Source organism: Geotrypetes seraphini, chromosome 5, assembly GCF_902459505.1.
Source record: "Geotrypetes seraphini chromosome 5, aGeoSer1.1, whole genome shotgun sequence".
Lineage (NCBI taxonomy): Eukaryota > Metazoa > Chordata > Amphibia > Gymnophiona > Dermophiidae > Geotrypetes > Geotrypetes seraphini.
The window spans coordinates 170,509,013-170,611,330 of NC_047088.1; the positions used below are offsets into that span (position 1 = coordinate 170,509,013).

General features: G+C 43.6%; 1 protein-coding gene across 6 annotated transcripts; it reads left to right on the plus strand.

Moving 5' to 3' along the window:
- The first annotated feature begins 19,425 nt into the window (after window positions 1–19,425).
- MFSD6 (major facilitator superfamily domain containing 6) lies at window positions 19,426–95,697 on the plus strand. 6 transcript variants are annotated; one of them, XM_033945320.1, is made up of 8 exons: window positions 19,426–19,677; window positions 31,692–31,732; window positions 33,648–35,276; window positions 55,082–55,179; window positions 64,827–64,988; window positions 73,498–73,596; window positions 81,395–81,675; window positions 88,263–95,697. In XM_033945320.1, the coding sequence occupies exons 3-8, from the start codon at window positions 33,703–33,705 to the stop codon at window positions 88,449–88,451; spliced, it is 2,403 nt and encodes an 800-aa protein (XP_033801211.1). In that variant the 5' UTR covers window positions 19,426–19,677; window positions 31,692–31,732; window positions 33,648–33,702; the 3' UTR covers window positions 88,452–95,697. The 6 variants fall into 6 exon arrangements, with proteins under 6 accessions (XP_033801211.1, XP_033801213.1, XP_033801209.1 ...); XM_033945322.1 differs by having other exon boundaries at window positions 19,426–19,645; XM_033945318.1 differs by having other exon boundaries at window positions 19,427–19,754.
- The last annotated feature ends 6,621 nt before the right edge of the window (window positions 95,698–102,318 follow it).

Genomic DNA, 102,318 nt, shown 5'->3' on the forward strand with positions numbered 1-102,318 from the left:
CACCTCTTCAAACTCGAAACGAGCCTGAGCATCAATGAAAGGGATGAACTTGCGGAGTACCGGCAAGAAGAAATCCAAATATGAAGAGAAGAAAAAGTTGTAATTGAGCACTCGAGTCGCCATCATCGAGTTCTGATAGATACGTCTACCAAACTTATCCATCATTCTCCCCTCCCTGCCCGGAGGCACGGAAGCGTAGACTTGGGAGGGATGAGAACGCTTGAGAGAGGACTCGACTAGAAGGGACTGATGAGAAAGTTGAGCTTCCTCAAACCCCTTGTGGTGAACGATGCGGTATCGAGCATCCAGCTTACTGGGAACTGCAGGTATGGAGTACGGTGTCTCAAAACAACGCATGAAAGTCTGGTCCAGCAGTTTATGCAGAGGAAGACGAAGGGTCTCCGCCGGAGGATGAGGCAAATGCATGGTGTCCAGATACTCTTTAGAATATCGAGACCCAGTGTCCAAAGTCACATCCAAGTCATCCGCCATCTGTCGGAGAAAGGATGAAAAAGACAGTTGGTCCGCCAAGGCCGGCCAGCGAGACGGACTAGAAGAAGTGGAAGCCTCCGGTTCCAGGGAGAGCTGGGAGCGGCATGGAGAATAGGAGGTAGATGGTTCCTCATACTCTGGTCCCTCCGGCTGGGATAAATCCGACGAGGAGTATCCCAAACGCTGCATCTTCTTTTGCGGAGACACCTCCGAATGACGTGAGGAGTGTCGAGAAGAGTGTCGAGATCGATGCCCCTCCCGGTGACGGGACGGGGAACGAGATCTTCTATGCATCGATCGATCCCTCGAAGTCTCGAAGGAATGGATAGGACTAGATGCAGTGGATCGCAGAGGTGGCAGAGATGCGGACTCACGCAGCGCCACCCAAGTCTGGTATGGAGTGCGGAAGAACTCCTCCTGCGATGCAGTATGCCCAGGACTCCGATTATCAGGGGCCGACCTAGTACCCTGTTGTCGTGGAGGTGTGATGGGCTCCAAAGGCGGCATATCAGGAAGGGAAGCCCTCTTGGAGGATTCCGCCGCCCTCCGCCGATCCCCCTCGTCGAGCAGGGAGATCGAACGACGAGGGGGAAGTGGAGGGGGCGGACCGCCCCCTGGAACCGGGGCCGGAATGTCACCCTGAATGGTGGCGATAAGCCGGGATCCCATAGTCTGCATAAGCTCGACAAACTGAGCTTCTAGCAGGGATCGTAGTGAAGCCGATATGGAGGGATCCGCACCGAAAGGGGGTCCTCCTGCACGGTCTTCGCGTTCCTTCGTGGCCAAGTGCTTCTGCTTGCTAGCTTTAGGCACTTTGATGACCACGGGAGGGACAGTGGAAGGCGGTACCTGAACCGAGGAGACGGAGGCAGGCACCGATGCTGAACTCGATGCTGAAGCCGGTGCGAACGATGCTGGCTTCACGATGCTCGATGCAGGAGTCGTCGATGCAGGTTTCGAATGGACCGGCGAAACCTCAACAGACGTAGAAGCAGACATGTCCTTGGCAGTCTCCATCTTGAACATCGACTCCCAGAGCAAGCAGCGCCGTTTAAACGAGCGCGCAGTGAGCGTGGAACAAGGCCGGCATGATTTCGGAACGTGTTCTGGACCAAGACACTGAAGGCAGCGTCGATGCGGGTCCGTCAACGAAATCGCACGCTGGCACTTGCTACACTTTTTAAAACCGGTGATTGGCCGGGACATAGGCCGGAAAATCGACGCTGCAAGGTCGAAGGCGCTAGGCCGCAGCCACGAGGCCGGCTCGGCCGAACCGCCGGAAGAAATAATTTTAACTTTTTTTTTTTTTAGAAAATATAAAGTAAAAGTGAAATAAATTCAAAGAAACAAAAAACGCGGGTTAAAGAAGGCAAAAAACTGAAATTCAGTCAGCGCAGAATGAAGAGAAACTTCTCAGCTCCGCGGAAAGAAAAGAACTGAGGAGACACGCCCGGTACATCGGGCGGGAAGGCACTGGCGCATGCGCGGTGCGGGCATCTCGAAACTTCTGAGTTTCTTCAAGCAAGACATGCTTGCAAGATGTCCGTATCGGGGCTCTGTCGGATGACATCACCCACTAGTGAGAATACCTGCCTGCTTGTCCTGGGATAACACCTTGTACTGCCCTGTGGCGAAGCGAAACCACAGGTATTCCAAGTCCAGCGTCGGAACGAGCTGACTCTTCTGAAAGTTGATCACCCAGTTTAGACTTTGAAGCAGCTAAATGACCTAGCGAACCACCTGACGTCCCTTGGACTCTAACTGGGCTCTGATAAGCCAGTCATCCAAATATGGATGGACTTGAATTCTGAGTTTCATAAATGTGCTGCCACTACTACCATCACCTTGGTGAAGGTCCTAGGGCAAGGCCGCAAACTGGAAGTGCTGCTGCAGAACGTGAACCCTCAGATATTTCCTGTGCTCCAGAAAATGGGAATATGAAGATAGGCCTCTGTCTTGTTCAGGGAAGCTAGGAATTTTTCCAAAGCCACCGAGGCAATCACAGACCATACCGTTTCCATCTTGAAGTGGGGAACCTTGAGATTCAGGATCAGCCTCCAGTCTTCAGAGCCTCTCTTTGGCACGACGAAGTATATCGAGTATCTGCCTGAGCCTGAGTTGGACTCTGGGATTTTGGAAACCCCCCAAAATCGCTGTGACAGGCTGTGCCATGCTTTGCTGGGAGCTGTAGTAAAGGAAGCTACCTCAGCAAGCATTGTAACCTGAACTGCTGGTCTTCTGACTACCCCTCTGGCCCAACACCATGGCTGGAGACCTTTGTCACCCCCGGGACCATTGCATACACAACCTGCGGAGGAATACTGTTGGCCACAATCCCAGACACACTTCTATGGAGCCACACAGCCTGCACTCAAACCCACTAGCGGATGAACCTGGGGTGAGTCAGCTCCCAAGGGAACTGTCCCTGAGCACCAATCTGAAGTGCAGGCTGTCCAGGAGGAGCACTGCAAAGCAACCAACTTCCTGGAAGCAGACTTTACCCACAAAGTCTGTGATTTCCCATAGCCAGAGCTGTCCCCACAAGGAACCTCTGCAGCATGAAAATGCGAAGTCACGTAAAAAAAATTAATAGAAGAAAAAAAACATGAGCAGAAAAGACTGGCTCCTGCTGTCTCGCTTGTAAGAAAGCAACTGGAGACCAGAGGGCAATCCTGAGGTTAGAGGGGAAGGTCAGAAAAATTATGTAAATTAGGCTTCCTACAAGCAGTCTCGTGACAGGGGATGCATAACCCACTTGTCCAGGAATAGAGTGGGATTGTACAAGAATGCACTATTACCGAGACTATTCTTTATTTTTTTTTTCTGGGAAACTAGTTTGAGTTCATGACCCATCTATGCATTATCCTCTGGATTCTAGGTATGACACCCAATTTTCTGTACACATCAGAGATGTGCGTACAAATTGACTAATGAGCTCGGCAGCATCAAAAATTGGCAGGTTTAAACTTTTACGCATACATCTCATTGTGCGCTAGTCCATAAAGGATGGCACCTAATTTCAATTATGTATATCTGAAAGGAGGTGTAGCCAAAGGCATTTCAAAAAGTTGCACACAAATTTACAGAATTCACCTAAAGCATGCCTAAGTTGGGCACTGGTATTTACACCCATATTAGCAGGCCTAACCCTAACCCTAAATTTGGCACCTAAAAGTTAGGTGTGAAATCCGTGCCCTGCACTATTCTATAAAGAGCATGATTTCTTAATAGAATGGCACTTAGTACCCAAGGTTTTTCAGTGCTATATTTTAGGTGCTATTTATTGAATTCCCTCCAATGCATTTTTTTAGTCTTCAATGAAAGTATACTCATTTATGCCCAAAAAATAGTGTTCACCCAGTTTACAATTAAACTGGAAGGTTATGTACATATTCATAATGCCACGTACATTAAAAGGCTTTACCAAATTGCAAATATGACACTAAACATAAGAATAGCCTTACTGGGTCAGACCAAAGGTCCATCAAGCCCTGTAGCCCATTCTCACCATGGCCAATCCAGGTCACTAGTACCTGGCCAAAACCCAAAGAGTAGAAACATTCTATGCTACTGATCCAGGGAAAACAGTGGCTTGCCCCATGTCTTTCTCAATAACAGACTATGGACTTTTCCTCCAGAAAATTGTCCAAACCCTTCTTAAAACCAGCTACACTATCTGCTCTTACCACAACCTCTGGTAATGCATTCCAGAGCTTAACTATTCTCTGAGTGAAAAAAAAAATGTCCTCCTATTGGTTTTAAAAGTATTTCCCTGTATCTTCATTGAGTGTCCCCTAGTCTTTGTAATTTTTGACGGAGTGAAAAAAATCGATCCACTTGTACCCGTTCTACTCCACTCAGAACTTTCCAGACTTCAAGCATATCTCCCCACAGCTGTCTTTTCCAAGCTGAAGACGCCTAACCTTTTTAGTCTTTCCTCATACGAGAGGAGTTCCATCCCCTTTATCATCTTGGTCACTCTTCTTTGAACCTTTTCTAGTGCCGCTATATCTTTCTTGAAATAAGGAGACCAGGTGAAATTGCACCATGGAGCAATACAAAGGCATTATAACTTTCTTAGTCTTGTTAATAATTCCTAGCATCTTGTTTGCTTTTTTTGCCATTGCTGACATTGGGTGGAAGGTTTCATCGTACATTAAAACCTTGGATTGCAAGTAACTTGGTATGCAAGTGTTTTGCAAGACAAGCAAAACATTTTATTAAATCTTAACTTGATATACAAGCAAGGTCTTGCAATACAAGTACATCCAGTATACATACATCATCACATCATCACAACTGAGCCGATGGTTTTTCTCTCTCTGACACTGCAGGAGTGCAGTGACTGTTCTAAATGAGCAAGGTCTTGCAATACAAATACATAAGAGTATTCTGTACACATGTCACATCATCACAACTGAGCTAATGGTTCTTGTCTCTCTGACGCTGCGGGAGTGTAGTAACTGTTCTAAATGAGCAAGGGCTTGCAATACAAGTACATGCAGTATTTTGTATTAAAATTTTTGGGTTTTGGAACGAATCATCAGAGTTTCCTTCATTTCTTATGGGGAAATTTGCTATGATATACGAGTGTTTTGGATTACAAGCAAGTTATCACCAGCATGTCAAAGTAGCTCCTGATTGGTGAGGCCCGACTTTAGTACAGGAAGAGGTGGTTGGAGCATACCACGAGTGATTTCATTCATTCGCCGGTGCTCTGGCTGCCCTCTCCTGTCTCCCCTGCTAAAAACCATATTTGCAGTTTTTCAACATTCGTGGGGGTTCCTGGAACATAACCCCCACGAATATCAGGGAGTACTGTATATCTTTCTTGAGATAAGGAGACCAGAACTGAACATAATACTCCAGATGAGGTTGTACCATGGAGCAATACAGGGACATTATAATATTCTTAGTCTTGTTAACTATACCTTTTAAAATAATTCCTAGCATTCCGTTTGCTTTTTTGGCCGCTGCTGCACTTTGGGTGGAAGGTTTCATTCAATTGTCTACAATGATACCCAGATCATTTTCTTGGGTACTAACTCCCAAGGTGGACCCTAGCATTCAGTTTATTCATCCCAATGTGCATCACTTTGCATTTGTCCACATTAAATTTCATCTGCCACTTGGATGCTCAGTCTTCTAATTTCCTAAGGTCTGCCTGCAATTTTTCACAATTCGCATGCATTTTAACAGCTTTGAACAGTTTAGTGTCATCTGCAAATTTAATCGCCTCACTCGTCGTTCCAATTTCCAGATCATTTATAAATAAGTTAAATAGCACTGGTCCCAGTACAGACCCCTGAGGCACTCCACTGTTTACTCTCCTCCATTAAGAAAAATGACCATTTAACCCTACCCTCTGTTTTCTATCTGATAACCAATTCCTAATCCACAACTGAACTTTGCCACCTATCCCATGACTCTATTTATTGATTGATTTATTCATTCAATTTTCTATACCGTTCTTCCAAGGGAGCTCAGAATGGTTTACATTAATTTATTCAGGTACTTAAGCATTTTTCCCTGTCTGTCTCAGTGGGCTCACAATCTATCTAATGAACCTGGGGCAATAGGGGGATTAACTTGCTCAGGATCACAAGGAGCAGCGTGGGTTGAACCCACAACCTCAGGGTGCTGAGGCTGTAGCTTTAACCACTGTGTACTTTCAGGCCTAGTTTAAGCTGTTAGGAATAGCAGGTCAAAAATGTGGCTTGGTGAGTTTTGTAGCCAAAAAATTGTTCTTTTAGATGGTGCAAGAAAAAAAGAGATTGGAGGATGTACACTTGTGGTATATGACATTAAATATACCTAAAAATTTGCATAATAAAGATTTTTCTCAGAAAAGAAAAGTGCAGTCTTCCTAAAAGTTTACTGTGGCAATATCTGGCCTTAATCTCTTCCAGTTTCTAAAATCTGAGCTCTATTGTGCTTTCTGTTCAGGATAAGATAAGAACAGATCCATACAACTTCATACTAGTAGAGGCAAGATTAACCCCACAGAATTCTGGTCGCACTATGATATTACTCATAACCAAGATGAAGAAAATAAGATGAAGAAAATTTATGTGTTCCTGGATCATAACTAGCACCCGTATTCTAAACAAAATAGCCCCACTGAAAAAAAGAAGGAAGAGACCTAGAAACCTAACAGGCTGGTTTGACCTAGAGCTCCTAGAGATAAAGAGAGAATTAAGAAAGTTAGAAAGAAAATGGTCAAAACTAGGAACTGTAGAGACTAGAAATGCCTGGCGCCAAAAGCTGAAAAGCTATAAAAACTCAGCCAAATAAAATAAAAAACCTTCTTTGCCAACATAATAGGTAACGCCTCTATAAACACCAGTAAACTTTTTAGACTGGTCCATGACTTGTATGATATTCAATCTCATACAAACCTGACAGAAGAATCCACAGTGACAGCAGACAACCTGGCTGACTTCTTCAACACAAAAGTAAATAAATTATGACACTCTCTAACAGGTTCCCCAGACTCCCACTGAGACTACTCCATTCCACGTAACCTAGTCGCCTCCAAAGCAGACATGAGCTGGTCCAACTTTTGTGAGACCGATTGGCAAACATTTAACAAGTTCTACAACAAATATGTCAAATCATACTGCAGACTGGACCCTTGCCCCCCAGATGGAATGAAAGCAGCCCCAGTCAACTTTAAAGCCAAACTACTTGTCTGGGTCAACCTACAAATATCCACAGGAAAGTTCACAGAAAACTTAGGACAAATTGTAATAACACCCATTAAAAAGAACAACAAAGAACCATCCAATAACATAACCAATTTCAGACCTATCGCAAACATCCCTCTTGCTGTTAAAATAATGGAAGGGATGGTAAATGCTTAACTAAATACATATTTAGACAGATTCAACATACTGCATAACAACCAATCAGGCTTCAGACCTGGTCACAGTACCGAAATAATCATGGCCTCGCTACTAAACCACCTACACTCCCTTCTCAGCCAAGGTACCAGTGCCATGATCCTGCAACTGGACCTAAGTAACGCCTTTGACCTAGTAGATCATACCATTCTAATGAGCTGCCTAGAAGCCAGAGGCATCACAGGTAACGCTCACAATTGGTTCCAGGGATTCCTCGGGAACAGATCCTACCAGGTATTCAAAGATGACAAACTTTCCCATAGCTGGAATAACAACTGCGGGTTACCTCAGGGTTCCCCCCTATCCTCGACCCTGTTCAATATCTACCTCATTTCATTAGGAAATCTGCTACAAAGCCTAGGGCTCATCTTTTACATTTACGCAGATGACATTACTGTAGTGATTCCTCTAACCTCCCTATCGTCACATTTTATTAATTCCTTAACCAACCTCTTAAATCAAATAGAGCTCCGGATGATGGCCTTCAAACTGAAACTCAACACAGAAAAAACTACCGTATTTTCGCGGATATAACGCGCACCCGTGTAAAACGCGCACCCGGGTATAGCGCGCAGAAATCACGATGATATGTACAAAAACTTTTGTATACCGCGCTCACGGGTATACCGCGCATGATGCCCGACGCTCCTTTCGCCCGCCCTGACTTTCCGTGCGCTGTCCCGACTCTCCGTTCACCCCCCCTGACTTCCGTGCACTGCCCTGACTTTCCGTGCGCTGTCCCGACTCTCCGTTCACCCCCCCTGACTTCCGTGCACTGCCCTGACTTTCCGTGCGCTGTCCCGACTCTCCGTTCACCCCCCCTGACTTTCCGTGCACTGTCCCCCCTTGAAGTCCTGTCCCCCCTTGAAGGTCTGTCCCCATCCTGAAAGCCTGATCCCCCCCCCCGGCAGGACCACTCGCACCCTCACCCCGAAGGACCGCCGACTCCCCAACAATATCGGGCCAGGAGGGAGCCCAAACCCTCCTGGCCACGGCGACCCCCTAACCCCACCCCGCACTACATTACGGGCAGGAGGGACCCCAGGCCCCCCTGCCCTCGACGCAAACCCCCTCCCCCCAACGCCCGCCCCCCCCCAAGAACCTCCGCCCGTCCCCCAGCCAACCGCGACCCCCCTAGCCGACCCCCACGACACCCCCACCCGCCTTCCCCGTACCTTTGTGTAGTTGGGCCAGAAGGGAGCCCAAACCCTCCTGGCCACGGCGACCCCCTAACCCCACCCCGCACTACATTACGGGCAGGAGGGATCCCAGGCCCTCCTGCCCTCGACGCAAACCCCCCCCCCCCCCCAAAGACCGCCCCCCCCAAGAACCTCCGACCGCCCCCCCAGCCGACCCGCGACCCCACTGGCCGACCCCCACGACCCCCCCACCCCCCTTCCCCGTACCTTTGGTAGTTGGCCGGACAGACGGGAGCCAAACCCGCCTGTCCGGCAGGCAGCCAACGAAGGAATGAGGCCGGATTGGCCCATCCGTCCTAAAGCTCCGCCTACTGGTGGGGCCTAAGGCGCGTGGGCCAATCAGAATAGGCCCTGGAGCCTTAGGTCCCACCTGGGGGCGCGGCCTGAGGCACATGGGCCCAACCCGACCATGTGTCTCAGGCCACGCCCCCAGGTGGGACCTAAGGCTCCAGGGCCTATTCTGATTGGCCCACGCGCCTTAGGCCCCACCAGTAGGCGGAGCTTTAGGACGGATGGGCCAATCCGGCCTCATTCCTTCGTTGGCTGCCTGCCGGACAGGCGGGTTTGGCTCCCGTCTGTCCGGCCAACTACCAAAGGTACGGGGAAGGGGGGTGGGGGGGTCGTGGGGGTCGGCCAGGGGGGTCGCGGGTCGGCTGGGGGGGCGGTCGGAGGTTCTTGGGGGGGGCGGTCGTTGGGGGGGGGAGGGGGGTTTGCGTCGAGGGCAGGAGGGCCTGGGATCCCTCCTGCCCGTAATGTAGTGCGGGGTGGGGTTAGGGGGTCGCCGTGGCCAGGAGGGTTTGGGCTCCCTTCTGGCCCGATATTGTCGGGAAGTCGGCGGTCCTTCGGGGTGGGGGTGCGAGTGGTCCTGCCAGGGGGGGGATGTATCGGATGTCGGGGAGTCGGCCGGGCAAGAGGGCTTGGGCTCCCTCTTGCTCCGATCGTGGATGCGGGTGCGGGTGGGAGCGCGTGCGAGCGGTCGTTCGGGGTGGGGGTGCGAGCGGTCCTGCTGGGGGGGGTGAATCGGGCGTCGGGCGGGGTGGGAACTATGTTTAAAAACTTTTGTATACCGCGCTCAGGCATATAACGCGCGAGGGGTATGCGCGGTAGGTAAAAACGCGTATAAAGCGCGCGTTATATCCGCGAAAATACGGTAAATTCTTCCTGGCATCCCCCAACGAAAAGATAAAAGAAAATACTTAACAGTCGAGAATACAAAATTGACCAAATCATAAAAATACTAGGGGTAACCCTTGATAAGCACCTAACCCTGGAAAATCACACAAACCTATTGTTCAAAAAAAGTATATTGCTCCTATGGAAACTCCGCACCATTAAAAAATTATTCGATGAAACGTCCTTCCGTTTACTAGTACAATCATCCATTTTAAGCACTCTGGATTACTGTAATATCTTATACCTAGGAGCTTATAAAAAGAACCTTAACAAGCTGAGATTAATTCAGAAAACCGCGGTCCATCTAATCTATGGTTTAAAAAATTGGGAACACATTACCCCTTACTATCAGAAACTCCACTGGCTACCTGTAGAATTCAAAGTCCTTTTCAAGTTTGCCTGTATTTGCTACAAAGCTCTCTTTGGGATGCTTCCAGGTTACCTTGTCTCCCAGTTCTCTCTTAATGGTTCTAACAAGAGTACCCGCAGAACAAACCTATTTAATTACCCCTTCCTGAAATCTTGCCAATACAAAACGTTTCTAAATAGAATGTTATCATTCTAGGCAGCTAAACTGAACACATGGCTTGGAAAACCCATACTTGAGGCCACTACATACGCTGACTTTAGAAAATCCCTGAAGATTCGATTGTTTGACAAATTCTAAATTCCCAATCCACTCTAACGGCCCTCATCTTAATCTCGCCACCGTCCCAACTCAAGATTTTAGACTAATTTATATTCTCTTTCAACTGTTATTGAATTCCAGATTGAATGTTTTTCACCTCGCATCTCAATCACAAACTGTATGTTCTTCACCTTGTATCTCAAGCACGGACTGTATGTTCCTCACCTTGTATCCTAAGCACTTTCTGTATGTTTCTTGCATCTTGTAGCTCAAGCACTGACCGCATGTGTCTCTCACCTTGTATCTCATGTACTGACAAAATGTATCTGTATTGTAAACGGTATAGCGGTATATAAGAAATAAATTATTATTATTATTAAATATTTGCCTGTCATTCCACAACAAGATTTTTCATCAACTTTGTGGTCCACCAGTGATACACCAAAGCATGTACCAATGATCTGAGTGTTATATTTGGATTCAGCACAACAGTTATATTCGAAATATGACTCTTAGCTTGGTCGAACAACTATCTTTTCCACAACCTGATCCAAAGTTGACATTTTGGCACCATCTTCCATGGAATGAAAACAAGTGGCACCAATAATGAGACCCCTAACTTTGAAAGAAGTTGGGATCCAGCTCCTAGACTTTGCACATAGTCATTGCATATCCTATTGTACTTCCACTAAAAATGTCATCAACTTCTGAAATGGTCAGGTGGGGAGGCCTACACCACTTGACATGGAATGACTCAACTATGAGTTTGTTGCTAAGGTAGAGTGGTAAACCCTATAAAAATGCCTTAAACACTAAGGCCCTCTTTTACTAAGGTGTGCTAACCGATTAGCGTGCGCTAATCGATTTAGCACGCGCTAAACGCTAATGCATGCATGTTAGTCTATGGACACGTTAGCATTTAGCACACGCTAATTCGATTAGCGCGTACTAATCGGTTAGTGCACCTTAGTAAAAGAGGGGGTAAGCATATAAACTTATAAGAAACCCTTACAAAGTAAGATGGTGCTGTCTGGTGTGAACAGCGCAGATAGTAGTGTATAGCAGAGACCTTTCCAGAGGGTTGGACAAAGCGTGTGTATATTTATATATGCAAACATTAAAAAAAAATCTTAAAAGGATAATTAACAAAAGACCAGGAAAAGAGAGGAAAAAAGGGAATAATCCCTGCCGCTGTGATGTGTGACCCGTTGCCGTGTTCCATTTTAGAACCCGGCAGCAGGGAACATTCTGGCCACTCCCCTCCTCCCGCCCTCACTCACCATTTGGAAACGCAGGCAAGCTCTCCCCCTGCCCGCGTCCTCAGCAAGGAACACACTTCCCGCCCTCACTCACCGCTGCCGCCGCTGATCCTCCTCTTCACAGCAGCCTGTGATGGTGGCCGGCTTTAAAGAACCTCGCAGGTCGTTCTCCAACCTCAATAGCACGTTCCCTCTGACGCACGGGATCGCGTCAGAGAGAACGTGCTACCAAGTTAGAGAGTGGCCTGCGAGGTTCGCTAAAGCCAGCCACCACGATCGCAGGCTGCTTTGAAGAGGAGCAGGCCAGAAGACACTGGGATGGAGGGTAAGAAGCGGATCAATACCGGGGGCCAGGGGGAGAGGGAAAGGGGGCTGCTTTGGGGGGAGGGGTGTGCTGGGGGAGACAGAAGGGGCCATGGAGAGAAAGGGAGAGGGAAAGGGGGCTGCTTTGGGGAGGAGGTGTGCTGGGGGAAGACAGAAGGGGCCATGGAGAGACAGGGAGAGGGAAAGGGGGCTGCTTTGGGGGGAGGGGTGTGCTTGGGGCAAACAGCTTTGCTCTTGGGGGGAAGACAGAAGGGGCCATGGAGAGACAGGGAGGGAAAGGGATCTGCTTTGGGGAAAGGGGTGTGCTAGGGGAGACAGAAGGGGCCATGGAGAGATAGGGAGAGGGAAAGGGGGCTGCTTTGGGGGGAGGTATGCTGGGGACAGACAGCGGCCAAGGAGAGAGAGATAAACACAGACAGACAGACACATCTATACTAGCACCTGTTAATGTAACGGCTTAAAGACTAGTATATATATAATTGTGTAATTTGCTGGTGAAGCAGGATTTAGGAAGGATTAAGTGCGTAGACATCTGTAGAGGTAAAGACTTAAAATTATAAGAGTTCTTTCGCCTTTTTGTTTAGCTTAGAACAAACTTCAGATTCCTGTGTTTTCTGTGTTCTTTGTTATACCAGTAAGCTCAAGAGACTGGGTGGAAAGGCCTCTGACTTCTGGTCTAGTTGTAATGAAGATATATGACTTTACATTCCTGAGCAAGGGAAGTTTTTGTGTTAAAATCTTCTCTATGTGCTGTATTACTTATTGAATCTGTGAAATATGTATGAATGAAACTTGGAGCTCCAAGGATGATTGCATGTGTGCACTGATTGTATGTGTGATATTCAAATAGGAAAATGTTCTAAAAACTTAGATACTTTACAAAACTTTAGAAAATCCAGATGAAGTATGAACAAACTTACAGTTTGACCTATCTGACCTTTGGCCCGTCTCCTGGATCGTTGCCATGAAAATTCTCAGTCCTTGAAGCTTCATTACAGACACTAGACATTCCAAGAGACCCAAGATAGGATATAGATCAACTATTTGATCTTATCCTTAGAACTAGATTCAAAAAATATAAGTTTTCCTAATTTAAGAATATTTTTCTGTTCATAAACTGGTCTTTTCTCTATTAGTGTAGGAAAAACTTGTGTAGCCCACCTGGCTTTTGAAGCAGAGTTACTAAAGAAGAAATTAGTTGGTTTTGTGTCTTTGACAAACTGTCAGTTTTCCAGAGAAAATTACCTTGGTCAGAAAGAGCTTTTTTGATGCATTCCTTAAGACTATAGAAAGATATGTTGATTCATGAAAGATATTTTCATATCTTTTTCTAAGGGTAACATTATTGTCTATCTTCAATAATGCATACTTCCTGGAATCTAAGGATCTATAAATAAGGTACTGGGCAAGGATAAAATATATCCTTTCTAAAAACAAGTTTTGCATTCCTTTGGTAAATTGTCAGCTTTAAGATAAGTGGTGCTCCTTTTAAGAGTACCTATTATCGTATGATTTAGAATATTTTAGAAATTGTTGTTGTAACAGAAATATATTTAACTTTTATACTTTGTAAACTTTCTGTTATCTTTCAAAACCTAAAGAATTTTCTTTGTGTGAAATAGTCCCACCTTCTGAGAGAACGTGTTAGCTAAGTATTGGAAGCTTAAGTGACATGTCATCAGTCACTGTAATAGTATATAAGCAAGTCCCCTTTGGTCCTGGGGGAGATGCTCTTTTCAAAGGGACCACTTAGTCCTGGGAAAGAATCCCCCCTCACACACAGAATAATTATGGGGTTATGGAAATACATGTAATACATTAATTGGTATTTTAATTCTACTTTTAACCTCATGTTTAATTTTGATATAAATTGAATAAATATTATTTTTATGAAAATGCATATCTTTGTGTGAGTTATTGGCATCAAAAGGTACCCTATGCTGAGCCCAGAGGTAGTAATCGTGCTCAAGAGATAGGGAGCCAGTGCAGTTACAACAAGAACTGAGATAACATGATCATATTTCTTCTTGTATGTGACTAACAAGCTGCTGTATTATGTACAAGCTGAAGCTTTTTCAACCTGGTATTAGGAAGACTAGCATAAGTAGTATATTGCAATAATCAAATCTACTAATGACAAAGGCATAGACCAATTTGACAAGATTTTCTCTGGCCAAAAGAGGTTTCAATTGACAAATCAGTCTAGGTTAAAAATAACATAATTTTACAACTATGTTGAGCTGGATATCAAATTTCAGTGTGGCATCACAAATTCCCAAGCTGACAATTTCTTCTTTAAATGATACAGGCTTCTCCTGTAACAGGGGAGGAGAGTTTAAAATATGATTTTTTTCCTAGATAATCATAGTGCTGCACATTTGTCAGCGTTCAAGAATAGATCATGATCATGGAGCCACCCAACCAGCAAATCCAATATTTTGTTAAGATCAGACATTACTTCAGCTTGATTATTGTTCATAAATACTCTCAACTGGAAATCATCCACAAAAAGGTAAAACTGACATTCAAGTCTATCAAACAATCTAGCCAAGGGAATCAGGTATAGATTGAAAAGTAAAGGGGACAAAAGTGATTTTTAAACTCCCCAACTCAGGATTGATTTATCAGATCTAACAAAGACATTTGCTATACACATTTCCCAAAGCTAACACAATCTATTTAAAACAAAAAAATGCTTTTTTCTATCTCTGTTGTATGGACATTTTATTTTTCCATCATGTTGGTTCCAGTTTCCCATCTCTTATCTGCTAATTCTTCTTCAAGCAGCTGCTGATTTTTTTTTTCCTGTTTCCTCACTATACCTGCTACAAAGGAATGATCAGTATGTCAGAACATACTGATCATTCCTTTGTAGCTCTTTTCTGCCTTACACCCCTTTCTCATCCTCCTGCCTTACACCCTTTTCTCCTCCTCTTTACTTTTCAGCTACCTATCAAATTTCCATCTTTTTTCACCCACTAGCTTACCCATTCCCCATCTCATTCTTCGGTCCTCCATTCCCCTTCATCATTAATCTACTTCCAATTACCATATTTCTCTCCTCTGTAATCACTATGCTTTCATTCATTTCCTTACCATTCCCCTCCTGGCCTCTCCCACAAAGTTGCACCGATCCAAGAATCTTCCTCCCTCAGCCCTTTTAGCCAGCATCTGCTCCCCCAGAGCCTGGCATTTCCCTGTCCCTTCTCTTCCCAATGGTCCAGCATTTCTCCTTCTCTCTTCCCTCACTCCCATTGTATGGCATCTCTCCACCACTCCCTTCTACTGGATCCCACATCTCTTTCCCTCTCACTTAAACCCTGGATCCAACATATCTTCCCCCTCCTCCATGTAGCATTCTCTCCTTTCCTTCAGTCCAACATTTCTGCACTCTCCAAAACACTGACCACCATCTCTCTCTTCCCCTCCATTGTGACCTCAGTCTAACATCTCTCTTTTCCTCCCCTCCACCATCAGGCCCAACATTTCTCCCTCCCCTCCATCCCTCTGAATAATATTTCTGCTACACCTTTTACCCCTCTCCATGCAGCATTTCTTCCTTACCTCCACCTCTGTATGTAAGATTTCTATTTTTCTTGCCCCCCTCCATCCCTTTGCTGCATCTCTCCCTCTCGTTCCCTCCATTCATAAGAACATAAGAAACGCCTTCACCGGATCAGATCTTAGGTCCATCTAGTCCAGCGACCCGCACACGCGGAGGCCAAGCTAGGTGCTCCCTGCTGGAGACCTTAATTACCCGTATCCCTCAATGTGATTTGCAAGAAGGTGTGCATCCAACTTGCGCTTGAATCCCAGAATAGTAGTCTCCGTCACAACCTCCTCCGGGAGAGCACTCCAAGAATTCACCACTTGATGTGCAAAACAGAACTTCCTGACATTTGTCCTGGACCTGCCGCCTCTCAGTTTCAGTCCATGACCTCTTGTCCGTGTCACATTTGACAATGTGAATAACAATGTTTCTTGCTCTATTTTGTCGAATCCTTTTAGTATTTTAAAAGTCTCTATCATATCCCCTCGCAGTCCCAGCTTTCCGAGGCACTCTTTGTAGCTCAAATTTTCCATTCCTTTTACTAGTTTCGTGGCTCACCTCTGCACCCTCTCCAGCAGGGTTATATCCTTCTTTAGGTATGTAGACCAGTGTTGGATACAGTATTACAAGTGTGGTCTGACCATTGCTCTGTAAAGCGGCATTAGGACGCCCGCTGATCTATTCGTAATCCCCTTCTTTATCATGCCCAACATCCTGTTTGCTTTCTTTGCTGCCGCCGCACATTGAGCTGACGGTTTCAGGGTCCTGTCTATCAGTACCCCCAGGTCCTTTTCTTGTTCGCTTTTGCCCAATGTTACACCTAACATTTTATATTCATACTAGTCTTTAAGCCCGTTACATTAACGGGTGCTAGAATAGATGTGTCTGTCTGTCTGTGTTTCTTTCTTTCTCTCTCCTTGGCCACTGTCTGTGTCCTTCTATCTTCCCCCCCTCCCCAAGCAAAACTGTCTGCCCCCAGCACACCCCTCCAACCAAAGCAGCCCCCTTTCCCTCTCCCTGACTGTCTATCCGTGGCCCCTTTCTGTATTCACCCCAGAGCAAAGCTGTTTGCCCCAGCACAGACCTCCCCCCCAAAGCAGTCCCCTTTCCCTGTCTCTCCAAGGCCCCTTTCTGTCTTCCCCCCACAGCAAAAGCTGTCTGTCCCCAGCACACTTCCCCCCCCAAAGCAGCCCCCTTTCCCTCTCACTGTCTCTCCTTAGTGCCCCCAGTGCCGCCTTCCATGTCCTTAATGTCCCATTCAATGTCCTTAGTGCCCTCAGTGCCTTCTTCCTATATCCTTAGTGCCCTCAGTGCCCCTAGTGCCTCCTTCCTGTGTCCTTAGTGCCCTTTCCTATGTCCTTAGTGCCCCCAGTGCCTCCTTCCAATGCCCCCTCAATGCCTTTTAGACTTTGTTCCACCCTCCCCCCCGAAGCCAGCCTGCCTGCCTCCCATCCCCCTGTGCAGTAGAACCTTTAATTTCTATCCCCCCCCCATTCTCCCATACAGTAGAATTTGCCATTTGCAGCATGTTTCTATCTACCCCCCGCCCCCCCCCCCCACGCCACTACCGCTGCCATGCGGTAGTGAGATGAACACAAACCTCCGGCCTGCAGCAGCTCCACAGCACTGTACACTTTCCTCGGCAGTGAAAATCAAGACAGTAGAAGGCTGGAAGCAGAATGTTTACAGTGCTGTGGAGCTGCTGCAGGCCGGAGGTTTGTGTTCATCTGGCGGTGGGAGGGTTGGATGGTAGGCTCAACCCGTCGGGCCGAATGGTAGCCGTGTAGACACCTCCTTGGGCAGCAAGGTTCGGACGCGCACCGCCACGCGTTTTCGTCGACCCGGGGCTTCGGCGCCATCGACGGAGGGAAAGAGGCACAAGACGCGAGATGCTTCATCTTGTTTCTTCGGCAGCCGCCCCCTCCCCCGGAGCGACTCCGACCTCTACCAAGCCCTCCAGTAGCTCACACTCGCACATCCGTGCTCTCCCAGCAGGGAATTTTGAAAGCTACGGCGCGAGGTGGAGAGCAGGGAGGCTGTGGTGACGTAAAACGCGCGCATGCGCACTCGTGTTTCCGCGTCGGATCAGGGAACACGACTTTTGAGTGCGCATGCGCGGCCTAGCATTTTATTATATTAGATTCCATGTTGTTCCTACCCAGGTGCATCACTTTGCATTTTTCTATGTTAAACTTCATCTGCCACTTTTCTGCCCATTTCTCCAGCTGGTTCAGATCCTTCTGGAGATCCTTGCTGTCCTTTTATGACCCAACTACCCGACACAGTTTTGTGTCATCTGCAAACTTGATTATATTACTTCTTATTTCCTCTTCCAGGTCATTTATGAAGATATTGAATAAGATGGGCCCAAGAACTGAGCCTTGGGGCACGCCGCTTGTCACTTTCTCCCAGTCCGAGAAATTCCCATTTATGCTTACCCTCTGCAATCTATTCTCTAGCCATTTGCCTATCCGAGTACGTCCCCTTCTATTCCGTGGCTTAGAAGTTTCCTCATAAGCCTTGCGTGCGGGACCTTGTCGAACGCTTTCTGGAAGTCCAAGTAAATTATATCCACCGGGTCTCCGCTATCGATTTGTTTATTCACCTTCTCAAAAAATTGAAGTAAATTTGTCAAACATGACTTCCCCTTCCTGAAGCCGTGTTGACTTGCTCTCATCAGGTCGTGATTTTCCAGGTGTTGCACTATGCTATCCTTGATTAGTGCTTCAACCATTTTCCCAGGAACCGATGTAAGACTCACAGGTCTATAATTGCCCGGTTCTCCTCTCGATCCTTTTTTGAAGATTGGGATGACATTCGCTATCTTCCAGTCGTCTGGTATTTGCCGGTTCTAATTGTCATGTTAGCTAGGGTTTGTAATAGTTCTCCAATTTCAACCTTAAGCTCCTTTAATACTCTCGGGTGAATTCCATCCGGTCTAGGGGATTTGTCACTTTTTAGTTTGTCAATCTGATAGTATATTTTGTCCAAATCCACATTCTCTATATCCAACAATTCTCCTTCTCTTGCACCTGCAGCAGCGATTCCCACATGATGCCTACATCTAGCTCGCAAGCCTCTATTCTTTACCACTTCCCGCCTATCTGTTGCAACTTCCAGTTTCTGCCCTGGCAGGACGCAGCAGGTAGCCTATGGGGATCGCTGCCACTGTCTGTTGAAGCCATGAACTCGACAATAACACCCCCCCCCCCTGCTTTTCAGTTGCAGGTTTAAAGGGTCTGCTGGCAGCCAGCTTGGAGTGTGTGGTGCAGTGGTTAGAGCTCCAGCACCCTGGCGTTGTGGGTTCAAATCCTGCACTGTTCCTTGTGACACTTGGCAAGTCACTTAATTTTCCAGTGCCCCAGGTATATTAGATAGAGTGTGAGCCTGCAGGGACAGATAGGGAAAAATGCTTGAGTACCTGAATAATTTGTAATCCACATAGACTTGTAGGATATAAGAAATATAAATACTGTAATTAAAATAAATAAAACCCGGCCAGGTCGACTGAATACCAGTGCCAGTTGGCAACCCTTTTGGTGGTGATGGCTAAAGTAGCGAGGGGGTGGGAGCGACGCCTCCATTTTGCACTTTGTGCAAATAAAAATTCGGCCTTTATAATTCAATACAGTATTTCTGTGTCGTCTAAGCTCTCAAAATATTTTTTCCATACGCTAGGGAGTGACCTGCGTATGGCCCCACCTGCTTTCTTATTCCCTAGTTTACTTCCTCCAAACATCTCGTATATGACTAGCACATTTGGCAGCGAGTCAATTTTGTTATTACTAGGGATTTCAATAAAAATTCAATTCAATAATACCCTTGGTGAAGGCATCTCTTCTTCCCTACTCTTATCATGTAGCACATTTTGCCTCCCACGAACGGCTACTGTAGCGAGAACCTTAGCAGCCCGCCGTCCACAGCTTTGCCCTAGCAGGTTACAGGTCAAACGTCACCTTTTCTCCACCGCGTCAGCTTCCGAGCCGGGCGCGCCGCTAAGCCCCAGCTACAGCCGCACCTGTTTCTAGGAGACGCCAGCGAAGGGCCTGCGCAATAGTAGCAATACGAAACCCGGAAGCAGCGGCGGCCGCCTTACAGCCTGTGATGTTTCTGCTTTGGTGCGCATTGGCGCTTTCGCTGTTCTTTTCCGGTAATCGTGGGAGCTGAATGTCGAAGCAGGAATGGACAATAGGAGACAAGCCGTGGCTTATTGTTAAGGGCAGTGAGGTAAAAAAAAAAAAAAAGGCAGCCCTAGGGAAGGGGGACAGCTCATCTGGCAATGTTACGCTCCTGGCTAAAGGTATACGATATCCGGGCGTTTCAACAGCTGCTTGGGAGCTTTTAGGACAGCGATGGGAAAGTTGTTTGAACCCGGGTATTTCATCCCCTTCCGATGCCTGTTCTGTTTATATTTAGTATTAGTACTTTACAGAAGCTAGGTCCACATTGCCTATATTTATCTACTTGAGACAGTTCTGTGAGCGCTGAGTACCTCCAATATTGAGCAAACGCCGTCATTGTATCCGGAGAAAGGCAACTTGTATTGTGTTTGTCGCCCCTGATGATTTTGAAATATTGACGCCTATAATTTATGTCTCTATATACTGTATATTAAACGCAGAGACGTGTATGCTGGTGAAGGAGTTCAGGCTGTATATTTTGGAAATATTTTAAACATTTCCAAAATTCAAATTGTAAAACAAGTGAATACTTGTTTTTATAGATTTTTGATCCTATTATTATTTCCAAAACAAATAGGAGGCCATGTACTAGTTTGAATGCATGGAATGTTTTTGACTAGCTTTATTCTCGCCGAAAATTTGAAAAGCCGTCTTTGCCTGAGGCTTGACAAGGCTGGTCGTGAGGTATTGAACTTCTGTGTTCGCTTCTCCATGAGCACAACGTTTTATTCTGCCTTGTGGGTAGTACTCCTCCCAAATCATGTTTATTAGAATAGTAACTAGACCGCACTTTTCAGCGGTTTAAATATTGCTACTAATTTTAATATGGGTCAGAAAACGTATTACATAATTTAGTTGACAGTATAAGTAGAATAATTTAGATTTTTTTAATCTCTTGATTTTTATTTAATGTAGGAGGACGATGCGTTTTTGTAGGCTTTTCCTGATCCCACCAAACCTGTTTTGCTTCAGGTTTTCTTAAACAGACACAAACTGAATGTTTAGCTTTTGACTGCTGAAGTACATTTTCACCTTTAGATTTTATAATTTATGAGTTAGAAAATTTGTAGCTTCCAGTTTTCAGTTTCAGCATTAATTTTGCATGGGGGGGGGAGTAATTTAGATTTCTGGGAGGGAGAATGGATCCCCCAATTCTCTCATAGCTTTTTAGTAGATGCCCTGCTGATAAATGTTGAGTTCTAATGTGGTAGACTACAAACTTTTTTTTTTTTTTAAATGATGAGACCATTCTCCATTTTCTTTACATACAGCGTAAAGTTTGATGTATATTAATGTCATTACATTTGGTCTAGAGTAGACTCTAGAGTAGTGCAGTTACATTTTTCCTAATACCAAGAATGTCAGTCAGGAATCTAGATTATTGGGTGGAAAAAATGCACTTTAAAGAAATGTTTCATGTCATATTAACCCATCCTCCCACCTTTTTTTATGGAAAACCATTATTTTATTTTTTATATACCAATACTTTTCAGTAAGATGTAGCTTTGTTACATTTCAGACTGATGGTGTAAAATATAAATTGAAAACTTTTGTTTTGATAATTACAGAGGGTAATAAAGCTTATATCACTATCAATCTGCCACTTAACTGTCCAGCTTGTATCAGTGTGTCTACATCTTCTAGAGCAGAATTAGCGTAATAGAAGAAATTATGCTTGCTGCCAACTGGGTGTGCCAATATGGGTCCAACTACAGGCAGTCCCCAGGTACTGGAAATACTGCTCAGTGAAATCAAATGAAGCTACAACTGTGTTCTTAAGTACGAGTTGTACTTAAGCCTGTATTTGTGACATCAGCCTCACGGGCTCTGTTCCCTCTAAGACAGGGGTGTCAAAGTCCCTCCTCGAAGGCCGCAATCCAGTCGGGTTTTCAGGATTTCCCCAATGAATATGCATGAGATCTATTAGCATGTAATGAAAGCAGTGCATGCAAATAGATCTCATGCATATTCATATTTTGGGGCGGAGGGGGAAGCGAAAAGCTGGTGCACCCAATGGGGGAGGGGAAGAGAAAAGCTGCTGCTGCACCCAGTGGGGGATGGGAAGAAAAGTGCTGCAGCAGCACCCAATTGGGGATGGGGAGGGGGATGAGAAGTGCTGCTGCAGCAGCACCCAATTGGGGAGAGAGAGGGGAGAAGGCAGACCAGGGAAGGGAGAGGAGAGGCAAGAGACACCAAGACTATGGGAGGGAGGGAAAGGAAAGGAGCTACCATGGAGGTGGGGGAAGAGATGTCAGCGCATATGGGGGGAGGGGGAGGAGGGAGATGCCAGGACATGAGGGGAGAGAAGGGAAGGAGATAGAGATGCCAGACCATGGGGTGGAGTGGGAAGGAAGGAAGGAAGGAAAGGAGAAGAGAGATGCCAGAGCATAGGGGAGGGGGTGAAGCTGAAATGAATCATGTACAAAGGAGAGAAAGGGCACAGGATATACAGTTTATTGAAGGGACATAGAAAGAGGGAAGATGCCTTATGGAACAGGGAAAGGGCGGACACTGGATGAAAAGGGCAGAGAGGGTGGACAGTGGATGCAAGGGGCAGAGAGAGGGTGGACAGTAGATGGAAGGGGTAGAGAGAGAGAGGGCAGAGGCTGGGTGGAAGGGGCAAAGAGAGGACAGATGTTGCATGGAAGGGAGCGAGGACAAACGCTGAATAGAAAGAAGAGAGCGAAGAGAAGATAATTAAAGCAGAAACGATAAAAGGTAGAAAAAATTTTTTTTTGTTGCTTTACGTAGAATCAAGTAGTATTGTAACTGTATTAATTAAAGTTTATAACTAGTAAATTGAAATAAGGCAGTTTTTTGGGGACTAAACCTCTTTCCTCAGGTCAGGACAGGATACCATAACAGCAGGGGTGCCCAAATGGTCAATCGCGATCGACCAGTAGATCGCAAAGGCAATGTGAGTCGATTGCGTTGCCTTTGAAATCTTTTTCTTCCTGCCTCCCCGAGCCAGGCCAGGCGCGTACAAGTGCCAGACTCACAAGACTTCACCTCTGACGTCAATCGCTGCCTGGCTGGCCTGGAACTTCCTCTCCGATGTTAGAATTGATGTCAGAGGTGAAGTTTTGTGAGTCCCGTGCTTGTACATGCCTGGCCTAGCTCAGGGAAGCAGCAGGGAGAAATCGGCGTGGTGGCTTAGGGGGTAGGGAAAGAATCGGGGGGACAGGGGGAGAGGGAAAGAAAGACAGGCAGGGATAGAGAGAGAGAGAGAAAGAAAGGCAGAAATAAAGAGGGGGCAGGGGGGAGAGAGAAAGAAAAGGGAAGTGGCAGAAAGAAAATATTGGATTTACAGTCAGAAGAAGGAAGTGCAACCAGAGACTCATGAAATCACCAGACAAAAAGGTAGGAAAAATGATTTTATTTTCAATTTAGTGATCAAAATGTGTCTGTTTTGAGAATTTATATCTGCTGTCTATATTTTGCACTATGGTCCCCTTTTACTAAACTGCAATAGCAGTTTTTAGTGCAAGGAGCCTATGAGCATCGAGAGCAGCGCAGGGCATTCAGCGCATCTCCCTGCGCTAAAAACCACTATTGTGGTTTAGTAAAAAGGGAGGGGGTATATTTGTCTATTATTGTATAGTTGTTCCTGAGGTGACATTGCATAAAGTCATCTGCCTTGACCTCTTTGAAAATCCGCGTAATATAAATGATAATTAACATTTTCTCTGCGTACAGTGTGCTTTGTAATTTTTAAAATTTTATTATTGGTAAATCATTTTGATTTGGTCATTTTAAAAGTAGCTCGCAAGCCCAAAAAGTATGGGCACTCCTGCTGTAGAGCCATTCTTGTATGACTGGATGAGCTATATTTATCTTTTTTTTAGTTGTTTAAATTCATGCAGAAATAAATGGCTAGATTGAACCTAATAACTTCATTAATGCCTTTCCCTTTTTTAAACCTCTATACCATTTGAAAGAGGGCAAATATCTAATTATTCCCTTCTAGCATTAGATGCTTCTTAAATTTAGTAAAAATATTCTGGCACAAGTGTCAAACTTTAAAAAAGGAAGTCATATTGAGCATTGGAAAATAATAATAATTAACTAATAAAAATAGTACACATTTAGGGCTCCATTTACTAAGTTGCGAAAATGGTTTTAGTGTGTGCTTAGCGCGCACAGAATTACCATGCGCACTAGACACTAATGCCAGCATTGTTCTGGCGTTAGTTTTCCCATGCAGCGCGGGAGTTTGCATGTGCTAAAAATGTTAGTGCACCTTAGTAAAAGAGGGGGTTAATTTTCCCCACCACCAATTTCCCCATCCCGCCCCACCCGGCTACTTTTTCATGCCACCCGGCTGGAAAAAATTTCTGGGGAGAACACTGTTCTAGATTATAAAAAAAATATTTTAGGAGGTTAAGTATTTTATTCTTTTGGCATTTCTTGCTGCTACTGCATGTCAGGCCAAATGTAGAACAGCTTCTGGAATAATTTTACAGTTGTATTGTCCTCTTATGTGTGTGTTAATGAACATTATTTTCACAGTTAGTTAGCCAAAAATTTTTGAATTGCCCTTCATGATTCTTGTTCACTCTTCCTATGGTTCTGCATCTCCTTTGATACTGTGTTTAACATGAGGTACATACTTGCTACAGGATATTTCTAAAGTGCTGGGTGGCAGATGAAAGGGAGTGAAGAAATCAAATGAACAGCCATGGCTCCAGCTGTCGGGCCATTAGTGGGATTGGCAAGCTCTCCAGGGAGCATATGCAGAAACAAGTCCACAGAATATAATTTGGTCTGTATAGTGCAGTTAATTTTATTCCTGAATACTAAAGGATGTGCATCCTCAAGCTTTTTGTAGTAGTAGTAGACATGGAAATTCAGCGTTTGTAACCGTAGTCTACACTGGTTACCAGATCCGCTCAGAATGTGGTTATGTAATAGAGACAGCCACATTTGCAGAAAGCTTTACTTAACATGGATATATATGCATACCTTCGATTGCATGTGTCTTGCACATCTCTCCTGTCAAAAATAATTTGATGTGTATTGCAGCTTTAATTTCCATGACTTTTGTTTCAATACTCATCCTCTCTTTGTGTCTTCTTATTTTGCCTTCTTAATAGTTTTGTTTTGTGTTAATTAGTTTAATTGTGTCTTTAGCTTAATATATTGGGCCAAATCTGCAGCAGATTATCAGTTGCTCCAGAAAATGTTGACAGAACACCTCTCACAAACCCAAGCTGCAAGAGACAACTGCATGTATAACTGTCCTGTTTTTCTCTGAATGGATTTACAGCTGTCTGTCTCCTGAAACCTTTTCTGATCTATTCTTTTAGCTTGCCCTAAAAGTCCTTATTGATCTCACCCTAACACAAATTAGTTCACTTTTGTAACTTTTTCAATGGAGAGTGGTAGAGAGCAGTCTCTGGTTTAACCTCTTGAATGTGTAACATTAGTGTGGAAGTGCAGTGCTACTGTTTTTCTTTAACCCAGCAGTTCTCAATACAGTTCTTGAGACACACCCAGCCAGTCAAGGTTTTCAGGATAGTCATAATGAATACTAGTAGACAAAAGCAGAGGTGTAATCAGCTCACAGATACAGCCAGGAAAAACAATAGCAAGCTGCATCATAAATTAACTCTGGGCTTTACTAAACAGTGGAAGAGCTTTTTATCTTGGACTGGTGAGGTAAATGCTCTGATGTTCATAGGAATTGAATGAGTGTCGGAGCATTTACCTCGCTGGCCTGTGGTAAGACGCTCTTCCGCGGTTTAGTAAAAGAAGCTCTAAGCCTTTTATTGAAGTCAGAATATTCAACAAGGTGCTACATTTTGCCCTTGAGCTGCTTCAGGGGTCAAAAAAAACCCCTAAAAAATAGAAATTGCATAATAATTAATAAAATATGCATAGTGATATTATACATTACATTGGTTTCTTTTATTCCGCCAATACCTTGCTGTTCTAGGCGGATTACAAAAGGATGAGATTCTGGTCATATTAAACTAAACTAAACTAAAGCTTAACTTTATATACCGGGTCGTCAACCCAGGGAAGCTCGACTTGGTTTACAACAATTAGATAAAAACTAAAGAAAGTTTACAATGATTAAATAAAAACTAAAGAAAGTAATAGCAAAAGTTTCAAAGAGATTAGTTTTCAAAATGTTTGGCAAAAGAAAAGTTTTTAGAAGTTTGCAGAAAGAACTGGGGCTCCTCAGAATTAAGGGGAGTTCATTCCATAGTTGAGAAAGTTTAAAATCCAGAAATTGACTGAAGATCTTAACTCCTTTAATTCCTTTTCTAGATGGAAGGGAGAGTTTGAATTGTTGGATGCCTCTTGCAAAGGAAAATCTGTAAGCATTCCATAATAAGGGAATGAGGGGAATAAAAATACCATATAAAATTTTGAAAGAGATGCAGGCACATTTGAATTGAATTCTAAGATAAACCTGGAGCCAATGAAGACTCAGGAGCAAAGGGGTCACATGGTCAAATTTACTTTTTCCAAAGATCAGCTTCGCAGCAGTATTCTGGATTAATTGTAATCTTTGTGATGCCAAGATAGATAGCGTTACAGTAATCAAGTCGAGATAATATGATTGATTGGACCAAGATAGAGAAATGTTGATGATGAAAAAGATGTCTAACCTTCCTCAACATTCATAAACTAAAAAAGCATTTCTTGACCAGGGAATTTATTTGGTCCTTAAAGGTAAGAGAGAAATCAAAAAGGACTCCCAATATCTTAGATGAGAACTCAATCTGCAAAGAGGGCCCCAGATTCCAAAGCTACAGTAGGAGGATGACAGCTCAATTTTGGACCTAACCACAGAAGTTTAGTTTTAGTTATACTGTAATAAGCTTCATCTGGACAGAAAGCCCAGGCTTGAAGTTTGGAAATGCAATGATTTACTTTGAAAACTAAACTGATAATATCCGAATTGATCTCAATCAGTATAAAGATATCCACATAGGTGAACAGCGTTTCCCAAGCTGACAGCTTAAAAGTATTCAGTGTAGTCGTATAGAGATTAAATAAAATTGGAGAAAGCAGAGAGCCCTGGGGAATCCCACAAGGAGGCCACCAGGAATTGGAGATATCACCTTCAATATTCACTGAATAAGAGCGAGACAAAAAAAATTTAGAGAACCAATCCAGAACATCCTGATGGAGACCTATATCTGAAAGTAAATGAAGAAAAATGTTTTGATGTACTACATCGAAGGCTGCAGATAAATCAAACTGGAGCAAATATTCAGAAGATTACAGGGAAATTATTGGTTGGAACATTTATAGTCTGGTGATGGAGTAGAGTTATTGGCTGTATCAGGAGTTTTTCTTGATATATTTCTTGAATAACCTGGTTTTTATTTCCCTCCTGAAGGTTTTGTAATTTGGCGCCGAGATCAGTAAATTGGATATGTGGCTGTCTATTTTTGCTGCTTGTGTTTAAACATGCATATATTTTATAAATTGAATCTTATTATATAATAAAAAAAATGAATACAACTTAAAGATTCATGTTGGGTATTCTTTACTGACTTGAATAAAGGAATTTAATTTGTGTAGTTTATTTTTCTTTTACCCACAATGAATATGCATAAGATTAATTTGCATACAGTGAAGGTAGTGCATGAGGATTAATCTCAAAACATACTATTTATCGCTTTCATCTCATTCATAAACAGCTTAGTTTTCTTCAGGGACTTCAGCAATGACTCCCGAATTGGTAAATTTTAATACTGGCTAGGATTTAGACATATCGTCATAGGCTCCCACATAAGATCATCTTCAGCTTCTTGAAATCCACATTCTATTAAATATTTTCAAACTGCTATTTTATGTCAAAAAATCCACTTATCTCATATGTCTTAATCTGAACCACTATCGGACTGTTTCCATTTGCGATTCTTGATTTATGCTAATTTAATCTTAAGTGAATCATAAGGCTGCTTCATCCCACATATACATACTAATCTGCAAAGACAAATAATGATATAAACCACACTCTTACTCAAGCAGAACATACTTGTTTTAGCCCAGACTTGAATGATCTCTCCATACTGGTCCTTCTATAGTTCTACTATACCACTGGCAATTTCCACATGCTTTATGCATTCCTGCTTGATTCGCAGCCCCATCACGTTCAAATCTCTGTTTGGCAAAATATTCACCTATCTTTCTCCTTCTTTTATAAACAATCATTGGAAAGTCATTAAAACATGGGTATAGTTGAAGCCATCAGATGATCCTCAGTTAGTCTGTGCTCTTCCATTTTCAAACATGGTTAAATATTTTATTGCGATTATGAAAAAGCACTGACATGTGCTTCCCAACAATGCCATTCCAATTCTGAAGAATTGGGTATTGAAAACATTCTGGCTCTTTCCCTTACCTGTCCCCAAGCTGCTTCCAGTATGTGGTAAATTGAATTACAAAAGTGTGTCCCGTCTTGATGTTCCTGTCTTACCTTTATAAGTCATTTCTGTGTTTTTCTGTCTTTTCCTTCATTTGTTGCTATAGCTATTCTGTGGCTCGGCTGCAGCTTGATCTTACTGCTTTATGGTGTCCCCTCCCTTACTTTTATTATGAGTAAATGAATTGTTGAATTGCTCAGTTTTCAGTATCTGTTTCTCTGTTTGCAGAAATAACTCAAAGAGAGTGATTTCCCTTGCCTTCTAGAATTCCCTTCAATATAAGTATTCTGAACATCCTGTACTGTTTTTATGCTGTCCCTAGGAATACTTGTTCCATTCTAATTTCAGCAATGGTTATCAGAGCAGCAATAAGCCCAGTTTTAGCCCGTTAAAGGACTAAGGTCTCAACATTTCAGGATGGGAAAAGGAACCACTGGGAAAACTAGATGATCACTTCTGAAATATTTAAAGCTTTGGGGTCTTGATTTCAAAACAGCAAGTGCAAGGCCATTATTATTACACTAGTGTTTTAGCCCAGTACATTCGTTACAGTAACGGCTGCTAGAATAGCCCCACCTATACCCTGACCCTGACTCTGACCCCACCCATGCCCCGCCTCTATCATGCCTGGATCCTGCCGCCCACTGATCCCAGTCCCACCACTTCACCTTTCACCATTTCCTTTGTATCCTTTTGGCCCTCATAGATCCTCCATTGCATTTATCACCTGACAGGGTCTTTACTTACCTGAGGTGGCAGCAGCAGTCCTGACGTACCAACTTTTCCTCTCTCAGTGCCCCAAAGCAGCAGTGGTCCTACCATTTCCATCTCTCCCTTTCCCCCTTTCACACCCTCTACCATCTCTCTCTGACCCTGTTTCACCCCTTTTGCCATCTTTCCCTTTCCTGTCCCCCTCTGTCTTTTCCTCTCTCAGTGCCCCAAAGCAGCAGTGGTCCTACCATTTCCATCTCTCCCTTTCCCCCTTTCACACCCTCTACCATCTCTCTCTGACCCTGTTTCACCCCTTTTGCCATCTTTCCCTTTTCTGTCCCCCTCTGTCGTTCCCCAAGACCATCTCTCTCTCCTGCCCCCTCCACACTCCCTGAAGTCTATCTCTCCCTATCCCCTACCATCTCTCCTGGTCCCCCTAGTAGCCCCTCTGTCCTTCTCATCCATCTGTCTCTGTCTCTCTCTCCTTTCCTCACTTGAGTCCAACATCTCTCCCTTCTCCCACTCCCTCCCCTGAATCCATCACCTCCTGCCTCTGCGGAGCTCTCGCAGCTCCTCCTCGTCCTCCTCCAGCCAGGCTTCAGCCATCTACACTGGCTCCGGGCTCGGCCGCGGCGGCCTGCAGCCACTGGCATCCGCCTCGGGGTTGAGAGAGATTCTCATGTGCACCGGGAAGGGGTGGAGGGGGGCACAATGGCGGCGAACGACGGCAGCAAAGTTACAGTGAAGGAGGGAGGGAGGGAGTAGAAGCGCGCATGCGCACTCTTGCCCGCGGGGACCTACAGCGCATGGAAAACGGGAGCACGCAGGTCAGAGTGCGCATTCGCGGCTTAGGCTTTTATTATATTAGATTACATTGGTGTCTTCTATCCCGCCAATACCTTTAAGTTCTATGTGGTTTACAATAAGAGTTGGATTGGGCATTTCCAGGGAGAATACATGGTTAATAGATGTAGTATGCGTCGGGATCTGTAGAGGGTCAATTGGGTTTAGTTAGATCATTTGACAAATTTCTTGAAAAGAAAAGTTTTAAGTTCTTTCTTTCTTGTTTTGTAGTTGGGCGTCATAGTCAGCAGATTGGAGAGGTGGCGGTCTAGTTTTGCTGCTCTGTTGGCTAATAATCCATCGCATATTGTTTTGCTTTGTATACCTTTGATTGGGGGTGGGTAAAGTGTGCATGAGTTCTCCTTGGTCTGGATGTATTTTTCCTGATTAGGTGGTTGCTCAGATAGCTTGGTCCGTTTCCATTTAGGGCTTTGAATAGGGTGCAGTGGAATTTGTATTGTATGCGTGCTTGTACTGGGAGCCAGTGTGAATCTCAGAAAGCGGTGGTAATGTGGTCATATTTTTTCAGCGAGTAAATCAGTCTCAGAGCTATATTTTAGACTGTAATTGTTTTAGCATGTTGGTTGGGCATGACAGGTATAGGATGTTACAGTAGTCCAGGAGTCCTAGGATTAGCGCTTGTACCAAGAGTTTGAATTGTTAGTTGTTGAAGTATTTTCGGATTTGCCTTAGCTTGTGCATGGTTGTGAATGCCTTCTGGATCGTTTTGCTGATTTGAAGTTGCATGGTGCAGCCTTTGTCTATCATTATTCCCAGCAGTTTTAGATTGGGTTGCATGGGGTATGTGATGGAGTCTAGGTTTGTTATGGTTGGGGTTTTGTTTTTTTTATAGAAGTAAGAAATTGGTTTTGTCTTGATTCAGCTTTAATTTGTGGTCTCTCATCCATTTTGACACTGTTTCTAGTGCAGTGTGTAGTTTGTTGTGTTAGGGTTGGTTTGGTTGAAAGGCAGGAAGATGGTGATGTCATCTGCATAGCTGTATGAAGTTATGACTATTTCGTCTAAGCATGTGCCAAGTGTGACTATGTAAAGGTTGAAGAGTTGGAGATAGTGGGGAACCTTGGGGGGCTCCGCATGGGTTGTTCCAGGATTCTGACTTTCCTTGTTTGCTTTAACTCTGTAATTTCTTGAGTGGAGCAATCCTTCAAACCAATTGTAGACTTTGCCTGTGATTCTTATTGCCTCCAGTGTTTGTAGTAGGATGTTGTGATCTACTAGGTCAAATACCGCTGTGAGATCGAGTTATATGAGTAGCATTTTTTTGCTTTTGCTTAAGTGTTGTTTGGCTGTGTCTAGGAGGGAGACTAGTAGTGTTTCTGTGCTGTAGTTGTCTCTGAAGCCTGATTGTGAGGGGTGGAGTATGTTGTAGTTTTCTAAGTATTTGGTGAGAAGTTTTGCTACGAGGCCTTCCATTAGCTTGACATAAAGCGGTATGGAGGCTGTAGGTCTGTAATTGGATGGCTGATCTGTAGCTCCCTTTGGGTCTTTGCTGCCTGCTTGAATTTGATAACCAAGGCATCTGAGCAAGTTTTGGTACATTGTTTTTAGTGCTCATCATTTCAGAATTGTGACTTAGGGGAAGGTAAACAGTCCAGCAAATAGTATTAAACATATACAGTACATTTATTATTTATTTATTTGTAGTATTTATACATCACTTGTAGCCTAAGCGGTTTACAATCAGGTACTCAAATATTTCTCCCTATCTGGCCTGGTGGGCTCACAATCTGACTAACGTACCTGGGACAATAGAGTGTTAAGTGACTTGCCCAGGATCACAAGGAGCAACACTGGGCTTGAACCTGCAACCTAAGGGAGGCTGCAACCCTAACCACTGAGGCCACTCCTCCACTTCTTTAGTGATCACTAAGAATAATAGTTTCCCACAATAGCACAATGATAAAGCGATGCTGTCCGTTCAGTAAAGGAAAAATTAAAATGATAGAACAAATCTTGACATTTGTGGTTTTAGTAGGCCCATAGTATAAGTTTTATGACTGATTTTTTTTTTCTCCTTTTAGAAGCATGTCTGAACTGTGAAGCATTAAACAAGTGTGCTCAGGTATGTACACAAAAACACATTCCCTTATACCTTCAAAGGCCAGAGTATCTTTTCTAACTTAAACTAAATATTAGCTGCTGCTATTTTATTTCTATAACATTATATATGTAGCACTATAGAAGGTAAATAGAGCGATGTAGATGAGCTGTTAATATACATCTACAAACATGTACAGTCAATAAGGGCTCCTTTTACAAAGCTGTGGTAGTGAGGCACAGCAAATGTGATTCAGTCCATAAGAAATTGTGGTATGGACCCAAATAGGTCCGTGTTTCAATAATGAGTAACCTTCTTCTGGGGTCCGATCAGATTATACCACAATAATAAAATATTTGGAGAACTGTGAGTTAGGAATCCAAGTGACAGCGTGAAAGTGCATATAGCAACAAAATGCTGTGTGTTTTATGGATTCATTATTCATTTACATTGCTTTTATTTGTGAAGATTTTTATTAAACTTTTTCGTCAAGACCATCGTTTCCACAGTTTTGTGCTTGTGTTTTTTGTCAGTAAGCTCAATGTGCTTACAATAAAAGTGGGTATGGTTAGGGGGGGGGGGGGTAGATCATGGGTGTGTTTTTGAGTTAGGCACTTCTTTGTGAAGTAGGTGCCAATAACCCTGACGGTTAAGATGGGTTGGAGTGAGCTTTGACAGAGTGAGCTTAGTATGAAGGAGATTTCAGGGAATAGAACCTAAGCACATTACCGGGCAGGGCTCTGGGTTTCTGGTTAATTTATGGAGCATGTATGGTTGGACAGACTGGATGGACCATACGGGTCTTTATCTGCCATCATTTGCTATGTTACTAAATATGGTGTGCCTAAATGTTAGAATGTTTAGGTGGCGCTAACCATGATTCTATAATGGGCACCTAAGTTTTATTGAATCACATTTAGGGCTCCTTTTATGAAGCCACGGTAGCGGTTTAACGCGCATAATAGCGTGCGCTAAACTGCCGGACGTGTTAGCCACTACCGCCTCCTCTTGAGCAGGCGGTAGTTTTTCGGCTAGCGCAGGGGTTAGTGCGTGATGAAAAGTTGTACACGTTAAAGCTGCTACCGCAGCTTCGTAAAAGGAGCCCTTAGTGCTGCACTAATTTATTTATTTAATTAAATTTATATCCCATCTACCTAACTTTAGGCGGACGCTATAGAATCAGGGCCTTTGTGTTTTACAAAGGGTGATGATATTCAGGGTCAGATTGTAGTAAGATTTGGCAGCAACAATGAGCTTTGGAGGACAAGAGGCCTGGGCAGTGTAGGAATAGACTCAAAAAAATGTGCCTATGTAGTACAGTGTTATACTAGAAATAATTCTCACTTTTCTAACCATGAAAAGTTTGAGGACCACCGATTTGTATACTTTTAAAATGAGAAAACATAAAGAAAGCTGTTATCTTCTTAGCAGCAACATTTGTAATGGACTGTATAAATAAGTCCTTATTGTTAAAGTTCTTTAAGGTTCTCCCTTGTATTTATGAAGTGTTGGGAGCAGCCATATTTAGAATAGTGTCACAGAAAATAATGTGATCTGATAGGTTCACATTGGGCAAGACCTCAGAGAAAAACAAAAAAGCAATAGGGTCCATAGAGCGTGAGGTGCTTGGAGAGCTGCTGTTTACATGGCTTTTCCACTGTAAGAAAGTTGCATGGTAGCATTTAGACTTTTAATAACTGTTTCTTAATGCTTATTGATATAAATTAATTTATTATTGCTTTTCATGTATTCCTTTTAAGTATTTTACTCTGTTGAAATAATATAGTTCTCTGTGTATAGTAAGCAGTATAAAACATGTATTCAGTTTGGAAAAATTTCATACTCTGGCATACTTTCTGAACATTGAACTTTTCTCCTGTCATGATGGTTCTGTCCCTTGAAGCACTGTACCATTATGGCTTTTTTGTTTGTCTTTCAGGACCACTGCAGAACTATCTGGGGAATTGCTGGGTGCCTTGTGGCTGTGGTGCATCATGGCGACAGATGACAAAGTTGCCATTTTAGGTGATGATGAAGAGGAGCAGAAACGGAAGTATGTACTTGAGGATCCCTTCAGCATGGTTTCAGCAGAGCACAGCCAGCCTTCTTCAAGTGAAGCCCCTTCTGTTACTGAGGCAACAACTTCTTCAGAGGAAGAAATGGATTGGATAGAAAGGCACTGTGTCAAAATAAACAATGATCTACTCATCTCCAAGGTTTTCTATTTTTTCTTCTATTCTGCCTATGGCTCCCTGTATCCATTGCTACCCATATATTACAAGCAGCTGGGTATGTCTCCCAGTCAGAGCGGATTTCTAGTGGGCATTAGGTACTTCATAGAGTTCTGTAGCGCTCCATTTTGGGGAGTGGTGGCAGATCGCTTTAAGAAAGGGAAAGTTGTCCTCCTCTTCTCTGTCTTGTGCTGGGTTTTATTTAACCTGGGAATAGGATTTGTTAAACCAGCTGCTTTGAGATGTGTATCGAAGACTGTGATTCCAGTAAATCCCACCAATGCCAGCCACCTTTTATCACCTGCACCAAACACATCTTTTTCTCCTCCATTTACCATTCCTAGTAGAACATCACAGAAAAGCTTACAAAAAAGAGACTTGTTTGGTGAGAAATATCTGGCATGGGAAGGTGCTGCTTTCTCTGATCTAGATGGACACAGCAAGTCTGCTGCCTTCCATCGGGTGGTTCGAAATGCTGATAGTGGGAGTGCCTCAACTCTGAAGGACACCACCATTAACACAACAGTTGCAGACATAACTTCAGTGACGACCACTACCACTACCACCACCACCACCACTACCACTACCACCACAAAGTCAGCACCTGCTCAGCAATTTGTGCTTGTTTATGACCAGGCAGATGTAGAGACCATCTTTCTGTTGATCTTATTGGTGGTTATAATTGGAGAGTTTTTCAGTGCACCAGCTGTTACCATCGTGGATACTGTGACTCTTCAATATCTAGGTAAACACAGAGATCGCTATGGATTACAGAGGATGTGGGGCTCTTTGGGCTGGGGCCTGGCCATGCTGTCAGTGGGAATTGGAATTGATCACACTCACATTCAAGTTTTCATTGAAGGCCTTGGCTGTAAAGAACCTGATTACAAAAACTACCGGATAGCTTTCATAGTGTTTGGGGTTTTGATGACTGTGGCATTGATTGTGTCTACTCAATTTCGTTTCCACTACCACCACTTAAAACAAGAAGAAGACAGACGAGAAGAGGTGGATATCCCACATGTTGAGAGAACTACGCCAGTAGAGTCTCCAGGAGGGGACCAAACTAACTCCAATGGCTTAGTGGATGAGCCACATTCCTTCCGTTTCCGAGACTTGATAAAGATCATTTGTACTGTGCAGTATGGTTCTGTCCTTTTTGTGGCCTGGTTCATGGGATTTGGGTATGGCTTTGTGTTCACATTTCTCTTCTGGCACTTGGAGGACTTGAATGGTCCCACCACCCTGTTTGGAATCTGCTCTGTTCTAAGCCACGTGTCTGAACTAACAGCATACTTCTTCAGCCATAAGGTCATCGAACTGGTTGGTCACATTAGGTAAGTCACAGGAATGGGAATGCAGAATAAAAGGGGACTGTCTAGAAAATTTGCAGGACTGTGCTGAAACTAAAGATGTTTGAACAATATTTGAAAACTCCCTCCTTGCCAGCTTGCCATGAGAATATATCTGCTGTGGACAAGTGAGGTTAGTCTTATCTTTGTTTAGCCAAGCAGTCAGAGGAAGCCCTGCAATATACAAAGCTTCCATCAGTACAATCTTAAAATATTTCAAGATATTTCAGTAAAGCAGTAGTCATGAGACTTTCCATAGTCTTGGTGGTGATAAACTTTTTGGGTTTGATAAGGCTGTATTATTGGCCTTCAAACAATTTCTAAAGCAGTCAAATTCTGCCATAACACCTTTTCTGGGAAAATCACATGCATTTGTTTTTGCTAATAGTGCCATATATCACTATATCTCCTGCTGGATTCAAAACAGTTTACAAAAGGAACACAAAAATGTACAAAGAATGAATAAGAAGAAAAGACTTGAGGTTATATATATATATTAATGCTAAGCATTATGGTTTAAGAAAAGCCTATTTTTCAAAGAAGTAGGTTTACAGCGATTTGCAAAATAGACAATAAGTAAGTATAGTTCTAATTTCTGTTGGAAGATCATTCCAGATTTTAGCTCCTAGGTATTGAAAGGAGCGTTCATGATGTTTTTTATATCTGACATTTTAATGTAAGATAGAGCAAGACCTTGCTCCTAGAATCATATTTTTCGCTCTATAAAACACACCTGACCGTAAGATACACCCACGTGTAGATGAGGAAAAACCAAGGAAAAAATGTCCCACTGCCCTGCCCTCTACCCTGTCCCCCCCCTCTGGTGGTCTAGTGGTAGGCCAGGACAGGGTATAGGGCACAGAGCAGGTCTAGTAGGCAGCCCCCCCCCGGTACCTTTTAAAAATTCTGTTGGTCCAGCGCTATATCGGCAGGAGTTTCTGCGCTTCTGCCCCTCCCTCGCTGGATGGCTGCCTCTTCATCTCTTGCAGCAGAGCAGCACAAAAGGCAGGCGTGAGCTTTTCGCACTCCTGCTTGATCCCATGCTGCTCCCTGAATGGCTGCCGTCAATTCTATAGAGAGGGGGGACATGATTGAGACCTTTAAGTATATCACGGGGCGTATAGAGGTGAAAGATGATATCTTCAGTCTTACAGGGCCCTCGGTAACCAGAGGACACTCGCTGAAAATCAGGGGAGGGAAATTTCAAAGTGATGCTAGGAAGTACTTCTTCACCGAAAGGGTGGTCGATCATTGGAACGAGCTGCCTCAGCAGGTGATTGAGGCCAACAGTGTGTCAGATTTTAAGAGAAAATGGGATATTCATGTGGGTTCTTTAGGGGAGTAAGAATCAGGGAGTGGGTCATTGGTATGGGCAGACTCGATGGGCTATGGCCCTTTTCTGCCGTCAATTTCTATGTTTCTATGTTCTATGTTTCTAATTCTCGTGAATCTGCGAGCCTGCTTTGTGCACCGCTCTACTGCAAGAGATGAGGCAGCTGTCCAGCAAGAATCTCTAAGAGGGTGAGAGCGAGAAGGCCTTGAGCATGTGCAGATGCTCAAGGCCCCGCAGCAACCCAACATTGAACATCAGTAGCAGGCTCTTTCAGCACCGGCACACGTATGTCCTGTGGGTTGGTGCGTGCTGATGTTCGCTGGCGGTAAGGGTTTGGGCGTAGGCAGCGGGGGGAGAGAAGCCGGATCACGGGGTGGGGTGGAAGCGAGCAGCGCCAGTGGTCTCGGGGGTGGGGGTGGGGGGGGGTGTCTGTTTTTGGGATGCAGAATGAATCATCCGAGTTTCCCTTACTTTCTGTGGGGGAACTCGCTTTGGTTTATGAGCATGCTTCTGGAACTAATTTATGCTCGCAAACCAAGGTACCACTGTACTTTTAAATAATCCCATAAAAATCTACATGATTTACTATCACCTCTTGCAGATGAAATGGAAATTACACTCAAAGTAAATAAATCTAATGTGCAAAACTGTTGCTCATAATATTTATGAAGAGCACTATAATGCAAAACTATAGCTCATGCAAGATGTGCTCTTCATTAATAACTATGAGCTATAGTTTTGCATTATAGTAATGATCTTTGTGGATTTCTGAGATCCTTTTTCCTTTGTTTAATATTACTAGTCATACTATAAACCTCTTTTGAGTATCTGGACCTATTTAATAGGTGTTATCCTTAATTTATAGTGCTTAATTGTAAAGGTGGTATACTCATGGGTGGAGCCTGGCTGGTACATGGGCATGTCTCTTACATTATTCTTGATTTGTGCATAAGTAATTTGGGTGCTTCTTGTTCTGCTTAGGTAGTTTAAGTGGGCACCAGTATGGGTTTATGCTGGTATTTTATAATGGAAACTTGGTGTCCAAATGCTGTTATAGAATTGTGGTCCCCATGATGTATCAAAGTACTTAGATGTTAGCACCCCTTCATAGAATTGCCCCATAGATTGCAATATGTTCACCCAAACTACTCCTCTAGCCATGCCTACTTTATGCATAGCACCTAATTGCACTTTCCAATGCAATGGGAACAGAGATCACCCGGAAACTGCGAGTTTCTTTATAGAAGCTGACAATCAACTTGCAGTATTCCACCTCTCCTCCCAGAGGGCTCTGTTACAGCCCTTCAGTTTTCACTTCTGCAAGCGAGTTGTCTTTTGATCTGCTCTGACTTATAGTTTTATTTTTGGGGCCCAAATTTTGAGGCTTTTGTGCTGCAGAGATTCCCAGTGTTCCTGGGACAGCTCTGATTGCGAGAAGAGATGGACTCTGTGAAGAAGTCTGTTGCTACAAGGTATCTCTTAAGAGTATCTACCTAGCCAGCCTGCTTTACCAGGTAAGAAGGCTCAGGAACTAGTCCCCTGGGAGTATGGCTTGCCTCAGTCTCTGTCTGGTTCTTTGAGCACAGACTTTATGAGCCCTGGGTTGCTCCGGAGGACTGGAGTAGGGCTGGCTGTGTTATTTCCTCACCTGGATAAGCAAGTGGATCAGTGGGTTCTCAGCCCATCTTCTTAAGGTCTGGCTGGTAGCCCAAAGAAGCAAGCAGCTGGAATCTTTGCTTGCCTGAGGCAGGAAGTCTTCTCTTCTTCATAGCTGCACTGGCAGCTTACATGAATGCAATATCATTTTAGTCACTCTACTTTAAGTATATTTTGCTTAAATTGATTGCCCCTTATATATATATTTTGACTGGGCACTGGCAGCTTAAGCAGAAAAAGCAGTTATCCCAGGACAAGCAGGCAGCATATTCTCAACATGTGGGTGACGTCATCCACGGAGCCCCGTAGTGGACAGCCTCGCAAGCAGACTTGCTTGTAGAACTTCAAAAGGTTCGCAGACGTCGTGCCAAAATTCTTGAGCTGTTTGGCACTATGGAGCAGTCTGCAGAGAAGGCCTCGACCTCTGCCTCGGCCCCAATGGCGACCTCATCTTCAAAGACCTTGAGCAAGTCACCCTTGACCTTGAAGACCTCGTCTGCTGTGCCGCTTAAGGTTCCGTCCTCGGGTAAGTCTCCTCTTCCCTCTCCAGGTACGCTACTTAAGAAGTCTCCAGCTGAGTCTCAGGCAGTCCAGGCAATGAGTGCAGTCGTGCCTGCCTCTACGAGACCTCCATCCAAGCGTGCCTCCAAACATAGGGAATACTCATCTTCGAAGTCACCCTCATTGGAGTGCACTGCTGCACCTATACAACCAAATTCATTGGTCTCGGTGCCTGTCTTTGAGTACATGCTGAAAGCAATATTGACCACGCAGCTTACCTTGGTCTTAGCTCTCAGCTTGTTCCTGCCTCGACCCTGCCTCCTGCGAGCCAGCCTGAGCATTCATGTCGAGGCACCTCGAGAAAAGCCTCATAGGTCTCGACAATTGTCATCCAGAGACTCTTCGCCTCATCCTTCCAGGCTTGAGTCTCCAGCCACCCAGCCTGTTTGTGATGAGGTAATCAAACCTCGATCGAGACATCAGTCGAAGCACTTGGCTTCGAAGAAGAGCAAAGAGTCTCCTCAATGGGATAAACAGTCTCCTGTGCCTCGATGGTCAAGGCCCATCGAGACCCTTTCGAAGCCCAGGCATAGGTCTCGACCTCTGAAGCCTTCAACGCCTCCTACTTCTCCACTTCGAGGCATATCCAGGTCAAGGACCCCTCCCTTGAGACCATCTGTGAGGGATCCTCCTCCACCTGTCTTTTCGAGGCACGAGTCGAGGCTCTCAATTCCTCAAACTCCTGGGACTACTCCATCAAGGCTTCTGAAACATAAGCACTCCCTGACATCCCCTGTATCACAAAGTGGAGCTTCTTCAGTGTCTCTTATGTTGGATACCAACATGCCTTCTCAATACTCTAGAGAAGCTTTTCCATCTTATTCAGCAGCACCTAGGTCTCGTTCCTCTTCACCCCCTGAGGATGCCTCGACTTCCAAATCAACATCTTTTTCAAAATTTATATTTGATATGGATAAAGCTCTTCAGCTTGATCTCCAGTCTGAATCCAAGTATACCCCTAAATATTTGGCCGATATGGAGCTTCCTCATCCTCCAAAGGACACCTTGAGACTTCCAATGAATCCTGTATTGAAACAAACATTTCTCAGAAATCTTGAGACTCCTTATTCCATTCCGGCTATTTCCTCAAAAATGGAATCTCGTTATCGTACGGTTCCTTGCAAGGGGTTTGAGAAACCACAATTGTCTCATCAGTCCTTGGTTGTGGAATCATCTCTTAAGAAATCTCATCCCTCCAAGATTTATGCGGCCATACCTCCAGGCAGGGAGGGATGCACCATGGATAAATTTGGACGCAGTCTTTATCAAAACTCAATGATGACGATTAGAATCCTGAATTACAATTTCATCTTCACTTCTTCAAGTACTGCATAAAAACAAAGCCTTATTTTTTTCCTGACTTAGCTGTACATCATCTGCCTGCATTTAAACAACTTCAGCAGACTTTTTCACAGATACGCCTTTTCTTGCTCCAACCACCACCTATGATGCCTTTGAGTTGTCCTCTAGGGTAACTGCTTTTGCTGTGGCCATGTGACATCTGGCTTGGCTACGCATTGTGGACATGGATCCCAACTTGCAAGACCATCTAGCTAACTTGCCTTGTCAGGGTAATGAACTTTTTGATGATACCATCAAGGCAGTTGTTATCCAGGTACAGCAGGCAGATATTCTCAACATGTAGGTGATGTCATCCACGGAGCCCCGTAGCGGACAGCCTCGCAAGCAGACTTGCTTGTAGAACTTCAAAAGATTCGCGAGTGCTGTACCACGCATGCGTGAGTGCCTTCCCATCCGAGTCAGGGTCCTCAGTTCAGATAGCTAGCAAAGAAGCCAACCAGGGGAGATGGGTGGGTTGTGAGAATATCTGCCAGCTGTCCCTGGATAATATCTGTTACGATAAGTAACTGTGCTTTCCCAGCACATCAGGCACATATGAGTACTGGCTAATTGTAGCCTATGGGGAAACTCGGGGAAGGGGGATGGTATCAGTGAATTGCAGTTTTGAGGGTTTTTATGGCCAGATTGGAGGTCTCCTACCTCTAGAAACCCCTTCCCCAAATTTTTGGAGTGTTTTTTTGACTCCCATAGGCTTTTTCTAGTGCCAAAATCTTTATTGCAACAGCCATGTTGGATTTCAGATTTGTTTTAAAAAGACTCTTATCTGCCTGAATATTCAATAATTCACCACAGATGGACTCCTCAGGCTCTGATACATTGGGTTTATGCCAGATTGGTGCTGGGTGGCCAGCCGAGGAGCATCTATGTTTCATGTGTTATGAGGCGTATGAGGGAGGGGCTGGGGCCTCAGGCTTAGCCTTCTTAGATCCCTTGGGGGTCCTAGGTCTACAGAAGGGCCACTCTGGAGGATCTAGGTCTTTTCCAGAAGCAGCAAAGGCCAAATCTTTGTCAATGGCAAAATGACAGCGCAATGAGAATGCTGGACCCTCAAGGAGGCACAATGAGCACATAAAGGGCCCATCTGGCCCTTCTGTTCATGTTTTTATACCTGATTTTGTATGCTTGCTGTATGATGCACATTTGAACTACTCTTTCCCCTCAATATTCACAGGTTTGGCACTCACAACTTCGATTATTCGTGTTTTTTAATCCCCTTGCCAGACCTTGCCACAATGTACATTTTAAAAATTCCACAACTTAGGGCCAACTCTGATCCTCATCCCCATCCTTCTTAGGGCCAACTCTGACCCACCTCCATCTCCTGGACCCCTCCAGAACTTACTTTGTAAAGCCAGGTGGTCTAGTGGTGAAGCAGGACAGGAACAATCTTTCTACACTCCTGCCTTGTGCAGAACTGGGAACAAAAATGGCTGCCATGAGTTCCCATGAGACTACAGCGGGAACTCATGGCACCAGCACCATGATTGAAAATTATGATATGTTGCTGTACTGATTCTGGACATTTTTTTGAAATAACCCTGGCGCAGCAAATCGCGAAATGGGGATTTCCCTGTCAGGTCTCTGTGTACTTCTGTCTCTGCTCGAGGATGTGATGAATATTGCATTGGCGAACTTCCCAGCGGAGAAACAGATTAGTCTGAATTACTAAATACAGCTACAGCATTGGATGCTTGCCTTGTATGGAGTTGCTTCCTATGTTTTGTGTCATTTAACTTTTTGAATTCATTGAGAGACTGTAACTGTTGTATCGATATCCCCTCCTACTACAAAATTTAAAAAAGGGGGGAGGGAGTTATGCACTTTTTGGAAGTAGAGTTTTTTTTTAACCATATGAAGACTGACTGAGGTTTTTTCTCCACTGGTTTTGTTTTTTTCTGGCTTTATTGGCCTGCTTAATGAATTCTATGTGACCACTAGGAAGCCTCCTGCTCATCGCTTAGTTTGGAGCAGGGTTTGTTATAGTTTTGATTTTTCTGCTTCACCCAAATTTGATATTGTGGTAATTGAAATCACCCATTATTATACTGTTGCCCAATTCTCCAGCTTTCCTAATCTCTGAAAACATTTCTTCATCTCTTTGCTCATTTTGTCCCGGTGGACGGTTTTATAACCTTACCTTTATATTTCTTCCTTTCATATGGAATTTCTATTCATATGGATTCCACACTGCTATCTATTTCATGCAGAATGTTTGTTTTATTTGATTCAATTCCCTCTTTAACAACCTCCCCTCCAATTTGATTTACTCTATCCTTGCGATATAATTTGTACCCAGGTAATACAGTGTCCCATTGATTGTCCTTATTATATCAGGTCTCCGAGATACCTATTATAATGATAATAATAATAACAGTTTATATACTGCAGGACCGTGAAGTTCTATGCGGTTTACAATGATTAAAAGGTGCTACAAATTGAGTAGAGTTAACAAAGTTAAAAGCTAGTGATTAACAGCTCTAGAGATCAGTTATTGTGGAATATTATATCTAACTCATCATTCGGTGTTATATACTCTAACTCTTCTGGTGTTATACAGCATTCCCCAGGCTTCTACACCAATCAGGAGCTGTGTGTCAAAGCAGCTCCTGATTGGTGTAGCCTGGCTTTAGTAACAGGAAGAGGCGGTCGGAGCATACGGTGAATGATTTTCTGCACCCACCAGTGCCCCAGCAGCCCTCTCCTGCCTTTTGACAGATGCAAAACCGCATTTGCGGGTTTTCAAAATTCATAGGCGTTCCTGGAACGGAACCCCCATGAATTTCGGGGGAGTACTGTTAACTCTAACTCTCCTATTTTATTTTTTAGGCTTCTAGCATTTGTATAGACACTTCAAATTGTGGTTTTTCCTTGTTACTACAGGTTGCTGAGAAGACGGGGATAATTCGAGTCTTTTACTTTGCCTTCCTCTTAAACTCTCCTAGCTTTCTTTCACTATTATTGGAACCTCTCTACTGGGATTTCCTAAATATCCTGTTTCAACAGTATCCTTCAAAGATATCTCATACTGAACCATCTGTTCCTGGGTGACTGTTGGCTTTCCCCCGCATCTTAGTTTAAAAGCTACTCTATCTCCATTTTAAATGTTAGCGCCAGCAGCTTGGTTCCATCCCGGTTAAGATGGAGTCCCTCCTTTCGGAACAAGCTCCCCCTTTCCCAGAAGGTTGCCCAGTTCTTAACAAATCTAAATCCCTCAACTCTGCACTATCGTATCAGCCACGCATTGAGAATTCAGAACTCTGCCTGTCTCTTGGGTCCTGCGCGAGGAACTGGGAGCATTTCTGAAAATACTACCCTGGAAGATCTGGATTTCAGCTTTCTACCTAAGAGCCTAAATTTGGCTTCCAGAACCTCCCTCCCACATTTTCCTATTTCATTGGTACCTGTATGTACCAAGACAGCTGGCTCCTCCCCAACACTATCTAAAATCCTATCTATGTGATGCGTACCAGGCAGGCAAGTGACTAGGTGATCCTCAAGCCCACCAGCCACCCAGCTATCTACATGCCTAATGATCAGATCACTACTACTACTAAATCTACTAAATCAAAAGCAATTCTCATATCAAACTGCATTATCATTCTATAGAGGTAGTGCCTTGGGCGAAAGCCCACTTGCACTCCCTCAGGACACGCTATTGTCATCCTGGTTGCCTCAAATGGATTCTCTTAATAGGCCACTGGCCTGGATCCCAGAGGTGCACCATAGCCTATGTTGGTGGCTCTGTCTGGAGTCCTTGACCAAGGGAATGCCACTTCGCATGGTCTTGAGTGATGCTGATGACGGATGCCAGCCTGTATGACCAGGGCGGTCACTTTAGTGGACATACAGTTCAGGAGACATGGTTACTTTCTCAGAAGAAATGGTCAATCAACCATTTGGATTTGTGAGCCATTTGGCTAGTGCTTTGGAGCCGGAAAGGGTTAGAGAATGACACAGGGACTGTTTCCTGTGGCTAGCCGTGGCAAACCTGTAGGAACGGGGAAAAAATCAGCTGTTTGTCGCGGGTACGGGAACAAGGCTTTTCACCACCTCGTGGAGTAGTAAATGGCCTTGTCCCTGCAGTAAAGGATTTGCTGCAAGTCACCTCCCTCCTTTTTGACTCCCTCCCTGGCCAGCAGCCCCCCCCCCCCCGCAATTGCGGATCCAGCAGCAGCCCCCCTTACGAGTTTAGCAGCCCCCTCCCTCTCTATCGTGGGTCCAACAGACTCCCTCCCTCACACCCTTCCTCTCAGTCGTGGGTCAAAACCGACAAAAAAAAACAAACCTGAGATTCCCTTTGTGCCTCCTATCCCAGGCCCACCTGGGTGAGTCCCTCCTTGCGATGTAACTTTCGGTTTCTCTGGAAGTTAAATTGTAAGGAGGGAGCCAGAGGAAGGTTCCCACTGTCTATTCCCACTGTCGTCTTCTGTTGCCTCTTCTTCCCCATTTCTATACAAGCATTTAGAGTGTTACTTACCTGATGGCTTTATTCATCCATCTGCATCTGTCCTCATTTAAATGGCCAATTCTGTCAATGGCGAAATGTGAATTGGAGAAAAAAATACACACACTAGAACAGTGTTTCTCAACTCTGTCCTGGAGTATTCCCTTGCCAGTCAGGTTTTTAAGATATCCACCATGAATATGCATAAAAGAAATTTGCATATAATGGAGGCATTATATACAAATCAAGTTTATGCATATTCATTGTGAATATTCTGAAAACCTGACTGCCAGGGGATACTCCAGAACCGCATTGAGAAACACTGCAGTAAACCCCTCCTCTACCCCACTACCTTCTTCCCTTTCCCCTGAAAAATTGAATTTCTTATGCTACAGATATGTCCAGATTTCTTGACTACTTCTGCTGTTGCTGATATTTTTCATTGATCAGTGAGGGAAATCGATGTCATATGCCAACCCTCACGTCTGCTGTGGAGACACCAAACTCTGCTTTTCTCCTGCCTGAAACATGTTGGGGAGGAATTAAGCGAGGAGTTGGTGGGACTTCATCAGGTCTATCCTCAAGGCTGGGGTTCTCAACTCGATAAATGCCCTGCTTCCGTTATATGCAAATCTATCTCATGCATCATTATGGCTAACTTGAAAACCAACCTAGATGTGTCAGTCTTAAGGGCTGGTTTGAGAACCCCTGCCCCAAAGTGTACTCTGTGTATGGAAGAAAGCTGTGATGGCACTACAGGATATTTTCACCTTCAGTTTTCCTTCCATCTTTAGCATATTCCTTCAACTTTCTCCTCTGTTCTGTGATTTTTTTTCTTTCTTTCTCCCCCCCCTTTTTCACTCTTCTTTCTCCTATTTTCAGCTTTCTCAGTATTTTCTTCTGCTATTCATCATGTCTGTTTTTTGCCTCCTATTTTTTCCAGCTCAGGCCTTTAAATGACTTCTCATCTCTCTCACTCTTCACTGTGATTACTTTTGGACTTTTTCATTGCTTTTTCTACTCTGTTTCCATCCCTGTGGAGGGGAGGGTCTGCTATTGGTGTTTGCCTGGAAGAGTGTGACCATCATTATGTTAAGCAGGTTTCTGATCGCTTTTTTTGTCTGTGGAGGAGAGTGTGGCATAGTGTTTAGAGCTACAGCCTCAGCACCCTGAGATGGTGGGTTCAAACCCTGTGCTGCTTCCTGTGACCCTGGGCAAGTCACTTAATCCGCCACTGTCCCAGGTACAGATTGTGAGCCCACCAAGACAGATAGGGAAAATGCTTGAAGTACGTGTATGTAAACTGGTTTGAGTATGGTTGTATAACTACAAAAAGGCAGTATACAAGTCCCAATCCCTCCCCTCTTTCCTGTGGCTTTGCTTTTCCTCACTGCTACATGTGGTGGTGAGAAACATGTGGGGTGTTTTTAATGGATAGAGCAATAGACTGAAAACAGTGTATTGCTTGAAAGCACATCAATTCCCTAACCCCAAACAGGAAGAAGCAGGGAGAAGCAAGGAAAAGAGAGAGGAATGCTGAATTTAGCTCACACCTTTCTCATTAGTACAAGGCAAGCTTTATTTAGGTACAGCAGGTTACCTAGAGCAGTGGTTCCCAACCCTGTCCTGGAGGACCACCAGGCCAATCAGATTTTCAGGATAGCCCTAATGAATATGCATGGAGCAGATTTGCATGTCTCTCGCTTCCATTATATGCAAATCTCTATCATGCTTATTCATTAGGGCTAGCCTGAAAACCTGATTGGCCTGGTGGTCCTCCAGGACAAGGTTGGGAACCAGTGACCTAGAGCAGTGCTTCCCAACCCTGTCCTGGAGGACCACCAGGCCAATTGGGTTTTCAGGCTAGCCCTAATGAATATGCAAGAGAAAGATTTGCATATAATGAAAGTGACAGGCATGCAAATCTGCTCCATGTATATTCATTAGGGCTATCCTGAAAACCTGATTGGCCTAGTGGTCCTCCAGGACAGGGTTGGAGACCACTGACCTAGAGGGCTCGCAATCTAAGTCTGTATCTGAGGCAATGTAGGAATAAGTGACTTGCCCAAGATCACAAGGAGCAGCAGTGAGATTTGAACCTGGCTTCTGGAGCTCAGGGGTGATTTTCCATGACATGCTTCTCTACTGCTTGAGGGAAGTGGTAACATTCCCTCAATCCCTGTTCCTCTACTTGTCCATGGAGGCATTTTGCTGGTTTATTTCCAACCGGCTCCTACTCCTGCAGTGATGGTTCTTGATGGCAGTGAATCAACTTGCCTGAGTCAAGCATGTTTCAGCTCCTAATTTTACATGCAGAGCTTATACCATTTTGGTAGCCTCTAAGCTGCTTATTTCCTTTCAGAATTACAGCATCAAAAATTAGATGCAGTTGTCTAGGTGAGGTCTCGCTAACAACCTGCAGTAATGTGGCTTCCATTTGTCCCTAGTAATGCAAGCTGAGCATTGTAGAACTGAAGTGCAGCTTAGCCTTGGGATATTATAATAGCTGTGTTGGACATTTGTTTTTCCCATAACACAAAGTATAAAAAAAGCCTCCAAAACAAAACTGCAAAAATATTTGATAAAGAAAAAACAGCTGGTACACAGCCCTGCCTTCTGTTGTCTCTTGCTAATATCATATAGCCTATCCACTTACACAGTTAACATTGGCACAGTGAGCAACAGGTGTTTCTATAGGCAACTTTTATGGGAAGATCAATAATGGAATGAAATGGATGAAATCTGATTTCACGAACAGTTCTCAGAATGGACTTGTCATATGACTGATTTCCATGCGACACTGCTCCGGCTTAAGTTTGGTGTTTGGCAAACCTGTAGTATTTATTATAATTAATCTAACTTGAGCTCCACACTTCTGGATTTCCATTGAGCTGTTAAACTGCTTTTGAATATCTTTAAAAAAGCTTTGACAAATTTAGTTTATCAAGCCTTTCTTACCCATGGCTGTTTATTATGGAAAGGTAATAGGTGCAAGTAACCAGAGTGGTCTGTGCAGCAGGACCAGCAATAAGTAATGGGTGAGGCATGTCAGGAGATACTGCAAAGAGCAGTTCTGGAAACATAAGAATAGCCTTACTGGGTCAGACCAATGATCCATGAAGCCCAGTAGTCTGTTCTCACGGTGGCCAATCCAGGTCACTAGTACCTGGATTGGCTTTCTGGGTGGATGAATAAGATTTTCTGAATGCTCAGGAGATTTCAAGCAGAAGTCCGAGATGCCCTTTGAGCAGGGTAATCTTCTTGTTCAGATAAGGGCGGTGAATGAAAACCATAAAACAGCACTAGCAATAAACTTGGATACTGCCAAAAAATAGGTTTTAAACAATAGACCTGCTTAAGATGGAATGGTTCTTTAGCAGACCTTGACTAATTCTTTTATTCTAGGACCCAGTCCAAAAACTTAGATGTCCAGCAGCTGACATCTCTATTACCTCCTTCAACTCACCATTGTCCCCACTGATGTTCAAGAGCAAGGGAGGGAAAGGTATTCTCTGAGGTTGATTTACTAAAGCTCTTTTCCTATTTTTATTCCACAGAAAGAGAGCTTAATAAATCAGAGTCCTAATTTGCCTCTGCATAGTGCTGGCAGAAGCCAGAAGGCCCCTTCCCCAAGCGTGCTGTCATCAACAAGCCAGCACCTCCTGGTAGTTGTGCCAGCAGTGATTTTGCCTTTTTGACTCACTTTGTCAGATGTGACATGAGCCTCTACTAGTCTCCCCTTCTCTTTCATATCCCCACCCTAGTCTCACCCAATCTCATCTTTCTTATTCCTCTCTCAGCTGCCTCCTCACCCAGTCTTCCTTCTCAAGCTTTCTGTCTCAAATTACTCCTTCTCATTCTTCACCTTCTCTTGTCTCTTTTCAACCTTGATCCTACCCAGAAGTTGCAGTCTTCTTAATTACCCTCCCCCCCCAAAGCTAGTCAGTGGAAATGATGAATATACACCCTCTCTATCATCTTGCTGTCCAGTCCTGCTGTTGTTGAAGGTGTCAAAACAGCTGCTTCTCTTCCATCTATAGTAAGGAACTCGGCTTTATTTTGAATTTCACAGTGCTGGAACTCCCAGGCTGGGGTCATAATCTCGTCTTGAAACCATGAAAGTACCATGAGTGTCCCTGTATCATGTGACTCAGACTGGAGCTGAATCAAAAACTATGTAAAAACCTAGGAGCTAAAGCCAAATAAATCAATGACCTAAGCATCTAAAATGATGAGGAGGCGCATACCTAGCCAAGGCACTTGTATGTAGGCAAATATTGTAAATGAATTGGCATGTGTTGAGCAAAAAGGCAGAACTTAAAAATAAAATGGAAGAGAGAACTGTAATATAAAAATCAATCACTGAAAATGTGAAATGAAGCATAGTAGATAATACATGTACTGTATATGGCATAGAGCAGGGATCTCAAAGTCCCTCCTTGAGGACCGCAATCCAGTCGGGTTTTCAGGATTTCCCCAATGAATATACATTGAAAGCAGTGCATGCACATAGATCTCATGCAGATTCATTGGGGAAATCCTGAAAACCCGACTGGATTGCGGCCCTCAAGGAGGGACTTTGAGACCCCTGGCATAGAGATACTACATAAGAACATAAGAAGTTGCCACCACTGGGTCAGACCAGAAGTCCATCACGCCCAGCGGTCCGCTCCCGTGGTGGCCCATCAGGTCTGTGACCTGTGAAGTGGTTCCTGACCATTTCTGTAACCTACCTCTACATCTACATGGGTGGACACATTGCCTTGTCTTGGCTAGGTATGCTGCTCTTCTTATCTTTTTAGGTGTTTTAGTTCCTAGAATTATGCCAGATCAGTTTTTGCTTACTTTTGATATTTTTGTTTTTATTGCCATCTAAATTGGTGTTTATTTAATTTAGCTCAATTGATGTATTCTACTCTTTTGTCATAGCCTTAGGTTATTTAACCTATGTATTGAAGTTTATTAACAAAGTGGTTGTCCTTTTGCTCTTGCAGAGTCTGTTATATACGAGGGTTATTTCATAAATAATGCACACTATTTTTTAAATTTACATGTTTGTTTTGATTTTTGTTTCAAGTATTTCTTTACAATCCTTCAATATAGTCTCCCTGCTTTGCAATGACCGAGTCCCAATATCCGGGAAGCTTCATTATTCCATCCAAGACACCATTTTAGTTCAGTTGCCGAATGGCTCAGGTACCGGTGGAAGAAAGCTCTTCCAGAGATGCAAAACAATGTCAACGCATAGGTTGTTTCAACTTTGGAAAAAGGTTGAAGTCTGGTGGACTCATGTCTGGACTGTAGAGAGCATGAGGTAACATCCCAACCATATTCGTGTAGTTGTTCAATGACATTCCCTATGTGCAGGTGAGCATTGTGAAGAATGAGTGGCCCAGCCAAGAGCAACTGAGGCAGTGGTGTACCAAGGGGGGGGGGGCGGGGCGAGGGGGGATGGTCCATCCCGGGTGCAAGCCCCAAGGGGGTGCACAGCTGGCCACCCTCCAGTGTTCTCCCTAGGACAGTGGTCGGGCTCGCGAGCCGCATGCGGCTCTTTAGCCACATGAGTGTGGCTCGCGGATCTTCTACAGCAGGGGTGCCCAACCTGCTTCCCTTCTCACTGCCCTCCTCCAGGCCACCGCCGCCATTGGGGAACAGGCCGGATCTCCCTGCTTCTCTTCCCTGTGGGGCCGACCAACTCTCGCCACCCGATGTCTGACGTCGGAGAGGACGTTCCAGGCCAGCCAATCGCTGCCTGGCTGGCCCGGAACATCTTCTCCAACATTAGAATTGACATCGGGTGGCGAGAGTTGGTCGGCCCCACGGGGAAAAGTAGGGAGAACTCTGCGCCGGTCTGTTTCCGATGGCAGCAGTGGCATCCTATTCTCCGGCGGCGGTGGCAGCATGTTTCCCAATGGCGGTGGCATGGAGGAGGGCAGGAAGAAAGAAAGGGAGGGGGACAGGGAGCCAGAAAGAAAGAAAGGGGGCAGGGTGAAACAAAGAAAGAAATGGGGCAAGAAGAGAGAGAGAAAGACAGACATAGAGAAAGAAAAGGGGCATGGAGAGAGAAAGAAAGAAGGGGGCAGGATGAAACAAAGAAAGAAATGGGGCAAGGAGAGAGAGAGAAAGACAGACAGAGAAAGAAAGGGGGCATGGAGAGAGAGAAAGAAAGAAGGGGGCAGGGTGAAACAAAGAAAGAAATGGGGCACAGAGAGAGAGAGAAAGAAAGGGGACATGGAGAGAGAAAGAAGGGGGCATGGTGAAATTAAAAAAAAAGTTTGGGGAGGGAATGAGGTCTGGAGGAGAGGAAGCATACTGGAGGCTGAAAGAAGGGAAGAAATTTTGGATGCACAGTCAGAAGAATAAAGTGCAACCAGAGACTGATGAAATTACCAAACAAAGGTAGGAAAAATGATTTTATTTTCAATTTAGTGATCAAAATGTGTCCGTTTTGAGAATTTATATATGCTGTCTATATTTTGCACTATGGCACCCTTTTACTAAACCGCAATAGTGGTTTTTAGCACAGGGAGCCTATGAGCGTTGAGAGCAGCATGGGGCATTCAGCACAGCTCTCTGCGCTAAAAAACGCTATCGCGGTTAATAAAAAGGGAGGGGGATATATTTGTCTATTTTTGTATAGTTGTTACTGAGGTAACATTGCATAGTCATCTGCCTTGACCTCTTTGAAAACCCGTGGAATATAAATGATAATTAACATTTTCTCTGCGTACAGTGTGCTTTGTGTTTTTAAAATTTTATTGTTGGTAGATCATTTTGACTTGGCCATGAAGGTAAGGGGAAGGGAGGGAGGGGAGCTGCTGAAAGACATCTAGTAATCCTTGCAGGCTTGACTGTGCAGGGAATTATTTTTGTAAAATCATGTTTTGTTATGTGACTGGCATTATTTAGACTGTAATTTCTATGAATGAATAGAATGAAAATGATATAAAATTACTTGCTTGTTTTTATGTGCGTGCGCTGAAGAAAAGTGGAGAGAGAGTGGGCTGAGGACGCTGAGGGAAATGGGGAAGAGAGATTGGGGAAAAGGAACATCAGGGAAGCGAGAGGAAAGAGTTGCCAAGACCATGGGAGGAAAGGAAAGGAGCTACCAGACCATGGGGGGGGGGGAGATGTCAGGGGGGAGGAGGAGGTGGCAGATGGAAGGAAGGAGAGAAAGGAAGGAGAAGAGATGCTAGATAATGGATTGGGAGGGGGAGACGGAAGGATAGGAGAGAAATGCCAGGGCATGGGGGGAAGGGAAACTAAAGGAGGCAAAATGCCAGACCAGAGGGAAAGAAAGGAGAGGAGGTGCCAGAGGGAGAGATAGGAGGGAGATGCCAGACCATGGGGTGGAGTGGGAAGGAAGGAAGGAAAGGAGAAGAGAGAGATGCCAGAGCATAGGGGAGAGGGTGAAGCTGAAATGAATCATGTACAAAGGAGAGAAAGGGCACAGGATATACAGTTTATTGAAGGGACATAGAAAGAGGGAAGATGCCATATGGAACAGAGAAAGGGCGGACACTGGATGGAAAGGGCAGAGAGGGTGGACAGTGGATGCAAGGGGCAGAGAGAAGGTGGACAGTAGATGGAAGGGGTAGAGAGAGAGAGAGAGGGCAGAGGCTGGGTGGAAGAGGCAAAGAGAGGACAGATGTTGCATGGAAGGGAGCGAGGACAAATGTTGAATAGAAAGAAGAGAGCGAAGAGAAGATAATTAAAGCAGAAACGACAAAAGGTAGAAAAAAAATTATTTTGTTGCTTTACATAGAATCAAGTAGTATTGTAACTGTATTGATAAAATTTTATAAATAGGAAATGGAAATAAGGCAATTTTTTGGACTAAACCCTCTTTTCCTCAGGTCAGGACAGGATATCATAACAGTACTGTTCTGAAGAAAGATTTAGCTTCTGAAAGCTAATTGAAAAATGGATTAGTCCAATAAAATGGTATTTTCTTATTTCTCATTATTTGTTTTATTTTTATTTGTTAATTTGTAAAGTGGTGATTGTTATGTATCAGTTTTTTTCAAATTTACATCTACTGTATTTATATTTTGCACAGTATTAGAGGACATGTGTTACTGTTTTTGTGGTGTTGCATTGTATGCAGAGTCTGTTTTTTTGGCGGTTCAGTTTAACTTTTGTCTACATATTTCTATTTTTAGTTTGTGATTATTCCATATTGGGCGAGGGTGTATCTCTGTTTTGTATGTATGAAAAGAACATAGTTTTCAGTTGGCATTGACTGCAGGATCAATTGACTGTGCGGGATCTGGCTTGTTTAGTTTTACAATGTATGTGTTGGTGTTCTAGTGTTCACTGCAATGTTTAAGATGCTGCCTTTTCCTAGGTACACTCTTGTTATGTGATATGTGGATTGTTACTAAAAATCATATTTTTCATATAGATGGGGGGGGGGTCAAAAAATGATGTGTCCTAGGTGTCACATATGCTAGGTACGCCACTGAACTGAGGTCAGGTTTTGTGCAGTTTTCTGCGCATTTTTTGCAAAAAATGCACAAAACCTGATGATGATGCCTTCATGATTATAAGAAAAAATCATCATTTGTTTGACTTTTGATTGAGCTTGTCGAAATTTTTTTGGTCGTGGGGAAGATAGAGCTCTCTACTCGTCATTGAAAAACTATGTGAATACGGCTGGGAGGTGTTACTTCATGCTCCCTACAGTCCAGACATGAGTCCACCAGACTTCGACCTTTTTCCAAAGTTGAAACAACCTATGCATGAACATTGTTTTGCATCTCTGGAAGAGCTTTTTTCCGCCGGTACCCAAGCTATTCGGCAACTGAACAAAATGGTGTCTTGGATGGAATAATGAAGCTACCCGGACATTGGGACTCGGTCATTGCAAAGCAGGGAGACTATATTGAAGGACTGTAAAGAAATACTTGGGAAAAAAATAAAACATGTAAATTAAAAAAAAATAGTGTACATTATTTATGAAATGACCCTCGTATGCTTGTATGTTTCCTATCATATCTTTGTTTTTAGATCTTGTGACTCCTGAGGCAGGCATTTATCGCTGAAACACAGATCGCTAACTAGTTTGGCAACATTTTTGCATGTTTTGTAAACCTTTTCTGTATATAATTGAGGGTCCTTTTTTAGAAAGCTGCAGTAGTGATTTCCCCATGAAAATTGCACTGAAGCCTATTCAATTCCTATGGGCTTTGGTGCATTTGCTGTGGGAAAATTGCTACAGCGGCTTTGTAAAAGGGGCCCTAAATCGGGTAATCTGTTTTTGTATTTTATTGGTTTTTAGGAAATATTTTGGTTGCTTAATAAATGCTACTTTATGTATGTTTAGTCACTTCTGTAGTTGGTTGGAATTTAATTGGTCTTTTTTCTTACTACTTTCTCTGAGATTTGTATATATTTGTAGAGGTTTTCTCCTTTTTTTTTTTTTTTTTTTTTTTTTTTGCTTTTTCTTCGACAAAGCTATTGCACCCAAGTCATGGGTGATATTCTGAGCCAGTCCTGTGGGGTTTTTTATTTCCCTTCTAGAACTATTATGAGGATTTTCCTGTTTTGTCGGAACAAAGAACTGGACAAGAGAGATTACAGAACTCGAGACAGCTCACTGTCTTGTGGTTTGAATTTGACTGACAGCATTGATTGCTTCATCAATAAGTGGTGTGCATTTTTTAGTGGGTATAGAAACTCAGATATAAATTTTATTTGTCAAGTGTAGCTATTTTAATCCTTCATCTCCTGCTTTTGTTCCTGAGCTAGTCACACTGTAGTTCCCATATAAATAATATTTGTACAAAAACTGGTTTGCATATTTGGTATACATGTAGAGTGGTATATAAATTGCTGTTTAAATTGGAGGTAGAGGTGGATCTAAATCAATGGTCTCAAACTCAAACCCTTTGCAGGGCCACATTTTGGATTTGTAGGTACTTGGAGGGCCTCAGAAAAAAATAGTTAATGTCTTATTAAAGAAATGACAATTTTGCATGAGGTAAAACTCTTTATAGTTTATAAAGCTTTCCTTTTGGCTAAGTCTTAATAATAATAATGTAATTTATAGCTAAAGAAACATATGATCAAGAAACTTTTATTTTACTTTTGTGATTATGATAAACATACCGAGGGCCTCAAAATAGTATCTGGCGGGCCACATGTGGCCCCTGGGACACGAGTTTGAGACCACTGATCTAAATGTAGGGATTATTTTGATGATCAGTATGAAAGAAAGCATCCTTGCCCGTTTTTTGTACCACACACACAGAACAAATTTGAAAGTTTATTATACTGTGAGCTAAAATAGCCCAGAGTCTTGAACTAGATATTCAGAGTACGTTATGACTGGCACAAAGCCTTGTATTGAAGAAAAGCATTCTGAAGTCTGATGTCGGGAGATGCCTATGATGGTATGGCCTTACTCCTGTCTCTCTCTTTTTTACAATTCAGAGTATTATACATCGGGCTGGCTTGCAACACTGCACGTTACCTCTATATCTCCTATCTGGAAAATGCCTGGACTGTTCTCCCTTTGGAAGTGCTTCAAGGTAAGACAAAATGGAATTTCTTCTCTCTGAATGTGAAGAAGTTAAAGGCTCTCCTAGCTCCTGTTGTCATGGAAAATATAGACGTCAATTGGCTGGGGCTGTGTATGTGTGTGAATAGTTAATGACAAATCATCTGTACAGGAAGATCACACCCTGTAACTAACGAAAAAAGAAAAAACTCAGCGGCTGAGAAGATACTCCTAGATGGCCAAATCTTTAGAGTTCATTAATGATGGAAAATGAAATACTGTATGCCATCAGACAAGAATCTGAAAGCCACATATCAATATTGTTAGTCTTTGGTTCATTTACCCCATTTCAATTTTTGAGTAACATCTATAATTTACGTTTAGGCTGCAGTAAAACCTTTAATCTCATTCCTTTTGTCAGTAGTACTGTACCCTGTGCACAGCAGAATACTATATCAAATTAGCTATGCAAGACCCCACGCAAAAGAGTACTGAGTGATGCGTCTTCCTAAACAAATACAGCTGTAGATTTTTTGTGGTTAGAATGAGCTGACAGCTCTATTTCTAGCAACTTGGACAGTGAAGCTGTTCTTAAGTAATAACTTGCATTTCTGGTAGAAGCTGTGGATGTTCTGTGTGCAGTGTTTTTTGGTTTTCTCTCATATGCTGTATGTTCTGGGTTCTCCTGGGAGAGAATCTCTTCGAGCCTCTCTAATGCTTAGGTTTGGAAGGATCAGCTGAATTGCTGCTTATATTAGAGGATGATTGCTTCTTTTCTCTGAGGAAAGGCATCCAGCACTGCCAAACCCATGGGAAAGGCTCACTGACTTGAGGAGGAAGACTAGTGGAGGAAGTCCTAGAGCCCAGTTAGAATTATTTTTTGCACATAAAGTATACGTTACTACTAATAGTAAGTCTGTTTTAAAGTAATCATTGTTTCAAAAACATTCTGCTTGTATAAACATTTTTACTGTAACAAGTTCTATGAGGGCTCTTACAAGAAGAATTCATTGTAGTGCTGCAGTAATGGTCATGGCAGTAAATACCTTAATAAACAACAGGGCAGGCGGTCTGCAAAATCCAAAATGGTGGTTAAAACAGCAGATCAGTCGAAGTAATGTCATAAAAAGCAGTTTATTGTACTGGAGATACAATGCACATGTTTCGCCCACAAGGACTGCATCAGGGGTTAATCAGACCAAGTGGTATATAGTAACAGCATCACCAGCCAAGTTAACACAGTAATAAGCCAAAAGATGGCAGCACTCTACAGTCGGATTCTACAGCAGCCAGCAAGCTGATGATGCAGCCCTTTTGTGGGCAAAACACTGTCTGTGCCAGGCATTTATATGTGCATTGTGTCTCCACTACAGTAAACTGATTTTTATGATTTTGGCTGATCTGCTGTTTGACCACCATGGCAGTAAATACTGCAGGCTCGCAGCTCCAGAATGGCAGGCCTTTCCCTCTCTGGTGCATCATGTGATGCACGGGGAGGGGCCTAAAGAGAAGGTACGGAGGGATTGGGGGGGTGGCGAGGGAACTCCAGTGACAGGAGGGAAGGGGAGAGAGTAGAGGATATTTGGGGGGCACATGGAGTGGGAGTGGGTCTTCAGTGGCAGGAGGGAGTGGGCATCCTTCCTGCCAATTTTCTTTTGCGGGGGAGCTTCGGCATGACAGGATGAAGTGGGCATTCCTCCTACTGTTTTCACTGGCACAGGGGGGCCATTTCACAGTGCCAGTTTGTCAGGGAGAGAGGGCCAACATCGGTGTGTGTGTGTGGGGGGGGGTTGCTTTTTTTTTTCTTTTATGGGACAGATATCGTAGATTCAGCCAGACTTGGGAATGCTTTTGGCAGGACCTTACACCACATGCTTGCAGTAGACTTTTGAATCAATAGGATTACCTTCAACTCTTGGTCTTTGTTTTGACACTGGACTCTTGGGGTGGGGTGGGTTGGGAAGGGAGGGGGTCGGGTTGTGTGTGTGCTCTGTTATTTCTTGAAGAAATCTGCTTCATGTATTCGTTTGTTTATTGTTGAAATAATAAAAATTATTTGAATATTATGGGACAGATATTTTATGGAACAGACTGACCTGTCAGTAACACAGTTACCAACAGGTCTAACCTGTCGGTTTTTTCTGACAGTTAAAATCCCTGGGTGTTTTTGCATAGCCAAGTGATGTTAGTGCATCAATCGCTTGGCTACTTTTCTTAGGGTTTTAGCTAATTTGCATGGCTGGATCAGTAAATGGGTGATCGAGGGGAAAAACACACAGTGAGCTGTTTTGTGAATCGGGTCGGTAATAGCTATTGTCGCTAAAGCTGTGAAAACAGGTCTAGTGACGATCACTGACTTTACTGCATCTAGCCCAAAGTTGGAAAGTGCTAAGCATGTTCATGAGGCTGACCAGGGGAAGAGCTTCTTTTACTGAATGCTGCCAAGACACTGTAAGGGTTATATACAGGACAAATGGTGAAACTATGTATGTTTAGGTATGGAATTACAGAGGTAATGATGAGGTAGAGAGGGTAAGGGATTACAGAGGGCATAGCAAACTGATTTTTTTGCTTTTGCAAATTGGTAAGGTGAGGTCTTAAATGAAACTTAAATGAAGTGGGCTTTAAGACTGGATTTAAATACTGCCAGAGACTGGGCCTGACGTATTGAGTCAGGCAGGTTGTTCTAGATGTGTGGTGCAGCAAGGCAGAAGGGACTGAGTCGAGAGTTGGCAATAGTGGAGAATAGAACAGACAAGAGAGACTTATCTGAAGATCGAAGTTTCCGGGGCAGTGTATAGGGAGAGATAAGAGAGTAGAGATACTGAGTAGCTGCAGTGGACACACTTGTAGGTCAGTAAGAAGAGTTTGAACTGTTTGTGGAAACAGACAGAAAGCCAGTGAAGCAACTTGAGAACATAGAGACCCTGGCGAAATACAAGCCATGCAGCAGAATTCTGAACTGATTGAAGGGGGGAGAGATGGCTTAGCGGAAGACCTGCTAGAAACAAGTTACAATAATCTAGGCAAGAGGTGACGAGAGCGTGGATGAGGGTTTTGTTTGTGTGTTCAGAGACGAAACATTGTAGAGAAAGAAGTGACAAGTTTTGGCGGTCTGTTGGATATGCAAAGAGAATGAAAGAGATGAGTCAAAGATGACCCCAAGGTTGTGAGCTGTCAAGACAGGGAGGAAGTGACTTGCCCAGAGTCACAAGGAGCTGCAGTGAGAATCAAACTCACAACCCTGGGGTGTTGAGGCAGCTGCTCTAACCACTAGGCCACTCCTCCACTCCCAAATACTCCCTGGAAAAAGCCTTGGTACCATAAAATAACAGTATTATACTTTAATGAATAGCTTTGTTAGAAAACCATTAAGAAAGCAGAAGACAGAATTTGATGAATCTGGCCAAAGTTGAGGAATTTGAAAAGAGCAGATTGGAGAAGCCCATTTGATCTATTTATGCCATCAAAAGCTGTTATTGTAACCTCAACTTCCTTCACCCTATCAAACTGATGCCCAGATGCACAAAGCTCCATAAACCTGGTAAAAAATACTGGGTTGGAAGCGATTTACATTTACCAGGCTATTCTCTCACAAATAGCATTCAAATCATATGCGTGCTATTTGTGCGGAGTAGCCCGGTAAAAGGCGGGTGGAAATGTGCCTGGCACCTGCTCCTCCCTTCCCTTCCCCCTCCAATCCTTCCTGTCATCTTCATTTTTGTTTTGTAGCTGAGCTGGCAGGGAGAGCAGGGGCTTAGCTGGAGACTTTTTTTTTTTTTTAATGGTAGCAGCCGCTATACATTTGTTTCTGCATTTGTGGTGTGCACTTTATTTTTCCAGCCAATGATGTGTGGGGTTGGTAGAGATATCTGAGGCTTTTTCTTTCACCTTTAAAGAGTACTTAGGTGCCTAATTTTTTTTTCTAATTAAATGGGGTGTTAATGTGTTTTGATATCTTATAGTCTTACTCCCATTCCTCCTATTTTGAGTTTTTGCCTCACACAACACATGCACAACAGCTACTGGCAATGTTTTCCCTGTAAAAGGGAAATGTGGGGGGGTTCCCTTTTGTGCATCACAAGGAGAACTCATTTGCTTAGGGTTTTTGGTGGCTGCTAGGAGGATCAGTAACAGCCCCCCTGCTCCCTGAGAACCCTTTTGAACATCACTGGCAGGAAAGCTTCTGTGCCAGGAAGACTGTTTTAACCAGTCTTACTGGCATGGAAAGCTTTTCAGCATCGGGCCTGAGTAAACCTAATGGAACTAGGGCTGCTGTGAAATACAACTTTACTGCTTGTTTGCTTTCTGGGCTTTGGCAGCTTCAACCCAGAAGTATTAATTCTGGTGCAAACAACAGACTTGTGACGTGTTCACAGTGAAAAGTTCAAGCCAGGGCTTTGCTGTTTTTGCTTAACAATATGAAAAGTAGGCTTTGAAAAGATAAATCTTTTTCCCCCTAAATCATCCCTTTTGTGAAAGAGAACTCCAAAAGTAAAATTCATTGTGCACAAATCAGGCAGTGATGCTGAGAATTTCCCTCTGCTCTGCTATCAATCCATGCCCTCCACTCTGTTCTACCACTTAGCATGGGTAGGGTAGAGAGTAGTGCTGCCTGATTCAGGGAAAACATTTTCGATTTGATTTGGCCTATTGAATTGAATTTTTGATTAGATTCACTTTTCCTGCACAATTGAGCGTTCTTTTCAAATGGTCTGGCGAGTTTATTTTTGTAGCCTCTTCACCCACCCACCCAAGCCCACGCCAGTGCTGTAGCATAAACAAAAAATACTTCCTCTCTCTGTTAGGTCCTAGCTCATGCTCACTGCCTACACTGTCTCTGGCAGGATTCACATTTCAAATATAACATATTGTAAATACAAAACAGAAAATAAAATTATTTTTTCTACCTTTTGTTGTCTGGTTATTTTATTATTCAAATCATGTTGGTCCCAGGCTCTGGTTTCTGTTTGTGTTCTGTTAACTCGCTCACCAGAGTCTCCATTTAACATTTTCTTCTTTCTCCGTGCTCACCATTCATCTTTCATCTCTGTACCTTCCCTTCCATCATTTCTGTTTCTTTCCCACTGTCTACCATTTCTCTCTCTCCCTCTCTAGTCTCCTCCAGCATCTCTCCCTTCCTCCCCTATATTATCAGGTGCAACATTTCTTTCTCGCTCCCCATGCACCATCTCTCCCTGTCCTCCATCTTATGTTCAACATTTCTTTCTCTCTTCTCCATTCATGTCTCCCTTCCCTCCACCATATGCAAGATTTTTTCTTCTTTGTTGCATCTCTCCCTTCATCTTCTCCACCCCATGTCCAACAATTCTTCTTTTCTCTTTCCCCCCCATGTGCAGCAGCTTTCCAGCCCTCCTTCCCTCCTATCCCCCTGTGCAGCACTTGCCAATCGACACCCCCTCCCCACCGTGAACCTCAAATTTTGGACCTCCTAAAACAGCATCAGCGGTGAACAGGATGCTTATGGCTTGCTCACCATGTTATCAGTGATACCAATAATGATGTGGCAGAGGGAAGGCCCTGTCAGGATTTACACTTCTCCCTCAGTATTCGCAGGGGATAGGGGCAGACTATGGCGGGAGCTCATGGCAGCCATTTCCTATTGGCAATCTGCACGGGGCAGGAGCGTAGGAAGATCGCTCCTGCCCCGAAAGCCTGCTAGATCACCAGGTAAGGCCGGGATGCCAGGAGGAAGGCTGGAGAGAGGCTAGAACGTAATAAAATATGGGTTCCCCCCCCCAAAAAAAAAAATCACGAATTTGTGAAACCGCAAGTGTGGAAACCGCGAATGGGGAGGGGGAAGTTTGGTTGTAATTTAAATTCTGACATCCATGCTTCAATAGCCCTGAATATCCCCTCTACATACAGGTACTTGAAGCAGCAGTTCCAATCTTGACTTTGAGTGGTGCATACTGATTCAATCTCCAACTAACACACTGAGATTCAACTCTGATTATGGAACCTCTGCAGCAGTCATATTTAGGGGCAGATGCAGAAAACTTCACAAACTGGTACAAAACACTGAGTTACATACGGGCGATGCTGTCCCATGCAGGAACCTAACTGTATTTTTCCTATAGCATCCATTGTTCACTTTAAGTGGTTTTGAGGTGCAAAATGTATTACTGGTACCTATCATCTATTTTCCTATAGATGCAGCATTTTGTTGTTCGCAATTTTGTGGCTCGCGAACCTTTCCAGGAACCATACTACCACAAAAAATGAGAACAGACTGTAATTCTTTATTGAGCAGTTGCACAGACTGCTCCCAGGAATAAAGCCGGTGCTGTTTTGGTATGGCAGATTTGCTACATAGGCATTGGGTATTTTTACAGAGTTTTGTGTTACTGCCAGCACTCTGTAAAGTGGGGCAGTTTGTGTCAGCATTGTGTCAGTTTGTGTGGTTGCTTTTGCTGGTTTTGGTAGACTGTGCTCTTTTGATACTCCTCTTGCTGGGCAGACTGTTTTGAGTGTATTTGAAATAACAAGTAAGAGGAAGGAAACTGGTATTCTGTGAGAACACACACCCTTCTGAGCATTCACTTTTCCTTAACACTGTGTAATTTATGTCCGCAGCTTCATGACATATTTAAAGATAGGCCATAAACAATATGGTTTTCAAAACCTTTTGAAATAACGAAAAGAGATCTCATAGGTCCTGTCAATTTGTTCCTCAGATGGGCTCCTGCAGCAGAGATCACAGAAGCTTTCATATTTTCATAGTGCATGTATACGAAACCATCAATTGACAAGCGCACCTTCCTCTATGAGGAATGTTGTGTTAGAAGGCCTGAAGAGAAACGCAGTTCATAGTAATTGCTATGGAAAGGGGCTTGGAAGTACCCTCTAGTTCTCTGAAAAGGTTGCCTGTTGTGGCGCAGCTCTTTTCCATCTTCTGCATTGTTTCTAGGCACACTTCTGCTGACCTTGTTTATTCAACCTCTCTACTGAGGAAGACCTTAATGTTGCAGACTTCTTAAATAATATATGCTCCTAAAGTGATGATCTAGTGTAAAATAATTGATGCTCCTTTTTTGCTTGCCCAGTTTAAGTTGTTTTATCTTCCAACCAGAAAAGTACATATTTAATACATGTTTTAGTGCAATAGGTATGTCATTCTGGTCGGATGGGTAATCTCCCCATGCTTGCAAGCCATGCAGAATGAATCCTACCCAGCTTTTGAATCCTCCTCTTTCACTAGGCTTTTCATTTCTGCACTTGAGCTCTAAGGTTTATTTTTTGGGTGTTTTTTGAGGGGGGGGTCCCCCCAAACTGATGGCTTTTGATGCTTAGAGCTCCCCTCATTGAGGGATCAGCTCTGCCTGTATGGAGGAGAAGCAGACTGAGATCTACAGCTGACAGACCAATCCCTCTGTGGTACCTGTTGGTCAGCATGCAAAAAAATTTTCTGGAGCTTGGTATCCATTCTTGTAGCATTGCTCACCTAATGGGTCTCAGGAGCTTGAGCGTAGGCTGTCGGGCATCAGTAGGGGGCTCAGTGGGGCTCCACAGGTTTCCAACTGCATTTTGCCTCCCCTTTTTCATGTTCGCGGGGGTTTGAGGCTCAGTAAGCCAGATACTGATCCAACTGGCAGCCTGAAGATTTAGTGTTGAAGGAGTGGTCCATTTGAGACTGTGATTTATGCCAGATCCAACTACCTTAAGAGCTGAGGCAGGCTCTAGCACATTTCCAGCACAGGTCACAGTGAGTAAGGCTCTTACAGCCTATGAGGAAAATCGGTGGGAGGGAGGGGGAATCTTTAAAACCATTTTTTTAGGTTTCTGCCCCTTCTTTTAGGTTTCTTCACCTCCAAAATCCCTTTTTCAATGTTTTTAAAAATTTTAGTTCCTATCACAGAGATATGGTTGGATGGTCATAACCATAGGCGTTTGAACAGCGGGGTGTGGGTGGGGGTGGGGGGGGAACTGGCAGTAGGACCTCTTATGCAGCTTACAGCTCCCTGCTGGGTTCCAAGGCCCCCCTAACCCCCAAAAACTGCAAGGAGACACTGGTGTTGCACTGATTCTTCAGCGCTGCTGAGGTCCTTCTCTGCATTGTTCTGCTATGGTCCACCCCCCACTGTGAAGCAACTTCCTGTTTCCAGTTGGGCGGACCATAGCAAAGGAATTGTGCAGAGGAGGCTATAGGCAGTGCCAGAGAATTGCTCCCATGCTGGTGATCTGCTTGTGCTTTTCAAGGTGAAGGGGGGGGCTTCGGAACAAGGTAGGGAGAGATGCTGAATGGGAGGGGCAGAAAGGAGAGCAACAGGGAACATATGGATGGAGGGAATGGGAAGGAGATGGTGGCACATGAATGGAGGGAAGTGGAGGAAGGAAGAGATGCACATGGATGGAAGGATGGGGAAGAGAAGGAAGGGTAGAGATGGTGCACATAGATGGAGGGGGCTAGGAAGAGGAGGAAAGAAAGAGATGGTGCACTGGATGGAGGATGTGGGGAAGAGATGGAAAGGTAGATAGATTTGAGATGGAGGCAGAAAAATGGAAGAAAACTGAGTATGAACATCAGTGCCAAAGACGGATGTAGTGTAAAAGGTGAAGAAAGAGAGGAAAGAAACAGTAAATGCATAAGGAGGCCTTGGAATCAGAATTAAGAGCACATAGGGAACAAGATGAACAGAAAAAAAATTGTCAGATGATAAAGGTAGGAAAAATGTGTTTATTTTCAGTTTAGTGATTGAAATAAGTCAATTTTGAAAATTTACATTTGTTATTTCTATATTTTGAACTGTTCAGGAAGAAATGCATTTCTTTCTATTTCTCTTGTGGTGTACTGTGTGCAGAGTCTGATATTATTAGGGTTTCATTTGTGTACAATAATACTTTTAGTTTGTGGGTTTGTATTTAAAAAGGTTTTTTTCTGCATGTGTGACTGAGCCAGGTGTTCTGGTGGGGATGGAAGTCCAGAAACTTTGGTTGGTGTCATGGCCCCAAGTAGGAAGATATTTGTTGGCTTGCTTTCAGCTTTTTTTTCTCATAACAGCCCCATCTGAAAAATTAGTGAAAACCGCCTACTGTATTTTTGCAGTGATTTTTGTTGAGAGTGGGCGCTGAAGAACTCGCAACACTTCACATTTTATGCAATGTATGTCTATTAAAATTAAATAGTTACAAAAAAAAGAAAAATGAATTGGGGTACTGTGCTAGATGAACCATTGATCTGACCCAGTATTGCTATTCTTATGCTCTTTGCAGGGTTTTGTATTACTTCTTGGCACTGAAGGGGAGTTTTCTGTAGCAGTTACCGAGGTGTCATTGCATCTGCCTTGACCTCTCTGAAAAAAGCAGACTATAAATGATAGTTTAATTCAGATTTTCTCTGCATACAGTGTGCTTTGTGTAGTTTAATTATGTGGTTACCATTATATATTAATAAGATCATATTGTGTGAATAGGAAGAATGAATGGAAGAAATGGCATTACAATTAGTACTATTATTATAGGACAGGGTCTGGGGCAGGGCTTTGGTCTAAGGTGGAGCTTTTGCCCCCCTCCCCCCAAACAAAAGAGTGTTCCACCGCCTATGGTCATAACCCATAAGTTCCTGAATTCATCTATTGTGACTAAAGGAAAGAAAATGATCAGGTAAGACATAATTTTGCCTCTGTTCTAATACTCCTCTGTTTTGTATCTCTGCAGGTGTGACTCATGCTGCTATCTGGGCAGCTTGTATTTCATACCTCAGCGCTGCTGTCCCTCCTGCTCTGAGAACCTCTGCTCAGGGTATCCTACAAGGTCTTCATCTCGGTTTAGGCAGAGGATGTGGAGCCATGATAGGAGGCGTGTTGGTGAATTTCTTTGGTAAGCAGTAATGTTCCCCTTGTTGTTCTGCAGTCCCTGATTTTGAAAGGTGTTTTTTAAAGCAGTACTTTCTAGATCATTTTCATGGTTTTAAATGCAGATTTTTTTAATTGCTTATTTGTTGCTGTTGCCTCACCTAAGGTGTTAAATAAATAAATACAAATACTTTCAATTAACTGGTTTGTGTGCATTAGTTATACCTTCTGCATGGAATTTTGTGACTGGATTATAGTGTCACAACATGTAGCAAGCTATGAGGGAGCAGCTTCTTTAAGAGTATACCTCAGTTATACCTCTCCCATCTGCAGGCTTTCTGAAGGAGGCATATGCTGTTGGACAGGAAGAGGTGTTCCTACAATGTGCAGTGGAATGTTCTTCTGCTAGACATCTGGGAAACGGCAGGCTGTAGAAAGATGGGAAATGTGACCTTTTTAATCACAGACAGAAGAAAGCAGTGCATCTCCAGCATAGCTCAGTGTAGTATACATATATGCTTGAATAAAAGATCAGTTAAACTTATTTCCAGTACAATAGGTGTATCATTCTGGACAAGCGGGTAATTTCTCCATTGCCACAATCTCTGCGGAAGGAATCCGCTCTGGAATTTTTTTCTGTAACCCTCCTATTTCACTGAGAGTTCTACTGTCACCTTCTCCATGTGAACCTGAAGGAGTGCTTCTGTTCTGCTCTCCCTTTTTTTTTATTTTACTCGGTGTTTTTCAGTCTGCCTGTGTGGAGAAAAAGCAGACTGAGATCTGCAGTTGACAGGTCAATCCCTTGTGGTATCTGTAAGCCAGCCTGCAAAAGTATTTTTGGCGCTCGGGGCTGTCCCCACTTCTATTCCTCACCTACTGCTTAGCGGGGGTTTGAGCGGAGGCTTTCAGGCTTCCGTAGGAGGCTCAGGGCTAGATGCACAAAACACAGTTGCTAAGACTGGGTCGCTATGGGCCATTTTTTTGGCCAGTTCTGAAACAGTGATCAGTGTTCCAACAAGTTTGCATGCAAATGATTTGTGCAGAGGTTTGCCGTAATCCCAAACGATCGGTCGCTGTGAGAGCAACAGACACATGCGAAGAATAGTCCAGCCACAATGTACATATGTGCCAAGATTTACTATGTCATATGAGTATGTCATCGCTGCGTGTCGAAGGCGTTGGCTGCAAAGCATTTTTGTCACAAAGTGATTAATGAACACCGCTGGTAGAAATTTTCTTTCTTTTTAGAGCTGTTGGGAAGGTTTCCTTCTTTTTGGAGCTATTAGAAAAGTCAACAGTCAACGAACAATTTTCCGTTGTGTTTGTCTTTTCCGCTTGGTTATTTTTCAGTTTAGTGAGTATGATACCAATTCCATGATGTCATATACATATGACCATCGAGGCTGTAGGGAGGGGGTGAAGAGGTAGCAGCAGACTATGCATATGCGGGGAAAAATGAGGATGGTGCTGTACTCAAAAAGTTCTGGCCCAGCTCGTACATATTTTTATTATAAGGAATGAAAATTTTTACTTTCTTTTCGCTGCCCTCTCAAATATTTTATGCTGTTAACCGGAAAGCATAAGATGTACCTTCAACACACATGCTCACAACGCACATATAACACGTATAGATCTCTCCCTTTTGCAAACATCTAATTCATGTTATAAATGTTATACATTTTATTAATATTATTCAGTATTGATTTCAAAGCTGAACTTGACGGTAAGTCGCTCAAGCGGCTGATCTTGACTTGTCTTTTTTTTTTTCAGGTCCTTAGAATTAATCATAATCTTTTGTGCATGGCGAAGTGATGTTAGAACATTGATCAGTCGGCTAGTTTGCATGGCATTTTAATAATCGGAGACTTTAGTGTATCTAGCCCTCAGTGGTGTTTTATAGGGTGCTGTCTACGTTTTTGCCCCCCCCCCTATTTTTTGTGCATCCACCACTCTGTGGGGATGGGGGTTCAGTCAGCAATGGAAAGGAGCTTTCAGCTTGAGGCTGTGATTTCTTCTCCTCTTCCAGCTACTGTAAAGAGCTGAGGCAGGCTGCATCACATTTCCAGTACAGGTCACAGTGAGTAAGACTGTTACTGCCTATGAGAGAAATTGGGGGGAGGGGTCTAAAATTTCAATTTTTGGTGGTTTCTGAATATTTCCCCTCCTGAAAAATCCTAAATTTGCTGGGTTTTCACTTTGTTTTAGGGTGGCAGTGATTTTTAGCACGAAAATCTGGAGGTGACCATCTTGAATTTTTTTAGCAAGCTTTTTTTCAAAAGTTCCCAGCAGCTCCAAATCAATTCCTTTTGCCTAAAAACTTGTTGGGGTGGAATCCTTGGTATCTTTTGTCACTAATCCATGTGAAGATTGTGCAAATTCTGTGCCTCAGGAGCGTCCTTGTGCCAGGTGCCATGCTAAATGGGACAGAGAGGTAGGAGCTTTGGGCTTAGTCTCTCCTGCGCAGTCTTCTTGACTTGAGAAAATGGCGGCTAGCCCGCTGGAGCGGGCATTTCTCTTCTCGTGTTCCAAAAATGGCAACCATCCTGTGCAAAAGAATGCGGAACCGCAGAGCCCAAGAAACACAGATTAGAGTTATCACAGGGTGACTGTTTGTTCCCTGGTTTGGCTTTCTCCTCGGAATTCATTAAATTAATGTGGAAAGCCTTTCAGGAGAGCCACTCTCCCAAAGAAAAGACCTTTTTCGCTTCAGATTCGACATATCAGGGCACAGCCCCTCAGGGAATTTCGGCCTCACAGTCTAGCACTACCCAGCCCTAAGGAGTCCTGTTTGCAGGGGTTACAGATGATACTGATCTGTCTCTGCCGTTACTGTCCAAAGCTGCACCTCCCATAACGGGGAAGCCTGGCAAACAGATTGGCACTTTGGATCCTATTCTGGTGTTGGTTCCTGGGGATGATCCCACGCTCCTGCACTTGTTTAATCCCTCAGCCCTGCCAGATCTCATTCTGGAGTCCTTACAGGAATTCGATTTGAACTCCCAGCCAGTTCCTGCTACTTCCTTCTCCCTTATGAATGGAGTGAGAGTTCAGGCTGCTGCATTTCCCTGGCATCTGGACATTAATGTTTTAGTCATGGCGCAATGGGAATCTCCTGAGGGGACTTTCAAGGTAGCAAGAGCCATGTCTTGCCTGTATCCTATGGCACGGGAGTGCCAGCAGTTGTTTGCTCAGCCTAAAGTAGATTCTTTGGTGATACAGGTTACTAAGCACACCTCCCTGCCCAGTGATGGAGATGTGTAATGCTCAAAGACATGCAGGACTGCCATGTTGATGTACTTTTCAAGCGACTCTTCGAGGTATTAACTTTGGGGGTCAAAGCAGCCTCAGCAGCATCCTTTGTGACATGCGCCTGCCTTTCTAGGCTATGTAATTTGGAGAGTGAAGGTGATGAGTCAGTTTCTCCACTCTTTATCATGACATCATTCATGTCATGAGAAAGACATCATCTTATTCTATTTCTGTTTACAGAATGCTCTGGATCAGATAGTAGGCTGGAGATTCCACTTCTAAAGCTACTCTCAGCAGACTCCCATTGAAAGGGCAGTTATTATTTGACAGCAATTATTATTTGACAGCAGACTCAGAACCTCTAGAGCAGGGTGTCAAATGTCGGTTCTTGAGGGCTGCAATCCAGTTGGGTTTTCAGGATTTCCCCAATGAATATGCATGAGATCTATTTGCATTCACTGTTTTCATTGTATGTTAATAGATCTCATACATATTCATTGGGGAAATCCTGAAAACCCGACTGGATTGTGGCCCTTGAGGACCGACATTTGACACCTCTGTTCAGGATGCTCTAATTTTCATGACTCCCGGCAATCTTGACAATATTCCAGTTCCACATCCCAGAGCTCTAGGCAGAGTTTTCAGGATTCAGATGTAACCAGCCCTCTGCACCCCATGCTGCTCCCTCAGCCAAAAAATTGCAATGATGCCAGGTCTGGGAGGTCCCCTTCAAAATTGGGGGCCACCTCTCAGAGTTTCTCCCAGCCTGGATTCAGATTTTGGCTGATCGTTAGGTTCTGGATGTCATCCAAACTGGCTAAGAACATAAGAAATGCCTTCTCTGGATCAGACCTAGGTCCATCTAGTCCGGCGATCCGCACACGCGGAGGCTCATTTAGGTACTCCTTTATGGAGACCCGGTTTTCCCGTATCCCTCAATATGATTAGCAAGAAGGTATGCATCCAACTTGCGTTTGAAACCCAGAACAATAGTCTCCATCACAACCTCTTCCGGGAGAGCATTCCAAGTGCCCACCACTCGTTGTACGAAACAGAACTTTCCGATGTTAGTCCTGAACCTGCTGCCGCTCAGTTTCAGGCTATGACCTCTTGTCCGTGTCACATCTGAAAATGTTAGTAATGCTGGTTCCTGATCTATTTTGTCAAATCCTTTTAATATTTTAAAAGTCTTTATCATATCTCCTCGCAGTCTTCTCTTCTCGAGGGTGAACAGTCCCAGTTTCTTGAGGCGTTCTCTGTAGCTCAAATTCTCCATACCTTTGACTAGTTTCGTGGCTCGCCTCTGCACCCTCTCTAGCAGAGTTATATCCTTCTTAAGGTATGGAGACCAGTGTTGGACACAGTATTCTAAGTGTGATCTAACCATAGCTCTATAAAGTGGCATTATAACTTCTTCCGATCTACTCGTGATCCCCTTCTTAATCATACCCAACATCCTGTTTGCTTTTTTCGCCGCCACCGCACATTGAGTCGAAAGTTTAAGGGTTCTATCAATCACTACCCCCAGATCCTTTTCTTGTTCGCATTTGGTTAAAGTCACCCCCAACATCCTATATTCATGTTCTTTGATTTTCTTTCCCAAATGCATCACCTTGCATTTGTCTAAGTTAAAATTCATCTGCCACTTTTTTGCCCACGTCTCCAGCTGGTTGAGATCCTTCTGCAGATTCTCACAGTCTCTTAGAGTGCTAACCGCCCGACATAATTTTGTATCATCTGCAAACTTGATTATATTGCATGTTGTTTCCTCTTCCAGGTCATTTATAAAAATATTGAACAGACCTCTAACAGATTGGTTTTTGGACTCTCCTTCAGGGTGGCCGGAAAAGGTAGTCAGGATACAAGCCACTGTAAGCAGGTTGCTGTATATTCAAGTCATAGAGCCAAGGTCTCAGGCTCTGATAGATACTCCATATATTTTATCATGCCAAAGAAAGGCTTCGATGATTGGAGACCCGTTCTGGACCTCACGTAAATGCAGTGCTAAGAGTTCCACGCTTTGGAGACGATCTGTCATAGTGGCAGTGACTCCGCGGGAATACTTTGCCTCTCTGGATCTGATGGAGGCCGACTTACATATTACCATTTTCCAGGACCACAGGAAGTTTGTCAGGTTTCATGTCCTGGAGAATCATCAGTTCTCGTGTCTGCCTTTTGGCCTAGCGATGGATCCTCCTACCTTTACTAAAGTTATGGTGGTGATGGAAACCCACCTGTGCAAGTATATCCCTAGCTGGATGACTGGCTGATCCAAGCTCCCCCTTGTCTGAGGGTCGGCGCACAGTGGATCAGGTAATCTGAGATCTGGAGGACTTGGGTTGGAATGTCAATTATCAAAAGAACCATTTAACACCAATTCAATTCCTGGAGTACCTGAGAGTTTTGTTTGACATGGCGGCTGGCTGTGTCTGTCTTCCAGAGGCACATTGACAGCTTTGCTCACAGATATCGTGCCTTCTAGCCAAGTCTGCTCCATTGGTGTGGGACTATCTTCAGGTCCTGGGGTCTATGGCGATCACAACAAATGTGGTTCCTTGGGCGAGGACCCACATGTGTCCTCTCCAACATGTGTTACTCTCCCGTTGGTCCCCCCAGTCAGACTCTTTGCAGACGTCTCTTCCCTGAATACTGGAAGCTCGGGCCAGCATGGATTAGTGGCTTCATTCTCCCTAACCAGGGGCATGCTCCTTCAGATAGCTTCCTGGGTAGTTGTAATGACAGATGCCAGTCTCCTAGGCTGAGAGGCTCATTGCACCCATCAACCGATTCAAGGGCGTTGGTCGCCTTCTCAGAAGAAGTGGTTGATCAACAGACTGGAGCTGCGAGCCATTTGGCTAGCTCTGATGAAATTGCAAATGACTCTGGAGGGCCAAGCGGTTAGAATCTTCTCCGACAATGCGACAGCAGTAGCATAGGTCAGTCATCAGTGCAGCACCAAGAGCATCCATCTGTGTCTGGAAGCTCATCTCCTCTTCCATTGGACAGAACGCCATTTGCAAGCGCTATCGGCAGCACAAGTAGTAGGAGAGGACAATATTCAAGCAGACCTTGGACCTGGACAAGTGGATACCATCCACAACAGCATTTCAAGCCATTGTTCAGTGCTGGGGTCATCCTCAATTCAAACTCATGACGACAGCAAGGAATAAGAAGGCAGATAGGTTCTTCAGTTGACGATATGAGCCCAGAAACGAAGGACTAGACACTCTAGACAAGCCATGTCCTTGGGGCCTCCTTCTGTTCGCCTTCCCTCCTTGGCTCTTGATGGGCCAGATCATTCAGAGGATTGCAAGCCTTCAGGGAAAGGTTATTCTGGTGGCTCCAGATTGGCCCTGCAGATGTGATGCGTCTTTGTACGGTTCCTGGTCTTTGGCTTCCAGTGCTTCCGGACCTCCTGTCTCAGATCAAGATCACTTTGCTCTTACAGCATGGCTCTTGAACGTAAATCGCTAGGGTGAAAAGGATTTTTGGAGGTGATCATTTCCACTCAAGTCTAAGAAGTCGACTATAGTCTCTGTCTGTGCTAAAGCGTGGAAGACTTTTCAGCATTGGTGTGCCCAAGAGTGTATGGAGCTGTTCTCATCTCTGGTTTTGGTGGTGGTAGCTTTTCTGCAAGCTAGTCTTGACAAGGGACTTACCGTGGCTTTCTTTAGGTCCAAGTCACAGGGCTCTCTTGTTTCAGGGCTCGAGACCTCAGATCTATGCTGGCATCTCATCTAGACATTGCCAGATTTCTGAAGGGTGTTCTCAGAATCAGGCCACCGATCAAACCTCCACTCCATTTGTGAGACCTTAATGTAGTTCAGCGAGGTCTCACCAACACTCTGTTCAAGCTGCTGGAAGAGATGTCCCTACTGGATTTGATGCTAAAGGCAGTCTCTCTGGTATCTGTGACCTGAGTGAGATGAGTCTCAAAGCTCCAGGCTCGCTGTTGTAGAGAGCCTTTCCTTAAAATCTTGGAAACAGGAGTCTCTCTACGTACTGTTCTTTCTTTTCTGTTGAAGGTAGTTTTGGCGTTTCATGTCAATCAAGAATTCCGCTTACCTGTATTCCAGTCTATAGGTTCTAAAAAACAGGACAGGATTTTGATGAAGTTGGTTCTGAGAAGAGTACTTCTTCAATATCTAGAAGTCACCAATGAGTTTGGATACTTTGACCCATCTTTTTGTGCTGACTCATCCGATTAAGCGAGGTGTGTCCTCCTTTAAGGCCACAATTTCCAAATGGATTCTTAAGGCCATTTCATTAGCTTACATTATCTGTGGGAAACAGACTAGAAATGTAGCTTTGTCGTGGGCATAATCTAGGGTAGTCTCTCTGGCGGAGATTTGTTGGACTGCAACTTGGACCATTCTGCATACATTTGCAAAGTTTTACAGGGTGGATATTGCGGCATGAGAGGACTCTCTGCCTTTGGTGCATCATTGTAACGGGCTAGTGCAGTCAGCCTGCCCTAAATTTCTTGGACTGCTCTTTGTATGTTCCACTTGTCCAGAGTGACTCACCTATTTCACTGGAATAAGAGATTATGTTCTTACTTTGATAATATATTTTCCAGTGAATAGGTATGTCATTCTGGACCCCCCCTCTCCCCCCGTCCTTCCTGCGCCTGCCTACTGTCTCATTCTATTTGTTCTTTTCCAAATATGTATCTTGGATGTATCTTTGGGCCACCAAGAATTAGATATGGTCTATTTTCAGCATCTGCAGAGGTACTATCTGAGCTCCTTTGATGTTTCTGTTGGGTTTGGTTCTTCTCCACCTGTTCATTTGTTAGATCAGAACTGTTATGTGTTTGGGAAGTTTTCCTATTTTGCTTACTTCATCTGCTTTCAGAGGAGCTCTTGCATACTTTGTAAATAACTGTAAGTGGCAGTAGAGCTCTCAGTGAAGTAGCAGGGTTTTCCTTCTGCAGAGTGGATTCCTTCTGCAGAGTTTACGGCAATGGGGAAATTACCTGCTTGTCCAGAATGACACACCTATCTACTGGAAAAGATATTATTAAGGTAAGAACATAATAATCTCTCTTTATCTTGTAGTATATAAATGTAATTTAAAGTGAATTGATACCACTGGCTAGGTGGAAAGAAAACCAGTACTATAGGGTTTATTCCTGTCTCTGACACTGTGGGCCAGCACTTCTGCCACTTAGGCCCTTGGAAAAATATTGGGGAAATATTTCAAACCCCCCCAAAATAGTGGTTCTTTAAGTGTCACCTAATCTAAGTTTTGAATTGAATAGCAACCTTGGGTTGTCATTGTAGGGGCCGCTGAAACGTTCCGAGGGATAGGCATGGCGTGCCTGGTAATCCTCCTCCTGTTTGCTCTCATCCAATGGCTAGCGGTCCCTCAGAAAGAAGAAGGTAAGTGAAAGTATTACTAAATGCTGTGGTTTGTGCAGGACAGTTGTATGACACACAGTGAAGCAGATGACCAGTATCTCTCATGACCTGCCATGACTCCTGCTTTCTGGGTTGCCACCTGACTTTAATTAAGATTTGTTAGTTTGTTTAGTGTATCTTGGAAGCCCTCAAAGAGTTAGTTATTCCTGTGGTGTAGTGTAATTAATACACTGATAGTTTGCCTCTGCTACATTTATTCAGTGATTTTTTTTTTCCTTCTTTTTTGTTTTTCAATGTAAGTGTATGCATCTTAAGTTTTGATACATATCAGATGTTTTTTCAGGAGCCATATCAGCTTTTTACTCTAGAACAGTGGTCTCAAACTTGCTGCCCGCCAGATACTATTTTGAGGCCCTCGGTATGTTTATCATAATCACAAAAGTAAAATAAAACAGTTTCTTGATCATATGTCTCTTTAGCTATAAATGACAATATTTATTATTATTAAGACTTAGCCAAAAGGAAAGATTTATGAACTATAAAGAGTTTTACCTTATGCATGTCATTTCTTTAATAAGACATTAACTATTTTTTCTGAGGCCCTCCAAGTACCTACAAATCCAAAATATGGCCCTGCAAAGGGTTTGAGTTTAACACCACTGCTCTAGAACATAATTCTGTCTTATTCCAGCCTCTAACTATGGGTGAGGGAAATAGGGGAAATTCTGAACAAGTTGCCTTTTGTATTGATTTTAACAGATCCCTCGTGTCTGGCTCCAGTCTGTGAAATTGCTTTTAACCTGTTGGCTGGAGCCAGTGACATGGAAGAACAATGCTGCCTGTTATTATATCACGAGGAGATCAGAAATCAATCATGGCTCAGCCAGAGTGGGAACAAATATGAGAGTGCTAAAAACTTAAAAAAATAAAACTAAGATTTACTTTTGTAAGCCATTCCTGACCTTGTAAGGGGAAGGGGAAGTCTGGTTTGGGGAGTGGGGAATATCATTCAGTTGTTTTTACTGCATTACATACTGTATATACTCTAATATAAACTGAGATTTTTGACCCAAAAATGAGGGTCCCGGTTTATATTTGGGCCAGCGCCCCCCTTCCAGAGTTATTGCAGGTCACCGACAGGCTATGCACCCTGTCCCCCCTCCCTGCCCTGTCCTCGTACCTCCTCTGCCAATCCCTGGTAATCCAGAGGTACAGTAGGCAGGAGCGAGCTTTCCATGCTCCTGGCCCCCTGCTAACCCGGTTGGTCGTGGCTGCCGCGAGATCGGGTTTCTTCAGCCGCTGAGCAGCACCCAGCAGGAGCACACCTTAACAGTCAGTCATGGGAGCCATCAGGAAGCCGCTCAGCGCCAATCAGCAGCGCCAAAGCACGCTCCTGCTGGGTGCTTCTTAGTGGCTAAAAAAACCCAGAGGAGATATGAGGATAGGGCAGGGAGGGGGGAAGGGTGCAGAGCCTGGGTGGGAGAGGGGCTGGGTGCAGAGCCTGACAGGGGAGGGAGGGAAGGAAGGAAGGGGGCTGGGTGCAGTGCCTGACAGGGCAGGAAGGGAAGGGGGCTGGGTGCAGAGCCTGGCAGGGAGGGGGCTCGGTGCAGAGCCTGACAGGGCAGGGCACTTGAATATTAAGCCGCCCAACTTATATTTGAGTCAACCATTTTTCCTCCTTTTGGGGGGAAAATGGAGGTTTCGACTTATAGTCGGATCAACTTATATTCAAGTATATACAGTATTTTTTTTTCTCCACATTATACCAACTTTTTATTCCAGACAAATTTAACATCCCCTTCAGCCCTCCCCCAACCTCAATTCTCACTTTTACCAGTGATCACTGAACTATGCATATCTTTCTTGAATAGTAAACTATATGACTTAGGGGAATTCCAGAAAGGTTCCCAGTTTTTTTGAAAAGCCCTCCATTTCCCTGGTTTAGCCTTGCTATTTTGTATACACTCCATCACCAGCAAATAAAACAATAAGTTCTCCTACAGTTAATATACTATACAATACAGATCTTATATCCCACAATTTTTCAACAAGAATTCAATGCAGCTAACAAAAGATTTAGTACAGCATTACAGTAGGAACATTGAATGAGGCGAGATAGATCAGTAGTGATAGATGTGATGACAAGAGTTATCTTAAGTGTCTACTGGAAGCAGAAATATGAGGTGATCTATTGCAGTGATGTAGGGAGTTTATTCCAAATATATGGAGCTTGGAATGCGAAAGTGGACTCTTGAACCTTTGCGTTAATCTTGAGTTGAGAAAGGAGGGCGTGACCTTGATGTTTGTGGGGAGCCCATGGGAGTTTTCACTGTATATTGCTTTGTGGGTCATGCAGGTCACCTTGAACTGTATACTTGTCTTTATTGGTAGCCAATGCAGTTCTACATTTCTAAGCCAATAGTATAGCCTTCTGGAGGAAAGCTTTCCCCCCCACTTCCAATTAGTGAGTATCTATTGAATTATAAACATCAAAACAGAAGTCTTTACACAGTCTTCTCTACCCTTATGCCCAGGATTTGCTCTAAATGTCTAACTACCTGCTCCCAGTATCCTTGAATCCTGTCACATTATCTTCTGTATATTTTAAACATTTAGCATTCCAATGAATTTCCATCGATAACAGGTATTGTTGCTCTGCAAATGTGCAGTTAAGTGGTACAGCTTGCAAGTTTTGTTATATGAACATTCAGGTGTTGTGAGCACTTCCCTGCATTTTGTGTATCATCCAACAATGGACCATCCTGTAGTAAAATATGATGAGCCCTTCAGGTATTCTGAAACTGCCCTCACAATCTAACAAAAGACATTCTTCTAATGTTCTTTTGTCTTCACTTACAAATCCCTTGAATTTGTATGAATATAATGTTGTACTTGCAGGTAAGCCAGGCTGCATAAGTCTGATCTCAGATTTTGGAAAGACCCAATTTTCCTATCACCATCAGTTAAGTCCATTACAGTCACCAACCCATTGTGAGACCACTGCTGAAATATCTTAACATTCCTACTGGGAAGTTTGCATTACTCCAAAGGGGTTAACTCATTATATTTCCTTATTCAGAAACTTATTGCCAGGCTTGTTGAAGAGGTATAATTATTTTTATGCTCCTAAATCACCTTAGATAATTGGGAAATGGGGAGTCTCTTAAAATTTAGGACAAAGGCCTGGTCCATGGGTTTTACAAAAGATGTCTCCCAATCAATTGGACTATGAATAGAGGAGAGGTATTCTCAGCTAGTCTCTAAAATATTGCATTTGATATGCCTTCTGGTATAGGTCCAAATCTGGGAGTTCCAACCCACCATCCCTCCTAGGGTACATAAGAGCTTGAAGCTGAGTAACCTCTGTTCAATAACTTGTGCATCACTAACCTGTCTTCTAGGTAGTTTGCTAATGGCACAGTCTGCAAAATATATAACATTTGGGAGAAGGTTGTTGTTTTGTACCAATATATTCATCCTATCAAGGAAATTGGAAAAGTCATTCACTTGTGCACTAGCCTTTTTGTTTCCCTAGGCAATTGAGGTGTATTTGATTTCTATAAGCTATAACATAGTTTAACAATACACTGAGGCCTTGATTCTATAAAGTTAGGTGCCGATATAGGCACCGATTCTATAAAGCTTAGGCACCCATTATAGAATTATACTTAATATCGTCCAAGCGTTCTTAGGTGACACTCAGCATCCTAACATTTAGGCATCCTCAATTTATGCAAGGGTTTTCTTTGCCTAAAGTTAGGTACCAATATCGGAGCCTAACGGCACCTACTGTATATACTCAAATATAAACTGTTTCGAATATAAACCAAGGTAACCTTTTTTCCCTTAAAAAAGGAGGAAAAAAGGTTGACTCTAATATAAACCGAGGTTAGAATTTGGGTACATGAGTGTCATTTGTCAGGAATCATGCCATAAGTAATCACTAATTTTTCAGTTGGGGCTGTTTCAAGTCCAAAAAAGCTGAAGGAGAGCCAACAAATATTTTCCGATTTGGGGCCTCAACACCAATCAAAGTTTCTGGATTTCTGTCCCCACCACAACACCTGGGCTCAGTCACACATGCAGAAACAGGAAAAAAGAAACCCTTTTCAAATATAAGCCCACAAAGTAAAAGTACTATTGTACACAAAGGAAACCCTAATATGCCAGACTCTGCACACAGCACATCATAAGAGAAATAAAAAGAAATGAATTTCTTCCTGAACAATCCAAAATATAAAAACAACATGTAAATTTTCTACATCCTTCTTTGACACTGATGTTCAGTTTTCTTCCATTTTACTGCTTCCATCTCACCATCTCTTCCCCTTCCCTCCTCTTCCACTTTTCTATCCTTGTGCCTCCTCCATCCTCTTCTCTCTATCCCCCCTCCCCATTAGCAGTGGCAGTCTTTACAGCTGGCTGCTCTTGCCAGCATCGGGCCTTCTTCTCTGTCAGGTCCTGCCTTCACAAAAACAGGAAGTAGGCAGGACTAGCCTAGAGGAAGGCCTGAAGCTGGCGAGAGCAGCCAGCTGTGAAGGCTGCTGGCCGCTGCAGGGAAGAAGATCGTGAGCATTCCTATGGGCTGCACCAGCTGCCCCCCACCTCCCCCCCGGAACTATGACTGCTCTTCTTACCTCCTCCATGGCAGGTCCCGATTCCAGACTCACCTCTTTTGATCTTTTTTTAAGGTTTTCCACACTACCTCTCCTCTGGCTTCGGCGGCGTCGACCCAACATGCAGAAACACAGTGTCTGCGTATGAGGTGGGTGGGACAAGGGGAAAAAGGATGAGGAGAGTGGAGGATCCAGCTTCATGCACAGCATGCACCAATCAGGTTACTTGGCGTATGCTGTGCGTGTCTCCGCTTAGTTGACATACTGCAGTGGGGTCCGGAGCTGATCTTTAATTTTTAGGTTGCTGGCCGCTGCCGCAGCACCCCCCCCCCCTAAATGGCGAAACCCAGACAAAGAGGATAAAAAGAAAAATCTGCCCAGACTTTCTGACCAAGTGCCAGAAAGAGGACATGTGCCGGTCATCGGAGGGGGGTAGTGATGCAGTGCCAGTCATTGGAGGAGGATAGAGATGCAGGGCCGGTCATCGGGGGAGAGTGGAGGATAGCAGTGCTATTCATCAAGGGAAGGGGTGGTAGAAGATAACAGCGTTGCTCATCGGGTGGGGAGGGGAGGAAAAAAGCACCATTATTGGATGGTGACTTGAATATAAACCGAGAACCCCATTTTTGGGCCATTTTTTGGCCCCCAAATCTTGGTTTATATTCGAGTATATATGGTAATTCTAACATGCCCATGATACACCCCTAATCATGCCCTCTTTCAGTGTTGGTGCTTTGGACTAAGTGTCCACTCTTTATAGAATCAAATTTTTTGAGTTAGGTGCCTAACTTGCAACTTAGTCCAGTTAAAACCGATTGTGAGGTGTTGAGTGCTAATATTAGTACTGATTAATACTATTTATGAAAAAACTTTAGGCGACCTTTATAGAATCAAGGCCTGAGGGCACAGAGCAGTTATTAACCATCATCTAATTTATTTATTGGGATTTATTAACCGCCTTTATGAAGAGATTCACCCTAATGATGCTGAATGTCTTAGGAATGTTGAAAACAGCTTCATTCTATTGTTGGGGGGCAAAGGGATGCTGATTCCTGCTAAAAATGTACTTCCTGCTGTGAACTAAAGAAATAGCTTAACATCTCTTACTGCACCATTGTCCTTACTATTTCTAAGCCATTGCAGGACAATTACTGTACATGTACATAGCCTTTTTGCTTAATCAGTTCCCTAAAGAGCCTTTTCCTTATTTAGGATAAGTGCATTACTTTTAGAACATGTGTGTTAGTTTTAAATACCATATTTTTCGCTCCATAAGATGCACTTTTTTTCCACCCAAAAATGGGTGGAAATCTCGGTTCGTCTTATGTGAAGATACAAAATTTGTACCCCCCCCATAATGTTGTAAAATACCCTCCTGCTGCCGCCATACCTTTTCAAAACAACCCCCCTCTCCGCACTTCCGCTGCACTTTTTCAAAACACCCCCCTCCTCCGCCTCTCAGCACCGCCATCGCACCTTTTCAAAACACCCCCCGCCTCTCAGCATCAAGGTCGTTGGTTCATTTTTTAAACAGCCTGGTGGTCCAGCAGTATCCCTCCCTCGCTAGAAGGCCCTCATACTCAGGTCAGGAAAACGGATGTCAGGAGCAAGCGTTACACGCTCCCACTTGGGACTCGTGAGAACTGACGCCAGCCATTCAGAATACAAAGGCGGGCCCAAGTGGGAGTGTATAATGCTTGCTGCTGACATCCGCGCTCCTGCTTTAGTACAAGAGCCATCTAATGAGGGGAGGGAGGGATTTAAAAAGGTACGGGATGGGGTGGATGTATGATTTAAAAGGTACGGACGGGTTTAAAAAAAAAAAAAGGTACAGAGGGATATGATTTAAAAGATACGCAGGGGGTGTTTAAAAGAATACCGTAGATGATTTAAGGTACTGAGGAGGGTACGTGGGGGGGTATGTGGGTATGATTTAAGGTACTGGGGGGTACAAGGGGGGTATGGGACCTGCCTGCCTGTCACTAGGCTACTAGGCCTGCCTGTCTGCCACTAGACCTACCTTCTCTGTGCCCTGTCCCTGCCTACTACTAGACCACCAGAGGGGGGACAGGGTACAGAACCTGGCAGGGAGGGGGGACAGGGTGCAGAGCCTGGCAAGGAGTGTGGGGTTGGGTGTAGAGCTTGGCAGGGAGAATTTGGTTCAGAATGGTTTTTTTCTTGTTTTCCTCTAAATCTAGGGTGTATCGTATGGTCAGGTGTATCTTATGGAGCGAAAAATATGGTACAGTGGTGCCTCACACAACGAACTTAATTCGTTCCAGGAGCAAGTTTGTTATGCGAAAAGTTCATTATGTGAAACGCGTTTTCCCATAACAATACATGTTAAAATAAATAATTTGTTCTGTAGCATAAAATATGCTAAGATGACATAAAAAAAGATAAATTTTTTGTTATTATTTTTATTTAGATACTTCTAAAAACATAATTGTTTTTTAAAACAACACACATTTTTTAAATTTAAAGACAGACTAAGTAGAGTCTAATTTTACAGTGAGAGAGGGCAGAGTCTCCGCGGCAAAAACTGGGACTTAACTGTTCATTTTTTAAATGCCTGCATGGTTGAAAATGTTGTCCATTTCCTTGGGCAGATCATTCTGTCTATAATACTAGTTTATACTTACAGTATTACAAAATGGTCTTAATGGATAAGCTTTTTTTTTTCCTGTTTCTTTCAATATGTAAACAGAATGCCAATGGTGAGAGAGAACAAAGCTGTTATTTTTCTAGCATCGGGGAAGCGGCGAGAGTAGCTCCGCCCCCCCCCAACGCATCAGCAGTAGGCGCCGGGCCCCTGCGAGCCAACGGTCCGCCACTGCACAGGGAGCCAGGCGGAGAGAGGGCAGTTAAGCACAGTGCCTGCGCGGAAGGATGCAGCTCGGGCGACTTCGTTGTGTGAAACGAAGTTCGTTGTAGGAAGCAAGACCTGAAGTTCGTTGTGCGCAGCGTTCGCTGTGCGAGGCGTTCGTTATGCGAGGCACCACTGTATATGGCTTATGGTTAAATGCAGGGAGATAGATGAGAAAATTGAAACATTATCCATGTGTCATGTCTTTATAAATTGGTGGCATGTAGCAGCTATAATGTACTGAATGAGTTTGCAAACATAGTATTTATGATAAAGGTAGCTCGCAAGTTTATTTTTCTTATTTGCCTATAAAATACATTTTTTTTGTATCTGGCAGAGGAGACAATGTTGGCTGAGAGGATCCCTGTGCCATCCAGTCCCGTTCCTATAGCAACTATTGATCTTATACAACAGCAATCCGAGAATATCCTGCCTTGGAGCGAACCCAGACTTCCGCCAAAGAAAACAAGACACCAAGAGGAGCAGGAAGACGTGAACAAGCCAGCATGGGGGGTCAGCTCTTCACCCTGGGTGACACTGGCATTCACCTTCTTTCAGATTAAGGAGGTGCTGCAGCTTTCCAGGAGCTGCCAACCCTTGGAAAATCAGTCCTTACAGGTATGTACCAGGCAAAGAAGAGCTGCGAGTGCTCGAAAGCAACTTAGTTCTACAACCTGCCTACTTCTCTTCTCTTTAACATAACATAACAGTAATCTTGTAGAATGCTACAACCTCACAGCTCAGTGCGGTTTACAAGAAAGAGAACTGTGCATACACAGTGAAATAATTCAATAATAAAGTATTCAAAGAGAAAAAGAGGAATTTTGACAACTGAGTTACTAAAAGCTCTTCTTAAGAAGATAGGTTTTTAATAATTTCCTGAAGTTAATGTAAGAGTAGGAACTGGAAATCAACTTACTGAAGCTTTTATCCCAAAGGGCAGCCTGGTAAGCCAGAATTCGACTGAAAAATCACTTTCCCTCTTACAGCGAGAAAGACAAAGAATCTGATTTCTCGAACAAGGCATCTACCATTTGCAAAGAGGAAGTGCTCAGAGATCTAAGTTTGAATTAAGCCATGTAGAGTTTTGTAATAAAAACACCCAAATTTGAATATTATCCTTGATTCAATTTGCAATCAGTGAAGTTTCTGGTAATAGCCTGAGACATGATCGAATCTCTTGAGGTTGAATATCAATCTGATAGCGGTATTCTGAATAAGTTGAAGCCTCTTAATATTTTTCTTGAGGCTAAATAAATCAGATTGCAATAGTCTAAGGTGCTCAGAATCAAAGATTGCACCAACAATCTAAATGCATTAAAAGTGGTTGAGTGTAGAGAATGACATGGGGAAAAAATTTGTCCTCGTTACCGCCCCATCCCCGCAATCACTGTCCCCACCTCATCTCTGTGACTACTGTCACCATAGTTTTTAATCATTGTAAACCAGATAGAACTTCATGGTCCTGTGGTATATAAACCTGTTGTTATTATTATTATTATTATCCATACAAGCCTCAGTACTGCAATATTTAGCTTATTCCTTCATTATAAATCAAAGTTCTGGCTGCTGAACTAGAGAAAGAAATGTTCAGCTGGCAGGGCTTTGTTTATAAATTTTTATCAACACAACTAATATACTACTTTATCCTAAAGCAAAAAAAAAATAAAATAAATAGAAATTTTTTTTTCTACCTTTGTTGTCTGGTTTCTGCTTTCCTCATCTTCTCATTCAATTCCTTCCATCCACTGTCTGTCTTCTCTCTGCATCTTCCATTTGCTCTGTTACTCTCCCTTCATCCCCCCCTTCCCAATTGGTCTGGCACCCATCTTCTTCCCTCCGCTCCCCCCATAGTCTGGCATATCTGTCTTCTTCCCTTCCAGCGTCTTCTCCCCACTCTCAATTCCCCATTTCCCTTCAGCGTCTTCTCCCCATTTCCCTTGAGCGTCTTTTCCCCACTTTGTCTTCCACATTTCTCTTCCGCGTCTATTCCTCTCCACCCCCTTCAGTGTCTGTTCCATTCCTTTCCACCACCACCCTTCCCTCTCACCACCCCCTTCAGTATCTGTTCCTTTCTACCACCCTTCAGCACTCCTTGTGCATTTCCCTCCCTCCCTCTTACCTTCGTGGCGCATTACAATGTAATTTGTGCAAGCCGCCAGAGCCTGTGAGCTTGGTCCCCGTCCCATCCCCACAAACCATCTCGCTTCTGTGTTCCTATTTTCCCCATTTCTAATATCTTCCCTCTATATTTGGCATTGCCCCCCTGCGTCCATATGCCATCCCCATGTATGTCCCCTTTATGTCTCTGTCCCTATGCCCCCATGCACATAATTTCCCCTCTGTTTCTGTTACCTTCCAGTGTCCAGATTTCCCCTCTCTTCCTCTTCCACACCAATGTGTCTCTTCTCTCCAACCCTATGAGCGGGCTGCTGGGCACGATGGACCCCAGGTCTGACCCAGCAGAAGCATTGCTTATGTTCTATCTAGCTTCTTTCCCTCTTTCTCCCCCCTCCTGCTTCCAGCATCTGGCTCCCTCTTTCCTGCCTCTGGGTTTAATATTTCTCTCCCTCTTCATCACCTTAGCCCAGCATTTCTTTCCCTTTCACTCCCTCCTTCCTCGTGTGAGGGAACATGCGCGATCATGGATTGCGCAGTCCAGCAGCCCCCTCCCGCCCAATCGCCGCGTCCTGCCATCTCCCTCCCTCCACCTCACCTTAGGTGCCGACTTTAATTCTTCTTTTCCCAGTGGCATGCTTTCAATAAGCCGCACGTGAGTCTTATACAGAGGCATCAATACGTCCTTTTTCCTACTGACCATACTTCTTCCTATGCAACCTAGCATCCTTCTAGCTTTCGCCGTCACCTTTTCAACCTGTTTGGCCACCTTAAGATCATCACATACAATCACACCCAAGTCCCGCTCTTCCGTCATGCACATAAGTTCTTCATCCCCGGCCTAAACTGTACTGTTCCCAAGGGTTTTTGCAGCCCAAATGCATGACCTTGCATTTCTTAGCATTAAATTTTAGCTGCCAAATTTCAGACAATTCTTTAAGCTTCGCCAGGTCTTTCTTCATGTTATTCACATCATAATGTCTACTCTATTGCAGATTTTGGTATCATCTGCAAAGAGGCAAATATTACCTGACAACCCTTCAGCAATATCATTTATAAAAATATTTAAAAGAACAGGCCCAAGAACAGAACCTTGAGGCACACCACTGGTAACATCCCTTTCCTCAGAGCGATTTCCATTGATCACTACCCTCTGTCGCCTTCCACTCAACCAGTTCCTGACCCAGCCTGTCACTTTGGGACACATCCCAAGGGCACTCAGTTGATTTATTAGATGTCTGTGTGATGTCTAAATACACCACATCTAATGTACATCCTCTATCCAATTCTCTGGTCACCCAGTCAAAGAAATTGATTTGATTTGTCTGACAGTCCTGTAATCCACATTCTCTGTTTTAAAAGCGTTTCCATTAATTTGCTTACCACAGAAGTCAGACTTACTGGCCTGTAATTCCCTACTTTTTCCTTACTTCCGCTTTTGTGGAGAGGGACCACATCCGCCCTTCTCCAGTTCTCCGGTACCACTCCTGACTCTAGAGACTCACTGAAAATGTCAGTCAGGGAGCTACCAGAATTTCCCTAAGTTCCTTCGTCACCCTGAGATGTACACCATCCGGCCCCACACTTTGTCAAGAAGGGGATCAAAAACAGATCAGAGAAGGTTATCATGCCGCTGTACTGGGCCATGGTGCGCCCTCACCTGGAGTACTGCATCCAGCACTAGTCGCCATACATGAAGAAGGACATGGTACTACTCGAAAAGAAGAAGAGCGACTAAAATGGTTAAGGGGATGGAGGAATTGCCGTACAATGAGAGATTGGAGAAGCTGGGCCTCTTCTCCCTTGAAAAGAGGAGACTGCGAGGGGACATGATCGAAACATTCAAAATACTGAAGGGAATAGACTTAGTAGAGAAAGACAGACTGTTCACCCTCTCCAAGGTAGGGAAAACGAGAGGACACTCTCTAAAGTTGAAAAGGGGATAGATTCTGTACAAACGTAAGGAAATTCTTCACCCAGAGAGTGGTAGAAAACTGGAATGCTCTTCCGGAGTCTGTTATAGGGGAAAACACCCTCCAGGGTTTCAAGACAAAGTTGGACAACTTCATGCTAAACTGGTGACTGGACTCATTTGGAGCATTGGTCTTGACCTAGGGGCCGCCACGTGAGCCGACTGCTGGTCAGGATAGACCACTGGTCTGACCCAGCAGTGGCAATTCTTATATTCTTATGTTTTTTATTTTGGCTAGCTCCTCACAAACACAACCCTCTGAAAATCGATCAGGGTCTATCTGCGGTCCCGCTGCCAGCGCTTCAGCCGTGAACACATAACATAAATATTTATTAAGCAATTCGGCCTTTTCTTATCAGCTTCTAAGTCCAGTATGACCCCCATCTTGCATGGGTTCCATTACCAACTGCTGGAACAGTTCTCCTTGTAGAGCATCCAAGATCTCCCTACTTCTAGAAGACCTCTCAATAGGGATACCCCAATCAACATCCGGCATGTTAAAATCACCTATTAGCAAGACTTCCCCTTTTTTAGATATATTCTGAATGTCTTCTATTAAATCTCTATCTACTTCTTCCATCTGTGTAAAAATGAATGGAGAAAGATTGGAAGAATGACCAGCATCAAGCGGAGTACCCCAAGGCCTTATGGCAGATAGTAATTAACGCATGCCAACTGGTAGTAAATGTCCCTTCCCTTTGAGGACATTATAGCATTTCCAATGGGAAATATGAGGAGGCAAAACTACACCAACATTGGATATTGAATCAAAAAAGGTCTATGTGCTGACTTGAATAAAGATAGGCTTTTCTATTCCCTTTTCAGACCCAACAACATGTAAGAGACTTTTTTTGGGGGGGGAGGGGGAGGTAGCTGTTTTCACCTTCTATCATGCTTCTAGCTCAATTGGACTCAGCCTTCTTTACAGTACCACGAGTCTTCATTTGCTATTATCCTATGATTGTTAATTGCATCTATGCTCCTCCCTCCAAAGCCTGATGATAATGGCCTCTGCGTCTTACTGCTGGATGTTGCCACTGAATGATGGCTGGGACTCATTCCTCTGACCCCTTTCTAAGGGGCTATGAATGTTGCTGCTTTACTGATCCCAGAGGGTTCAGGGTTCAAACTCAGGTCTCTCATAGGGGTCACTAACATGGTCACTAGGTCTAGTCCTAACACTATTGCTGGGCCACCAGTCTGGCCTGGCTTTCAAATGAAACTCTTCTTTTTTAACATTTTGTTAGCTTTTATGTACTATTACCTTGGTTCAGGTACTGTATTGGATTTATTTTGCACTTGACTTTTCAAGTTCTTCTTTAGACATTGATGTAAAATTATAGGGATACCAAAAAATTTGCTCATACAATAATTTTCTACTTCAGGCCGAATCTCCCCCTCTTTTCTCTTTTTGTACATATCTGCAGCTGTTAAAAATAAGAAATTGGAAAAGCTCTGAGCCCCTTTTCTTTTGTTACTGTTAGCCTCTTTCTAGACCTTTCCAGTTATGAATTTCAGTTAACGCTATGAATGTAGGGGGAAAAATGAATCCATGTTCTTTTATAAAATTGGGTATTAGGACACTGCTAATATATATTATGTTGGTGGGTGAATTTAAACTAAAAGTACAATATCGGGGTTTATTCCCTCTCATTGACAGATAAACTAGCATAAGCTAATGCCTGTGTTGATCTGCTGACCCTGCTTCCTTTTCCCTCCTGAAGCGTCAAGCGCAGCTGCTCAGGTGCAAGCACGGTGATTTCCTGTTTTGTTTTATTTCTGCATAATAAAATAGCCAGCCCCAGTGGCTTGGTGGCAGTGTGGAAAGCTGAGGTTGATTCCTAAACATGGCTGTTGTTAACCTAGCAGGGAGGAAGTCGCATCCATCACACAGCAGGAACGCTCAGTGCCTGGTTCAAAAATACATTCAAAGAGGGCTACGGTCTATGCCTTTCAGCCAGAGGACAATGGCTGCAGCAGTTGGAATATATAAGCAAGGTTAAAAATAGGGGGGTGAAGGAAAACTGGCTAGTTGACATGAAGGCTTATGGTGCTGAAGCTGAAGACAACAGCTACAGCTATAGGTCACCTCACCACTATCACCCCCCCAAATATTCCTATTTTTATTGTATTGTCACATATTGTATTTATGTACCACCACCTTTTAAACTAGTAGTGTTTTGTTAATATTTAAGGTCAAAAACTACTAAAGGAGAGCCAACAAATATCTTTCCATGGAGAGCTATGACACCAACTGTGTGCCATTTAGGGGGGTCAGTGTTGTGCAATAATAGGGACTTTTCCTTCTGGAGGCTGTGAGTGCTTCTTGAGCAGGGGTGGGCAACCTTGGTCCTCGAGGGCCACAACGCTGCGTGTTTCAGGATTTTCCCAATGAATAAGCATGAGATCTATTTGCATGTACTGCCTCCATTGTATGCAAATAGATCTCATGCGTATTCATTGTGGAAATCCTAAAACCCCAACTGAATTGCACCCCTGTTCTAGAGCAACCCCCAGCCTCATTTGACCCAAGAGAAAAAAAAAACGTTCAGGAATTGAACCCAGATCCCCCAGCAATGAACCATGAATGCTAGCCCATTACTGTCCATTATTAAGTACCATGCATGCAAGTGCTCACAAACTTAAAATATAACTGACCTGACTTTTGCATAGTGTACTGTACATCTACTTGAAATATGTATATCACAATAAAACACTACAATGCTTTTGCTTCCCTGCATGCTGCTTGTGGAATTGCAGATGGGGAAAAGAAAGTGAGGTAAGCCTAAGCCTGTTGTTTCTTGAATATATGATGTCATTCTGAGGAGGCCATCAAAATCTTGTACCCTGCATATGATTTCTCTTTGCTGTAGAAGAGGAGTTGGTGCCTCTTTTAGTTTTAGCAGTGGTGGCTGCTGCTTGGAGTCATTGCTACTGCAGATAGGCTATAGTACTGAATGTAGGAACGTTTGGAAGAAAACATGGAGTGTTGCTTTTGCCTGCTAAGTTGACTTATGTCTCATACACTGCTTGGAGACTGTGCTAAACTAACAGTTGACTATAAACTGGAAAAAAAAATACAATAAAGTTGCACCTTGTTCCTTTTTGTTTTAAGGAAACAAGTGAGAATTCGGTTTCTTCTCCACTTGACCAAGCCCAGCCAACCCCGCATCTCCAAAGTACAGATTCATCGGTGGTTTCACCAGCTTCTGCAGCAAGTCCCGATTTGTCAACAGAACAGTCCCAGGACAGGAATGGCTCTCTGTCAGCTAAGGCAGGGCAGTGGGAGAAGCCAGCGCAGTGAGGAGCCCCTCTCTTCTCTCAGGAAATGCAGCATCTGGAACTGAGGATCAGCACTCCATTCATATTCTTGTGTGTCAGCTGCAGTGCACGGTGTAATGTTAAAGGACCCTGAAGTATTTGTGGTGGTTAAAGAAATAATGTTACGTCAAGCTTGGCTCTGTGAGCCAAGATATGATCTATCTTGGTTTTACAAGTGAATATTTGGGGCTCAATTTTAAAATTTTGTAAATAGAGAAGTGCAGAATCTCACTAGGAAGCAGGGACTTTATCGACTAATGCCTTTATGCATCATATAAACACTGGAATCATGAAGCGCTCCCTACAGCTTTCCCAGAATGTTCAGTGTTTAGAAAGCTGCAGTGAATGATGTGGTGTTCAAAGCTGGCCCCATGTGGAGCTTTTATTGAATTTTTGCATTGCGTCTTGCTTCCCGGTTTTTCCCCACTTTTAGGCCATGGCTGGAATCTGCATCCAAGCTAGGCATGAATGAACCATTGCTGCTTGCTAGTGAAACTGCACATTTTCAGGTGAATACCAAAGTTTTTTGTGAAGCCAACCAGAGGTTAGCAAACAGAATGTTTATGATAAAACCTCTGCACCGACTATTTGTGGCTAAAGTGCATACAGAATGTGACAATAGAGGTATTTTATTATCTGCTCAAGAAGATTAGGTTATCAGAAACTGTTTTATGGGTATTAGCTAAAATGTTAAAATATTTTACATTGAAGCTGTATGACCCCTAAACACCTTACAGCTGAAATGATACACCAAGTGGCCATTATACAAGCATGCTTCTCTTTAAAAGACTTTTAGCAAACATTTTGCAAATTTCATTTCACCCAAATGTTTTTACCTCAGCAGTGAAATCCATGCATAAGATTTTGATGAACGGAAGAAAAAATTATTTCTGATTTCAGTTGTTAGATTGATTTCCTATCCTCTACCCTCCTTCTCAACCTAGGTTTGCTTATTTCTGTCCCTCTCTTTGAGATCAAGGTGGATGTGCTGTTCATATTTATGAAAATTTATAAACCAGAATCTATACTTGAACCCTACCTCAGGAGCTACTAGCAAGAAGAGCTTTTATGTTCCACTAATCTTCTCTCGTACTGTTCTCAAAAGAAAAAGGCAGATATACCAGTGCCAAGTGGATAGTTTAGTTTATTCTTGGACTTGATTTTTCTGAAACCTTTTGCAAGGGGCCTGTGGTCAGGGGAGCTTGGCTATTCTTTCACTGGGTTCACAAAACTAGGATAGATATGGCAGTCTTTTATTGTTCACTCTTCTGCAAGCTTTCCAGGAGGAAGGTCTTCCCTTACCTAGTCTCATAAACTGTAGCAGCTTCCTAGCTTTAGTATTCTGGCCAGCATGAAGTACTGCTCAAGCAGCCCTATTCACCAAGTGCCTTATTATTGCCATGTTGGGCCTGGATGAAATGGGCTACACTTCTTATAGGGCAAACATCTGGACTTCAGTGTGGTGCATCCAGTGACAGAACAGATGTTCAGAAAACAAGCCAGATGTGTCACAGTGTACTCCACAGACTCAGGAAACTTCATATTCAATTCAAACTTTGCTTTATTTATAACATCTAAACCTGCAGGTCTAGAAATCATCATAAATTCTGTAGAATTTAAAGAAATGTCGAGCCTAAAGATTTGAATTTGTGATTTCCTAAATCCAAGCATTGCATTGCGGAATTTGGAACCATCTCTGTGAAACCACTGCCTCATTCTTATTCCCCTTTCTGGGCTCATATACTCTTCCCCTTCTGGAGCTTATACACTCCTTTCTTTCTGTAGCAAGTCAGTTGACTTGCATTTGTGAGTTGGGAGTTCTAAAGCAGTGGGATCGGAGAACCTCTGTTTTTGGCTTAGAGACTCTCCTTAAACTGCTACTCCTTTCTTAACTAGGCAAGGCTCCCAACAGGGGTAGTGCAGTAGATATTTTCATGGCAAATGCCACCATTACTGTGGTTTAACACTTGTTTCTGTGCAAACAGCATAAAGTTCCTTATGGAAGGATTCTATACCCCAATTCACACATTGGATTGCTGAATATGTGTACCATTTTTCTCAACTCTGCCTTCTTGTCTCCCTGGGCAGTGCCCTCTTTCTTCAGTCTTAACTTCTGTAAGTGAGTTGAGAAGGTGTTTTTTTATTTGTACTATATTGGAGTTCTTATTTTCGGGTTAAATCCAATTTCTTCATGAGGCTTTCCTGTGCTAAGAGGTTCCCAATAGTCCTGGGACAACTCTGCCTGGGAGAGGATCCAGACGTTGGGATTTGCTGCCAAGAGTGCCATCCTTCAGAGAGAGTATCTACCTGGCCAACCTGAATAACACTTGGAAGCTCAGGGATAGGTCACCTGGGAGCGGTGCTCGCCCCTGCAGAGTTCAGACGCTGAAGCATAGGCTGAATTGACCCTGTGACTGGCTATGAATCTTGGTGGTGGTCAGATGTGCCCCCCTCCCCTGAAGAATCATGTGGGAACAAGTGGGGTTGGGGGTTTCAGCCCCTGTGAGACTGAACAAAGGCAGCCTGAAGAGACCAGCCACTCTGGAGCCACCCTTGCTTGTCTGAGGCAGAAGATCCTCCTCCATTTCCAGCTATAGTGAGAAGCAGATGCAGGCACAGCACATGACAGGTCTGTGAGTACAGTTCATTACTGTCTATGGGAAACATCGGGGTGGGTCTGAATTTAGCAAAACTAAGGGTGTCTGGGGTTGTCCCAAGGCCCCTCCTCCCCCAACACTCCATACCACCTCTAAAATTATATTTTCATGATTTTTGAAAAATTAGTTTTGCTTTCATGGGCCATTTTTTTAACACCAAAAAGCACCTGCGCTGGCCATCTTAGATTTTCTGATGTTATTTTAAAAGTCTTTTTCTGCCTCAGAACACCTCAGTTTTGGTTCAGATCAATTATAATGGACTCCTCAGGTGGTTTGATCACTCTAACATGCCAGGAATGTGCTGGATGGTAACCTGAGAAGTGTATATACCTTATGCCATGGAGCATGTGAAGGGGGGCTGGAGCTGTGGGCTTAGCCTCCCCTCCCAGTTCCTCCATTTATCTGGGGTCACTGGAGCCTCCAGAGCTAGGCAGTAAAGCCCTACTGGAGCTGTGTAAGGGTGACTGCATCGCTGGCAAAATGCATCCATGTGGATGCTGCTGACCCTGAGAGGAGTTGCATGGTAGACTGTTGGAGGTCCCTGTAGATCCAGTTCAGGTCTGTGACCCTGATTTTGTGATCTTGATATAAGCAGCATACCAGAAATATAAAGGGTCATCTGCATCCTTGGGGTGCCAGCCGATAATTGCTAAGAGCAAGATCCTGGGGCAGCCAGTAGTCAGCAGGACTGAAGGAGCCTGGAACAATTTAGGGTTGGATTCCATTCCACTGTTCTCCAAAGAGACATCCTTAGTTTGAGGGCAGACAACTAGGATTCGGTGGTAGACCTAGAGGATCCAACCGTGTGCAGACTTTTCAAGCCAGTAGATTTGACTGAGATCATTATAGTGTCTCTGTTCCCTTTGCACCCTGAGATTACCAGGATAATAACGGAGCATTGGGAAACACCAGAGGACCCTCTTAACTGGGGCCAGGGCGATAATGAAATTCTAACCCATGGATGCTGAATTTCAACAGCAGGATTGAACAATGTCCAGGCCAACTATCTCAGCAGACAAACTCCAGATCCAGGAGAATGGGTGTTGTCTCAGAGAGCATTCAACTGCATTGTGAGTTGCTGGGGTGGTCAACAGGAAAGCCCTTTGCTTTTTCAGTCAAAGTTTCGAACCAGGAAGTGTCAGGATGAATGCTCTAGTGCAGCCTTGACCAACAAAAGAGCTCTTGTATGTGTTCCCTCCATGGCCGATGATGGGCTGAGTCATTTGCAAGATAGTGGCCCATCAGGGATTAAGATTGTCTGTGTCGTCCATGGCACGCAAATCTAGTCCAGTTGCACAGGACAGCTATCTCAGACTGCTGCTCCATCAGTTCCCTCTGTCTCAGGGGCCCATCATTTTAGACAATCTGGAATGCCTTAGCACGCAGAGTATTCAGATAGGATTTTCATAACTCTAAAATCTAAGAAGCTAGCAACAGTGGCGGCCTGTGCTAAGGCATAGAACTGTTCCAGCAGTGGTGTAAGATCAAACAGACCCAAGCTGGGTTTCCATTTCCGAAGTACTATCCTTCCTGCATGAAGACCTGGAGAAGGGCTTAGTGGTCAGATCTCTTAAGGTTCAGGTGGCCAACCTTTTCTGCTTCAGAGCTTGTTCAGGCAAAATATCTGTAGCTTCTCATCTGGATGGCTCCAAATTCTTGAAGGGAGTGTTGAGGCTCTGCCCTCCAGTGCAGCAGCCATTTCCTACGTGGAATCTTAACATTCTCTTATGAGCTCTCTCTCTAAGGCCCCATAGAAGCCTTTATTGGAAGAATCTCTCATGGATCTTACCATGAAAATAGTTGTCTTAGTAGTGAGCACCTCGGTGAGGATATCGGAACTATAGGCTCTATCATGAATCACAGAAGCAGGGGTATCCTTGCTGTGCCTTCTTTTCTGCCAAAGTGCTTTTGGCATTTCACGTCAATAAGGAAGTTCGACTTCCTGCATTTCGGTCCATGGGCAAAAAGAAGTAGGTTTTGCAGTGCTGGATATTCAGGAGAGTGCTTCTCTACCTGGAAGTGACAAATTACTTAAATCTTTCAGATCACCTGTTTATCTTTTGCAGTTCTAATTGTAAGGGAAGACCAGTTTAAGGCTACTATATCACGATGGATATGCATGGCTATTTCCACAGTGTATATTGACTATGGTAGGCACCCACCAGTGGCCTTGAAAGCTTCCTCCACCAGAAGTGTGACTTCGTCTTGGACCGAATGAAATTTGTAGAACAGTCACTTGGACCACTCTCCATACCTTTATGAAATTTTACAGAGTGGATATGGCAGCACAAAGACATGAATTTCGGGCCCTTGGAGCTAGTTGCAGGCTCATCTGTTCTGCCCTATAGTCAAGGGACTGCTCTGGTACATGCCATCTGTAAGGAATCATATGGTATTTGCATAGGAAGGATACTTACCTCAGTAATCTGCTTTCTTGTAAAACAGCAAATGATTCCTTAAGCCCCGCCCGGTCAGATGACTAAAATGCCTGCATTGGCATACACTCTAGGATTGAATTTTCAGCAGCTTGCCTTGTGGCAGCCAAAAAGATGAGAAAATTTGGGTGGCAGAATATCAAAATCACTCCAATTAAAGTATGCTATTTGCGAACAGCTATACAAGTGTTAGTGCCAAAATTGGTTCCACCTTTATATTGCCTGTTTTTATTGTTTACTGCCTTTTTGTTTTCTTGTGCAGAGTAGATTGCAATTAGCATGACCAAGGAGTTCCCTGAACCCCTTCTTGTTGTAATTTCTCTCTTTTAATGGTTAGCATTTGCTTTGGTTTGGACTGGAGAGAGGGAACTGCCCTGGGAGACAAGGAGAAAAATAATCGAGAAAAATAATTGATATCTTCTGCAATTCAGCTTGTGAGTTGGGGTATAGAACCCATCCGTAAGGAATCGTATGCTGTTCTACAGGAAAGAGGATTATTGAGATAAGTACTTAATTCTTTCTTTTATTTTTGCAACCTATCAGGGCTGTGCTAGTTTGGACTGGCAAGCTAGAAATGTTATGAAATAAATACAGGTTTTCTATGAGGGTATTTTCTGAATGTTTTAAGTTTTAGCTTCAGGGTTGAGACTGACCTTAATTTAATGAGAAAAGATACCTAAGAGAGTATGAGCATTTTATCAATACACTTGCCAGGTATCTGGGGGCATCAGTGTCAGTTTTAATCCTGTGCAATGTATATTTTATCTATGAACTGATATGTGTTTATTTATTCTTCTGCTGTATGTTTCTGCATCAGCACTGTGTGGAAGACTGGAGAACCTTACTTTTTGTCCTCTAGAAAATGTGGTTTGTTTGTTGTGGGAATTTAGTGGACTCCATATGACGATGCCTGTAATATATTTGGCTCTAGCACACTACTTTTTATGATGACTGTTCATAGGGTACCAAACTGAAGTCTTAAAAATAATCTATTTTACTGTAGTAAAAAGAACTCAATTTGTGCTGCTTGTAAAATGCTTCTGATGCATTTTGACTTTAAAATTAATGTAGAGATACCATGGGTTGTCTGCTCTAATCTAAAATGCTAATATTTATTCTGTATTGTTACGCTTGATTATGAAAGTACTGTAAACTCTGGCAACATGTTAAAGTGACCTTCACAATCTTGACTGTTTAATCATCTTGGTAGCAAAACTGCCTGTATGCAGATGTAAACAAGTACTTGGATGCATAGGTGAAGGAAAACATTTTTCAAGGTGTGCAATCAACCTTCACCTCTGCTAAAGCCATGGTCTGACTTTTGCACTACATGTGATGAATGGTGCCTAAGGCTGGGCTGACTTACCTGTTTGGAGAAAGAAGATTCTGACATTGTTAAGCAACTAACCAGCAGAAGGAAAAAAAATACCCCTTAGGAATCAATTAGTTTTTTTCAGGATGCTATGCTAGTGAAGGTCCCAATGCTTTGCTAACTTTAGGGTGAGTAAAAGGAGAAATCAGCTAATGCTTTTAACAGTAGAGTCAAGGGCAGGTCAGGCATTTAAGATACTGACTAATCTACACACACTTTCATAGAAGTTGTCCTTGTTACCTGCTTTGGTGACTGGTTAGAAGTGCTGATAATTGCTTATGAAGACGTCTCCTGGGCCTTTGAGCTTTGGTGACTGTATAGTTGCTCATGACCTCTATGTATCCTGGCTTGAAGCTTACAGCCCTGAACCCACTAATTATGTGTCTGCCAGAGCTATATGCAGCAAGGTGTCTTGCTTCAAGAAAGCTTGACAAATCACTTGAGTAGATAGTTTATAGCCAATTGGAGGGGGAGATTGATTTATTAATCATTCAAAACTACAGTATTTCTTGTTGTTTAATGAGATAGTGTAGGACTGTGGGTTAGGTTGAGGCCTTGCTGCATACATCTGTTGTAAGCTAATGCCTATGGTAGTTTTCAAACAAGGAGTTGCAGTGTATTGGAGCTGAATTTTGATGGTGTAGCAGAAAAAAAAGCTTGTTTTTTCTGTTTACACGTTTGAACTTTTTTCTGGAAAAAGAATATGTACCGTGTTTGGGATCTGTATAGTATCGCCATGTGAAAATAAAAACACAAATAAAACCAGGTTGTTTTTTTTTTTTAATTCAGATAGGAAAGATGTGACTGGAAAGTAGAAACCATCTCATGTAGTGAACAGAATCTGTTTCTAGTAAGCTTTACCAGTGCCGTACCAAGGGGCCAGAAGCACGCTCTAAGGGGGTACACAGCCGGCACACTGGGTCCAGAACCTCCCTCCCTAGTTTGCTGCTTTTCTAAACCAGCAGCAGTGGCAGTAAACTTTAAATTCAGGCATCGTGGGGCCTTCCTGTATTTTCCTGTGGCTGCCAGTCCACCCCCTCTGATTTCACTTCGTTGTTCTAGAACAGAGCCAGCAGCCGTGGGGAGGTACAGCAAGGTTCTGTGATGACTGCATTTAAGTTTACAGCCACTGCTGCTGGTTCAAGAAGCATACAATAGCAGTGGGGAGGTGAGGGGGCAAGATACTGGATAGCATTGGCATGGCGGGAGAGAGAAGGGAGCAGGATTCTAGTATGGAAGGGTGGTGGAGGGAGAGAAAGGGGGCAGATACTGATGAAATTGGTGTGCAGGGAGAGAGAAAAGGGAGTAGGATACTGGATGGAATTGGGTTGGAAGGAGAAAAGGGGGCAAATGCTGATGTAAATGGGGTGAAGGGAGAGAAAGGGGAGCAGATGCAGGAAGGAAGAGGGAGGAGAGAAAGAGGGGAGAAGATGCTGGATGGAAGGTGTAGAGAAAGAGGGCACATGCTGGATAGGGGAAGAAGGTAGAATTAGTGAAATACTGGAGGGGGTGACAGAAAGAGGTGGCAAGCTGGAGGTAGACACAGTGAAAGAGAAATTTAGGACTGGATAGTAAGAGAGAATTTACTTCTAACCTTTAAATCAAGAATGTTCCACTCTCCAGGATTCATTGATAGATTAATCATTCCCTATAATTCACTTAGATCACTGCGATCAAGTAACCAAAATCTCAGCCATACCTTCATTACGTCAAATAGTCTATGATTCCACACACAAATCAATTTTTTCTGTAGCTGCCTCTTCATTATGGAATTCATTGCCATCACTCCTCCATGACTAATCCTCTTTAGATAAATTTAAATCTAATCTAAAAAACTTTTATTTAAAGATGCATTTGACCCATAAACATTCACTATTTTTATCCTATCAATTATTTCCCCCACCTCACCAACTGTATGACAGTTTACGTCTGTGAGTTTTGTATTTGACACCCCATATTTATTAATAATTTTACTTTTTGTACACCACTTAGATATCTGAGAAGCGTGATATCAAATTTTAAACAAACTTGAATCTAGACATATGCAGAAAATAAACTGAGAAGGAAGACGAGGGAAGGAAAGGGAAGGGAGAACAGAGTGAGATGCCAGACCATTGAGGGAGGGGAGGGAAGGGAAGAAGATGGATGCCAGACCACTGGGGGTGGAGGGAGAGATGGAAGGGGGAGGGCCATAGAAGGAGAGAAGATGCCATATAAAAGGGACAAAGAGAGAGCAGACAGTAGTAGATGGAAGGAAGAGAGTGACAAGATGAGGAAAGCAGAAAACAAAGGTAGAGATTTTGCTTCTTATTTTTGCTTTAGGATAAAGTAGTATTGTAGCTGTGTTGATAAATATTTATAAATAGAAAATGGAAATAATGTGATCCTTTTAATGGACTAATTGTAATACATTTTTTACTAATTCAGGGACCAAAACCCCCTTCCTCAGGTGAGGACAGGATACTGTAACAACAGTATACTTTACTGACCTGAGAAAAGAGGTTTTGGCTTCTGAAAGCTAATTGAACAAGTATTAGTCCAATAAAATGGTATTATCTTATTTTCCATTTTTGTTTTAATTTTTTCTCCTTTTATGAAGCTGCAGTAGGCTTTTTTATCGCTAGCCGCAATGATATTAGCACCAACGTTCATAGAATTCTATGAGCGCCGGAGCTTTTACTGCCATGGCCAGTGATAAAAAAGCCTAACGCGGCTTCATAAAAGGGGGGTTTATGAAGCTATATGAGGGGTTTTTATCGCCGGTCGTGGCGATAAAAGCTCCGATGCTCATAGAATTCATACGAGCATCAGAGCTTTTACCACCATGGCCTGCAATAAAAAGCCCTAACACAGCTTCATAAAAGGAGGGAGGGAGTTATTTCGTAATTTGTAAAGTGATGATTGCTATTTCTCTGTTTTTTCAAATTTACATCTGCTATCTTTATATTTTGTACAATATTAGGTGACATGCATCACTGTTTGTTTCTGTGGTGTTGCATTGTATGTAGAGTCCAGCTTCTTGGTTGTTAAGTTTAACTTTTATCTACGTTACAAAGTTAAATACACACAAATATTCAAGGAGAGAGCATGACAGCAGCAGTTTAGTAGTAACATAAGAATATACCCAGGGCAATTATAGAGCAGCAGTATCGCCATCCTGCATGTCAGATAAGTAAAAGATTTTATCTTTTGAAGTGGCAAAGTCGATATTCATGCAATAACATCTTGTTTAAAGTTGGAACTAAGCAAATACTTTGGTTCTAAGACAGCAGATGGCGGAGACAGTGAACACACTATGATGGTCTCTAAAATAACTGGCTCTGTGATTTTTCACTAGAGTTTCAGTTGTGGGTATGAGTGTTCACTTTGAAGCCTGTTACTGTTCATGTGATTATTTGATTTATTGACTAGCGCCTTTAAAGTATTAAGGTGATTAGTGTATGACAAAGTTAAATACAACATCTTTTTACAAATTTTAATGCATAATTTAGTTTCTGATTATGACAGCTGAGAAAGTTTGAATACACTTCTAGTCATAGCCCCTTTTGCCCAAGCAATGGTTTGATTTCCCTTCCTGTAGGGACTGTCCTTTATGCAGCCAGTCAGATGGGGGAATTCTGCAGTTTTAATCTTAAGCAATGGCAATAAGACTGAGGCTTGTTCAACTCCAGATCATAGGGTCAGTGGTGGTGTTTGAAAGAAATGAGATGTGTTTCTCAACTTCTTCAAGCCAAGTATCCTCTAAGTCTAACAAATATCAACTGAGTACGCCTGCCTGCCCAAGCTCCGCCCCAGACCCCACATCATTACTAATTGTAATACAATTTCTTCCATTCATTTTTCATATACACACAATATGCAAAGCAGATATAAATTCTCAATACTGACACATTTCGATCACTAAATTGAAAATAAAATCATTTTCCTTACCTTTATCTGGCGATTTTATTTTTCTAATCATCTTTTCCCAGTCTCTGGTTGGACTTCCTTCTGTCTGTGCTCTTAATTGTATTTTCAGGGCCTTCTTATCCATTGACTTTTTCTCTCCTTCACTTTCTGCTTTGTATTAACTTTTAACTTTTTTCCATTTTTCTGCTTTCTTCTCAAAATCTACTTTTCCATGTCTTCCCTCTCCTCTCCCATGGTCTGGCATTTCTCTCCTACCCTCCCCCGTTTCCATGGTCTGAAATCTATCTCCTTCCCTCCCCACTCCCCAGTATTTTGACACCTCTCCCTCCTCCCAGTGGCCTGACATCTCTCTCCTTCCTTTCCTCCACTCTGGCATCTCCTCTCATTCCCGCAATCTGGCATCTCTCTGTCCTCCTTCCCGTCTATGGTGTGGCATCTCTTCCTTCCTTGAATCATCTCCCCCCCAATGTAACATTTCTTTCTCCATCCTTTCTGCCCTCTGCAGTCCATCTCCCCTCCCTCCTTTCTGGCCCCCTCCCAGTCCAACATTTCTCCTTCCCTTCCTTCCACCAGTCCAACAATTTCTTTCTCTCTGCTCCCTGCATGCCTCCTCTCCTCAGGTCCTCATTCCCTCCCCAGCATCCCTCGCTCTCCTTCCATGAATCCAACTCTTCACTCTGCCCTCTTCCCCTGAGTGTGATATTTCTCTTTTCCGCCTTTCTGCTCTCCCCATCCATCTTTACCTCTCTCTATGAGTCTAACACTCTCTTCCCTCCTCACTTCCTTCCAGTGTCTGCTCCCCACTTTCTCCACTTCCATTTAGCGTCTGCTTTCCCCTTTTTCTTCCTCACCTCCTTCCAGTGTCTGCTTCCCTCTCTCTCTCTCTCCTTCCCACTTCCGGTGTCTGCTCTCCTCCCCACTTCCAGCATTTGTTTCCCCCTTTTGCCCCACTTCCAGCATCTGCTCCCCTCGCCACTTCCATTTAGTATTTGTTCTCCTCTCTCCTCCCCACTTCCTTCCTGTGTCTGCTCCCCTTTCTCCACACAATAAATCTGAAGTGGCACCAAACCTTAAGCACCACTCAACCTCTCTTTTAGAAAAATGAGGCCTGGAGTCAGATTTCCAGCCACTTGGATTTTTCTTTAGTGACGATCCCTGTTGGGACCGGTGGACATCGACATCAAAGAGCATCAGTGGTATATTATAATTGAGTTTATTTGATGCATGCCTTTCATCAATGCCATCGTAGTGGAGAGGACATCGACTTTGAATAGCGTCATTGGCATATCTAACAATGATTCTATTTGATGCATGCCTCTCATTGACACCGTTCCTCAATGCAGTCTGTCATTTCTGAAGTGCATCACCTATTGAGGCAACCATGCTTCGACATCTGCTGCACCTTCTGTACAGCTAGTGGCATATGGTACTTGTGCCTCCTCTTCATATATTGATGGTGCATGTATTCATTTTTTCTTTAACATCAAAGGAGCTACATTGAGTTAGCCTCAACAGAATCATAGGTACCAGCGGATGAGTCAACGGTATTGGTGCACTCTTTCCCGGTTCATCTAAAGAAGTTCTTCAAGACGAATATCGCTTGCATGGGACACTGTTGCTAATTTTGAATCCCTCAGTACTGGCCCATGCTGAACGTAGCATATACAGGCCAAGGGTACAAACTCTAGTTTTTTTTTCATTGCAGCATCAATGAACATTAAGATCTAAAGGGAACATCATCAGGTTACATGGCATGGCTCATCTGTTTGTTACTCCATCATGTGACCAGAACCTGTAGGATGGATCATCTCTCCCATCCATCACAACTTTGCTATATTACATTACGTGTCAGATTTTAAGAGAAAATGGGACATTCACGTGGGATCTCTAAGGGAGTAAAGTCAGGGGGGTGGGTCATTAGAGTGGGCAGACTTGATGGGCTATAGCCCTTTTCTGCCGTCATAGTCTATGTTTCTATGTTTCTACCTGGATTCTAATAGAGGGATCCAATCTAGAGTACAGCCTTAGTTGGATCCCCCCCCACACATTTTTTCCATTGTCAAAAAGAGCCATTACTGGGGTACAGCATCTCACATGAATTGCCTGTTTTACCCATATTCTCTGCTGAGGCTGGAAAATGGAGAATACTATCTAGATAATAATAATAATAATAACAGTTTATATACCGCAGGATCATGAAGTTCTATGCGGTTTACATAAGATTAAAAGAAGGTACAAATTGATTGAACTTATGTTGAATCAATTTTTATTATCAAAATATACAAAAACACAAACCAACAAACACGAATCACAATTACAAAGAATAATCAGATACAAGAGATCGGATTCAACACCCCTCCCACCCCACCCCCACCCCAAACCCCCTGATCTGACAAATAGCAGAACCCTAGTGCAGTAGGCTTGGACTCAGATAACCCACTGCCAGCGAGAAAAGTTAAACTCCAACACTGAGAAGAGAGAAAAAAAAAAAAAAGGGGGGGGGGGGGGGGGGAGGGGGGGGGAAAAGAAATAGAAGGTGCCCTGGTGCCCTCACAAAAATACAACAAGCTTGGGGCCCAGAGAGAATTACAATAAATTCAGGATGTCACTTCGAGCACGTGGTGCTAATGAAAAAAGATAAGAATCCCAGATCCGCAGAAATTGGCGTTTTCTTCGCAGGCTAAAAGACGCATCCTTCCGCTCCAACAGCAGCAGAGCATGCAAACGATTCCTCCAAGCCCAAAAGGAGGGCAAGGTATCTCCAATCCAAACAGCCAGAATCACCTTCTTCCCCAGGACACCCACCCGTCTCATAAACTGCCGCTGACCCGAATCAGACAAACAAAAGGCCTCATATTTATCCAGCAGGAGACCAGCAGCAGAAAGGGGGAGTGCTTTACCAAAAATGCGCTCCACATAAGATAAAACCCGTCTCCAGAAGAGTTTAATTTTCACACAGGACCAAAAGGCATGAATAAACGAGTGGGGTTGCTGGAGACACTTGGGACACAACGGAGAATCCGTATAACCTGAATAATATAACTGACTTTTCGTAAAATAGCCGCGATGAATCACCCTAAATTGACACTCCCGGAGATCTGCATTAACAGACACTCCTGGAATTCTGGAAATTAAGGAAGGGAGATCCAAAGCGTCCTGAGCCATCCCCAAATCTTGACACCAGCGAGCTTGGAGTGCAGCACGATCAGCCGGACCTAACCAACGCTGGAGATCTTTATAAAGACCTGAAACCGTAAACCCAGTCTCCAAATAGGGATCCAGTAGTGTCGCAAATCTATCCTCAATCGGAAACGCCAAAGCGGCTCGGGGGAGAGATTGGATATAATGATGAAGTTGCCGAAACGCAAAAAAGTCACCCACAGAAAAAATTCCAGACCGGACTAGAACATCCCAAGATTTTAAAGAGCCATCAGCCTGGAGAACATGAGCAAGCAGCGTATAATCCCGAGATGCCAG

Coding starts and splice junctions, on each gene's coding strand:
- MFSD6 (XM_033945320.1), top strand. CDS start 33,703: ATGGCGACAGATGACAAAGTTGCCATTTTAGGTGATGATGAAGAGGAG. Junction 35,277..55,081: donor GAACTGGTTGGTCACATTAG/GTAAGTCACAGG, acceptor TTTACAATTCAG/AGTATTATACATCGGGCTGG. Junction 81,676..88,262: donor TGGAAAATCAGTCCTTACAG/GTATGTACCAGG, acceptor TTTTGTTTTAAG/GAAACAAGTGAGAATTCGGT.